The following is a 144179-nucleotide window of genomic DNA, read 5'->3' as shown; positions in this document are numbered from 1 at the left end:
TAGTGTTATGAGAGGCATTAAGTGAGATTTTAGCCCCACCTAGTGTCGTATAGTGAGATTGCTTTTGGAAGTGAAAACTAATCTGTCTTGGGCAGGACCTCTAGAAGAGGCGGAGCATAAAGCTGGGCCCTGCCTCAAAGCAGGTGCAGTCAATTTGATGTTGCTGTGTGTTTCTTGATTACTATAACAGCCATGCAAAAGATGCCTTCTTAGATATAATCAATTAGTCAAATATTTACAGAACTGATCAATAAAACACTCATTCATATATTGGCTTTAAAATCAGGAAAGTTTGAGATGATGGAAAATACAAATAGGTGGAAATAAGAATGGGATACTGATGTAAAAGAGGGGGATGGCAATAATACATGGGAAAATGAAAAGAAACATATCTTCAGATAATTTTACTGAAGTAGATGAGATCATGCCATGCTTTTTTAAAGTGCAAGTGGAAAATTTCAGTACATCCCTTTTGTAATTTGATTAAGATACTAGACAAAAAAAACATGTAAGGACACAGACACTCTGAATAGTACAATCAATATATTTGATTACATAACTATGGCTATATAATGAGAAAGAGAGAAAGAGGGAGAGAGAAAAAACTTGAATTCATCAGAGAATAAATTTTATTGTATATCTGAGGAATATGTACAAAAATAATCATGCACTTAACTAAAGTGAATATCTTGAATTCAAAGAATAAAATCTTTATTTGTCAAATTCTCATAATATAATAAAACAAAAAATATTAAAATGTATCATAATTATTTGGAATTTGGGAAGTACACTCCTAAGTAACCCTCAAATCAAAGGAAATCAAAGATAAAAATACAAACTAGAAAGCAATGAAAAGGAGAATAATTTATAACAAAATCTATGGGGTACAGAAAATGCAGGATTGAGAAAAATTGTACCCTTAAATGACTTCATTATTAATTAAGAAAGATGAAGAAGGAGTTGGTATTTACCTTATTAGGAAAAAAAAAAGGACATATCCAAAGAAATGAGGAAAAATAAAAAGGACTCATTTGCTTTAAAACATTCTATTTAATAAATAGTATGAAATGAAAACTTATCTGCTTGTCTGATTGGAGGTTTGATTAAATGCAATAATATTTCAAGGCCACCCCAGTAAAGTTTTCTAAGTTTGACTGCCCCCTAAACCCAAATCAGAGACAATTTACATTTTCATCATAGCTGTTTTTAAATTGTATTGATACTCCATCTAATTTTGAATTACCAAAAATAGTTCTTATCACCCAAATTGGGTCCATTTTGATGTTTCACATACTGCACAAAGATTAGGAGAGGCTGGAGAACTTTTTCTGAATGAGCCAGATAATAAATATCTTAGGCTTTGAAATCCATATGGTCTCTGTTCCAACTGCTCAACTCAGTCATTGTTGCCCAAAACAAGCCACGGACAATATATTAAACAAAGAAGTGTGGCTGTGTTCCAACGCAAATTTATTGACAAAAAGAAGGCAATATGGGCACTGAATTTGGCATATTGTCTGTATTTCCAGACCCTGTGTTAGTGTTAAGTACTGATTTTCATAAGCCAATAGGCATCATTGATCTATCTGTAAATGCATAGGCAAGTTCAGTTAAAAATCTAGAGGATATTAATTTCAGAAAACTAATAATAATAATAAATAATAATAGTTACAATTACTATTTTAGCTAACTATTTTGTGGGTTCTTTCCCTGGTGTATTATAAAATGGGTCAGGTGTATTAGAAAATGTTTACATGTATTAACTCATTTAATATCCACCTCAACTCTATGAATTCTATACCATTAATATTGATCTTTTCCAGATGAAGAAACCAGGGCTAAGATGCTTAAGATATTTATCCAAAGTTCTTGTTGAAAGGTGGATTTGGGATTTAGAATCATGTCTGCCTAACTTTCGAATCCAAGCTCTAAAAAGCTCCATAGAAATACTTAGAAGTCCAGCGTTTCCTATACCCGGCATATGAGAGTATTTTGCCTGATTGCAGGGGGCTATTTACCCATGCCCATTTTTCAGTGAAGGGGCTTTGACTCCACTCCTGAGAGAGGTACTGGATTGGGATTAACACTTCACCCCACCCTGCCTTCCCACCCTGCCCCTGCACTGAGTTCTCCCCATAAAATGTGATCGTTCCATTCCACTGAGAGTCTGCCATTCACTGGATTACGTTAACATGAGTTTAGGGCCCAAGCATTATCCAGGCAGCATGGGCCCAACTCTGTTTTGTCCTTTCGGCGACAGCTGTTTCAGCGGCACAGCAAGGACTAGCTCTTATAAAATCCGTGGAGTAAGCTGAAGAAGCAGGCTTCTTTCAGGCCAACCTGTGGTGAGCAGCTGAGATACATGAGGGTCCCAAATTCTAGATTCAAAAAGAAGGTTGAAAAACTGTCATTCTCTTCATTCCAGCTTTACTAGTAACAATTCTGAGCTTATTTTGATATTTATTGGCTCCATGTCTGACTTTAATTGGTTAAGTTCCCAAAGATGGGAAGGGTGGTTAATTTGTCTCCCTCAAACCTCCTGACCGTAGGAATCATATAGATGACAGTAAAGGCTAGAGGCTACTTGAGAGCAAGTCCAGACAGTTTCTGGAATGTTATCACCTGCCAAGAGTATATCCAAAGACATACTAACTTTAAAACACTCTGGGTCCCCCCCCCCATTTGACAACTTATTAAAAGAGCTAAAAGAGCTTTCTTAAATGATTGCCTATAATGAAGTTAACGGAAGACTAACAAATTACATTCTGACCATGAAACAGGCTGGAACTGAATCTAATGAGACTGCAAAATTGCCAAAGACTGTGGAAAGAATTAAGAGGGTCAACAGTAGTCACCACTTAAATGAATGATTTGACATAATGAAGTGCAACTACCAAGACATATTGATGCAAGCACAAGCAACTGAAAGAAAGGATAGTTACCAATTCTGTCTTCATGGAGTGCAAATATTCAATGTAATATAAGAAAAATTTAATTCAGGGACAGAGATACATTCTTTGTCGAAAGAATGCTGATGGGGCAACACATTACTGAGGTGAAGAAAAATCTCCTATTTGCCTGGGACATTTAAATGGTTTCCTGCTCCTACTTTTAGATTCTAGGATTATCACCTATTTATGACTCTGGACACTTATCAGATCAGTTTTCATGCTGTAGTCAGGCAGAAATAACAGATTCTCTCAGCGTAATTTAGTGAGATCCCAGCCATCAGTTTGCACTCTGCAACTTCTGAGAAGGCAAAACTTTGTTTGGGTTGTGAAAATTCTCCCTGGGTAAGTGTGACAGAGGTGAGAGGGATGTCTGGCAGGTAGGTTATTTTGAGGACTAAAACTTGCTAATCACATTTTATGTAACATGCACAGCACAACACAGTCTGTTCTACTTGGACATAATATTATACCAAGACATGAATCCTTTCCACTATTCTTAAAATATATATTCAATCACCCTTATAAAGGTTCTGGCTAGTAGATAAATGAGTTAGGTATTCAACAAAATGGGAAAAATAAATGTAAGGACAAGTATACCTATACCAATTGAATACAAAGTAGACATTAAATATTTGGATTATGTGTAAGCATTGGTGGAAGACTGTATGGTAGTAGAGAATATACAATTTGAAATATAAATTTCAGTTTAGGATATGAATAAAAGAGAATAATCAACATAGAGGAAAATTTAAAATTGCTTCTACATTGCAAGAAATGTTTGGCTTGAACAATATTCCAGAATGCCTTTTATTGTATCATTAACTCTCAGGTTCTACATTTCTGTTTCCTCTGACAATCTTAGACAACGGAATAATAAATTGATAATTTATAAATTGATACTTGATAAATTAAGTTCATATAAAAATCAATAAGACTGCAGGTGTGTACATTTATATTTACTTTCTCTCCCTGCTCCCACAATCAGTCTTTTACTCTTCCAGGAGTAATCAGATTTGAAAAAGTAATATATATTGAAGTCACTTAAAGCATTTTGGGAAAAAATAAAAGCTGGATTTCTTTATCATTAGAATGTTCTAAGACTAGCTTTAATAGTCTCTTGTCTCAGCAACAGCAAAATTACTGACTCTGAGGTGAAGCAAAATTTCTGACTCTCTGAGATGAGCTTTTTGCTCCTTTGCTAACCTTCCAGAAAATAAAGTTATGGGTATAGCATAACTGTATTACCTTCCTGTTGCTACTGTAACAAATTACCACAAACTTCATAGCATAAAATAATTCAAATTTATTATCTAACAATTCTGGAAGTGAGGAGTCCTAAAATAAAGGTGTTAGCGGAGATGTGTTCTTTCTTGAGACTCTAGGGGAGAATCCATTTCCTTGCTTGTTCCAGCTTCTAGAAGCCACCTGCACTCTGTGGCTCACAGACCCTTCTTCATTTTCAAAGATAGCTGTGTAGCATCTTCAAATGCCTCTTTCTGACTTGGACATTCCTCCCTCCCTCTTATAAGGATCTCTATGATTATTTTGGACCCACCTGGATAATCCAGAATAATCTTCCCATCTTAAGATTCTTAACTTAATCACAGCTGCCAAGTCCCTTTTGCCAAGTGTGATGATTAATTTTATGTGTCAAGTTGACTAGATTAAACTGTCTGATTGGTCAAACACTGGCCTAGAGAGTGCCATGCAGGTGTTTTGTAGATGTGGTTAGCATCTAAAACCAGCTAACTTTAAGTAAAGCTAGTTACCCTCAATAATGTGGGTGGGCCTCATCCAATCAGTTAAAGACTTTTAGAACAAGTACTGTGGTTTCTAGAACAAGAAGAAATTCTGCCTTAAGACTACACCCTCTGCTCTTCTCTGGGTTTCTGGCCCGCTGACCTCCGTTTATGGATTTCAGACTCAAAACTTACTAGAATTTCCAGCCTGCTGGCTTCTCTTAAGAAATTTGGACTCCTGACTTCGACTTCACTCTTACAAGAATTACTAGTATGCCAACCTACCCTACAGAATTTGGACTTGTCAGCCCTCACAGTCCCATGAGCCAATTCCTTAATGATATTATATAATATGTATATCTTGAATATCTTCTGATGGTTCTGTTTTTCTGGAAAATGCTTACAACAAGTAAAGTAGCATATTCAGAGGTTCTGGGGATTTAGATGTGGATATTGTTGGGGAGGGGGACATTGTTCTGCCCACCACAGAAGTTTTGGGTCTAAATTTAACATGCTCTAGAGAAGAGAAAGAAAGAGGGATGAAAAAAAGACTCTTGGAAATAGTTTAAATTCTTTCCTTATCACTGAAGCTACAATGAAAGAGGTTACTATAAATCCTATGGGATATTAAGTGGGAAATAAATTCTATTAAGGCTTATTTAAACTGGCCTTTATGGAGAGTAAGTTTTTAATCTGAAACATGAAATATTTAAACAATTTATCGATGTTTAAGTTGCCGACCCATTCCATTATCTGCCTTAGCTGTCCTCTACAAATATGTAAGTGGTAATCAGATAAAGTATAGAAAAAGATGTTCACATTTAATGCATCTTATTGAAAGTATCTCTCTATTCAGTTCAACTTCATATGTAAATTACTGTGTCTGGTTACAGTATTTTGGGTTTTTTTCGCAAGACTTCTCCCTACAGTCTTTCCTAGGAAGTCTCAGTGAGTCAAGGATAAGGCTGGAAGTGACATCAGGTATCAAGAAACACAAACTCCTTATTTTTTGTTTATTTGCTTGCTTGTTTTGTTTTTTGTTTGTTTGTTTTTCCCCTCTCTGTAATGTTGTGGCTTGTTTCTTTCTCAGATGACTTTTTATCCAAAAGATTTTTTTCTTTTTCCATTTGCAGATTTTTCACAATCTCTTAGGGAGGGGAAAAAAAACAAGACACGAGCAACGTGCTTGTGGGCACAGACAAAGTAACTTACCCTGCCTGGAATTGGCCCAGATAAGGTGTTATTAAAACAAGATTTTAATTTTGCATCTGTTGAAGGTTAATATATGTTAGTATAACATATATTAATATATAGAACAGTACATATGTATACATAATGTGCATCAATGAGCTTTCACAACATGAATTCAATACAACCATATCACTGACACTCAACTAAAGATACAGTAAAAAGCCAGGTCTCAAGAAGCACTCTCTGTACCTCCCTGTAACACCTTCCCCCAAAGAAACCACTATCCTAACATCTATTGCCAAAAATTAGTTTTGCTTTCTGTTGTGCTTTATACAAATGAAATCCTAAAGAGTGTGTTCTCTTCTATATATCTTCTTTAGCTCTCAAGAATATGTTTTTGAGATTCGTCCAAGTCATTGTGTGTAGTAGTAATTTGAATATACCATAACTTATTGATCCTTTCCTCCCTGGGTGGACATTTGTATATTTTCCATTTGGGGTCTACTAGGAGTATTACTTCTGTGACGTTCTTGTGTATCTATTGTTTTGGGTACTTATATAGGCAATTCTGTTAGCTATATACCAAGAAGTTGAGTTACTGAGTCAAAGGGTATGTGAATGTTCATCTTTAGTAGATTCCACCAAACAGTTTTCCCAAGTGGTTTTACAATTGTGCACTCCCACCAACACGATGTGAAATTTGGTGTCATCGCTAATTGGTATTGTCAGTCTCTTAAACTTTTACCATTCTTGTGGATGTGTGTTGGTATCATATTCTGGTTTTAATTTGTGTCTCCCTAATGACAAATGAAACTGAATACCCTTTCACTTGTTTACTAGCAATTTTCTTGTTCAAGGTATTTCCACATTTTTCTATTTGCTTGTCAGCCTTTTCCTGGTTGAATTATATGAGTTTTTGTATTTTTTGGATAAGAGTCTCTTGTTGGGAATATGTATTGCAAATATCTTTTCCCTCTCTATTGCTTGTATTTTAACTCTTTTAATGGTGTTTTTTAATGAAGAGACTAATAGATCTTGATAGAGTACAGTTTGCACATTTTCCCCTCTGTGATTAGTGCTTCTGTGTGCTCTTTAGGAAATCTTTGCCTCCCATAAGATCATAAAGAAATATCTGCTAACAATGTCTTCTTAAAGTTTTATGGTTTGACTTGTACATTTACATCTACCATACCCTTAGTATTGTTTTTTGTGTTTGGTGTGAGGTCAATATCCATTTTCTTTCCATAAAAATATCCGACAAATTCAGCACCATTTATTAAATAAACCATTCTTCACCCATAGCACTGCCAGCTGCATCATAAATCAAGTGAATCAACTCCTGTCTATATGTATTTGGGATTTCTGTTCTTATATATTGTTACTTTTTTCTATCCTTATGCCAATACCACACTGTGTTAATTACTGTAGCTTTATAATAAGTAGCATAAATACTCCCAGCATATTCTTCCTTGTTCATATTATGTTCACTATTCTTGGCTACTTATATTACCATATAAATTTCAAAATCAACTTAAAATTCAAAAGAAAAGAAAAGAAAAGAAAATTTTTGGAGGTTTGGATTGGAATTGCACTGCATGTATAAATCAGCCTGGAGAAAACTAATATATTTAAAATATGGAGGCTTTGAGTCCATGAATCCACAATTTCTTTTAATATTATTTTGCATTTTTCTGTACAGATGTCTTAAACATTTTCAATGAGATTTATTCCTAGATATTTCAAATGTTTCATACATTTTAAATGGTATCATTTTAAATATTATTTTGTTTCCTGTTGGTAAATAGAAACTATTTTTATAATATTCTTATATACAAAAATTAATTAATCTATTAATTTACTTATATAATCATAATGTCATAGTATTATTAACTTTATTACTTACCCTTGCACATTTTTATTGTTTTATTCTTAGTTATTCATTGTTATTACAATGTTATTGAAGCAATAGCTCCTTACATATGGAAAAGCTACTATTTTTTACATATTAGCAGTCAACCTAATCACACTACCAAATTATCTTATTCTTTGTAATAGTATTTTAATTTATCCTACTGGGTATTCCTGATATAGTATTACATTAAATAAAGTAATGTTAATTTTGCCTACTTCTTCACAAATTTATATCATTTTTCTTCTGTTTAGCTGCAATGGACTTGTAAATTCTAAAACATTATTAAACAATAGTGGTGAGATGATGTATCTTTGACTTTGTGCTTAGTTGAAAAATATTTCTTGAATATCACTACTAAATTTGGGACTTAGTATACAAAATGAGGTAGCTATCTAATTGTATTAAGAAGTTTGAGCAGAAATGAATTATTAATTTTATTATGATTGTAAATAATCACATAGTTTTTATTCAGAATCATTATGAATAGTTATATCCATATCGTTCTTGAGGTTTACATCATATTGCAGTCCTTGTATAAACTCTATATATACATGTATTATTCTTATATATACATACACACATATATATTATTCTTCAAATGTGTTGCATTATAGAATGAGTTGGCAATATATCCTCCTTCATCTATTCTCTTTTCTTTGTCCATAACATAAGATTTACTTGTTATCTAAAGGTTGTTTATTGTCTCCAATAAAATCTTCTGGGCCTGCTTTAATTATTAATAGTAGATCTTATACCTTTTCCATTCCTTCTCTTACTGTTACTCTATTCAGATGTTATCTCTTTTCTTGGTTTAATTTATTGTTTGAGATTTGCATTGTTTATTCTCATACATTTAATTTCATCTGGAACTAAAGAATAGATCTTTATTTCCATATTTATTGTATCTTCTCTCTTTTTTATTGCTTAGGCTTACAGATTGTTCATTTACTTTATTTGGATTTTCATTTGGTTTTATTAATCAAGCCAACTGTGCTTTTAAGTATTTGTTTTAAATTTTATTTTTAGTTTATACTTTTATTAGTACTAATCCCCTCATACTATATTAGTGGGGCTGTTTTTGATAATTTATTACTTTCTTGACTTGAATGATTTTTAAAAATTTACCAACAAAATATATTAGAGCTATAAATTAAAGCCATTTCTGTTCACAGTCATATATTTACTGAATGTATACTAACTTTGGAAAATGTACATATGTTGGCAAATTGAAATATATTTTATTAATCTAAATATATTGATCACATAAAATGCTAATAATAGCATGTAGAATTAAAATACATTACAAAAAAAGCTGAAAATTTGGAAATACAGTAAATGGAATTAAAGTATTACAAGAAATTTGTACTTTCTAGAAGGGGTAAAAGGACTAATTTAAAATACATTCAATAAATCAAGGATGCATTTTGTAATCCTTAGCAAAGTCCACCCTCAAATAATAACAGATTCTGTATTTATCAAGTTAATAAAGAGGAAAATGGAATTATTTTAAAAATATATTTGATTAATCCAAAATAAGGCATGAAAGGGTAAAAGGAAATAAGTACAAAAAGGAAACATGAAAACAGTGGTGAGCCTGTAAAGCTAAATCTAAATACTCCAGTGATTGGATTAAAAAAAATGAAGATTTTTAGTATGAATGAAAAGAAATGTATGACTTGATTATGATTATCATAGTTTAATATAAGAAAGGTTGAAAGTGAAAGGATACAAAGGATTATGCCAGGCAGGATTAATCAAAAGAAAATGTGTAGCTATACTAAAATTAGATTTAAAAATCTTTAAGGCAAGGAGCACTACTAGAAATAAAGAGGACATTTCATAATAATAAAAGGTTGATTATGCTGGCAAGATTTCACAATATTTTATCTTTGTAAATGCACAACATAACTTCAAAGTATATGGACAAATCTGACAAAACTAAAGGAAAAATGTGTAATAACACAATTATATTATGATTTTGCCATTCCTCTCTCAGAAGGAGACAAAAAATCAGGAAGCAAAAGAATATTTGAAAAACACAATAACAAAAATGACCTGACATATAAAACTTTCTACCCAACATCAACAGAATATACTTTTTTTTCAAGAGCACATGCTGCATTTAACAAAGTGACCATGTCTCAAGCTTCAAAGCTGGTATCAACAAATTGAAGATTTTTAATTATAAAGAATACTTCTCTGACCACAATAGAATTAAGCTAGTTGTAAATAATAACAACAATGAAAAAAGAAAATATCCAACTGTTAGCAATGAAATAATACACTTTTAAATAATCCATTAGTCAAAGCACAAATCATTAAGGACATTGTTCTAGTTTGCTAATGCTGCAGAATGCAAAACACCAGAGATGGATAGGCTTTTATAAAACGGGGGTTTATTTCGCTACACAGTTAAAGTCTTAAGGCCACAAAGCGTCCAAGGTAACACACCAGCAATCGGGTACCTTCACCGGAGGATGGCCAATGGCGTCCGGAAAACCTCTGCTAGCTAGGAAGGCAGCCAGCGTCCGCTCCAAAGCTCTGGCCTCAAAATGGCTTTCTCACAGGACACTCCTCTCCAGCAAGCTTGCTCGTCCTCAAAACATCACTCACAGCTGCACTCAATGAGTTCCCTCTCTCTGAGTCAGCTCATTTATATGGCTCCACTGATCAAGGCCCACCCCGAATGGGTGGGGCCACGCCTCCATGGGACCATCTCATCAAAATCATCACCCACAGCTGGGTGGGGCACATTCCAAGCAAAACTAATCAGCACCAAAACGTCTGCCCGACAAGACCACAAAGATAATGGCATTTGGGGGACACAATACATTCAAACCGGCACAGACATAAAATAATATTTTGAGCTAAATGAAAATGAAAACAAAGCAAACCAAAATAAGCAAAATGCAGCTAATGTATTGCTAAGAATAGGAGACTTATAGACTTAAATGCGTGTTATGGAAAAGAAGAAAGGCTGAACAATAATAATTCCAAGCATGCATCTCAAAAAGTTAAGAAAATATCAGCAAATAGGCCCAAAAAATTAGAAGAAAAGAAATAATATAGAAAATGCTGAGTCAGTAAATAGAAAACAAGTGAACAGCTCACCAAAACCATAGTTAGTTCTTTAAAAAGACTACGAGAATTGGAAACAAAACAAAACTAGTTGAGAAAAAAAGAGAGAAATTGCCAATTCAAAAATTTTGAAATGCTTCAGTTATAAAAAGATGAGAAAATATCATGGACAACTTGATGTCAAAAAGTTAAAAATTTAGATGAAATAGAAAAATTCCTTTAAAAAAATACAATTGCCTAATTTGACTACAAATAAATAGAAAATACGAGTAGTTCTATATCTGTATAAGAAATTGAAACCATTACCCCAAAGAAAATACCAGGTCCATGTTGTTTCACAGGCGAATTTTTCTTAACGTGGACACAAAGTCTCTCAGAAAATAGAAAGAAAAAATACTTAACTTCTTTATGAGGGTAGCTTAACCATGAATCCAATATCTGAAAAAAACATCATAAGAAAGATAAATTATTTCCTAATGTCTTTCATGATCATAGATAGCAAAAATCCTAAGTAAAATATTAATGAATCAAATCCAATAATATTAAAAAAATATAATACACTACGATCAAATTGGTATATTTCCAATAATACGAAGACGGTATGACATTAGAAAAGCAGCTCATGCTAGACCACCCTTCCAGACCAGAAAGCAAAGGCAGTGCTGAGAGGGAAATTTATAGCCCTAAATGTTTACATTAAAAGGGAAGAAAGAGCTAAAACCGACAATCTAACTGAACAACTAGAAAAACTGGAGAAAGAACAGCAAACTCATTCCAAAGCTAGCAGAAGGAAAGAAATGACAAAAATCAGAGCAGAAATTAATGAAATGAGAATAAAAAATAATAGAGAGAATCAATAAAACCCAAAGTTGGTTCATTGGGATGGTCAATGAACTCAACAAACCCTTAGCTAGATTGACAAAGAAATAAAGAGAGAAGCTGCAAATAAATAAAATCAGAAATGAAAGGGGGGCGTTACCATAGACCCTGAAGAAATAAAAATGATTGTTAGAGATTACTCTGAACAACTGCATGCCAACAAACTTAGGCAACTTTGATGAAATGGACAACTTCCAAGAAAAGCATGAACAACCAACATTGACTCTAGAAGAAATAGAAAACCGCAACAAACCAATCACAAGTAAGGAGATTGAATCAGTCTTCAAAAACCTCCCAAAAAAGAAAAATCCAGGGTCAGATGGCTTCATATGTGAATTCTACCAAGCATTCAAGAAAGAATTAGTACCAGGCCTGCTCAAACTCTTCAAAAAAATTGAAGTGGAGGCAAAGCTACCTAACTTATTCTATGAAGCCAACATTACCTTAATACCAAATCTGGATAAAGATACTGCAAGAAAAGAAAGCTTCAGACTGATCTCTAATGGATATAGATGCAAAATACCTCAAGAAAATACCTGCAAATCAAATTCAACGGCATATTAAAAGAATTACACACCATGACCAAGTTGGTTTTATCCCAGTTGAGCAAGGGTGACTCAATACAAGAAAATCAATTGATGTAATACACCACTTTAACAAATCAAAAAGGGTAAACCACATGATCATCTCATTTGATGCAGAAAAAACTTCTGACAAAATTTGTCAGCATTCTTTCATGATAAAAACACTTCTAAAGGTAGTAATCAAAGGAAATTTCCTCAATGTGAAAAAGGACATATATAAAAAACCCACAACTCACATCATACTCAATGGTGAGAGACTGAAAAGTTTACCTCTAAGATCAGGAACAAGACAAGGATGCCCCTGTCACCACTGCTATTCAACATTGTGCTAGAAGTTCTAGCTAGAGCATTTAGGCAACAAAAAGAAAAAGCAACCAAATTTGAAAAGAAGTAAAACCATCACTATTTGCAGATGACATGATCCTAAGTTTAAAAAATCCTGAAAAATGACAAAAAAGCCACTTTGAGTTCAGCAAAGTGGCAGGATACAAGATCAACATGCAAAAATCAGTGTTGTTTCTAAACACTAATAATGAACTATCCAAGGAGGTGATCAAGAAAAAATTCCATTTACAATAGCAACTAAAAGAATCAAATATCTACCAATAAACTTAACCAAGGCTATAAAGGACTTGTACACAGAAAACTACAAAACATTACTAAAAGAAATCAAAGAAGACCTGAATAAATGGAAAGACATTCTGTGTTCATGTATTAGAAGACTAAATGTCATTAAGATGTCAGTTCTACCCAAATTGATCTACAGGTTCAATGCAATACCAAAAGAAATTTCAACAGACTACTTTGCAGAAATCGGAAAGCTGATTATCAATTTTATTTTGAAGGGTAAGGGGCGTCGAATAGCTAAAAACTTCCTGAAAAAGAAGAATGTAGTGGGAGGTATTACACTTCCTGACTTTAAAGCATACCATAAAGCCATAGTGGTCAAAACAGCATGGTACTGGCATAAAGGTAGACATATTTATCAATTGAACCAAATTGAGTGTTCAGAGATAGACTCTCAGATCCATGGTCAATTGATTTTTGACAAGGCTTCCAAGCCCACTCAGTGGTACAGAACAATCTCTTCAATAAATGGTGCTGGGTGAACTGAATATTCATAGCCAGAAGAATGAAAGAGAACATCTATCTCACCCCTATTAAAAAATTAACCCAAAATGGATCAAAGAACAAAATATAAGAGCCAGTACCTTAAAACTCCTAGAAGAAAATGTAGGGAAACATCTCAAGATCTAGTGATAGGTGGTGGTTTCTTAGACTTTATACCCAAAACACAAGCAATGAAAGAAAAAAATAGATAAATAGGATCTCCTCAAAATAGAATACTTCAGTATTCCAAAGGACTTTGTCAAAAGGGTAAAAAGGAAACTGACTCAATGGGAGAAAATATTTGAAAACCACATAACTGATAAGGATCTGATATCCAGAATATATAAAGAGATCCTACAACCCAACAATAAAAAGGCAAATAACCCAATTTTAAAAATGGGCAAAAGATATGAATAAGCATTTTTCCAAAGAGGAAACACAGATGGCCAAAAAGCACATGAAAAGATATTTTATTTTTCTTTTTATTATCTTTTTTATTATTTGTTTTAAAAAAAAGGCATATGAAAAGATGCTCAGCTTCACCTGTTATTAGGGAAATGAAATCAAAACGACAATGAGATATTATCTCACACCTACTAAGAGCTGCTATTAAACAAGCAGGAAATTACAAGTGTTGGCAAGGATATGCAGAAATTGGAACACTAATTTCTGCTGATGGGAATGTAAAATGGTACAGCCACTGTGGAGGATGGTTTGGCAGTTTCTCAGGAAGTTGAGTATAGAGTTGCCTTATGACCTGGCAATCCCATTACTCAGGATGTATCCAGAAGATCTGAAAGCAGGGATGAGAACAGACATTTGCACACCTATGTTCATAGCAGCATTATTCACTATTGCCAAAAGATGGCAAAAAACCCCAGTGTCCACCAGCAGATGAAAGGTTAAATACACATGGAATATCATTCAGCAGTAAGGAGGAATGAAGTCCTGAATCACGCAACATGGATGAGCCTTGAGAACATTATGTTAGATGAAATAAATCAGGCACAAAAGGACAAATATTTCATGATCTCACTGATATGAACTAATTATAATATGTAAACTCATAGACATAAAGTATAGAAGATAGGTTATCAGGATATAGAATGAAGCTAAAGAATAAAGAGCTCTTGCTTAATATGTGAAGTATGTTTAACTAGGTTGAACTTAAACATTTGGAAATGGACAGAGGTGGTGGTAGCACATTAATGTGAGAATAATTAACAGTGCTGAATGGTGTGTGAATGTGGTGGAAAGTGGAAGTTTAGAGTGATGTATGTTACCAGAAGGAAAGTTGGAGGTTAAAACATAGGAATGTATAATGCAGTAAATCATGTGGTGGACAGCATCCATGATTAACTGTACAAATATAAAAAAGTTCTTTCAGAAACTGGAACAAATGTATGAAATTATTACAAGGAATTCATAATGGGGGTATATGGTAAACTATGGACTATAGTAAACAATAATATTTTAATACTCTTTCATCAACAGTAACAAATGTACCACACCAACACTATGAGTTGAGTCAATAATGGGGGAGGGGAGGGATAAGGGGCATTGGAGAATTTGGGTTTTCTTTTTTATCTTTATTTCTTTTCTGGAGGAATTAAAATGTTTTAAAATTGATCTTGGGGTTGTATGCACAGCTATGTGATTATACTGTGAGCCAGTGATAGTATATTTTGGATGGTTTGTATGATGTTGAATATATATCAATAAAACTGCATTAAAAATACACTAGAGGCATACAGCAGGAGATTTGAACAGGCTAAAGAAAGAATCAGTGAATGAGAAGACAGGACAATCAAAATCATACATTAGAAGGACAGAGAAAAGAATAGAAAAATGCTGAGCAGTGTCTCAGGGATTTGAATGACAGCATGAAGTCCACAAACATATGCATCATGGGTGCCCAAGAAAGAGAAGAGAATGGAAAAGGGGCAGAAAGTATATTTGAGGAAATAATGACTGAAAATTTACCAACTCTTATGAAAGACATAAATAAACATGAACAAGAAGTGTCATGTACTCTAAACAGAATAAATCCTAAATAGTCCTACTCTGAGACACATACTAATCAGAATGTCAAATACCAAAGATAAAGAGAGAATTCTGACAGCAGAAAGAGAAAACTGACTCATCACCTACAAGGGATCCTTAATAAGATTAAGTGTCATTTTTCTCAGCAGAAGCCATGGAGGCGAGAAGGCAGTGGTATGATATATTTAAGGTACTAAAAGAGAAAAACTGCCAACCCTAAATACTTTATCTGACAAAACTATACTTCAAAAATGAAGGAGAGTTTCAAATATTCACAGATAAGCAGAAACTGAGAGTGCTGATGAACAAGAAACTAGCCCTACAAGAATTATTAAAGGGAGTTCTGTAGGTTGAAAGAAAAAGACATGAGAAAGTGGCTTGGGGTATGTGAAGAAATGAAGATAATCAGTAAGTGTAACTAAAAGGGTAAATGCAAAACCCAATAGTACTTTATCCTCAATATACAACTCTCCTCTTTAATTCCCATATGAGTCAGAATATAATTGAAGAAGAAGAAGGCATATTTCCTGAAAATGAACATGCAAAATATAAAGTGATAGAGTGGGACAAAAACAACATAAAGTGGGGAACAGATGTATGGTAATAGAGTATGTGTATGTTACTGAAGCTAAGTTGGTAACTTTTCAAATTTATAGCTTATAGATGTAGGATGTGTAATATAAACCCCAGGGTACCCACAAAGAAACTATTGAAAAATATACAGAAACAGAAATAAGGAAAGGATCAGCCAGATACATCACAAAAGATCAGCTATACAGAGAAGGAGTTTGCAGTAAAGGAAAAAAGGGACAAAAAAAAAAAAAAGAAGAAGAAGAAAAAATGGCTGGAGTATGTACTGCTTTTACAGAAATAGCAGTGAATTTTAATGGACTGAACTCCCCAATCTCAAAACACAGAGTGGCAGAATGGATAAAAGAAAGCATGACTCAATTATATATTGTTTACAGGAGACTCACCTTAAACCCAAAGACACAAATAGGTTGAAAGTGAAACTTTCAAAAAAGATATTCCATGCAAATTGTAACAACAAAAAAATAGCTGCATAGCTATACTAATATTGGACAAAATAGACTTTAAGTAGACTGCTATTATAAGAGACAAGGACACTATATATTAATAAAAGGAACAATTCACCAAGAAGAAATATCATAAATATTTATGCACCTAACCAAAATGTCCCAAAATGCATGAGGCAAACACTGGCAAAACTGAAGGGAGAAATACACAATTCTAAAACAATAGTTGGAAACTGCAATACACCCCTATTATCAATAGATAGAACATCTAGACAGGAGATCAATAAGGAAACCAAGAACTTGATTGATACAAATGAACTAGACCTAACAGACATATACTGAACACTGCATTCCAAAACACAAGATATGCATTCCTCTCAAGTGTACATGGATCATTCTCTAGGATAGACCACATGTTGGGTCACACACAAGAATCAATGAATTTCAAAAGATTGAAGTTATACAAAGCATCCTTTCTGACCATAATGGAATGAAACTGGAAAACAATAACTGGCAGAGAACTGGAAAATCCACAAATATATGGAAATGAAATAACAGATTCAAACAATCAGTGGGTCAAAGAAAAAATTGCAAAGTAAATAAGTAAATTTCTTGAGACGAATGAAAACAAGAATACAAAATATCAAAACTTATGGGAAATAGCAAAGGCAGTGCTGAGAGGGAAATTTATAGCCTGAAACACTTATATTAAAAAAGAAAAGGAGCTAAAATCAAAGACCTAACTGCACACCTGAGGAACTAGAAAAAGAACAGCAAACTAATCCCAAAGAAAGTAGAAGGAAAGAAATAACAAAGATTAAAGCAGAAATAAATGAAATTGAAAATTTAAATAAATAGAGAATTAACAAAACCAAATGGTGTTTCTTTGAAAAGGTCAATAAAATTGACAAACCCTTAGCTAGAATGACAAAGAAAAAAAGAAGATGCAAATAAATAAAATCAGAAATGACAGGGTGGACATTATTACTGACCCCACAGAAATAAAAAGGGCCATAGGAGGATACTATGAACAACTGTATGCTGACAAATTAGACAATTTAGATGAAATGGAAAAATTCCTAAAAGACACGTGAACCACCTATACTGATTCTAGAAGAAATAGTAAGCCTCAATAGACAAATATCAAGGAAAGAGATTGAATCAGTCATCAAACTCCCCCACACACACGCCAAAAAAAAAAAAGCCTTGGACCAGATGGCTTCACAGGTGAATTCTACCAGTCATTCCAAGAAGAATTAATGCTAATCCTGTTCAAATTTTTCTAATAAATTGAAGAGGTGGGAATATTACCTAACTCATTCTATGAGGCCAACACCACTCTAATACCAAAGCAAGATAAAGATGCTACAAGAAATGAAAATTACAGACCATTTTCTCTTATGAATATAGATGCAGAAATCCTCAACACAGTAGTTGCAAATCGACTCCAACAGCACATTAAAAGAATTACACACCATGATCAAGTATATTTTATCCCAGGTATATAAGGTTGGTTCAACACAGAAAAATCAACTAATGTAATACACCACATTAACAAAACAAAGGAAAAAACACATGATCATTTCCATTCACACAGAAAAGGCATTTGACAAAACCCAATGTCTTTCTTTTATAGAAACATTTAGAAAAACAGGAATGAAGGAAACTTCATCAACGTGATAAAGGGCATATATGAAAAACCCACAGCTAACATCATACTCAATGGTGAAAAACTGAAATCTGTCCCTCTATGATCTGGAACAAAGACAAGGATGCCCACTGTCACCACTGTTACTTGACATTGTACTGGAAGTTCTAGCCAGAGCAGTTAGGCAAAAAAAGAAATAACAGGCATCCATATTGGAAAGTAAGAAGCAAAACTTTCCCTATTCACAGATGATTTGATCCTATATAAAGAAAGTCCTGAAAAATCTATAACAAAGCTACTGGAGCTAATAAACATATTCAACAAAGTGGCAGGTTACAAGATCAACATTCAAAAGTCAGTAGTGGGAAAACCTAAGGTGGTGGCCAGGTAAGACAGGGCAAACACCCCCATGAAAAATACTAGATAAAAGCCAGAAAGTGACGCAGAACATCAGTTCCAGCAATGCACCAGCCGGGCAAGGTCTGCTAAATCCACAGGGACCATGCATTTGGTGAAACCGGGTCTGTGAGCTGAAATGAGTGAATAAGCCAGCTGAATACCCAGCAGCCGTGCTGCAGTGTGGGGAAACCATGGGTTGGCGTTTGCAGTCAGACTGGTTTTCTTTTAAAAAACCCAAAAGCGGCTGCAGATACGGCAGCAAGAACCACACAGTGAAGCATGGCAGGAAAAGTCTGTGCAAACACCTCAATATCTGGCATGGGAGATAGCCTTTTGCACACCTGCTGCTAATTGTCTCAGAGCGAGGAAGGCAGAGGTGAGCCAAAAGGGGAAAAAAAACCACGCCCCTTGCAGCCATCTTCCTGGTGGGCCGGGAATGCTCCTGCCTGGCACAGGCACCACAGCCCAGAGCCGCACCAAAAAACCCAGTGTGACAGGAAGTGTTTCCAGCAATACATGCACACACCACAATGTTGGGTGTGGACAATGGCCCCACAGCTAATTGTCCCAGAACTGGGAGCTGTGCGAAAAGGGGGAAATTAACACGCCCCATTCAGCCGTCTTTAAAACAGGCTGGGAATGTACCTACATGGCCCGGCGGCCCAGAACTTCCCGTGAGGGATGGTGTGCACTTGTGATGTAGCACAAGCTTCCCTCAGCAGAGGACCTAGAAGGGCACGACTCGGAAGAGGGACCCACTCAGAAATCCCAGGGACCATACGCCAATACCAAGGACTTGTGGGTCAGCGGCAGAGACAATCTCTGGCGAGACTGAAATGAAGGTTTAGAGTCTTGCAACAGCCTTAAATCTCCAGGAACACCTGGGAGGTTTGATTGTTAAAGCTGCCCTCCCTCCCTAAATGCTCAGACACACGCCCCACATTCAGGGCTGACAGCACCAACAACACACCCAAAGTTGGTACACCAGTTGGACCACACAAGAATCAGACCCCCATACATCACAAAGACAAAGCTGGGGAGAACTGACTTGGGAATAGGTGACTTGTGGACACCATCTGCTGGTTAGTTAGAGAAAGTGTATGCCACCAAGCTGTAGATCTGAAAAATTAGAGATTAGTCTTTGAATAATTCTGCATATCCTAAAAGAACCCTATCAAGTAAAGCAAATGCCAAGAGGCCAAAAAGAACAGAAAATTTTAAAGCACATGAAAAAACCGATGATATGGATAACCCAAACCCAAACACCCAGATCAAAAGATCAGAGGAGACACAGTACTTAGAGCAATTAATCAAAGAACTAAAGACAGTGAGAGCATGGTACAGGATATAAAGGACATAAAGAAGTGCATGGCACAGGATACAAAGGACATGAAGAAGACCTTAGAAGAGCATAAAGAATAAATTGCAAGAGTAAATAAAAAAAATAGATGATCTTATGGAAATAAAAGAAACTGTTGACCAAATTAAAAAGATTCTGGATACTCATAGTACAAGACTAGAGGAAGCTGAACAATAAATCAGTGACCTCAAGGACCACAGAATGGAAAATGAAAGAACAAAAGAAAGAATGGGGGAAAAATTGAAAAAATTGAAATGGACCTCAGGGATATGATAGATAAAATAAAATGTCCAAATATAAGACTCATTGGTGTCCCAGAAGGGGAAGAGAAGGGTAAATATCTAGAAAGAGTATTCAAAGAAATTGTTGGGGAAAACTTCCCAAACTTTGTACACAATATAAATACAAAGCATAAATGCCCAGCGAACTCCAAGTAGAATAAATCCAAATAAACCCACTCCAAGACATATTCTGATCAGACTGTCAAATACTGAAGAGAAGGAGCAAGTTCTGAAAGCAACAAGAGAAAAGCAACTCACCACATACAAAGGAAACAACATAAGACTAAGTAGTGACTACTCAGTGGCCACCATGGAAGTGAGAAGGCAGTGGCATGATGTATTTAAAATTCTGAGAGAGAAAAATTTCCAACCAAGAATACTTCATCCAGCAAAGCTCTCCTTCAAATTTGAGGGAGAAAAAGGAGAGAGAGATATGGAGAAAGGTTCAGTACTAAAGAGATTCAATATTGGTTCATTAAAGGACAATAAGAGAGAGAGGGAAAAAATATATCTGACAAACATAAACCAAAGGATAGGATGGCTGATTCAAGAAATGCCTTCAGAGTAATAACATTGAATGTAAATGGATTAAACTCCCCAATTAAAAGATATAGATTGGAAAAATGGATCAAAAAATAGGAACCATCAATATGTTGCATGCAAGAGACTCATCGTAGACACAGGGACACAAAGAAATTGAAAGTGAAAGGATGAAAAAAATATTTCATGCAAGCTACAGCCAAAAGAAAGCAGGAGTAGCAATATTAATCTCAGTTAAAATAGACTTTAAATGCAAGGATGTTATGACAGTCAAAGAAGGCCAATACATACTAATAAAAGGGGCAATTCAACAAGAAGAAATAACAATCATAAATATTTATGCACCCAGTCATGGTACCACAAAATACATGAGACAAACACTGGCAAAACTAAAGGAAGCAATGGATGGTTCCACAATAATTGTTGGAGACTTCAACACATCACTCTCTCCTATAAATAGATGAACCAGACAGAAGACCAATAAGGAAATTGATAACCTAAACAATCTGATAAATGAATTGGAGTTAACAGACATATATAGGACATTACATCCCAAATTACCAGGATACACATTCTTCTCTAGCCATCACGGAACTTTCTCCAGAATAGACCATATGCTGGGACATAAAGCAAGCCTCAATAAATATAAAAAAAGAATGAAATTATTCAAAGCACATTCTTGGAGCACAATGGAATTCAATTAGAAGTCAATAACCATCAGAGACTTAGAAAATTCACAAACACCTGGAGGTTAAAAATGAAGGGGAGATGAAAACATTCTCAGATAATCAAAAGCTGAGGGACTTCATCATCAGTAGATCAGTCCTATAAGAAATGCTAAAGAGAATGTGCAGGCTGAAAGGAAGGGACACTAAACAATTGACTGAAACCACATGAAGAAATAAAGATTTCCAGTAAAGATCACATGGTAAATATAAATACCAATACTACTGTATTTTTTTTAATCATCATTTTATTGAGATATATTCACATACCACGCAGTCATACAAAACAAATTGTACTTTCGATTGTTTACAGTACCATTACATAGTTGTACATTCATCACCTAAATCAATCCCTGACACCTTCATTAGCACACACACAAAAATAACAAGAATAATAATTAGAGTGAAAAAGAGCAATTGAAGTAAAAAAGAACACTGGGTACCTTTGTTTGTTTGCTTCCCCTACTTTTCTACACATCCATCCATAAACTAGACAAAGTGGAGTTTGGTCCTTATGGCATTCCCAATCCCACTGTCACCCCTCATAAGCTACATTTTTATACAACTGTCTTTGAGATTCATGGGTTCTGGGTTGTAGTTTAATAGTTTCAGGTATCCACCACCAGCTACCCCAATTCTTTAGAACCTAAAAAAGGTTGTCTAAAGTGTGCATAAGAGTGCCCACCAGAGTGATCTCTCGGCTCGTTTTGGAATCTCTCTGCCACTGAAGCTTATTTCATTTCCTTTCACATCCCCCTTTTGGTCAAGAAGATGTTCTCCATCCCACGATGCCGGGTCTACATTCCTCCCCGGGAGTCATATTCCACGTTGCCAGGGAGATTCACTTCCCTGGGTGTCTGATCCCACGTAGGGGGGAGGGCAGTGATTTCACCTTTCAAGTTGGCTTAGCCAGAGAGAGAGGGCCACATCTGAGCAACAAAGAGGCATTCAGGAGGAGACTCTTAGGCACAAATACAGGGAGGCCTAGCCTCTCCTTTGCAGCAACCGTCTTCCCAAGGGTAAAACTTATGGTAGAGGGCTCAACCCATCAAACCACCAGTCCCCTATGTCTGTGGTCATGTTAGCAACCATGGAGGTGGGGTAGGCGAATACCCCTGCATTCTCCACAGGCTCCTCAAGGGGGCACTACATCTTTTTTTTTTTTTTTCCTTGTTTGTCTTTTTTCTTTTTTTTTTTTTTTAACTTTCCCTTCTTTTTTAAATCAACTGTATGAAAAAAAAAGTTAAAAAGAAAACAAACATACAATAAAAGAACATTTCAAAGAGACCATAACAAGGGAGTAAGAAAAAGACAACTAACCTAAGATAACTGCTTAACTTCCAACATGTTCCTACTTTACCCCAAGAAAGTTACATAATATAGTAACATTTCAGTGAACTTGTTCCTACTACATCCATCAGAAATTAACAGACCATAGTCATTTCTGGGCATCCCCAGAACGTTAAATAGCTTATCTGTTCTTCTTGGATTATTGTTCCCCCTTCCTTAATTGCTCTCTATTGCTAGTTCCCCTACATTCTACATTATAAACCATTTGTTTTACATTTTTCAAAGTTCACATTAGTGGTAGCATATAATATTTCTCTTTTTGTGCCTGGCTTATTTCGCTCAGCATTATGTCTTCAAGGTTCATCCATGTTGTCATATGTTTCACCAGATCGTTCCTTCTTACTGCCGCGTAGTATTCCATCGTGTGTATATACCACATTTTATTTATCCACTCATCTGTTGAAGGACATTTGGGTTGTTTCCATCTCTTGGCAATTGTGAATAATGCTGCTATGAACATTGGCGTGCAGATATCTGTTCGTGTCACTGCTTTCCGATCTTCCGGGTATATACCGAGAACTGCAATCGCTGGATCGAATGGTAGCTCTATATCTAGTTTTCTAAGGAACTGCCAGACTGACTTCCAGAGTGGCTGAACCATTATACAGTCCCACCAACAATGAATAAGAGTTCCAATTTCTCCACATCCCCTCCAGCATTTGTAGTTTCCTGTTTGTTTAATGGCAGCCATTCTAACCAGTGTTAGATGGTATCTCATTGTGGTCTTAATTTGCATCTCTCTAATAGCTAGTGAAGCTGAACATTTTTTCATGTGTTTCTTGGCCATTTGTATTTCCTCTTCAGAGAACTGTCTTTTCATATCTTTTGCCCATTTTATAATTGGGCTGTCTGTACTATTGTCATTGAGTTGTAGGATTTCTTTGTATATGCAAGATATCAGTCTTTTGTCAGATACATGGTTTCCAAAAATTTTTTCCCATTGAGTTGGCTGCCTCTTTACCTTTTTGAGAAATTCCTTTGAGGTGCAGAAACTTCTAAGCTTGAGGAGTTCCCATTTATCTATTTTCTCTTGTGTTGCTTGTGCTTTGGGTGTAAAGTCTAGGAAGTGGCCTCCTAATACAAGGTCTTGAAGATGTTTTCCTACATTATCTTCTAGGAGTTTTATGGTACTTTCTTTTATATTGAGATCTTTGGTCCATTTTGAGTTAATTTTTGTGTAGGGGGTGAGGTAGGGGTCCTCTTTCATTCTTTTGGATATGGATATCCAACTCTCCCAGCCCCATTTGTTGAAAAGACCATTATGGCTCAGTTCGGTGACTTTGGGGGCCTTATCAAAGATCAGTCGGCCATAGATCTGAGGGTCTATCTCTGAATTCTCAATTCGATTCCATTGATCTATATGTCTATCTTTGTGCCAGTACCATGCTGTTTTGACAACTGTGGCTTTATAATAAGCTTCAAAGTCAGGGAGTGTAAGTCCTCCCACTTCGTTTTTCTTTTTTAGAGTGTCTTTAGCAATTCGAGGCATCTTCCCTTTCCAAATAAATTTGATAACTAGCTTTTCCAAGTCTGCAAAGTAGGTTGTTGGAATTTTGATTGGGATTGCATTGAATCTGTAGATGAGTTTGGGTAGAATTGACATCTTAATGACATTTAGCCTTCCTATCCATGAACATGGAATATTTTTCCATCTTTTAAGGTCCCCTTCTAATTCTTTTAGTAGAGTTATGTAGTTTTCTTTGTATAGGTCTTTTACATCTTTGGTTAAGTTTATTCCTAGGTACTTGATTTTTTTAGTTGCTATTGAAAATGGTATCTTTTTCTTGAGTGTCTCTTCAGTTTGTTCATTTCTAGAATATAGAAACATTACTGACTTATGTGCATTAATCTTGTATCCCGCTACTTTGCTAAATTTGTTTATTAGCTCTAGTAGGTGTATCGTTGATTTCTCAGGGTTTTCTAGATATAAGATCATATCATCTGCAAACAATGACAGTTTTACTTCTTCTTTTCCAATTTGGATGCCTTTTATTTCTTTGTCTTGCCAGATTGCCCTGGCTAGCACTTCCAGCACAATGTTGAATAACAGTGGTGACAGCGGGCATCCTTGTCTTGTTCCTGATCTTAGAGGGAAGGCTTTCAGTCTCTCACCATTGAGTACTATGCTGGCTGTGGGTTTTTCATATATGCTCTTTATCATGTTGAGGAAGTTTCCTTCAATTCCTACCTTTTGAAGTGTTTTTATCAAAAAGGGATGTTGGATTTTGTCAAATGCTTTTTCAGCATCTATTGAGATGATCAATTGATTTTTCCCTTTCGAGTTTTTAATGTGTTGTAGTACATTGATTGTTTTTCTTATGTTGAACCATCCTTGCATGCCTGGAATGAACCCCACTTGGTCATGGTGTATGATTTTTTTAATGTGTCTTTGGATTCGATTTGCAAGTATTTTGTTGAGGATTTTTGCATCTATATTCATTAGGGAGATTGGCCGGTAGTTTTCCTTTTTTGTAGTATCTTTGCCTGGTTTTGGTATTAGATTGATGTTAGCTTCATAAAATGAGTTAGGTAGTGTTCCATTTTCTTCAATGTTTTGAAAGAGTTTGAGTAAGATTGGTGTCAGTTCTTTCTGGAAAGTTTGGTAGAATTCCCCTGTGAAGCCATCTGGCCCTGGGCATTTATTTGTGGGAAGATTTTTGATGACTGATTGGATCTCTTTGCTTGTGATGGGTTGGTTGAGGTCTTCTATTTCTTCTCTGGTCAGTCTAGGTTGTTCATATGTTTCCAGGAAATTGTCCATTTCTTCTACATTATCCAGTTTGTTGCCATACAGTTGTTCATAATATCCTCTTATAATTTTTTTAATTTCTTCAGGATCTGCAGTTATGTCACCTTTTTCATTCATTATTTTGTTTATATGGGTCTTCTCTCTTTTTGATCTTGTCAGTCTAGCTAGGGGCTTATCAATCTTGTTGATCTTCTCAAAGAACCAACTTTTGGTGATATTTATCCTCTCTATTGTTTTTTTGTTCTCTATGTCATTTATTTCTGCTTTAATCCTTGTTATTTCTTTTCTTGTACTTGGTTTAGGATTGGTTTGCTGTTCATTTTCTAGCTTCTTCAGTTGATCCATTAGTTCTTTGATTTTGGCTCTTTCTTCCTTTTTAATATATGCGTTTAGTGCTATAAATTTCCCCCTTAGCACTGCTTTTGCTGCATCCCATAGGTTTTGGTATGTTGTGTTCTCATTTTCATTCGTCTCTATATATTTAGCAATTTCTCTTGCTATTTCTTCTTTAACCCACTGATTGTTTAGGAGTGTGTTGTTTAACCTCCAGGTATTTGTGAATTTTCTAAGTCTCTGATGGTTATTGACTTCTAATTGTATTCCATTGTCGTCAGAGAATGTGCTTTGAATAATTTCAATCTTTTTAAATTTATTGAGGCTTGTTTTATGTCCCAGCATATGATCTATTCTGGAGAAAGTTCCGTGAGCACTAGAAAAGTATGTGTATCCTGGTGATTTGGGATGTAATGTCCTGTAGATGTCTGTTAAATCTAATTCATTTATCAGATTGTTTAGGTTTTCAATTTCCTTATTGGTTTTCTGTCTGGTTGATCTATCTATAGGAGAGAGTGATGTGTTGAAGTCTCCCACAATTATTGTGGAAACATCAATTGCTTCCTTTAGTTTTGCCAATGTTTCTCTCATGTATTTTGTGGCACCTTGATTGGGTGCATAGACATTTACGATTGTTATTTCTTCTTGTTGAATTGCCCCTTTTATTAGTATGTAGTGGCCTTCTTTGTCTCTCAAAACATCCCTGCATTTGAAGTCTATTTTATCTGAGATTAATATTGCTACACCTGCTTTCTTTTGGCTGTAGCTTGCATGAAATATTTTTTTCCATCCTTTCACTTTCAGTTTCTTTGTGTCCCTGTGTCTAAGATGAGTCTCTTGTATGCAACATATTGATGGTTCATTTTTTTTGATCCATTCTGCGAATCTATATCTTTTAATTGGGGAGTTTAATCCATTTACATTCAACGTTAAAACCGTGAAGGCATTTCTTGAATCGGCCATCTTATCCTTTGGATTATGTTTGCCATATTTTTCCCTCTCTCTATTAATATCCTTTATTGTACCCATACCGAATCTCTTTAGTACTGAACCTTTCTCCAGGTCTCTCTGTCCTGTCTTTGTTTCTCTGTCTGTAGGGCTCCCTTTAGTATCTCCAGTAGGGCAGGTCTCTTGTTAGCAAATTCTCTCAGCATTTCTTTGTCTGTGAAAAATTTAAGCTCTCCCTCAAATTTGAAGGAGAGCTTTGCTGGATAAAGTATTCTTGGCTGGAAATTCCTCTCACTCAGAATTTTAAATATATCGTGCCACTGCCTTCTTGCCTCCATGGTGGCTGCTGAGTAGTCACTACTTAGTCTTATGCTGTTTCCTTTGTATGTGGTGAATTGCTTTTCTCTTGCTGCTTTCAGAACTTGCTCCTTCTCTTCTATGTTTGACAGTGTGATCAGTATATGTCTTGGAGTGGGTTTTTTTGGATTTATTCTATTTGGAGTTCGCTGAGCATTTATGATTTGTGTATTTATGTTGTTTAGAAGATTTGGGAAGTTTTCCCCAACAATTTCTTTGAATACTCTTCCTAGACCTTTACCCTTTTCTTCCCCTTCTGGGACACCAGTGAGTCTTATATTCGGACGTTTCATATTATCTATCATATCCCTGAGGTCCATTTCGAGTTTTTCAATTTTTTTCCCCATTCTTTCTTTTATGCTTTCATTTTCCATTCTGTCATCTTCCAGGTCACTGATTCATTGTTCAACTTCCTCTAGTCTTGTACTATGAGTGTCCAGAATCTTTTTAATTTGGTCAACAGTTTCTTTAATTTCCATAAGATCATCCATTTTTTTATTTAGTCTTGCAATGTCTTCTTTATGCTCTTCTAGGGTCTTCTTGATTTCCTTCATATCCCGTACTATGGTCTCATTGTTCATCTTTAGTTCTTTGAGTAGCTGCTCTAGGTGCTGTGTCTCTTCTGGTCTTTTGATTTGGGTGCTTGGGCTTGGGTTATCCATATCGTCTGGTTTTTTCATATGCTTTATAATTTTCTGTTGTTTTTGGCCTCGTGGCATTTGCTGAACTTGATAGGGTTCTTTTAGGGTTTGTAGACCAGTTGAAGTCCTTATCTCTAATTTATCAGATCTACAGCTTCGTGGAGTACACTTTCTCTAACTAACCAGCAGGTGGCGTCCACGAGCCACCTGTTCTCCACAAGCCAGATCTCCCCTGCTTAGCCTTTTTGGTGAGTGGGGGAGTGAGTCTTGTGGGGCCCAATTGGTGTACCAAGCTTGCGTGTGTAGTTGGTGTTGTCTGCCCTGTATGTGGGGCGTGTTTCTGGGCAGTCGGGGAGGGGGGGTGGCCCTAACAATCAAATCTCCCTGATGATCCTAGAGTTTTAAAGCTGCTGCAATAGTCTAATCCTTCAGTTCAGTCCTGCCACAGTTTGTCTCTGCCACTGACCCACAAGTCTTTGGTATTGGCGTATGGCTCCTGAGACTTGCAAGTGGGCCCCTCTTCCAGGCTGTGCACCCCGGGTGCTCTGTTGAGGGATGACTGTGCTATGTCACAGGTGAGTGCCGTCCCCCCAGGGCAGTTCTGGGCTGCTGGGCTGTGTTGGGAGGCTCCCAGTCTGCTCAGATGATGGCTGAATGGGGCTCTGTTAATTCACACTGCTCCCCCTTCCCAGCTCTGGGACATTCAGCTGAGGTTGCAGGGAAGGCTAATGTCCACGCCCAGTTTTGTGGTGTGTGCCTGTTATTTGAAGCACTTCCGTCACACTGGGTTGTCTGGGGCAGCTCTGGGCTATGGGGCTGGCGATGGGCAGGAGTGTTTCCTGTCCACCAGGATGGTGGCTGTGAGCGGACACCCCCCTTTTCTTGGGAAGTTGTGTTGTTTAGTGAATTTTCTCAGCCACTGGATTATTGCCTTTTGTCTCAGAGCTCTCTTAGTTCTGCTCTTGACTTGACGTGCCCAAATTTCAATTCTTTGAAGCTTTCTGTATTGAGCTTCTTAGAGTAATTGTTTTCGAAAAAGCAAAAAGGATTTAAAAAAAAAAAAAAAAAAAAACGGCCCTCCTCAGAGATCTAATGGGTTATTGAAATGCTAAGAGACAAAGCAACCAGGGCCATTAAGGAAAGGTGCACAGGGCAGAGAGATCAGCTTTGCTTCGGGATTTGCATATGCGCCTCAAGGCCTGATCTCCGCCCTTCCCCTTTCTGTGTTCACCAGAACTCCAAAAATCCTCTGCTTTTATTTTGGAGTTTTTCGTGTTGTTTTTTTTCTATGCCTGTCTCCTCTCTGCTGGGCTGGCTGCTCTCAGAGTCTCTGGTGTCTGGTCTCAGTCTATCTATGGTTGGAGTTTGAATCAGTAGAATGAGTTTCCGATAAGAGCAGCCACTGCAATTCTCCCTTCTCCTTCCCGGAGCTGACAGCCCCTCCTCCCCCGGGACTGAGCCTGGCAGGGAGGGGCGCGGGTCCCCTGGCCGCAAAAACTTACAGATTTCGCTGATCTCAGCAGTTCCACGTTTTCATGAGTGTTGTATGAAGTATGCCCAAAGACAGATTGCTCTGTGGTGTCCAGTCCACGCAGTTCCTGGCCTTTTACCTACTTTCCTGGAGGAGTAACTAAAACATACAGCTCACCAGTCTGCCATCTTGCCCCGCCTCTGTATTTTTGATTGTAACTCCACTATTTACCTCCTATGGCATCTAAAATACATAAAGTGTAATGATAAAAAAAAAAAAAAAAGTCAGTAGTGCTCCCATACACTAGTAATGAACAATCTGAGGAGGAAATCAAGGAAAAAAATCCATTTACAATAGCAACTAAAAGAATCAAATATCTAGGAATAAATTTAACCAAGGAGGTAAAGGGCTTGTACACAGAAAACTACAAAACATTGCTAAAAAAATCAAAGACCTAATAAATGGAATGACATTCTGTGTTCTTGGGTTGGAAGACTAAATATTCTTAAGATGTCAATTCTACCCAAAGTGATTTATTGATTCAACACAATTCCATTCAAAATTCCAACAGCCTACCTTGTGGAAATGGAAAAGCCAATTATCAAATTTATTTAGAAGGGTAAGGAGATCCAAATAGCCTAAAACAACTTGAAAAAGAAGAATGTAGTTGGAGTACTCACCCTTCCTGACTTGAAAGCATATTTCCAAGCTACAGTGGTCAAAATAGCATTATACTAGCACAAGGATACTATACTCACAGTAGAATTGAGAGTTCAGAAATAGATCCTCACATCTATGGACTATTGATTTTTGACAAGGCTGCCAAGTCCATTCATTGGGAAAGAAAAGTCTCTTCAACAAGTGGTGCTGGGAAAACTGGATCGCCATTTGCAAAAAAGAAGAAGGACCCCATCTTATGCTATGTTTCAAAATTAACTCAAAATGGATCAAAGACCAAAATATAAGAACCAGGACTGTAAAACTCCCAGAAGAAAATGTGGGGAAGCATCCTCAGAATCTTGTGTTAGGCAATGGTTTCTTTAGACTTTACATCCTAAATAGACATTTCTCCATAGAGGGTATACCAATAGTAAAAAACACACGAAAAGATGTTCAACATCTCTAGCTATTAGGGAAATACAAATCAAAACCATCATGAGATATCATTTCATACCCACTAGAATGGCTCCTATTAAAAAAGTAGTAAATTACAAGTTTTGGAGAGGATATTAAGAAATAGGAACACTCATTCATTGCTGGTGGCTATGTAAAATGGTTCAGCAGCTGTGGAAGACAGTTCAGCAGTTCCTCAGGAAGCTAAATATAGAATTCCATATGAACCAGCAATCTTGCTACTAGATAATATATGCAGAAGAATTTAAAGCAGGGGCTCAAACCGATATTTGCACACCTATGTGTGCATTATTCACAGTTGCCAAAGATGGAAACAACTGAGGTGTCCATCAACCAATGAATGGCTAAACAAAATGTGGTATATACATACAATGGGATATTATTCAGCCATAAAGAGGAATTAAGCCCTGATGCCCATGACAACATGGGCATTATGCAGAGTGAAATAAGCCAGACACAAAAGGACAAATACTGTATGATCTTACTGATATGAACTAATTATAATAAGCCAATTCATTGAATTAGAATATAGAATATAGGTTACCGGGGGATAGATTGGGGTAGAGAATGGGGAGCTGATGCTTAATTTGTACAGAATTTCTATTTAGGTTGATTGTAAATGTTTGGGAATGGATGGTGGTGATCATAGCATATTGTTATGAGTGTAATTAACAGCACTGAATTATATAGGTAGATGTGGTTAAAAGGGGAAACTTTAGGGTGTGTATGTTATTAGAATAAAAATTAAAAGATAAAGCGTAGAACTGTATCATACAGTGAACCCTATTGTAGATGATGGACTATATTTCATAGTACAAATATAAGAACGTTCTTTCATGACTTATAACAAACGTATAATTCACTACACTAAAACAAGGTGTTAATAATAGGGTGGTATAGGGGAAAAAACACACCTAACATAAACTATGGATGATTATTAATAGTACTATTTTAATAATTTTCAATCAATTGTAACAAAGGTAACTACTGTTAAAAAAAGTACAATTACAAAAAAGTATTATCATCATTTGTAACAAATGTTCCACACCTATGCAAAGTGTTGCTGCTGGGGTGGTGTATGGGAATCCTGCATTTTTTTTTGCATGATTGGTTGGAAAGCCCACAGCTTCTCTAATAAATAAACTTAAAAATAAATAAATATATTACAAATTGAAATTCTGAATATAATATTGAGATTCAGAATATATTAATATTCAGACTGTATTATTATTTACTAATGGCAAACTTTACCAAAACCAATAGTATTACCAGAACATATTTCGTGTTTCATTTTTTATGGTACCTCTTCTAGATACTCACTAATTATGTCAACATTTCTTGAGTGTACTATGTACTTCTCAGAAATTATAAAACTTGGTGTGAATTGACTAAACCTGGATCTCTGTTAGGTGGTTTTAAATAAAATTTACTGTAAAATACTTTTAGAAATAGTTCCATACAAGCCATGAGCATGAAGATTTAGTGTTAGAAATAAGCAATAAAAGTGACCATTAAGTTTTTTTGTTTTACAGGTTTAACACTTCTATATCTAAGTTGTAATGAAACAGGAAATTATGTTATTACAATATGAAATGGCTAATCCCTTTCAGGATCTCTATTTAATAGTGTTTAGAGAGTGGGCTAGATTTCAACTTGCCATTCATGGCTCTTGGAATGAGTTGCTTTTCAACACTCTCCACTCAGCCATCCCAGTGGGGCTGCGAGAAGTATTATGTTCTCTGACTCATGGCACAATGTTCTCAGAAGATGCCAATGCTTAGCCAAAGCAGATGCATTAGGAAAAGTGAATATTTGGAAAATGCCAGTGCCTCCCTTCTTGAGTAAACAGGGCAACCCTAGGACGTTTGGTACTGGGCAATGAAGCCGAGATGCAGCTCATGGGACAGGAAGCACAGTGTGTCTTGTCCTGGTGAAGCTGGTCCTCCAACTGGTAGGAAACAAAGACCTTAATCTCACATGTACAGAATTACTTCATTACTATATCCCATCCAAACCAGCAGAATCTGGTACTGCAGTGTGTCTAAACTTGGGATGTGGGCTGCAGTTAAAAGGTAGATTCCTGGACCCCAGTCTACATCTATAGATTTCCGATAAGTTATCCCAGCTATTTTTATGCAAACTAAAGTTTGGGGAACACAGGTTGGTTTGGAATCTAAAAGTTAAAGGGTTCCCCTCTAGAGGTTAACAGCATGGACTCTGGAATCAGTCTACCTGGATTCATAACTTATGTTGGGATGATAATCTTACTTCCCTTAGAAACTTCAGTTTGTGCTTGGAGAATGTGTTCATATATGTGCTCAGAGAATGGTTCTGTAATGACAATTGTCAAGGTAAAACTCAATTATGTTCAATTCCTTTCATTTTTGTATGCTACCTTTTAATAAATTCACTTTCCCTTTTAAAATACTCTTATCATTTTAACCAGATTTCAAACCTGCAGAATTGGGAATGTATTTAATAGAAGAAAATTAGTATTCTGCATTTTAAATTTGGTCTAGTTACTTCCCTACACTTGGGAAAGTCTTAATTAGAAACATCTTTGTTCAGCTGTGTTAAATGTTAAAAACACAGGGGATGATTTGTCCCCAAATAACTGAGGCCTGAATAAGCAATTCAGAATTCTTTAAAGATCCAAAACAAGAGAAGAATAAGCAGATGTTAGATAGACAGGGAGTGAAGGAAGTGGGTGAGAAGTGAGGTAGGTGAAGAGAATCTACTATTTTCAATCAAACATATTCTTTGAGAATACAATGCACTATATCATTCATCTCCTCCATTATGCCTCTTACTTCAATAAATAATTAACCCTTCTTGAAATGAATACCCACCCTAAGTTCGAATTTGAGCTGAAGTATGTACTGTATATAAAGTTGTCAATAAAAACTTAAAACTGTAAATTCTGGCTTTTAAAACAACTAATTTAAGTAAAATTAAGCCATCATGCTTCAGATTCAATTGTGAGTTTCTTTTAGACAATCACTGACTTCCCTGTTTTCAAGTTCTTTAATACTCAGAGAAATTGCCTGAGCAGTAATATATTTCCTACATTATAATCGCTCTCTAAATACATTTCCAGTTCTTCTTCTTTGCTCTTGGACTATTGAAAATCATTATCGTTGCAGCAAGACTAATTTTTTATGCCATTACACTGACATTTATTCTTAATGACTGTGAGTGTGAAGCCAAAAAGCAATTACAATCGATTATATGCAGCAAGTTCTTTGAGTCACAATTATAGGATTTGTAGAAACAAAAAAGTCTGCAATTGTAGATGTCTCAGAAGTTAAATTGCTAAATGTAAGTAAAAGGCAAAATATAATTTTCTAAAACAAGTGCTTTTGTTTTTGAATTTGCACCCAACTGTGACTCTCAAAATGCTGTTCCTCTTTCTAGATCCCAATATATATGATCATTTTTTTACAGCTATCCCCCTCAAAAGTATAGCAAACATTTCCTTGCATTCTAAGTTCTCTAAATAAATTATCTTATGAAAATAAAGTTTTCACATTGATTTTATATGAATTCCTATTGTCTGTCTAAAATTCAAATGATTTTTTTTCTAAACCACTTTCATGTTATTATGTTTTGCTGAAATGATTTTAAAATCTACTGATGTTCTTCCTCCCAGCTTATGTGTTTCTCTCTCTTTTTTCTGTACTTTTTCCAATACTTGGATTAGGGGGGATGAGGGTTTAATCAAGAAGAAAAGGGTTTCTCTTCTTTATTTTTCTAAACAAGTTTGGTCTCTAGAAATATAAGCCCTTGCTCTTATACCTCAAGGCCAAATTTCTTCCAGCTATAACCACCTGAAGGCTATGAGGTTGAAATTGCTACACTAGGTTAAAGCTTAGCCATCACTTCCTCTGAGAAGTTTTTTTGATCTCAAACATCTAGGTTATGAACAATTCTTCCAGCTTGTCTATTGTACCCTCTATTTTTTCCTGTTAATGCACTTATCACATTGTACTATAAGTCCTGTTTATTTGCCTATTTGCCTGTATCTGCTGTAAGCTTATCATTTCCACAAGGGCAACAAGGAGGCTGTCTTGTGCCTGACACAATACCTGGTACATGGTAGGTGCCCTATTTATATCTATGTATAAAATTAACAAATGAAAACTCCCTTTCTGCTTGTCATGGGGAATTAAGAAGGCAAACACCTGAGTGATGGGCAGGGCATCTAACAACTCTATCATGGGCACTCTATTATCTTAAGTGTCCCTTGTGAAATACATATTGAATTTTACAATGTGAGAGTTGAACTAGATTCTGTCCAGGCATCCCTTTCAACTATGAACGTCTAATAACATCTGATTTCTGCTGTTTTCTTATAATTCATTTGAATAGAAGGGGCAAAGGTGAACTACATGAATTTGCATCCAGTTGAATCAACTCAAACATATCAAGTATAATTAGTAACCTCACCAAAATCACAACTAGAAAGTAGATCTGATCTCTGAACCAAAGTGATGCATGCCACTCTTTCTCCAATAGTCAGAAACTTAATAAAATGATGTATGTGTGGGAGGAGGTGGATTGTGAGGGTGTAGCGTATTAGGCTTAATTTAAACACCAGGTGGCAGTACAGTATTTTCTTTTTTAAAATACAGTGTGTAAATTTTTGCTATAAGACTTAATTTGAAACACTTTGCAACCAGCCACATTTACTGAATGCCCACTATATGTAGACCCTTGAAGAATATGTTGAGGAAGGTCCTTAAGAAGTAATATATACCATTCATAGGCATTTAAAATGGGAAAATTCTTAAATCCATCATTGGTCATATGTTATTTAAGTCCAGGCTTCTAGTTGGATTAAACTAAAGTAACCCTTGTGCCCTCATTGTAGCAGACTCTAATTACCTTTGTGCAAATTCTCTCTGAATAAATGTTGGTAAACTAAATAAACTCTTATTATCTCTCCGACATTCAAACTGCCTCAACTCATAAAATAGGAAAATCACGTTTTGACATGTGAAGAAATATAATCGAAATTCTAGAACTGGAAAGTAGGAGAAATTTTTGAAACCATCTGACTTGACCCCTTATTTTGACAGATGAAGCAACTGAGACCAGAGACATGAAATGTCTCTCCCAAGATTACACAGTATTCTAGAGCTCTACTTTCCAAATACAGTCACCTCAGTCGAAGTGTGGCTATTTAAATTTAAATTAATTACAATAAAAGAAAATTTAAATGCAGTTTCTCAGTTTCACTATGTATATTTCATATGCTCCATAGTCACATGCGGCCAGGGCTATGTAATTGACAGGCAGTTATGGAACATTTCCATCATTGCAGGAAGCTCTTTTGGACAGTGCTGAGCTAGAGAAAGAATTGGAATGAGATGAGGTCTCTTGAGAATGTAAGCCAGAGAAATGGAAACAGAAAAGTGTGATGTCAGGGACAATAAAGGAATGAGTTTCAAGAAGGAAATAATGCAACATAGGTGTTAGATAGATGGAAATTGAAGAGGCCATTGATTCTGGCATTTAGGGAATATTCTTCCATAACTTAAAACAGTGCCTCCCTAATTCCCAGTATTCTAACATAACATCATGGTTTCTCGGAGGGGTGTGTGTGTGTGTGTGTGGGATAACTGTAACAAAATTAGATGTACTAAATTATAAAACATAACAATAGTATAATTAATTCGTATTGAAACATCAAATTGTAATTGTTTTGTAGTGTAAACTGCAAAATTTTTGTAAGAATATAAATCCACTATAATATCTTATGGAAATAGAAACTACTACTTGTTCTCCTTCAGCAAAGTATTTTTGTAATATAAGTTGTTTTCTTAGTATACTGGCAACATTCTAGTGGGAGAGGAAGATCCTGAAACCAAATCCCAAAGTCGAATAAAAGAACAAATGGAGAGAAAGCAGAATCAAGTTTGAGCTATTCTTTTAAGTAGGAGGCAGCGAAAAGATATATGAAGGTACTCCAAGGAAGACTAGGATTTTGTTTCACTGTCCTATTTCAAGATTAATAGATGAGCTTCAGACTGGCTCATGAATGTTATAAAACTATGGGCAAAAATTTCTAGGTTTGTGCATTTGTGTCTTTTTCTGTGGATAGTCAATAGCATACCCATTGGCTAGTTGAATAGGAGAATTTGAAGATGAAACAAAAATTATCTTTTTAGATGTGCAGGGCTCCAAAAGAAGCAGGTAAAGAAAGGAATCAGGATGAGAAGGGATAAGTATATCTTAGGAGAGAGTACAGAAGCCTTAATTTTCTGTCATTATAGGGGAGAATGGTAGAGAGAAAGTCTTGAATAATTAGATTGAGAAGTCTTGCTTATAGAGTTTCTAATTTCTTTATGGTTTCACTCCAGGCTTTCTTTAAATACTTTTGCCAAATGTGATCACTATGTATAAAAGTGTATCTGTAAAACAACATATTGAATTTTTATATATATATATATATATACGTATTGAATTGTGTGTGTGTATATATATATACACACACACACATACATACAGCTTCAAAACTCATTTATTCAACAAACATTAATGAAGAATTTACAATAAGCTGATTATGCTCAGTGACTATGTTTTAATCCTTTTACATATGTTTACTTGTATAAGAACAGAACTATGCAAACAAAGACCTAAAAGCAATATAACTTCAATCTTTTAAAGCATTTAACTTTAGTAATTTTTAAACATTAGGTACATTTGGAAATCTTACTTCTCTCTGTACTCATGCATAATTTATTGACTGCCTTCCTCTAGCATATCCAAAATCTTCATTGAATTTTACAATAAGTAGCCTGTCTGATTACAATGTGACACTATTTCCTTTAATTCATACTTATCTTACTCTGAAGTGGATGTTGGGGAATTGCTTTGTTTTTTCTATTATTGTTCTTACTGTTTTGTAATCCCTTAGTCCATTAATCATAAAATTTAATTTTTATTAAGTAATTGCTATGTCAAAGAGTTTTATATTCATTGCATCATTTAATCTTCCCAACGACTTTAGACATAGATACATTATTGTCCTTGTTTTACAGATAGCTTAACTTATAAACATTACTTGTGTCTCTAAAGCTCATGATTTAAGCCATTGACTCATTTGGACAGTCAAACAAAAACAAAACCAACAACATATGGAGGCTTGAAAACACTGTGCTAGACACTGAGATAGACACTGAGCAATAAGACTTATTCTCTGATTTCCTGGACATGACATTATGGGGGGATACAAATTAAACAAATAATGGCACAATTAATAACTTAATTACATCAAGTAACATAAAAGCCCATAAATGGGATAGCTAACTGGTTGGACGCATCCAAGGATTCCCTGAGAATGTAAAAAATGAAGGATAAGCAGGTAAAGGGAAAATACACAGGAGGAAAAGTGGCTTGAGATAATGGTGAAGAATCTGACTCACAATTAAATGGTGATAATTGTTTCTCTTTTCTAAAACATAATATCAGAAAAAATCAGATTTCTTCTCTGGTTATAAATATTCCGGGATGATGGATTTGGAGGATTTACTATTTATCTCTGCAGGATATGAACCCTCTTGGAACATTTCTTTCCAAGTTAATGGTTGACTCATTCAAGTTTTCTTCCCTGTAACGTAGGGGATGATCCTTCCCGGTAACGTAGGGGATTCCTGCAAGGGATGCAATTACTTCTGAGAAACAGTTGCCAACAGAGGAGTGCCTGCCAGGTGTGGTCTTCAAACTGTCTACAGAACTTCACTGAATGTGAGGTGGAGTTTGGAGAGATGATGGGGGTGAATTTCTCGGTCAAGAACTATAAATATAATATTCTGTTAGAAAGGAAAACTGCTTTGTGATTTGGTGGTTTATTGAAAATTCCTCTCTTTATTGGTGAGGTGAAAATGTGGTGATACCATCTCTTGGGGAGTTTAATAGCTGTTTTGTTGAATATATTGTTCTAAGTCTGTTTTAATTCAGGCGAATTAAAGAGGTAAAGCAACAATCAGGGAGAGAGTTGGGACATGATTGTATCTTCATTTTGGTGTGATAACTTTCTGGGAAATTATGTACTTTCTTTTCAATTTGTTTTTACTTTTTATTGATGTAAAACGTGAACATAGATAAAAATTTTAAATGGTCTTAAAAGGCGTATCAAAACCCTCTCTTCCTGAATTCTCTCCTCCGTAGGCAGCCCTTTAAATCATTTAACTTATTAATCTAATTTTATGCTAAAATTTACAAATAATATATTGATACTGCTCTCTTTTGAGTCATCGATTTTAGATAATATCTATCACCTTTCTACCATGGAAAATGAGCATTTTACTTCTCTTTCATCTCATCCCCATGCAAACATCCTGGCAATATGGTTACGTAACACTGGTTAAATCCACATTTATTGCTTTTATAATTATGGTTCTGCTAAGTCAAGGAGAGTACAATGATCATACATTCCTTTCATATATATGTTTTTGTTTTACTTAGAGTTAACATTGGATAATTTTTTTAATTGCTTAGGTTTTTTTGAATCTTTTTTTTAGCTGTTTTTTGTTTTTGTTTTTGCTTTTTAACCTTTCTACCATGTTTTTCCATTTTCAGTCAGGACTGGGTGCTCTCAGGACCTCCTGTGATATCTCACTCTGGCACATGTGTACACATCATCAGAAAATGCGTCTTTGCATTTCTCATGTATCAAAACTGTTTATTGGCTCTCAGGAACCTTTTTGGATGGCTCACTGTCAGTGATAGATCACATTTTCCAATAACTTCTTAATCAAGAATGCATAGGTGATGGAAGAGTAGTAAAGTTTTGAGAACTCCAGGTATGAAAACTATATATTCTTCTCTAATCTTCATTTATGGCTTGGCTATGTGTAGAATCAGAAATCACTTTTCTCCAGAAATTTAAAGGTATCATTCCATTGTCTTCTGGATTCCAATGCTGCTTATGATAAATCCTATACCATTTATAGTTCAATCCCTGTTGTTTTTTTAATCTACAGACATTATTAAAATTTCATTAAATTTCTCACCAAAATCCTTTGTCTGGTTCAGGATCCAATCCAGGCTTTCACATTATATCTAATTGTCATGTCTCCTTAGTCACCTCTAATCTCTGACAGTTCCTTAGTTTGTCTTTTTCTTTTGACTCTGATACTTTGGAAGAGTACTGGCTAGGTATTTTGTAGAATATCACTCAATTTGGCTTTGTGTGATGCAATCTTCTGATTAGATGGAGTTTAGGCATACTGGCAAGAATAACACAGAAGTGATATTGTGGCCTTAGTATATCATATTAGGAGGTGCGTGATGTCTATACATCGTTAGATTTATCTTTTAGTTACTTGGATTTTCCTGCGTTTCTCCACTGTTAAGTTGCTATTTTTCCTTTTGTAATTAATAACTATCTTATGGCTAGATTCCTTAAGACTATGCAAACATCCTGTTTCTCATCATACTTTGATCCACTAATTTTATCATCCATCGATAATTCTTGCCTGCACTAATAGTATTTTCTTTTCTTTTTAATAAGAAACTATTTTTAGAATTACAGAAAAATTGAGAATATAGTATTGAGTGTTCCCATATACCCCTTCACACAATTTCCCCTATTATTGACACCTTACATTTATAAGGTACATTTGCTACAATTAATGAATTGATATTGATAAATTATTATTAACTAAAGTCCACAGTTTATTCATATTTCCTTAGTTTTTACATAATGTCTCTTTCTGTTCCAGGATGACACATTATATCTAGATGTCATCATATCTTTTAGGGTCCCACTGGCTGTGACAATTTCTGACTTTTTCTTGTTTTTGATGTCCTTGACAATTTTGAGGAATACTGTTCAGGTATATTGCAAGATGTCCTTCTATTGTAATTTGTCTGATGTTTTCTCATTATTAGACTAGGCTTATGAGTTTTGGAGAGGAAGATCACAGAGGTAAAATATCATATTCATCATCTCTTATCAAGGATACAAACTATCAATGTGATTTATGAATGTAAATGTTTACCTTGATCATCTGGCTGAAGTAGAGTTTATCAGGTTTCTCCGTTGTATCGTTACTCCATATTCCCCCTTTCCATCCTGTACACTTTGGAAGGATGTCTCTATCCACGTAGCCACAGCCTAAGCTTAGGCTGTGGGTTGTTATGCTCCCTCTCTTCTAGGTTGGAGTATCTACATAAATTATTTATTTGGAATACTTCTGCACAAGAAATTTGTCTCTTTTCCCCCATTTATTAATTTATGCAATCATTTATTTCTATCACCATGGAATCATGGATACTTATTTTATACTTTGGATTATAATCCAACACTGCTTTATTTATTTTATTCCTCAGATTGTTCCAGTTTTGATCATTCAATGCACCTTCATTTGGTTCCTATGTCCCTTTGACATATCAGCATCAATGTAGCCTTGGGGTTATTTTGCATGTTTTGTTTTGTTTTTGTTATTTTTTTTTTTGAATACTTCTTTACTTTCTGCCTCTACCAGATGCTCCAGGCTCATATTGTATATTTTCTTCCCAGTTCTAGAACCAGTCTTTTCTCCATGCAGTCCTGGTTTTTTTATTGTAAAATGTTATTAGAAACCAAGCTCTGGGCACTAGCTGTTTGCAATCCCCATTTTTTAAGCTCATTTTTTTTCTTTCTCTGAAAGCTTCAAAATATTCTCTTTAGCCCCAGGGTTCTAAATTTCATTATGCTTTTTGTCTGATTGAGGGACTATTTTCATTTAAACCAATTGGCCCTCTGAACAACCATTCAATTGGGAGGCTCATGTCCTTTAATTTGGAGAAATGTTTTTTAATTATTTATTTGATTATTTGTTTCCACTTTTCCTCTGATTTCTCTTTTTTGAATTTCTATCAGTTGAATGTTGAAGCTATGCAATTTACTTTTTAATTTTACCTCTAATTTCCCATCGTCCATCTCTTTGTTTCATTTTTCCCTATAGTCTTGATGATTTCCATGATTTTATTATTCAAATATTTTCTTAATTAAAAAAAAGCTATCCTGTATTAAGTTTCCAAGAGATCTTTCATACAGTATTCCTTTTAGATATTCTCTCAATGGATATTGGTCCATGTATTTAAACTCTTATTTCTCATATTAATTATGTTGTCTTTGCATATTCTTCTGTCCTTCGTTTTTTCTGAACCTCCACCTAGTTTCTTTTTTCAGTAGGTTTATTTGGTTTCTCTCTGCCATGTTGAAAACATTTTTCAAATATCCAGTAACTCTTGTTCAGTGATGATTAAGAAATCAGTTAGATGCTCTATGAATTTATTTGTGTGTTTTAGCAGTGGAAAGGTAAGTCTTGTCAACTAGGAGAATTTATTCTAGGGTGACTCGGTAAATAGTTAACTTTTTTTTTTTTGGAGGACACCAAAATGCAAGTGTCAATGGTGCAAGTCAAGTTTTACAGAGTAAAATCATAGAATCTCCCTTCTGAAATATATATTGTGATGATGAGAATTCTGGATGCTGAGTAAGGGAAATAACCTGGAGAGTATAGGAGAGTATCATCTTTCAGTATACAAATTTTACTAATATTTCTGTTTTCAGTCCAATACTTACCTTCATCCTCCTCTGTATTTAACGTCCAAGATATCAAGCATCTCCGGTCCAAATGTTCTAGAGAACATATTCCCCATCTTCAGTTAGGAAAAGGGGCAGTTAGCAGGATGGAAAGGAGACGGATTTCTGATGTTGTAAAGATTTCCAGACAACTTTCTGTTTTCAGCTCTTAACCTTGTCCAGTTGCAAGGTCTTTTCAATTCTTGTGATTTTCTAGCTGATTGCAGAGAGAATTAGCTTGATTTTGACCAGTATCACTCTTATCAGATAATTATATTAACTTTCTTTACTTCACTTCACTAAATCACTTATTATCTTTCCATCTGCATTCCCCTTCATATATCACATTTTTATGTTAAAGATGTTTCATAGTTTCATTGAATATGGAGTTAGGAAATTCTGTTTCATGTATTCACTGGCTGGAAAAATTGGAGAGAGGAAAAAGAGTGAGAAATTTTTGAGTTAGTATCTTATTATCTTGACCAAAAACAAAGTGGTAGATATGAATGAAATAATATAATGGTGAAACCTAATGAATTTGAGGAAATAAACTGGAATATATTAATCTAGTTGTCTAATCGTTTATTCTGCAACTTGACTTTCTTACCTGATAATTCTACTTTTGGTGGGGAGAAATGTTTACTGCTAAATTTGTGTTTTAGTTTGCTAAAGCTGACAAAATGCAATATACCAGAAATGGACTGGCTTTTAACAATGGGGATTTACTAGCTTACAAGCTTACAGTTCTAAGATCTTAAAAATGTCCAAATTAAGGCATCAGTGGGACAATAATTTCTCCCCAAAGACTGGCTACCAGAGAGCTTAGGCTCCTCTGTCAGATGGCAAGGCACATGGTGATGTCTGCTGGTCCCTCTGTCCTAGGTTTCATTGCTTCCAGCTTCTGGCTTCAATTGCTTCCTCTCTGAGCATCTTCATGTTTCTCACTTTTAGCTTCTGTCTCTCTTAGCTTCTGTGTGTCCTTCTCTCTAAACATCCGTTGTTGTTGTTGTTGGTTTTTCTGTCATTTGTCCTCTTAAAACGTACTCCAGTAAGAGGATTAAGACCCACCTTGAATGAGGTCGGTCACATCTCAATTGAAATAACCTAATCAAAATTTCCCACCTTACAAAAGGTCTACACCCACAGGAATGGATTAAAAGAACATGGTCTTTTCTAGGGTATATACAGCTTCAAACTACCACAGTTTGGTTCTGCTTTTGTGTGTTCTTAAATCTTGAAAAGTCACATTTTTCCTGATTTGCTCTTTTGTGGGAGTATACAGTCACAACAGAATACCAATTGCAGATACGGATGTTGCATAAAAGAAAGTGCTAGTCATCCCCAATATTCCTTCTCCCTTTTTCTACAGTAGTAGAAACTTAAATTTTTAGCTCACTGCCTTGGTACCCAGAGGAAATATTACATTCTTCAGAATTCCTTGCAACCAGGTATGACAATGGGATTATGTTCTGGCCAATGTGATTTGAATTCAGGGATGTGTAACCTTTAATGAAATGGGCATGGACTCTTTCCTCTATTTCTCCCCCACCCCACCCCCACTTGGAATACAAATGTATTGGTGGGCCATTTCAAATCATGCAAATGAGAGTAACACACTAGAGATCACAAATCAACAAGACAGAAATCCTGGCCACTTGACCTGGTTTTGTAGCCCTAGACTGCTTATATGTGGACATTTGTGTTTGAGCAAAATAAGCTAATGTCAAATTTAAGCCACTATTATTTTAGATTTGTGTTACAGCAGTTAATGCTAACTTGTATTTATGATACACATGAATTCAGGTATAGTATATAGGCACACAGATTTCAATGGGACTTCCAGAGAAATTAAAAAAGAATTGCAATTTTGTAATTATCTGTATTTTCTCTTTTATTTTTTTTTTACTTGAAAAAATTCTGGGCTTCTGCCAAGCCTGGCTGGGAATTACTTGATAGATGAGATATTAGGTATAAAATTGCAAAACAGAATGTATTGTGGTCAGGAACATTTTGAATACAATCTGTATATATGTTTGTGATTTTTCTAATCAGATTCTCGGGACCAGGGCAATAATCTGAAGGAAATATACACATAATGTTGCCCTACTTATACTATATGAGTGTGTGTTTTCCAAATGACATGTTTGACATATTTTCTATACTGAGTTAGAATCTTTAAATTGACTTTTTTTCTGTTATTCTTTACCGGCTATGCCTGGCTTTTGAAGATTTTGGGAAAGAGTCATAAAGGAATATATATATATATAGTCTGAGAAATTGGATCCAGTATAGAAATTTATCAGTAGATAGTTAATGCTTAAAAGATTTTTTTAAACCGCTTTTTTCTAGATGAGCCTAATTGACTCTATGGACTGTTCTTTCACTTCCAAGAATCCTCAAGAAGCAAGCCATTTGTCTTGTTCCTTTGTGACCATTAAACTACTCCCTACAGCTTTATTTGCTGATGAGGGCCAAATTCTTATAATTCTGGAACTTAGGGCAGGGTTGAAGACTGTGACAAGGTTTTCTTGGGGCAATTCCAAGGAACTCAAACACATAAATAGTAAGAATTATTATAGAATGCTATATACATGGAAACAAGCATAAGAGCTGATTCTGACTTTGCAGCACTGTCTTATAGTTATGTGAGGATGAGAAAAACTGAAAGGAAAAGACTGAGTTTTTCCAGCAACATTGCCTGTGGCACTTGGAAAGTTAACTGGCATTGGTAAAAGAATATACCAAAGTCAAAGGAATCATGAAATTCAAATGATTCACAGAGACATATTTCTGCAATATGATTTATACTTTATTCTTCCAAAAAAAAAAAAAATCTAGGTACCGATTTTGACACTACTCTAAAACAAGCCTCAATTCTTGATTATTCTATAAAAAGGGCAGGGGAAGTATCTTTTTGATACTGAGTATTTTATTTCCCTGGGTGCCATGGCATTGCCCATAGAAATTATTGGACTTTCTTATTTTTTTGCCATTAGGCATGTCCATGCTGAATAGCCAGATTTTGCAGCCAGGGTCATTTTCATGTCTATACATATTATACATTATATATTATAGAAGAATAAGAATATAAACACCAGCAGTTAAGTAGAATAAAAGCATGATCCACAATCATCCTGTTCTTCATCTAGCATGTGTTCAATTTATGGTCTATTCCTATGTTGAATAACTGCATTCTTCTTGGCAACCCATAGTGGATTGGGGACATGCTTGACTATTATTCCTTTAACAATGAATTTTGAATAGCTTCTGTAGGATTAATTCTGTTTTAAACACTGAGATATAGCAATGAATAGACAAAGAGCTGGCTGCCATGCAACATGCATTCTACTGGGGCAAGACAGACAATAAATGAATAAGCAATAAACCTTTAGTGGTCCAGGTAAGTCCTATGGAGAAAACCAGGCAGTTACTAACTAGAAGCTAGGATGTTGGATGTTTCATCCAAATGGCTGTTAGCATCCCTATGGATGAAGGTGTTAAGCATGATATTAGGGATTTGAGTGGAGAGAAAGACTGTGGAGCAGAAAATAAATCATTTATGAATAAGTAAGAATGTCTGTTTATTCAGAAAATGATTGCTACCAGAAGAAGAAAAGAATGATATAACAGGAGATAGCTGGAGGACATATGCTTCAAAAGAAGAGTTTTGATTTGCATTTTGGGGAGAGTTGTTTGACTTTTCAATTTTTTTTTTTTTAATACACCAGCTTTTGTCAACTGTGGAAGTGGTGATGTGGAGGGAAAATAATAAAACCGTGCCCATTCCTACTCTGGACTTGATGAGGTTAAAATAAACAGCCTCCACTTGAGCAGGCTGCAGGGAAAGTAATGTTCCCAAGGGCCCATCTAATTCAACTGAAGTGTGATAGAGCAGATATCTCTTGGACAAGACAAAGAGGGGCATGTACGCCTCATGCTTGGTCTGAGTCATGGCCTTCTGAATGTACACTTAGGAAACTCAACTTAGAAGATGCGATTATAGGGTTCTTGAGACAGGCACTTGGAAAACACACAGCAACTCGGCCCTTCCACCACATACACTTCCCCTATTGAACAACTTAATGGGGGAGCAACTCAGCATAGTATTAGGAACATAATATTTGCCAAAATTTGACAGATCCAGTCTAGTAATGCTATCTGATTCTGGAGGCAAATATTTGTTGCAGAACAACAACAAAAATATGGTTGTCTGCTCAGAATAAATCTACTATCATTGGTTTCCTTTCAATTTCCCTTTGCTGATATTGATTTGTACAATGTTTTGAGTTCTGTTACATGTTCATTACATGTTATACAAAACAGTACTTCTTTGTATTTCACATATCTTATATATATTTAAAATGTTTGATATTATTAAGTTTCTTAAGTTTTATCATTTTAATGTACTGAAAGATGCATACAATTTTACTGGGTGAGAAGGGACATATAAGTAGGATTGCTTCAAGGAAAGGCCTATAAATTAGAAAATTTACTTGTTTATCGCCACAAAATGTGAAGATGAGAAGTTAGTAATCCAGTTTGTCTATTCAAAAGAAGTAAAACGGATATATGATGCTGTAAAATAACTGCTGCTAATTTTTTGGGTATGATAGTGAAATTGGCTTATACTTTTTAAAAGTCCTTATCTTTCAGGATACAGGCTGCTGTATTTTTGGATGAAAGGGTATGATATCTGGACTATGTTTAAATTAATCCAAGGTGGGAGGTCATAGTATAGATGAGACAAGATTGGCCAAGTGTTGGTAAGAGTTGAGGATGGATACATGAAAGTTTATGATACTTTCCTTGTACTTTTGTGTATATTTGAAATGTTGCATAACAGAGATATATTTTAAACAAGAAAATATGGTAATAGCCATTTCTGTGAATCATGAATGAAATATGTTTTTCCTGACATGGTTTCTATCTTAAATCTGCTTACATTTTCTGTTCCATACCTTAGAAAATCAAATTTGAACCTCATACAAAATGCATGATTACTTTTATCATTTTTCTTATCTTTTCTTGGTATGAGGTAGGAATTTTTTTAAAGAAACCATCATTTTAGAACAAGGTAGGGTTAGAAAATGAATGTTTCTTGGTGTAGCAAAATTTCCCAAACTTCCTTTGGGAAACAAGGTCCAGCAGTACTTCTCTTCAGCCCCAAATACAGTGCAGCACATCAGTTTTCCAAATATGCATAATTTCCCCCCATGTTTCAAATCACCAGAGTTGGGAAAGAATCTACACTGTGGAGAGAACAGTAGCTCCTGCCAACCTTCCCTACTACAGACACACACAGCAGCAGGCACAGCAGCACAATCCTGGCTACCACAGTGTCCAGATTTAGATGCAGCAGGCTGACAACCACACCTGGCAGGTTCCCCTAGGGCAGCTAGGCATGGGACCGAGAAAACAACGAAGAAAGGAAAAGAGGTAAAGAACCCGAGTTTGCTGCCTTCCCCTTCTCTCCCTCCTCTTCTCCCTCTCCCTTCCCTGCATCTTTGCTCTTCCTCTTCTATCTGGTTTCCCCTCGCCCCTGCCTTCCTTCATCCCCTCCAGGTCCCCTCCCCTCTCTCCCCCACTCACTGATCCCACTCCTCCACCCTGCCCCCTCCCTTCCCGGGCAGCTTGTGGAAGACACTCGCCAGCTGCTGCAGTTACTGGCGCTGCAGCCCCGGCTGATGGTCTCGGTCAGAATCACCCTCGCCCACGCCGGGTCTGGTGCTGAAGCCGCGCGCTGGCCTGAAGACGAAGGCGGGGGAGAATGACTCGGCTGGGAGAGGAGTGGGGAGAGTGGGAGGGAGACAAACACAGCTCCCAAGCTGCGGGCGGGGCTCCACTGGACATCTGGGAAGGAGGGGCTCTGGGTCAGTGTCTGGGTAGCATCCCCAGCTTCTCGGTTGCTAGCAGGCAACTCAGTGGGGTTGTTTACTGCGGAGCCATCGCAGCCTAAGTGGCATCAGCTGGTGAGGTCAGACGCCAGCCTAGCAACACTTTCTAAGCAACCAGAGCTCGGAAGACCAGAAAAATCTCTGAAGAAAGGGAAGCTCAGGAGGGGGAAAGGGCTCCAAAGGGCCCTGTCCCTCGGGATCAGGTCCTTCAGGTGCCCGTGGAGACCTGTCACATGGTAGCAAGTAAGTGCCTTTTTCTCGCTGTTGTGTCCAGCCCCAGGATGGTGTTTGTCGCGACAATTGCCAGCCTTTTCCACCCCCTCCCCACCAGCTCCACACCATTAGGGTCGCCAACAGGAGGATTAGCTCTGCACTGTGCACGTGGTTGGTTTTTCATGGCACTATGGAAGCTTCTGACACCAAGATGCTGTTAGTGTAAAATATCTAGAAATTCTAAGAGGTGATGACTTTTATATTACATGACACAATGATGGTAGGGAAAGAATAAAAGCTTAGGTGGGAATGGGTTGTACTGCTTCTAAGGACTTCCATTGCTTATGCTAAGTAATTTAGTGAATTTAACATTGGTGTTTTTCATGTAAGAATTGTCAGTAGAAGGTAGAAGCATAGATGTGATGGGAAATGGTGATCTCAATTTAAAAAGCTTGGTATTTTGTTTGCACCAACAGGTTTCTGTATTGTGTAGCTTCGTAAAATGCATAACTTCTGGAGGTTTTGTTTTAGAAATGATGTTTTCATTGTAACTCTGGTTATACATTATCTTCAGTACTTCGGATATTGGTCAAATCAGGACAAATAATGAGTACATGTGGACTAACAAAATAATGGACCCCACACATTAATGAAGATGATAGTCTCCTTTGGATTTTGGCCAGAAAAAGCTCTTGAAATAGGAAGATATGGGGGTGGTGCTATGCGGCTACTTGCACCCCCACAACTCCCCCTCCCCCCAAACTATTGCTCCAGAGATAATTTAACGCTAACTAAAAGGAAGCTAGCCAGGGCCCTTTAATAAACATAGTCCTGGGGCTCCATCCTACTATGACTAGCCCTATTTAAATTTTCTATAATCCAGCTGCTACTTTTACAAGGGAGGGAGATAAGACCTAGAAAAAGTCATTTGATGAGGTTACCTGGCTAGTCTGATTGAACTGGAAGCCCAATGAGGAAATCTTTGGGATTTACAATTATAAAACATGATTTCCGTCTTTGTGAAATAAAGCAAGTTATTGAACTTGATTACACTTTGTTTTCCTTATTTGTAAATGACACATCAAAAGGCCAGGTAAGAACTGGTGGTAGAGATTACATGAAGAATTTTCTGAAGCTAATATCACATGTAACCTTTACTTATATGAGGAATTATTCTGTGTTTTTCCCCACTGCACTATTCTATCTCTCATTTTAAACCTAGTTCATTGCAATAGTAAAAGAGTACTCAGTCAGCCCTAACTAGAATGCAGTAGACAAAGTGAAATTTAAATCCAGGTCGTGATCATTTACCACCTGTACAATCTAAAGCATATTTTAACTTGAAAGCCTCCATGCTTGCAAAATTGTGTGCCCTAATTACCACTCATATTTTTAAAACTTTGAAATATTCTCAAAATATATCTTACTCTTTTTCCTTTTCAGCATTAGTTTTTGTTTTGTGTGGGGTGCAACCCTCTTGTAATTAAACCTTCGAGTATATTGGATATTGCTGAATTTATTTGCTCCATTAATTAATATAGGAGAAATTATATTGACACATAATCTACTCTTGACTTTTGAGAATCATTAAAACCCTGCACTCAAGGAAAGGTACATTGAGCCCCTCCTTGCCCATGTGTATGTTTTAAAGCAATAGTAGAAAGACCTGAAGTTGGACCTAGGCACAGGAAAAGAAGCCAAAAGAGCCCGGCAACAGAATCAGGCTCCTGGACCTGCTACTGGATGTCGGTCTCCATGGGAGATCTGGAAGTAGAACCAAGCACTTAGGAACTCAGTATTTGGTCTCCACAGCCTCATGTGGTACAGGCTTAAGTAGGGAAATTGAAATAAACTCTCACCGATTTTTTCCCAGGAAGGATAAATATAGGTCTAAGGCACACTGGGGATGGATGCAACAATATTCCTAATGCTCCACCAGTCCCAGACCTTATTGGCATAGGATCTGTATTGCAGAAACTAGTTCAGACAACTGGGATACTCAGAGACTGACACACAACCCTTGGCTTTCTTTTAAGGCTTATTATAGAGGTATTAGCATAGAAGGGGCATTCTTGATTCCTGGAAGTCTGGCCCAATTATCTCCACTAACGTATCAGTATCGGGCAATTTCTGAGAAGAACACCTGTAGCCCCTGCCTACCTGCACCCCCACTAGCTATCAGCAAGGTCCAGAGTCTCCTACACCTATGGTACTTACTTTACAAACTGATCTCCTTTCTTCCTGAATCCATCCTCTTCCATCAATATGGGCTAACCAATGCCAAGTGAGCCAGGCCTTGCCTCTGCAACAATGCAAGAAGAAACCTTTAAGGGAATATTTTCATCTGAGGGCTTCTAGGGAGGTTTTTCAGCTGGTCCCTATCCCTGTCCCAGCTAAGCTTGGGATTTCCATATATTTGTTCGATCACTGCACTTTATAAACCAGGCTCAATCTGGTTGTACTCCATCCTCATGGAAGAACCTCTATCTCTGATTTATATATAGTATTTCTAAGAAGACTGACTTGGTCTGGTGCTGGCTGAGAAGAACCAGCTGGAGGGGGCAGCTCTGATTGTGGTGAGAGCTAGCTGCCAGACTGACCCGTCATAAGCATCAGACAATAGCTTGATGAAAATGCTCAAATGGGGCCCCACACTGAAATTCTGGTTTTGAGAGTCTGAGATTAGTATGGTGATTTTGGTTGTAAACAAAAACATCTTCTGATACTGATATTTAGCTAGAGGTGGGGACCACAGTCCCTGGTGGAAAATATTGTGTTGAGTAGTAGAATATTCCTTCCCTTCTGCCTACATGCCAGAGTAAGGCTCAGGATCCACTACCCTCTCACCTTCTGTGTTCTCCCAGAGGCTGCAAGGTCTAAGCATCTGATCACAGGCTGTAACTTTGACTCTGGCCCATGTCTAATCTCTTCCCTTGGTCCTGAACCCTACTTTGGGAGAGTGAGCCAAAAACTGACTCATGCTTATCCTAATATATTTCAAGGTTCTGCTCATTGTTTCCCAGTATAAGAAGGGGTCGTAAAGGCATCTATATGTTTGATTTCACATTTGAAAGTTTCCTAGAAGGGGGTGGAAGGATTGATAATGGAACAGCAGACAGGCTTATGCAGAAGGCATAGGATAAGAGGGAGATAGCCAGTAAGTCCTAAGAGGCATCTGGGGTTCCAGTAAATGTTCCAGTTCTGGATTTTAAAGTTTTCTTTTTACCTTCTGTTAGCAGTGGCACCTAAAAAAATCACAGGCCTAAGGTCTCAGGGTTACTGGTGAGTACAAATGTTGTAAGCCATACAGGGTCTCCTTTGTATTTCTCTGGGCTCAATCAATGATGCATTCCTTCCTCTTGAGCTCTTAAATGGCTGGCCACATTGTTCTAGTCAAGGGTCTGAAAGACTGGGGCCAAAAGAACAGTTTGTTTGGAAAAGATTCTGGCTTTTCTCCAACAAGCTTGTTGTGGTGGGCTAGACAAGATGGAAGTTTTCAACATGTCCACCAGAAACAAGGAACACTACTAGTGACACATGAGGTTGTCATAGAGAACTTCAAGTGGACATGCTTAAAGCAGAGGTAACTTTCCTTCACGTTTCTCTAGCCATTTCCTGCCTCCATTTCCTCACCAGTAAGTAATGGCTCACCCTAGTGAGACATTATCTCCCATAGACATTTACTGCCTCTGTGCTTTCTTCCAGGTATTTGAACTTTCATTGAGCTTCCCTTGGGCTCATCCTTGTAAGTGAATTTGGGATCCGGTGTTAAGATTTTGCCATATGATATTTTGTCTAGACTTTTATTCTTCTAGTGTAAGTTGACTGTGCCACTAAAAATGTACATCACCTGCACTCTGCCTTCCTGGAGAGGAGACACACGCAAAGATCTTAGCTCCTGATTTTTTTTAATGAACCATCACTAGAATCCATGTTCACCAAAGTCTCTAGGGAATTCATTTCTCAAAAGAGAACTTTATTTGGGAGAAATGGGAGTTTCTTTGGCTCTCACTTGTTTCTAACAGTTTCTCAAGTCTTTGAATCCAGAGGAATGTCTGAATTAAAATGTTCAGTATACTCACAACAAAATGGAAGGCATGCTTATGTTTTTTAAAAATGTTTCTTATTTTACAGTCTTCCCTTGAAATATTACATATCCTAGGACAGAGTAAGGGAGTTGTGTTTAGTTAAATGGATGTTCTGAGGAACAGGACCTGAAGCCAAAGTGGGTTGACCTTGAAGGGAACACAGCTGCAGGCAGAAAATCCATATCCAGGGACCAACGAGCAAAAGTCAGTTAAGGCAAGCCAGATGTACTGTATGCTGCGGACAAGTAAATGGAGTAGGATTCAGATAATCAAAGCCAAACTGGAAGTAACTAACTCAAATGAAAGAAAAATCCAAAAGCTAAAAACCAAGTAGATTAAAGCCAAGTGGAAGTTAGAGAACATCTAATCAAACAACTAGAAAATGGCAGGTGGGTTGTTGTCATTCCAATCAAGCTGTCCTATATTCCTGAAACTTGAGTGTGTAAACCTTTCTATTTCTGGACTTTAGTAACACATATGCATGTGAGATACTTTCAAGTACTCTAGAAATATTAACAGAAAGGCAACAGAATCCCCTGGCATCTTTTAAGTCCCTCTCCATATATATAAAACAGTTTTACCTTCCTGAAGGAGAAACATACATGCACTAGCATATAAAACCTTTATAAATCATTTTATTCAAAGGTAAACAATGCAAACTGTCCTCAGAATGATTTTTTTAGGTTAACAATTTAATTTTGGATTCTTTCCATATGCCTCCTGACATGTCCATCTCATTCCTCTTTGTTTTACTGAATAGTATTCTGTGCTAATGAAATACTGGAATTCCAATGGTGTCCTTACAATGGACATGTGGATTGTTTCTAGACTTTGAAATTAAAAGTATGTTGTGATTAATATCATTGCACACATGACTTCTCAAATTTCAGCAAGAATATGCATAGGGCAGTTTAATTGCGAGGCCAAAGGGTGCATGCATCTTTATTTTAGAAACTATTGCTAAGCTGATCTACAGAAACACTGCACCAATTTACAGTCACCCAATATGTATGAAGGTGCCCACTGACACCATATCCCAGTCTATAGAAGGTCACATCCATTGAAAGCAGTCTTCAGTAGGTCTCTAGGACTTTAGAATTAGAATTATTGATTGTGGTGTACTTATCCATACCCATCAGAATATCATTAGTTTCAATCATTTTTCCTCGTAGCCTTCTGCTTCCTAGAAGACGATGATAAAATTTTTGTATGCTCCCGTAAGAAAACACAGTGTGTCAAATATTATTTGAGCTCTAATCCCTGGGAGAAAAAGGATTTTAGTCTGAGAGCTCTAAGAGAAAAGGCTCTGCATCTGAGAATTTAGCTGTGAGTCATCGCATAATGTGGAAAATATAAGTCATAATATGTCTATTAAGTGCAGTCACGTAGTCCCAACCAACGTAAATGTCAATCTAAATTGCTCGCTTTACTAAAGGAGGTATGGTTCCTGCAGTCTCAACAATATAGATTACAGTTCTGATCACATTCACTGTCTCCTTCACTCATGCTTGCAGTATCTTCTAGTCCTGAGTTAACTTGTTTGTCAGCCTTGTCATCATTTTTATTACTTTATTTTACAGTAATCTGAATATCATTGCCGCAATAGGCATGATATATTCACCAATAGTTTGGAAAATGCTAAGTGAGAAGCCATTTACCCTTCAATTCCTATTCAATATTAGAGTGAAATTGGCATTTGGGATATTTCCTTATGCTGTGGCTCTATGGTACTATGTGAGAATTTTTCTTCATTTTTCTTAATTTATTTTATCTTTCTCTATGGCCTACATTCTTGTAAGCTAATCTAAATCTTTAGGGAAACACATGAGGAGAATAAAAAAATATACGTATCTAGTAAAAGTAGAACCTTTCAGAATTGTCTTTGGCAAAGCTAATCTGACATCTGTTTTCTCATCCCTAGGGTCAACTCTAGTTTCCCAGAAAGCATCCAGATTGATTATTTAGATGCTGTGGTTTCAGTTCCTTGACATGGGAGAAAATAGGACAGGGGAGGCTGTGGTGGCCCAGGACATCACCCTTGGCATTTGGAGAATGTGTCTCCCTCCACAGCCTGACTGCACTACTGGCAGGCTGTGCTCTGGAGACCAAATAGGGGGCACGGGAAGCAACTGGGAGTGGGAGGAGGGAGGAAAACAGTGACTTCTGGCCTCCCCTTCCTCCCGGGTCCTTCATTATCTCAGAAAATGCAGCTGCAGTTGCTAATGAGGAATGCTATCAACGCAGCCTTTTCCCTGGAGGCTAAGCTACAGCATTGGCTGACTGGGTGAATGCATAATTCAGCATCAAACTCAGGATAAGCTCATCCAAATCTTTTGGGAAACACATGAGGAGAATAAATAAATAAATAAATAAATAAAATCTGGTAAAAGAACATTTCACATTTCTCTTTGGCAAAGCAAATCTAACATCTGTTTTCTCATCCCTAGGGTCAACCCTAGCTTCCCAGAAAGCATCCAGATTGATTATTTAGATGCTGTAGTTTCAGTTCCCTGAGGTGGGAAAAAATAGGACAGGGGAGGCTGTGGTGGCCACAGCATAAGGAAATTATCCCAAATGTCAATTTTCACTCTTTGAAAATGTAAGAGGACATCAATGATAATTAGTTGTCTACAAAAGACATAAACTCAAACTGTCCCCAACAACGCATGTAGACACTGGGTGGGCTGGAAACAACAGGAAAGAGTGGAAGGAACAAAACAGAGCCATTATCATGGAGGGAGTGGGAGTGGAACAACAAGGATAAAGTGGCTGTCCCACTTGTACTTCTTTGATTTCAAACTTTACAGCTGTTTGATATCAGCACCTCTGTGGCTTGAATGCCAGGATCTGGTAAGGTCATCGCCAGACAGACACCAAGAGAATGAGGAAAATCTGATAGCTGACAGAAAGCAGGTGCCCAAAGAGGAGAAAAGAATGTGGGTCTTTGGGAAAGCCCCTTTTAGAAGAGATGTTTTTTAAGCAAGTGTTTGCCTCAGCAAATCCAATTTCTTTATCTCTCATAGTTAGTATGTCAGACAAGAAAAAATATCAAAGAAAACGTAATGATGCCTTGTAAGGTGGGTTGGTGAAGCTTGGCTGTGAGCCAAAGGGATCTTTCTTCCTGGCTGGCTGCATCAGATTCATCTCAAGGGCTACCAGTCTAAGATATTCTGAATTAGTCTGTCTGGGTCGGGACATGGGCTTTTAGGTTTTCAATATTACCTCAGGAGATTTCTGATATGCAGTCAGGAGCTGGCATACTGCTAATCACCTGAGAGGGTTTTCTTTCCCAGTGGCTTTCGGCACCAGGATATTGCTTAGTCTGCCAGCCCCCTCAACGTCTTGTCTTCTCAGAGGGTTCAGGGTTCATGAACTACCCATTTGACACTGTCACATCTAGTCAGCCTCCCATGGTCTGGCCACAGTTGAAGGGTTTTTTACCTATCACATACTACTCCAGAACTAGACTAGGTGGTGGGGGTTTTTGATTGGCCTTATGTGAATATTGGTTCAGAATGCCTCTGACTGGTCACAGATTTAGTATCTGATACAGTTTTATGAGCTTAGTTCCACTGCTGAGAAGTTGGGCAACAATGAAGGTTCAAAGAAATAACAACAATCTAATGACAGATTAAGGGGAACTCAGGAAGATCAGTTGGTTCAGAGAGGTCTCCAAAGCTCCAGGGATAGTTCAAGTTATAGGATTTTTTGAAACAGAAATTTGGACCAGGTCTTGCCTCTCAGGGGTGCCAGTTGCGTTAAGGACCCTAGGATTGAGGGCAAGTTATGGAATCTGGTTGCGTGACAGAGCCTCTTTTGTATTCCTTTGAGAAGTGGCAAAGGGTTCTTTTCTTTCACTCTTGAACTTTAATGTGGCCACTGGCCTGGATTTTTTGGTCAAGGATCTGAAAGGCATAGTTTACCAGAAATACAATTCTAGGATGATCCTGGCTCCTTTACAACTTGCTTGTTTTTGTGGTTTAACAAGGAGCAATTCAGAAATCCTAGAGGCTGACTTTGCACAGCACTGACAAAATAGGGGACATTGGTTCAGAATGTTGAGTTAGACCACTTTCCCAGGGTCACTGGTAGCAACACAAAGACGTTTATTGTCTTGGAGGATTAAAGTAGGAACATTTAGGGCAGAACCAGCTTCATTTTTGTGTTCCTGACAAACTTCCCTTTCTATTGCTTTATCATTGTCATGGTGGCATCCCTTGGTGAGGTAGGAGACATTCTCAATTGTCTTATCCCCAGTGATCTGCATCCCTTTTGGTGTTTCAACTGCCACTGAGAGCTCCTTGTGTTCATTACGATTAGTAAACTTGCAGTTGGGTGCAGATGTGGAGACTTGGTTATTTTGTACTTTTTATGGATTTCTAATCCTATTATGTATGTTCTCTGTCATTCTGAAGCTTAATGTCATACACTGCTCCTTCTCTCAAGAGCAGAGATATTAATTGCTCTCAGATTACTGGACAGTTTGACAATCTGTGGAATCTAAATCCATCAATGTTTGGGGTGATTTTAATTTTAGTTTCTTTTCCTCTTGAAACTTTAATCATTTTCAGAGATGGCCAAGCTGAAACATGGTCTTTACTTGTTTACATTTATGTCTCCCTCGTCCTTAAATTCAGAAGCTGTATTTTATAAATATTTCTGGCACTGGTAAATGGAACAGTGCTTGTCATTTAATAAGTAAGTGTATGCTCCATAAATTATTGCAAAATAAATGAATGTCAAAAGGAAATACCAACATTGAACTAATTGCCCTAAATGACATATCAAACTGCAAGAACAATCTTTTAAAGAATAATGGGACCTCACTTTATTTTAATATATCTGAAATAAAATGTTAAAATATAGAATTTACTTGTTACTTATTTAAAACCTCTTTCTGCAAGATAACATAATCCAATCATATGTTTTGAGGGGCCTGAGATGGTTTAGGGCAAGGGAAGTAAGGAAGGATATAGTTGAACAATCAAGAAGTCTGGAGGCAGCATAAAGCCCAGACCTAGGACCCAGGGTAGGTCAGTCCTAGGAGCCTTTGCCAATACTGGCTGTATGGTGAGCCGGACACTCTTCCAGAGAGAATCTAAGGGCAAGGGCCATGAATCAAAAGTCATTTAAGTCAGGAAAGAGTAAAATAATCTTAGGGGAAAGAAATATGGTTGGAATAAAGAAAGTGACAGCTTCATTAGTGTAAACAGCTGCAAATCAAGAAGGATCCAAGAAAACAAATTAGTTATCCAACAAATGGTCTGTAGCATGAGCCAGTTTTAGAGGCTAGACCTTGTTTTTTCACAGCAGTCGATTACTATTGCCTATAAGGTGGGTTGGTCTGTCCAGCTAGCTGCCTTTAAGTCAGTCCTCTCATATAGAAAGAGTTCTACCCTTGGGACTTTGGGTCATTAAGTAATAATTGTGACATGTTTTAGATTGTACTTATAATAAAAAAATTAAAATTTTCTTCTATTCCACCGAATTGTACACGTTAAATGGATAAAATGACGAATTCATTTCAGGTATGTGTTACAACATACACACACACACACACACACACACACACACACACACACACACGTACACACAACATTAATTAAAAAAACAAAAACAAAGTTTCTTCTAAACCTAACTGGAATCATGGTGTTTGGAGAGAAGTATGAATCTACCTTTTTTTAATCCAGGAGTCATCATCCTTTGGTCTTAACCCTTCAAGCTTAATTCAGTACAAGAAAATAATAGGGAAGAAAGGAGGCTTATGAACATCTAAAACTTTCATAGACTGTTTGATTTTTTTTATTGGATACATTGGGCTGCCACTCACAGCGTATCATCAAGGAGTTCACATATAGCAAGTTTAAGCAATACGTATTAGAGGAAGAACTCCTTTTAAGTATTCCATTTAGTGCATGTCTGCTGGTAACAAATTCATTTAGTTTTTGTTTATCTGAAAATATCTTTATTTCTTCTTCATTCTTGAAGGGTATTTTTTTTTCCATGTGAATTCTAGCTTTGCAATACTTATTCTTTCAAAACTTTAAAGTTGTTGTTACACTGTCTTCGTTTCCATTTTTCTAATTAGAATTAAGAGATCACACTTACCATTATTTCCTAATGTATAATTTGTCATTTTCCTTTAGCTGTCTTCACAATTTTGACTATGCTATACCTTATTATTACTTTGACCCACAGGACTCAAAGCATTTATTAGCAGTGATATATAAAATAATTTGTTTTCTATTTGTTTTTATTCATCACAAATGTGATAATAAGTAGTTGCTTTTCAATGGGATGTCTTAAACTCATTATATAAGGAATATCACACTTTTGCAAATACATCTAATTCTTGGTTTACGCCCGTGGTTTCCATTATTTGTGTATCCCTATAATTATATGACCATAGTCTAACAAACACACACACACACACACTCATTTGAACACTGTATAAAAGTTAAGTACAAACAAATATATAGTCTAGTTATCTTTCTTAAGCTCCAGAGCCATGTTTCCATTTAACCTCTATAATTTTTCTTTTAAGTGTTTCAGATTCACCTCATACTTAAAACACTGAAAACATTTTTCTCTCTTCCTTAATCTCTTTACTGGTTCTTCTCTCATATTCCATGTGCTCTGTGTTGGTGAATGACCGTCAGTCTTACAAATGAGATTTTACAAACCTCACTGTCATTTCTGTCTATTTACATAGTTTGGAATCAAATATTAGGTTTTTTTTTAATTCATAAAGATAGTAAGAGGCATATAATTTCCTAATTAACTCCTGTTTCTATTTTTAAAATAATTCTGCATGTATATATTTCTAAAAAATCCTTATGCTACAGAAACACATGAAAAAATAATAGTAATACTACTCTTATGGATATGTTATAAGTTATTTTAGCTACTGCACCTGGCATACACATTGTTTCTATTCATACCTATTAAAACTATGCTGCTGTGAATAGTCTTGTGCATGTAAGTTGGTTTGATGTGGCACCCATGGAGTAAGTTCCTATTGTTAGAATTGCTTGGTTCCAGTGTGTACATTTTAATTAGAGAACCAGTGCCAAGTTTCCTTCTACATAAAATGTACCAATATTCAGTACCTGAAAATATTTGTTGGACTGCCTGGTACCTCACATCCTAGCAGCACTTTGCCTTATTAAACTACGTCTTCCATTTCAATCATTATGAATAAATTAACTTATGCTTTTTAATGTTTATTTTTATTTTATGTATACTTATTTTGCATTTAAATCATTGAGGCATCTAGAATTTATTTTGCTACAGTAAGTATACGGAGCCAAGGATAATGGGAACCACCCAATTCTGATTCTCCCCATATATGCTTCACAAACAATATAGTACAAAAAGAAAAAACAAATAAAACTCATAAAACCCACACCATCAGCATAACTAAAAGACAAAGAATGCCCACACTTCAAAATGCCTATAAAAGAAAAGTAAACTCAAATTCCTGTGAGCTTGCTCTCTTACTCTCTTTAAGTCTTTGTGGAGAGCACGGCAGTCAAGAAAAATGGGGTATGCATCTTCTTGACCAAAAGGGGGATGCGAAATGAAACAAAGTTTCAGTGGGTGAGAGATTTCAAAAGGAGCTGAGGGTCACTGTGGTGGGCATTCTTATGCACTACATAGATATTCTTTTTAGGTTTTAGTGTATTGGAATAGCTAGAAGTAAACACCTGAAAATATCAAACTGTAATACAGTAGCCTTGACTCTTGAAGACAATTGTGTAACTATGTAGCTTACATGGTGTGACTGTGTGATTGTGAAAACCTTGTGGATCACACCCTCTTTATCCAGTGTATGGATGGATGAGTAGAATAATGGGGACAAAAACTAAATGAAAAATAGGGTGGAATGGGGGTATTATTTGGGTGTTTTTTTTTTACTTTTATTTTTTTTCTTATTTTTATTCTTTCTGGTGTAAGGAAAATGTTCAAAAATAGATTGAGATGATGAATACACAGCTATGTGATGGTACTGTGAACAGTTGATTGTACACCACAGATGATTGTATGATATGTGAATATATCTCAATAAAACTGAATTTAAAGAAATGAAACATGGGTATGGAAGGGAGAAAATGGAGCTAATGAGGTTCTAAAATTGATTGAAAATGACTGTCAGAGCATTCCCACTCTAAGTGTAAAAATACTGAAAAAAATCCTAAAGTGTCAGTTATTGAGTAATATATTTTCCACGCTGCTTTGAAATAAGCTACTCAATTTTTATTAGCTTCTATATTATAGTAGTGCTTTAAATTATGCTTAATGGGAGTAACAAAATCAGTATGGGAGAAAATGAATCCATGCAATCAATTAAAACCAGCTTTCAGTGATCTTAAGTGTTATTGTTAGGTGCTGTCAAGCATTGTTGTATCCATCCAAGCTCTTGATTTTAAGCATGAGAAACATATACTAGGTATCTACTGAAGAAAATGGGGGAAAAGAGGAGGGCTAAGTTGCAGCCAAAACTGTAACCAATAAAATAAGGCAGGACTAGTCCAATAGGCACCTGCAATACTGAGCTCAAACCATCAAAAACACAGCACGGCACAGTCCCACTGACCCCATTGCTGCTATGGCACCACAAAATGGCTGGAAGTTGTTGCAAACAATGGAAAAATGGACTCTTCACCAGCCCCCTTACTACACGTTGTTAGATCCAGAGACAAAGTCTTGAGTTGGTGCATGTGATTGTCTTGGCCAAGGTCATGTGCTTACTTCTTAGATCCATGGGAGGCTGGAAAAGTCATTATCTGGCTCGCTCCATTTCAATAGCAAGAGGTCTTCTACCATGACTGATATGGTAGGGAATTCCCTAACTCTAGGTGGAGGATTACCAAGCTAGATAGCACTCCCTCCTTTCCTAATTAAAATTCATGATCTATGCTCACATTTGGTTTTATAAAATGGAAAATATTTGACTCTGGCTACACTTATGTAAAGAACATATCTAAGCAATCCCCCCTGCCGTCAATGTGTCTGCAATTCAGTGATGCAAGTTGGCAGCTAAGATATCATGGTAGGCTCATTGGTTTTTGGATATCCATAAAGTAGCCATACTAAGCTGTCAATTATTTACACTTGCCAAAAAAATATTATAGTTTGTGCACCTTCTGCAATGTACCTTAAAGGAGACCCAAATTTAGGTAGACACATTTGAGTTCGCTTCTATCTCCACCACTCAGCTAAATTTATAATGATAGAGAAGTCGTCAGACTCATAATCTCTGTTTCTTCATCTGTAAAACAGTGATCACAAAGATGACGTGTGAGAAAATGAGAAAATATAACTTGAGGCATCAATCTAGTCCAATATTTTGCACATGGTAGTCACTTAGTGTGGCCATAATTAGGATTGCCATAATTGTTTTGATAAATATTGGTTCTTGCTTAAATGCTTGAGATTTGTTTAAAGAATTTTTTGTCCAAAAGTGTGCACTCCTTTATCCCCTAATTCTGCTGGTTATGCACCTTTCAACTGATATACAAAGAAAACAACTACTTTAATCAGCAATATAAAATAGTACAACTGGAACTTGTTAGAATCTAAGCATGAGCTGAATTTGATATAATTCCTGCCAAAAGGGTACTTTAGCTATTCAATTTTTTAGAAAGGCAGTCTAATGGACAGATTAACTATTAATCTTTCTATATTTTTCAGACTTTCACACTGTATTAAGATAGCTCACCGGAAAGCATAGTGCCTGGACCATGTTATCTAAATTCCCCTCAGAAATGCTTTTACTGAATTATGATTTAATGTTTAATAATTTATGATCTGCACTCAGCTATCTAGAGGTCTGAAGCAAACCAATTCCATTTGATAAGTACTTTCATTTCTTGGCAATATCATAGAAGACAACACCCACTATACATTCATTCATGTAGCCAACAAAAATCAAAATAGCCATTTGACATCAAAATCATCACTAAAGGACTCCTCTGGGAGAAGTAACCAGCTGATGAGGAGAATTAGTTCTAATGGAGTAAATACTTCAGTCCAAGCTTTCTGTGTATGGTCTAATTTAATCTTTATGATTTTGTGAGTTATATGAGGGATTCCAAATTTTACATATGAGGAAACTAATTATGGAGTACATTGTTAAGGTCTCATAGCTGGTAGGTAGAGGAATGAGGAGTCAAAGATGATTGTAAAATGGGGTTTAAGCAGAAAAAAAGTGTGAGTACACTTAGACTATGAAGCAAAGCGACTGACTGATAAATTGAATCTTAAGGCTTCAGTAGAAGGTGTCCAAAAATATTTTCATTAGTGGCAGCATCTTGGCAATAAGTTTGCAACCTCTCTTTGTATCTACTGTTAAGAACAAAATTATTTACATACCTCAGCTTAATAATGTTTGTTATCAGTTAGAACGGATCTCTGAAATTATCATCTGTAATATAGTACTTTTGTTGTAATCTGGGAAGACAGGTGTAAAAATTATTTTCATTTTGTTAATTCTTTGCTGCATAGGTTTTGTTTAGCTAATATTCTATACAAACTTTTAGATCATGTGATACTTGCAATAACATCAGTCCAAAGATTTTAGAGTAGAAGATTCTACCCAATCGATATTTGGATCCCACCCTAGTTTCAACAAATCTATGCTTCCACATTGCTCTTTTAGGGGGAAGGCCTAATGCTCAACTCAACTCATTCCATTTTTTAAATAGCTTTTAAGAAAGCTCTTTGCTGTCTTGAGAAAAAAAAAAAGCAAACTATTCTTTCTTCATTGCATCGACCCTAGTTCATCTTTGTTAAATAATATGGATATATAATTTCTCTTTCACATGGGAATCATTCAGATATCTGGAGACAAAAATGTTCCCCGAGTCTTTTGTGCTTCAACTATACATTGTCCACTCTTTTAACTGGTCTGTGTTTGGTGTCGTTTTGGGTTTGATCGGCATTCTGATCCCATTTGAAAACCCTCCAGTTTACCTACTGCCTTTTGGCTGTGGTGTTCATGGTTTATGGCAAAAGAGAGGTATACTGCTTCCTCCATCTCTCAACTCAGGCAAATGTTTTATTAAATTTCTTGGCAGACACAAACACATATTGATGTGTATTGCAATTACTATTAAGTAAAACCCCTATGGAGTTTTCTCTCTTGCAAAAGCATTTCTTTTCTACACTGCACTTGTGAAGATGCATTGTTTGGTTCATATTTCAAAGTCTTCCATTTATTCCTATTATGTGTTTTGTATCAGATATGATCCATTATTCTGAGATATTTGATTTTGTCACATATAAATTCATTTTTACATCCCACATATTATGTGCCAATCACTGTACTAAGCATTTTCACCCATATTAGTTTATTTTATCCTTATTTAATCTAAGGATGAATCTCAATTTTGTGACTGAAAAAAGAAGATCAAGAATATTAAGTAATTTCACAAGGTCTCTCACAACTTTATTAACAGAGTTTAGGTAGGTAGGTAGGTCTATCTGATTCTGAAGTTCCTGATTTTATTTGTTTCTGCTAGGCCATTTCTCTACTAAATTGTTGACATGGTGAATAAGCTAGTAGGTTATAGAGGACCAGGGTATGTCCTACCCATTTGCCAGAAGCTTTGGACAAAGGCCTTGGGCACTTATAAATCTATTTTATTAAAAGGTCATCCAGTACATATTTTTTTCATGTTGTAAGACATTTTATAAATTGACTTACTGAAGTCCAAATATAAGTATTTTATTTCATTTTCCTGATTAAATAATATAGAATTGCGGTGAGAAAATAAAGATTAAAAAGTAATCATGAGTAAGGGTTGTTTACTGATAAAAAGAAAAAGATCACTGAGCAGCCAGTAATTATCGTAAAGCCCATGTAATTTTTTTGGAGAAGAGTAATGACCTTTATTCCTTCACCTAGAAAATTGTGTAAAATTTAAGGAGCAAATTAGAAAAAGACAGTATCAAGTTACAGCTGACTGCTAAGGCAGGAAACAGAAGAACCCTAAAAGCAGAATAACAAGATCAACCAGAAGCTGCTCTTGGAAGCATCACTGTATTATATCATAATAGAGTAATTCCTGTTTATAATGATGCCTATGTGTCATTAAGAAAGTATTTAATATATATTCAAGGATCTCTTTATAAGGAACACAGTTTTGAAAGGTTCATTAAATATTTTAAAGGGGAAAGAGTTCATATTTAAGAGCAAACTTCTATTATCAGTAGTTTATAAAGTGTCAGTTCTGTAGGTGATACTGAGAAAGTTATTTGAAAAATGAGTCTATTTCTATGAATAATGGTGAGTTTTTATACTGCTAGTCTAGAGATAGCATCACATAGACATATACAGAATTCCCTGGTCTATATTTCTCTCTTTAAAATTGCTTTCCACCCACCCTGCAAAATCCCTTGAAGGGCATAGGCACAAGCAGTCACTGCTATTACTAAAATATATCTCTCTCTGGCCACAAATGACTGCACTAAGGGAAATGAATCCATAGGCTGGGCTAGGTTAATCAGACTATCATTTTATTAAATTTTTTTGAGATATAGGTTATATGCATATCATGGGAACGTAAACTGAAAAAATCAAATAAAGTTGAGGCTGGGATGGCATTTTTGGCCTGTGTCCACTCTGACAAATAAGCAAAGGAAGATGTTCTTGAAGTAGAATGTAGCAAGCAAGAAAAGCAAAGCAAAGTCTGGGAAAATTGTGATCCCAAGAAAAACTTAAGAAAGTCATCTCAATACCTAACTTTCCATTTTTATTTCCCATGACACAAATGCGTACTATGTGTTCTCTCCTTGGATGTCTGAGATTGCCTTTTTTAATATTTAAAATCCCCTCACACATCATTTATTTAAGCTAGCAGTAGGAGCCTGATTTTTTCAATGATTGTTCTCTCATTAAGATCAATTTACCTTTTTTCTCACTTTCTATTAATAGGCTGGTAATGGATTAAGCTATTAAAGAACTCAATTTCATACAAAAGTGCGGAATTTTAGAGTAGAACCTACGTGTGTGTATGGGATTTCTTAGAAAAATCTTCATACGGAGAATTCAACTAGTGCCAGCACTATGAGACACAAAATATACACATGCAAAATGACATAAAATCAAGTAAAAATGTCTTTTTATTAGTTCAATAATAAAATTAACAAAGAGAGTAAGAGAATTTTGGGGAAAGAATGAAGATACATCAGTCATTTGTCACTGAGTAGGATCTCTTGAAGAGAAAATTCCAACAGGAATTGAGGTGGAGGGAATCAGTAAAAGGACATTTTATATATATATATGAAAAGAACAAGGTTCATGAATTGGGGATTAATGCATGAAATTATATTTGATGATTATTTGAGTGAACTGTAGGATGACTTCAAATAGGTAAAAATTAGAAGTGAGAAAAACCTGTGAAGATAACTAGAACCACCCAGGTATAGAATTACAAAGATAACTACTTTGAAATAGGTATATAAGCAAGGAATATATGGAAAATAATTGTAAGAAAGTTATTTTCTTCCAAGGGGTTGATTTCAAAAGGAAAAATTTCATGAAACTCTAGGGTAATGATTAGGTTTGCATTCAGTTTTTACAATGACGGTAAGGTTAAAATGTAGTTCTAGTCATGAGAAAGGCAATCGATTTTGTTTTTACTTGTTATGAAGCTGCCATTGGTAGGATTGCCACATAGCTGGAGGCAGAGTATTGGGGGAAATGTAGTTGGTAAATATCCACATACACAGGGTAATTAAAACTCTATTCTTGCCATGCTTTCACCAAAGAGATGGGTATAATAGAGGAGAAAAGTAGAACTTTAAGGGATATCAGAGTATAATTTAGGAGGAAGAACTGAGTCAAGAAGAAATAATCGTAGACACAAGAAGAGATCCAGAAGAACAGGGTTCAGAGCTAAAGAAGGCTGAGATAGGCAAGAAAAATTGAGTCCGTGGTCAAACACATATGAAAGTGAAATATTTTATTTTGCAAGAAAAAGAGCCCTCATGAATTTAGAACTCTTTCATAAGAGTGAAGAAGTTGAGAGGCAGATTTCAGTAAAAGAAAGAGAACTCAAGGGATAAATAAATGAAGCAGAATGAGTTCCTGATAAATTTACAAATGAAGTCTAATATTACCCAACAAATCTCAGTTATGACAACTCAGATTTCTACAAAACTCAGAAATGGGTTCTTTGAATGTATGTATTAAGTTTGCCATTCTCTTCATATATTAACCTTCTGTAATTTAAAGAATTTTCTTTATATACCCAACTTTTACAAAGAACTGAAGAAAATTAATTTATTCCAGGTGAAAATTTGGAAATGTTGGCTTCCCCAGAAACGAAGGGCCTTGTCCCTTTCACCAGAGAGTCTCTTGAATTTATGAAACAGCACATTGCTAAAAAACGCAATGAGGAATATGAAAAAGAAGACTTAAAGCCAAGCCCTGACTTAGAAGTTGGCAATGAGCTTCCATTTGCTTATGGAAACCTTTCTCCAGGAATGGTGTCAGTGCCTTTAGAAGATGTGGATCCATACTTCAAGAATAAAAATGTGAGAATTTACTGAACTTATTGTGACTAGATTTTTATTATTTTATTTTTCATACATTAAAAAAATGTAATTGGGATAGGATAAAAAAAGAGAATGAAGAATAGGCTATTAAGTAATATTAAGTTATAAAGAACTGCATTAAGATATTTGATTTTTGAACCCTACATGTTTGAAATATTTATCAAAACTGATTCCAAATTGACTAGTTTGAGTTTGGTAACTTTACTTTTTAATAGATTGTACTGTCATGTCTTAATGTAAAGGATTTTGTTTTATGGGAACATAGTGACTGCCACTTATGTTTGTCAATTTTAAAGTAACTATACAACGCCTAGAATATACTCCGCAATTTCAAATGTTCGACTTGGTGAGCTTACTTGGTAATTAGGAAAGTAAAGCCAACCTGTATTTTATTTATCACTTTTATTCATGCAGACATTATGCATTCTCATGCTATTTTATCCTTAAGATGCCTTGAAGCATCTACTAAATATATGAACAGTCTAAGAACAAGCATATAATACAAAAAATAAGAATAATTTTGTTTAGAAAAGGGAGAGGTCTGTGTGGACTGGCAAAACTGGAAGAGCATTCATTAAAAAGGCTGAATTTGAGTTACAGCTTAAAGAACTACTTTGTATTTAATAAGGCAAAAGGAGGACATTCTGGGAATAGATAAGAGAGGAGTTTGATTCTGGAATGGGAAAAAGACTGATGCTTTAACTGGAACCTTATAGCTATGCTTCAAGTCGTGGGGGAAAAATGAGATAAAAGAGGTATCAGTGTGGATTTAACCTGATGATCAAAGGAGTGGGATGATGAATGCTTTGTTTGTGAACTTTGAAATTATTCTGGAAAATAATATGGAAAGCCCATTTTAATAACCAGATTTATTCCTTTGTCTCCTTTTTGTTTTCTCTTTGTACGTAAAATGTAAAGCAGGAAAACAATAAAGAAAATAGAGGCCAAAATGCCCAGGTTGTGTGCTGGAAAAGTGTTTTATTGAGGAAAAGTATAGTACAATTTGTTTACATTTAGAAAATGTATTCATAAAATTTTGGTGAACATATATTGTATGCACTAATCTATATATAAATATATATACATACATATACAAAAATATAAATATCAATATATATTTACTATATATACTGACATATCAATATATTATAAATTATACCATAGTATATAATACATTATATGTATAATATAATCTCTTTAATAAATGTTTAGTCTAATAAATATTATATCATATATCACATTATATCCTATATATTACAATATACTTTTTATAATTAAAATATAATATTATATTCACTATATAGTATAATGTTTACACAGCCACAACACAGGAACACACACACATACATGACTCAATTTTAGGATATTTCTGCTTTTTCATTATTTTTGGTTATAATTTTAATGCTTCTTTATCCCAACGTGTTAGGTTTACATGATCTAAATTTCTGTTCTAGATATATTTATGTCTATGATATCAAACAAGTGAGGTTCTATTTCAAAGGTAATTATTACTGACTAATGTCATATTACAGTGCATAGTGTCTTCTTTACTATTGTAATTCTATATCTAATTTCTTTGAAATGAAATTAACTTTTGTTTTCATTCATTGAATTCTGAGACCTACCTCCTCTGGTACTTTCGAATGCGTCTCCATGAACCATCAGAATTTTCTTCCTACAGCATTAGCTCTGTGGGTATCGATATATGGCAGCTGTCTTTCGTGGGTATATTAAAAAAAGTGGTAGAAAAAACTCAGTATTCATTAAAATGGTTAAAAAAACCTTCCCATTTGATTTAGTCTGGAAATAAATATCAAAATATAAGAAAAGTATAGCTGCTAGAATCCAAGACTGCAATGATCATTGGCAATATGTTGTATAATTGATGAGATTTTAGTTCTGAGTTCTCATTTCACTTGATGTTCTTTTCTCCTACAGACTTTCATCGTATTAAATAAAAAGAGAACAATCTTCAGATTCAATGCCACTTCCACCTGGTGTACACTGTCACCATTCAGTTCTATTAGAGAAACAACCATTAAGGTTTTGGTACATCCATATCCTTTTCTATTGGTTTGTTGACTATAATTTAGACTGTGATAATACCAAATGCAGCTATTTTTAAAATATTGCTGCAGTCTTTTTCTCCTTTGAACTGATCTCTCATTTTAAATCATATTGAGATTTGGATTATTACTGCACTGTGTTCCATATTTTAAAATACATTAAAGTATATTTTATAATACAGAGTAGTAAATATTAACAAATCTTAATTTCCCATTATTTTTCAATAAAAATAGTATATTTTTCCATATTTAAGAAACTACTTTACCTCATATATGTATATAATTATAAAAAGATAATAGAACTTTATCGTTTCTGATATTAATTTTATTCAATATTCCTTAACTGTAACTACCTTTTTCCGACTGCTAATTTTAATTAGCGTTCTGATTGACTGCGTCTTTATGACCTTCTCTAATGTGCCAAAATTTACACCAACATTGGAGTAAGTTATGTCATTTTGTTATATATAATATCATATATAATTATATGTTTATGTAATATATTGTATTATAAAGCACTATGTACTATAACATTGACATTTAATATTTAGACTTATAATATTATATTATATATTTATACACACACCAGTGAATGAATTTTCCAAATAAAATATATTTATATACAAAAATATTATATATATTATATACAAAATATATATGTTGTATTATTGTATATATTGTATTATATACAAAATATGTTGTATATATTGTATTATATACAAAATATATATCATATACAAAATATATATGTTATATATTATATATAATATAATAACAATTTCATGTCTGTATATATCTTCATATATAATTGATATATTTATGTATCGATTAACTAATTTTAGGATTTTTCCTACCTTTTCATTAATTTTGGTTAGAATTTAAATGAAATGCCTCCATTTCCCAACATGTTCAGTTTACATGAGAAAATTTTTTGAGTCTTTAGCTATATGTTTGTTATCTATGGTACCACTCAAGTGGGATTTTGTTTTAAAGATAATTATTAATGATTAATGTAATATTTCTGTGCATCAGGTCTCTTTTACTATTACAATCTGCAAATGATTTGCTTTGAACTCAACTAGCTTCTATTCCTTTCCATTCTTTAAGAAACTTATTTCTTTCTCTTCCTTTCTATTATATTTCTGTTCTTTTTCCTCGAGGGTGTGAGTAGTTTGACTTGCATTAGACCACAATGATAGAAAGGCCCATTAAATTTTTTAGGTAAGAAGGCTTTCTTGCAGCTTTATACCTCCTCAACCTTAACTCTGTTCTTAAAACTCATTGATAGGGGACGGTAAATATAACCCTGGCATAAAAATACTGTTAAATGCAAATGATAAAATTTGATTTTTCATACTACTTTACAATTCAGTTAATTATTGTAAGATCCCTAAGCGGAGTAAATTTAATATTTGATATTTTCATTATTTACCTAAAAAGATATAAAGGGTGTCACTTCTGTGCTAGGGTTTGTTGAAAAAAAGTGATAGTCAAATTTCATAGCTAATGCTATAAGACACAGCTCTATCCTAAAAGCCCTGTCAAAGCCCCATCCTAAGACTAAGGGACACTTGGTTTTTTGATTTTTGTTTGGTCAATGGGTTAGTTGGCTGGTGCCTGCCAACCAGACATGGTCTCATCTATCTGATGACTTATTCTCAATAGCCAGACAGTTCATTATAGTCATAGCATTTTAGAATTATTCTCACCTTTAACACTTAAATGAAAATTTTTCTGCAGGAATACTTTGCTTGGAATTTACACATTTGAAATCGTTGTAAAACTCATTGCAAGAGGCCTCTGGGCAGGACCTTTTTCTTTCCTTGGTGATCCATGGAACTGGCTGGATTTCAGTGTAACTTTGTTTGAGTGAGTATTTCTTTAAGTGACAAATATCTTAGTCTTGCCAAGCAAATGCTTTTCATGAAGAAACATTGTTAGACAAATTTTCCTGCCTGCAAAAATTGTGTTTGTTGAAAGTATTTGATAAATCATAGTCACAGTGAGTTCTGTCGGGCAGCTCCAAATAAGCTAATCCTCAAAACATACAGTGAAAATGGAATGAATGGGATGTTATCTCTTTTCTTTCTAGAGCAAGAAAAATAGAGACTGAATTGTGTATTTTAAGTGATTGTATTCAGTTAGCAAAGAATCTCCTGAAGACTTAAGAGAGGTTGCAAGCATATTTGACTTTCAGTCCCCAATCTTCAATAGTTTAGCTACATTACTTACACCAATAAATAGACTAGATAACAGAATAAGATGTTTTAAACACACACACACACATTTTCTGGTGTGCAATGCTAAATTCTAACAATTTAGGTGTCTATTCATTTATTTTTTTCAATGCTTCAGTTAGGTGTACTTTCTGTTTTATGGCTAAGGAAATGATCGTGGCATAAAACTTTTGCTGAACATAATTTTAAATGATATTCTAGTTCCAGATTTTCTCTCAAACTTTTAAAAATATATTACCTTTATAAAAAGCATAAACAGTGCCTGCCATGTTGTAAGCAATAAGGAAAATGGTAGCTTTCTATCTATACTATTAATACTATCATTTCTAGGTCTTTTCTTGCGGCTGTTGATGTTAGCTAACAATTACAACACTTACTATATGTCAGATGTTCTCCTAAGCCCTTTACGTATATTAACTCATTTAATCCTCATAAAAAACCATTGAGTAAGGAAATATAATCATCCTCATTTTATAATTGAGGAAACTGAGGCAAGAAAGATTAAGTAACTGTTCCATGTCACACAGTGAGTTAATGGTGCAGCCTGGATTTCTGCATGGCTTGTCTGTATCAGGAGTCTGTGCCCCTAACGACTATACTCGCTGCCTTTTACTATCATCACCATCACCATCACCGTGATCATCATCATCAGAAATTTAAATACTTAAATTGAATCTCATTCCTTAATTTTATCTATCTTTTCAGGACTCAGATAACAAGATATTTATGAACATAATTCATAATATCTGATAGGGAAATAAGAGTATTCATAGTATTAAACTTTTTAAAACTCTCAATTAAAATTTTTAGCTTAATATTTACGTGCCCACCATGCACTGTAGTGACCTTTTGTCTTGTGATCAATAATAACACTATTTGTAAAATGGAATAATGGAAGCAAGGAAAATGGTTGGGTATACAGTTTTAAAAATGAGTTTCAGCTTTAACTTCCACATGAGATCAAGGGAAGAGATGTCTATTTGGTGCAGGATCTATATTTTCTAAACAGTATAACTCGACAATCAGTTTGTTCAAACACCACAATTACATAGAACTTTGAATAGGAAGTGAGATATGGTAGAGTGAAATAGTGACACATCCCTAAGTAATTTGGGCAGAGAATAAGAATGTATTTACAGGGCCCCCCTGAGGAGCTAGGGGAAAGTACAGAAGTGTTGGACTTCCTCACCTGGACTGATGCTGCTGTTGTCACAAACATTAGGACTGGTGGTTTGATGTGCTGAGCCCTCTATCATGGGACTTGCCCTTATGAAGCTCATTACTGCAAAGGAGAGGCTAAACTTGCATATAATTGTGCCTAAGAGTCTCCCCCTGAGTACCTCTTTGTTGCTCAGATGTGGCCCTCTCTCTCAGTCTAACTGAGCCACCTTGGCAGGTGAACTCACTGCCCTCCCCACTACGTGGGACCCGACTCCCAGGGGTGTAAATCTCTCTGGCAATGCAGGATATGACTCCCAGGGAGGAATCTGGACCCGGCATCATGGGATTGAGGACATCTTCTTAAACAAAAGGCGGATGCAAAATGAAATGAAATAAAGTTTCAGTGGCTGAGAGATTTCAAATGGAGTCGAGAGGTCACTCTGGTGGACATTCTTATGCACTATATAGATAACACCTCTTAGGTTGTAATGTATTGGAATAGCTAGAAGTAAATACCTGAAACTACCAAACTCCAACCCAGTAGTCTGGACTCCTGAAGATGACTATATAACAATGTAGATTACAAGGGGTGACAGTGTGATTGTGAAAACCTTGTGGATCACACTCCCTTTATCTAGTGTATGGATGGATGAGTAGAAAAATGGGGACAAAAACTAAATGAAAAATAGGGTGGGATGGGGGGGAATGATTGGGGTATTCTTTTTTACTTTTACTTTTTATTCTTTTTCTGATTCTTGCTGATGTAAGGAAAATGTTCAGAAATAGATTGTGGTGATGAACGCATAACTATATGATCATACTGTGAACAGCTGATTGTACACCATGGATGACTGTATGGTATGTGAATATATTTCAATAAAAGTGAATTTAATTAAAAAAATGAGATTCAAAGAGTACAAAAAGTCCAATATAAGTAGCATGGACTTACTATGAATTTTGAATAACTCTAATTTAATTTCACAGGCTTATAACCAGATATTCACCTTTAAACGTCATTTCGATGCTAAAAGTTGCAAGAACTTTGAGAATTTTGAAAATTATTCCTTTAAACCAAGGTAAGAAATAGCATTAGGCCCCTTTTCTTCATTTTGTTATATGTTCTTCCAAGAATATTCATTTGAACTACCCTGTTGTTCAGCAAAAATGGTAAATTGAAAAATGTTTCAGCTTTGAAACTTTGAGTTATCTGAGCTTTAAATATATTTCAGTTACCCAAAGAAAGGCAAGAAAAAAATTGCATTTGACTGTTTTTGATTTGGGGTGGGTTCAATCAAAATATATATTATTTTTTATTATTTATTCTTGTCTCTTAAATGATAAATTATAAAATTGTCCTTAGACTTCTGAGAGAGACGGAAGTCTGGGCAGATGTCTCACCTGCCTCTTTTTCTTCCTAATCATGTCAAGAAGCCAGTTGAATGGAACAAAGTAATAAAAATAACATAAATTCCCCTTTGCTCTGAGCACTTGAGTAGGAAGCAAGCCACGTACCACAAACTTCAAGGAGGTTCTGCTAAATAAGGTAGAGGTGTGACCACATTGGTGGAAGATGGCGAAGGCTAATTTACAGCAACCCTTCCTGAAGATATCCTAGCAGAAGCCCACCAACACCTTCCAATTTGCCGTTCATGAATGAAGAAGAGCAATCAGATGGGAACAACGCCATGAAGAGATTTTTGGCTGCTACGAGTCACAAGTATTAATAAATAGTTGCATAGAGAACCCCAAGGGCAAATGTAATAATACCAACAATAAGATCTACAGGCAGCTACTGTTTAGGGCAGGACACCATGAAGGAGGATAGATAAATGCACACTGCGTAGTTGGAGTCCAGGCTGGACAAAACAGAGATGGGAGATTGCCATGATGGTTGCATCATCCTGTGAATATACTAAAAACAAAACCAAACAAAGCATTGAATTGCACACATTAAATGGGTGAATTGTATGCTTTGTGAATTATATCTCAGTAAGCTAAATATTTAAATGGTGTCTGGCATGACACTTACAGCAAATCCAGTAAACAAACCAAGCAGAAAGAGTGAGTTATCCTTGTGGGAATTATCATAGCTCTAGCTTCCTTACTATTTCCTTCAAATTACAAGAGCATAAAAATTACATCTCCTGCATCTTCATATTAAAATAGAGGTAAAGATTATAACAGAAATCAGGTGACTCCAAGTTCATACAAAAATTAAAATTAAAATTAAAATACAGTCACTCTATCACCATAATTGGGAACACAGCCTAGTAGAGATGACTCTTTTTTTTCCACTGGAGAATAAACAAGGCATATACCAGCAATATTGAATGTATGAAAGTATTTTCAAAACAGAAAGAGAAACATACCATGTAAGAAAAAATAATCCTTTTTAAAAAAAGTCATGCTCTAAGAAATAGAAGCAATTATAAGAAATCATTTGGTTTTAGTCCCAACAGAAGGGAGGAAAACCAAGACTCTTTTAAGCAGAAGATGAAATAAAACAGACAAATGAAAAGAGAGTTGGCACCTGTGAGACAAAACATGATAAAAAGGTATATTCTAGTAGAATATTATTATGGTAATAGAAGCAGTAAAAATAGTATTATCAGTGTATCAAAGAAAAAAACACGTGTAAGGAAGCTAGAGAAGTGTTATATTAATACAGTGAGACAAAATTTGGAATGGATAAATGAAGGACAGAAAACTAGGTTCCATTTTATGGATAAAAGATGACCCTGGAAAGGAGAATAGAGTAAATATAATAGATAAATTATTCAAAGATACACTAGAATTTTTAAAAATTTCTTAACGGGAGAAAACTTTCCTTGCAAATGGAAAGGGTGATTTTATACTGGACAAAAATAACTGAAAGATACACTCATATATAATGAATTTTTTAAGTTTAAATAATTAAAAATAAAAATATAATAAAAATCCTATAAGCAAAAATGCAGAGAAAGATAAACTACTGAAAGTCAGCCTTAAACCTCTTGATTATATTAACATGAGTAGGAATGGAGTTTCAGAGCTGGAGGTGGGAAGTACGGGGAGGTTGTGGCACAATATTTCTATACCTGCCTGTCATTCACACATGAAGTCAACAGAGAAATAATCTTAGACGTGAAAGAGTTCTGAAATTTTATAACACATAAACCTTTTCTGAATATCTGATGAAAAGAAAAAATGTTTTAAATGTATAAGAATAAAATATTCAACAATGGGAAGTTTTAATTCCAAAAGTAATTGTCACAAGCTCTGAAACTATTTCAACCAAGAATGATTTCCAAATTGCTGTTGTTAGTAGAATTTTAAAAAAGGACTAAAATATTATAAATCAGAAGTGGGAACATGGACATCTGTGGCCCATTCTTGAACTAGAGACATAGTTTGTGCTTTAGAAACCTTCTAAATAGATGCCAACATTATGAAAATCTGGTGATTTTACATAAAAATCTAAATTCGCTCAGATTACTTCTCAGCATCTATCTGCGTCCATTCCTGCCTGGCAAGAATCAGCTACCATTGAGAGGCAGCTGCCCCTTTAAATCAGGCATAGTCGTTCAAGTCCCCTCCACTCCCTCTTTGCATGAATGTAGGTTTCCTGACAGGCCCATGTAGGAATTTGAATGTTACCCTTTGTAAAGCTAATTTAGGAAAATAAATAGGAAATAATTTAGGAAAATTTATTTGGGTTAAATTTTTCTGTTAAGGGACTGAAATCTTAATATTAAATCAGAAATAAAATTAAACTCTCTAAGAGATATATGTAAACTAAAACAAAATGGAAGTTTAAAAGTTAAAAAAGGGGGGAATGTATGCCAAGAAATCAAAGTCAAAATTGGATTTGGTCCAGGCCTTTCCAAAGTTAATCTGAATATGAAAATTATTAGGAATTTTGATTCTGTAAAAGAGTTGATGGTGATATTTTTACCTGCAAAATAACACTACCAAAATTAAAGCACCACAAAAAAAATGGGTATATCATATACATATTTAATTAATACTTGCTATTTTAAAAAAAATTCCAAAAAATCAATGTGAAAAAAAGAACAGAAAAATGAACAGAGGATTCATAAAATACAAATATACTGGTTAAAAAATGTGGAGCATAATGGTAATCACAGAAATAAAGTGATCCCAGTTTTTCTTCTAATAAATCGGCAATGATATTTTTTAATGTCCCAGTTTTAGTGAAGGCTTAAAGAAGAGTGTGTATGTATGTGTATAGTATTTTGGTTGTAAACATTGGCTCAACATTTCTTAAAAACAACTTAAAGATATGTATCAATACTTAAACATAGGTATGCATTTTGATATAGAAATTCTAATTCTAATATAATACTTAAAAATACTTGCTTATAATTTAAATATTAAATGGTGTAATTCTAAGTGATCAAAGTAGGAGATAAACGTATTTCATTATGATATCAATTAAAACTGTACATGTAATACAGATGTCACCTTTCTTTAGCCATAGGAATGACTTTATTTCAACCCTGTCCTAATGCCCTTATGGAATCCAATCATCTGAGCAGGCCATTTAAAAAAATACGTTTTCAGTTCTCATAAAAATATACAAAACAGGTATTATTATTGCCATTTTAAAGATATGAAAACTGAGGCATAGAAATCTTAGATAACTTGCCCAGTGTCACGGAGCTAGTATATTCTCATCCATTGTTGATGTGAGCAGTTATTAGGATCCTGCATGTGCGCAGACCAACAAATAGGAAAAAACCAAGGGAGAAACAAGAAGGAAGGAAGGAAAACAATGTTTATAGACCAAACTGTTAACAGTGGTTTCATCTATATCTAATACATGTTATTTCTTTTGTTGTTGTTTCTTCTTGTTTTCTAAGTTTTCAGCATTAAGCATGTGTTGTTTAATAATTAGAAAAATCAATATCCTTAAAAAACAGCTTTAAAGCTCAATTCTCAGTCAATATTCCAATGTAGATGAAGCGTCAATATATCATAGAAGGGTAATATTCTCTTTTCTAATCATTAAAATTTTTCATGTTTTATTTAATCAGCTCCAAAATTTTAGATTTTATAAAGTTAATGAAAGAATAGTATAGAGTACTGCTATTTTAAACTCTCTCTTGTTTCAACAATGTTTACAACCTGTTTTGATTTATAACTCTGCACTTTTACTTATGCTTATAAACAGCAGTGGTAGTGTAACAAGCAATAACCAGATGAGAAAGCCTATTAATATAGTAAAAAGATACAAACAACTAATTTAAAATATTGCATTTGACTTATTTTTCCAGATGTTATGAATTAACAGTAATATAGAAATCTCAATGTTTGTTTTTTAATTCACTTTTTAGGTTCACATAGTAAGAGTTAGATTATAAGACACAAGCTATTTGTTTCAATGGAGTATGCATTTGCAGTGGGAGAGGTTTGCTTAATGCTGCATTAAGATATTTTGTTTTACCAAAAGCAAACCTTTCTGTTTTCAGGTCTGAAGTCTGTTGTAGGGATCCTGATCCATTGTTTGAAGAAACTTACTGGTGCCATTATCCTAACTCTGCTTTTTCTAAGTATATTTTCTCTAATTGGGATGGAGCTCTTCATGGGCAACCTAAAGCATAAATGTTTGTGGTGGCCCCAAGAAAATGAAAATGAAACACTACAAAACAGAACTGGAAACCCATCTTATATTCAAGGTAAGAATCACTTGACATCCATGTCAAAAATTAAAACTTCTAATTTTCAGTCTTCACAGAAATGTTGACCTCTTAACGTCAGAGCAAACGCTGTAAATGCTGTAACTATTTCCAAGTATTAATTTGTATTAGTAAAAGTTCCCAACCATCAGATAATTAAATCAGAGGAACTTGTTTGGAATTTCTAAATTTTGCAAATTTTATTCTTAAAAAAAAAAATAGAATAAAATCAAGGTCGGCAGTTTCATCAGAGAAAGTTTAAAATAGGATCCTCATAATACTATTTTCTACAATAAAATTGTTCATTTAAATTATTTTATGTTAGTTTACTCATTAAAAATTTTAAGATGACCTTAAAGTCAAAATAGACCCCACATGATAGAAATTCTTACTATTGTTGCATTTCAATTACTGCTGCTCATTTTAAATACTTTGAATTATATTTTATTAGATAAATATTTTAGGTTAATAAAAATAATGCCTAATAAATATTACTTAGCTCTTATACACAAGTATTTCGCATGCTTAGCTCTTATCTTCAACATTATCCGACAGTGGAGGTATAACTAAGCCCAGCTACGAACTAGAAAGTGCAAGTTTAGAGAAATTAAGCGAATATTCTTGGTGATATAACAACTGTATGGTAAAACTAGGAAAGCTCAATCTGGCTCTAAAACCTGCGATATTCTCACCATGCCATGCTCTCTTATTGAATTTGCTTTTATGCATCAGTTCCTTTCTAACAATATTCAGGAAAAAAAGCTCATTTTTCAACTATTAAAAATAAAATGTTAATATATCTTATGTAGTCCTTCCACATTAATTTCATTTATACTTTGGATTAATTAAGTTCTAAAATAAATCTTAATGAATTTTATTTTTTGATTTATTCCATAATATGATTATCATACAAGTAATACAAAATTATTAGATATGTGTATATGACATGTTTCCTTGTAATTTCTGTTTGTGTCATGGTTCTAAATCTAGTGGTGAGGATAAAAGGAGAAAGATGTTAACTTTCATATTCCAATTGAAATACCTTTGCTTTCTTTGATGTTATATTGAAAATTTATTAACTACTTTAAAAAGTAAACAATTTGCTACTTAACTAGTTATTGCCAAGAAAACAAGAGTTCAGGTTCATTTCATCTTTGTTTAAAATACAGTATTATAAAGAAATCACTTTTTAAAGATCATTTTGTTAAAATTTGACCAATTTCACTTATCCTATTTCCTCAAATCATGTTAGGAATTGCAAAAACCATTATCTTTAAAACCATCATTTAACCTAATTTGCATGCCGAGGTCCTTGTACTTTGGCTTGGGAAAAGTACCTGGATCCTCCCAGTGCTGCTAATGTCAAATCTCATTTTTTTTTTTTCACTATCATTCAAAATGTTTGATGAATGATACCTAGCTATTTATCACTTAAAAATTCTTCTCAAATTATTCTAGCAGACAAATAAAAGTGATGTTATTTGAGAGCAGAGTATTTCAATTTTGTACATTTACATTTCTACTTAGGATTGATGTCCTGTGGTTTGTTGTCTGTGATTTGAATTCAGAGTCTAAAAAACCTAGGGTCCTACACTTGCATGCCCCTACCTCTGGTAACTGGTATCTACAAATATACAATTTACATTTTGATTGAAAGCAGATTTGAATGCCTGGACAGTTTTTCTGGGTTGGGCTGTGGTTGAAATTAGGTGACATCAGGGCAACTAACTGACAGGATGCTCAAGGTAGAAGAATTCGCTTCTAGGTGGCAAGAAAATGTAAATTAATCCCAGAGACAAAGGAATCTGGTCTTCTGCTCAGGGAAATCATCACGAATAAGCTTAGTTTTAGTAACTTCTCCTTGAGGGATTTTGGTCATACCTGGATATTTTATCCACTGTCCTGAACTCTAGTTTTGAAAGGGATTTCTCTCTTGCTATGCTGAGCTTTGTCACCTTTGGGGCAGTGAAGCAGCTGGATTCCCATAGGTGTTTTGGCCTGTGTGCTAGAAGCTAGGAAACAATTCTCAGTAAGAAAGACCAGGACATATGCTCCTCTCTCCTGAGCTGTAGAGAGGGATGGTCACCTTCTGTGCATATCTAAATGGGCATCAGATATGCTGCTTAACTCAAAAATTACATATCAATTCTTTCTTTTTTTTTCAGAAACAGAAAACTTTTATTATTTGGAAGGAGAAAAATACGCTCTTCTTTGTGGCAACAGAACAGATGCTGGGTAAGTGGTGTTAATATTTTCTTCTATATAGCCATTATCACAAATCAATATGTGTTTGTTAAACAAGTATTGCTTTTTCTGATAGTCTACATTTGATTACGTTGTCATTTCAAAATCAAAACCATGCAGAAAAGTATACATGCAGAATGCTGTTAATCCAGTTTTACAGACAAAGCAATAGGCAGATTAAATGATGTATTCAAGGTCAAAGAGCTAGTAAATGCCAGAGTTGGAACTAAACAAGGATCCCCTAACCATTTTTGTTGTGCCCCAGAGCTAGGGAGAATTATCAAGAAAGACATATAAATCAGTGCTTTGACCAGAAACCTTGAAGAAAAAATATTAATTATATGCTGTTATTTCACATATTTTATACCTTGTATGTCTTTTATGACTGTAATTTACAGTATTAAAAAGCTTACTGTTCAGTATATATAAATAATTCTTCAGTGAGATGACAAAGCTCTCATGTCTTATTTTCCAGTAGTTTCAGCTCAATATAGAGTGCTTCTCGGCAGTGTTGTGACTCATGCAATTTCCTGTTTTCCTTTGCTTTCCTCAACTAGGGTGACTTGACATCCATTTGTAGACTCACCTCTTTCTTAAAATCTGGGGTTCATATTGACAAAAAGCACATGTAGGAAGTAGAACATGAATTTTTTTGTTTAGTTAAAAATTCAAGTGATTTAGACATTTGTTTGCATAGACCGTTTTCTGTTCTTTTCTCAAGATCAAATTGTGAACCCATCTCATTGTTTCTGCCCCATCCACTTCAGCTAACCCTTTTTTTATGTACATCTCAGTTTCAAATATAACCTGAGATGCAAGCTGAAGCTGATATCTAGTCTTAGATTATCAGAATTACGATGAGGTATTTCAAAGCAAGAAGAGAAAGCCATGCAGTATTTCTCTTTTAACAGCTATACTTTTTTGCATGATAAACTACTAAAAAGGTTAGTGGCTAAGACAACAACAAAAATATATTTGCTCAGATTCTATGGGTCAGCAATTTAGGATAAGATCAGCTAAGCGATTCTTCTGCTGGTGTCACTTAGAATCACGCATATAGGTCAGTTATCTGGCAGTTCGACAGATAGTTGATGACCCAAGATGGCTTCACACATATGAGGGCTTAGCAGGATGGCAGCATGGCTAGGGCAGCTGGGCTTGTTTTTCTCATGATCTTATTTCCAGTTCCTTTCTCTCCACACAACTTCTCTTCATGCTCAATGAGGCCAGCCCAGGCTTCTTTGCATGGTAGTCTAAGGGCAGTAAAAGAGGGGCAAGCCCCAGTGCATAAGTCTTTCAAACCTCCACTTGCATTTGCTAATGTCCCATTAGTAGATGTCTGAAAAAACTCATTTGGCCAACCCGGAAAATGGTGGGTGTGAACTGGAACATGGGTATGGATATACAGAAGCATGATTTATTGGGCCACTACTGTAACAATCTACCATGACACCCAAACTCTTCAGGGAATAAAAGTATCAGGACTCACTTAAAAGAAGTGGAATAAATACTTAATCTGATCCTACTACCCAAGTACAAGTACTGCTTATCAATTACTGATGTGGTAAGTGTTTTCTCACCTTTAAGTAATGGGACCTAATGGTTTGAGGTGATATCATCTGAAAATTAAACACTCAACTACTGCAATTTTATTTTTAGCAGTGTTACCATCAGTTATACTTTCACTGTGATGGACAGTTACCTCCACTTTGATATTGGGTAGTAAACAAATCATTAACAAAGGCTTGGCAAACACCATTTGAAGAGAACTTTTTATTTTAGCTTAATTAACACTGTTCAATTATATAAACTTACAATTTAACTCATTTTCAGCTTTTTGGCTAGGAATTGTTTGGGGAAAATATTAATTACTACCCATGGGGGTATTACTTATGGGCAGATATTCTATTTTATGACTTGGCCAAGAGGCACCCAACAGTCAGTTGTTTTTCCTTTCTTTGCTTCCTTTAGTCAGTGTCCTGAAGGATATGCTTGTGTAAAAGCTGGTGCAAATCCTGATTGTGGCTACACAAATTTTGACAATTTTGGCTGGGCCTTATTGGCCCTCTTTCGGTTAATGACTCAGGACTATCCTGAAGTACTTTATCACCAGGTAAGAACAGTGAAAATCTTCACTGCACTTCAAAATGGTACTATGCCCCTCACTTCTGGAATAATGGTCACAATATTTTATTACATTTTTATGTGGAAAAGAATTTGAGAACAGAAGAAAAGAGAATCAGAATTACTGAGTGTCAAACACCAAGCTGGAGCTTTTATGTATATCTCATTTAATTCTTGAAACAATTCTAGAAGGTCAGTATAAGCTTCTGTTTTTTTTCTTGTATGAAGACACTAAGATCCAGAGAGGCTGAGTAACCTCTCCAAAGTTACAACACAACTATAGGCCATTGTTTATTGTCCTACTGCAAAGCCTGTGGCATCGTATGTTTAATATTAACTAAATGAAGAGCATTTATAGGTGCTAATTCTCTAGTCAAAAAAAAATTAAACCTATGCCATCTCCATGTATTAAACAATTATTTGTTGAATGCCTAAAAAGATCTCTTTCTTTTTAAATATTCTATTGCTTCTCATTCCACTTTCATATTCCATTATGCTTTAGTATACAATAACAGAGGCTTGCTGTTATGAGACCTAAAATCCAAATTCTGATCATGTCTCTCTTTAATGGCTTTTTTTGTATGTCATAGTTGCATTGACAGGGTTAATACTCATTAAATGGAGATTCAACATTTTTTAAGGGGTGTCTTATCATCAATAGAACACGTCATTATATTAGCAGCATAATTTGTTTCAAGGTATTTTAGATAAAATAAATGTATTTCTCTAAATTCCAAAGGTATTTGCAGTTGAAGAAACAAATTATTTTTTTAAACACACACACATCCCAACTTATTTGATTGACTAGATAAATTGTGTGTGTGTCTGTGTGTATTCAGAGCCATTAAAACTCATGGGGTGTAGGTATATTTTTGACACAAAGGTTTATGATGTTTTACTAAATGAAAAAGTAGACCAAACAGTACACATAGTACAATTATATTTTTGGTATAATAAATACACCAAAATATTACAAGTGGCTTTTTTTCTTCATGAATCTGTTTTCTATTTTGTTTTTATTGGCATTTCTATTGTTCTTTCTCAAATCTTTTTGTCAAGTTTCAGGGTTTCCTCTACAACATTAGGAGCTTCTTATTTCTAAAAGGCCAATCTTTTTTTTTAAATACAGTTTAACTGAGATATATTCACACACCCTATAGTCATCCACAGTGTACAATCAATTATTTATAGCGCAGTCATACATTTGTGCATTCATCACCAGAATCAATTTTTGGACCATTTCCTTACTCCAGAAATAAAAACAAAAGCAAAAATGAACACTTAAATCTTTCCATCCCCTCCATCCCACCCTATTCTTCTAATCTTTGTCCCCATTTTCCTGCTCATCTGTCCATATGCTGGATAAAGGGAGTGTGAGCCACAAGGTTTTCACAATCACACAGTCACACTGTGCAGGCTACATAGGTATACAATCGTCTTCAAGAATCAAGGTCACTGGGTTGCATTTCGATAGCTTCAGGTATTTCTTTCTAACCTTTCCAACACACTAAAAACTAAACAATGATATCTATGTAGTACGTGAGAATACCCTCCAATGAAGCCCCAAAGTTTTTAATTTTGAAGAGGTCCCACTTACCTCTTTTTTTTTCGCTGCTTGTGCTTTGGGTGTAAAGTCTAAGAAACCATTGCCTACCACAAGATCTTGAAGATCTGAAATCACTAATCAAAAGCTGTGATCAGTGATCAGCCATACCCACCCCTGTTCTTGGGGAGGAGGATTGCTAAATCCCATTCTTTCACCAGCAGCTAGCCAGGGACTGGATCCCATGGCAGCCTGACACAAGAGTGGGGGATGGGAACCTGGAGGCGCCAGGCAGAGAGATCAATTTATAGTTCTTTACCATAATCTATCAGCCTCTTCCTCCCACTCTTCCCTGTATGCTGTACAGTGTTCTTCTGGCCTCTGAAGTTTCAAAATAGTTGTTTTAGAGAGTTCCTGCCAGCTTAATAGTTGTTTTGGTGGAATCCTGGAGCTCCCTACTCTGCCATCTTCCTCAGAAGTTCTCCTCTGTTGTATGATTTTCATTCCTTCTTCTGTTCATCAAAAATAGTAGTAAATACCACATTCATGCGTTGAGCAGAATAAATGAGAAAATGTATATAAAGTATTTATTAATGTGCATGGTCTACAGTGAATGATCCATAATACCTATTACTAACTACTGAATGTACTACTATAAATAAGAGCTAGTTCAGAGTTAAAAATATTTAACCAAATCCTGAACAGCTGATTCACTGGGTTAATAGAGTTTATTAAAAATACTTTATTTTTATTTTTTTAAATACATTTTCTACTGTGAAATCCAACACATTTACAGAACATGACACCTTTAAAGCATGACCCAATAAGCAGTCAGAGAGCAAACCTCAAAGAATGTTATGGGCCACAACTCCACAACTTCAGTCATTCCCCCACTGTGACACACAACACACACAGAAAGGTGACACCTTCAAAGCATGATCCAACAAGCAGCCATACAGGTAACTTCAAAGAATGCTATGGGTCACATTTCCACAGCCTCACTCATTTCCCCACTGTGAAACACAAGACACATACAGAAAGGTGACAACCCTCAAAGTACAATCCAACAAGTAGCCATAGAGCAAACCTCAAAAAGTGTCAGGGCCATAGATCCACCACCTCAGCCATCTCCCTGCAGCCATTCCAATACCTCATCATCCAAAAAATATTTCTATATATTTATAAAGATTCAGTATTCGTAATCCTTTGTTAAATGCTATCCCTTCCTCTCATTTAATCACTTTCTCGATCTTCAGGGGTGTCTAGGCAGTGACCACCCTAACTTGTTCATACTGAAAAGGGGTATTGACATTATGGGGAAGGGGGATATATCAGGTTGATGTTCTTAAAGAGGCTGTTTTCTCTGAGTTTTAGGACTTGACTGGCATGGGAACACTCTGGTAGATTTAAGTTTCCAAAAAATATACTTCTATAGAAACTCAGATAGGGACCTAGGTATTTTGAGAATACTGTTGGTTAGGACTTGGCATACTGTGGGCATTTGGGCATTTGGAGCTTGCATAAGAGTAACCTCCAAGATAGCTTTTCAACTCTGTTTGAAATCTCTTAGCCACTGTAACCTTATTTTATTACCTTTATTTTCCCCCTTTTGGTCAAGAAGGCGTTTTCAATCCCTTGATTCCAGGACCAGGCTCATTCCTCAGAGTCATGTTCTACATCATCAGGGATATTCACTCCCCTGGAAGTAATGTCGCACCTTCAGGGGAGGATAATGAATTTATTTGCTGGTTTAGGCTTAGAGAGAGAAAGGCCACATCTGAGCAACAAAAGAGGTTCTCTGGAGGTGCTTCTTATGCATAATTACAGGAAGGTTTAGCCTCCCTTTTAAAGCCATAAGTTTCACAAGAGCATGCTTCAACATCAATTTTCTATAGATAACACTTATCTCTATCTATTAACTCAAATGGACTTTAAAAATTTATTCCAATTCATCTTCTTGACTTTTGTCTAGACTTTAATCAATAAGGACAAATGAATGGAAAATATTTTGGATTTGTGATATTCTACTTATAACCTTCCAATTTTAAATTTTCAGATATATTTTATATAATTATGAAATAAAAGCTAGTCTATGCTTGGTTTAAAAATCTAAAATTTTGTTTTTTCTATCCATAAATATAACTTACTATAATAGCTTCTTATAAATGAATTATATGACCTTTGTTCAAAGGTTCTTCACCAGAGCAGATATTTTGACAGGTATAGAAAGATTCCCACCCCTCCCCTTTGTATAGACCTCATTTTGCACCTCATTTTGATTTTTCCATAAAGTAACAATTAGAAGAAAGTAATCTCCAAACAATCTCTGACTTGATTAAAGTTCATAATTTAAAGAATCTATTTCAAAAGAAATAATCTTCCATAATCAAATTGTCCATCATTCTTTATTAAAAGGTGGTATTTTTTTTCTTTCAATTTGTTTTCTCTATTAATGAAGAGATAAAAGTCAAATGTGCATCCTGAATGAATATTAAAAAATTCTTCCCTTTGTTTTGAACTATACATTTTGTACTTTATGTATCTGTCCAGAGTTGAAGGGCTTTTCTTTCATTTCCTCAGGCAAAGCCACTACTAAACAGTCTTATGATTGCCTTCTACTCACGACTAAGTTACTTTCATAACAAAGTATCATTTATCATTTTAAAATAGAAGAATACAGAAAGACAAATAACATTTCCCTCTTTTGTCCTATTTTCCAAATCTCATTAGATCCTTTATGCTTCTGGGAAGATCTACATGATATTTTTTGTTGTGATAAGTTTTTGGTTTGCCTTTTATATGGCAAGTTTGTTCTTGGGCATAATTGCTATGGCCTATGAAGAAGAAAAGCACACAGCTGTTGAAAAAGCTAAGAAGGTTGAACCCAAATTTCAGCAAACTTCAGATGAACTTCAAGAAGGAAAAGCATCAGCTGAGGTATAATTATTTTTTAATGCTTCTTAGAATTACAGATCTAGAGGTATCTTCTCAGGGTCTTAGAGTATATTGCCTTCTGCTAGATGCTCGTGTGCATGGTACATGATCAGAAGATCAAGATGGATTTTGATAACAGTTGTCACTTCTGCTACAACATTCCTTCGCTAATGCACTTTGTTAAGAAGGACCCACATCTTTAAAGGTTTCTTAAATGTATACAATTTTTTCGTGTTCCAAAAATGTGAATCACAACTGCTAACAATGAAGTATTTTATTTTTAGAAATTGACTTCTCTAATGACATATAGTTTAGTAATCCAAACTTTCTTCAGACACAACATCAGCATTAACTTTGGAAAATTTCTGTATTCTATGTGAAAGTGAGAGTAACTTTCATAATTTAGTATATTATGAAATGCCAAAGGAATGGATAAAAATGCAAAGGGTTGAAATTATTAAATGAGAAGAAAAAATTCATTTTATTGGCTTTCTATATCCTTTAAGAGAAGGAACTGTGCATTTTGATGTACATGTGGAGAATTATTTTATCCATAGAATAATTAAATCCATGATTAGTAAAACCTAATAAGGTTTTAAGTCCTTGGTATTGTGCTTGAATGTATCTTCAAGATTTTTAGATTCATAGCTTAAACTTCAGTATATGAATCTAAAAGCTTTGAAAGAAGTAGCATTCAGGAAGTTGAGGAAAATCATCTTTAAACATCAAACTTGTGCTGCAAGTATGCTGTAAGGAAGAGCAGGTTGTAGGAAAGCAATAAGAAATAGCTTTCTTGCAATCACACACCTCTTCCTTGAACTTCGCTTGTACTCGTAGATGGAAAAAAGGTCCAGACTGAGGCAAAATACAAAGGATAGGAAGGAGCCATACTCCCAGACCCTCACACATAGACAAGAGGGGGAAAATTCAGGGGCCAGTACTCACTCTGGCACCAAGTTAGTGTGTAATAAGGCCAGCCAAGTGGGGAGGTTATACCAAAGGTCCCCCTGGATTATAAAGAGGGAAATGCTAACTCTCCTACATATGACCCTTTATTGAGACAGCAGCGATGGAGAGGCACTAGAAAAGTCATTCAAACAAAAAGTAGGGCCTGACCATGATGTCAGATCATACTGAATGATAAGTTACTGATATATATTTGTGTCCACAAAGTCTATAACGTGTATACCATTGAAACAAGAAACAATTAGAGACCGTATGAAGAAAACATTATTTAAAAGAGTATATTGAGTATAGCCATTATATCACCCATGAGTAATCTGATTACAAAACCAATTATAAAAGCTTTCTGTCTCTAGCAATAAGCCTGGGGTCCTTCACATTGAATGACTGGTGTCTAAACAGTACATTGAATGTGTAATTTGTTCTGAAACGGCATTTCAGAATTTCAAGGGCTTATGGTTACACTCAAATGCATCCAAGAGCACAACAATACTTCTATTATCCAAAGATAAGATGCTCTATTAACTCAGCTTATAAAGAACTTGGATTTTTCCCAATTTCCAAATATCGCTGTTCATTTATATGCTTCTGGATCACATAAAGCTTTTCTGATTTTTAATTAAAATCTTTCAGTTATAAAAGATTTCTTCTCCTGGAAGAACCCTAGAGCATTCCATAATGTAGGAGTTTTCTGGGAAATGAGGTTTAAAATAATGTTCACAAAAATTATTTTATTATTATTTATAAATAATAAAACACTGAAGAGAGAAAAATTTTTAATGGAACTTACTGAGAAAGCTCTAGATGACTGTTCTGGCTTAAGATCAATCAAATTCCAATTCCAGTGTTGGAATTATAAGAGGATTGCTTATATGTATTCTTTATATTATATTCTAAACATTGTAGTAAATAGTAGATCATATTGGCTAAAAACACAGATTTTTCAGTCAGATAAGTACAGATTTCAGTCCATTTTAGGCACTTATGAGATGTATTTGCTGAATCTATTAAGACAATCTTAAACTTCAGCTTTTTCCTCTGTAAAATATATATAATTCTTGTATCTTTTTCATAGGTTGTAAGATCCAAATGCAATAAATGTATGTGAGGTACTTAGCACACAGTGCCTAGAATATACTAAGAACTGGCAAAATGTTAACTAAGAACTACTGGAAAAGTAGTATAACATATCAAAATTATACACCAAATTAAAGATAGATTTACCCAAACTTTCACACTCAGCAGTCCATGATAACATATGACCTTCATTGAAAAATGTGTATGTCTCTGAATAAAATCACATTTTGGAAATTGTTTATTTAAAAACAAGATAACAATGTTAATATCATATTACATTTGTTGATTATTTACTATGTGCCAGACTCAAAGCTAAATGCTTTATATACATTATCACATTCACCCTTTGTGACAAGCCTTTGGAGATGTAGGAATTATCCAACATATCATATGAGAAAATAGATTTAGTCTCCAAACTAGCAAATGTAGAACTAACTGTATATTAAAACAGGTATGAGAAATTTTTGTAGTTGTATCTATCCTAGAGAAATTTAATTCACCTATTATAAAAATTATAAAAAGCCAATGTCTAATTATAAGTAATACAAGAAAGTACAACAATTCATAAGGAGAATACTCTATTAAAATAAAATGCTTAATTCTTTGACTATAAATTCCTTTTAGGGATAATGAACAACAACATCATCATCATCATCACCATCATCATCATCATCATCATAAATAATAGTACCATATAATATTTGAGTGACAGCTATGTGCTAGATATAGAATAAGTGTTTTCATGCTTGCTTGCATTTAATTGCATTTAAACCTCATTGAGGAATTCCAGTTCAAGATTTGATCTGTACTTACTGGTATCTGATTTCTCAACACTCAGGAAGAAAACCCATTGTTTACCACTTTACTTCATTGTTCTGGGTGGGGGGAGTTCAATGTTGAAACATTCCATCAAGTACACAGTTATTCCATCAATTACACAGTTTTCAGGTGGAAACTTCCCTGAATTGTCAGGATACTGGCAAAACCTCAGGTAAAGAATCAGATACCTACAATTGTATGAATATAATATTTTCAAAATGTCTTTCCCCATCTAAACTGACATAGATCATCAATTTAATTAATTAAAACAGTGTTGACAATCTACTATTTGCTAAATATTATGCTGAACACTGAAGATAAAACTTTTAAATAGACACAGATATAGTGTCTATTTTCATGAAGTTAATTGTCTTATGTATGATACACTATCAAATTACCATAAACACAAAGCTGTAATTAGCTCCAGGACAATTAGACTGGATGTGGTTCTTAATGATATGGAATAGGAAACACAAAGCACCAACCATGAAGTATTTTTGCTAAAATTTGAAGCTAAGTCTAATAAGCTTCAGGATCTAATTACCATTCTTAGACATGAAAGGAGAGAGAAGAATGGTTAAATTACACTAAAAGGACACAATCAGCCAAATTAGGAAGGTAGAAAATATAAATGATATAAATGATATAAATGATGCAGTATATTTTAAAATTGTGTCACGGGGAAAATAAAATTAATTTGCGAGATAATCAAATAGATATGCCAATGAAATGCAATTTGTAGGTCTTGTTTGTATTTCAATTAGAACAAATAAACCATAACAAGGTATTTTTCAGCCATGAAAGTAAATTGAGCATAGATATTGGATGATATCCGAGAATTGCTAATTGAGTAGGTTGTGACTATGAGTTTTTTTTTTGTAAAAGTTTTATCTGAAAATGGTGATGTCTGAAATTTGCTTTAAAATTTTTCATGAAAAAAAGTAGGGGTGAGGAGTAGATGAAACAAGAAGAGTATAATGTTGCTAATTGTTGAAGTTGGGTATTGGATACCTAGTGGTTGACTGGTTTATTGTCTTTTTTAAAAAACTGTGGTGAGTGTTATAAAGGAGAGGCATGGTGCTAAGAGACCGTATGATAGATTTCTCTGAATCAGCACAGGTTTTCTGAGGAACAGTTGAGCTGAGCTCTGAAGAATGAATCCATGCTAAATAGAGGAAGAGTGCAGGGTGAGTCCGAGGAACAGAAAGGCCGGGGTGGCTGTTGCATGGAGAGCAAATCTGACTCCAGGCTGAACCCTATTGGTATTCATAGCTTAATGCTAGAGATATGACTCCATTCTTCCTTATTTGTACCTCCCCTCCAGAGAATATCTTCCCCTCTAAGAAGGAGATTCTTATCCCCTTCTTCCAGACTAATTTAATGTTAGATTGTTTAAAATTCAAGCATTGGGCCCTTATTAAGACTTAAACTTCCACAAAGAAGTGTTGTTGAATCATAATACTCTCATTTTGGCATTGCAAAATAGCTATATCATTGGAAGATGACCATTTTGTGGACATTCATTCAATATTTATGAAAAGCTTGATTGAGATAAATATATTCAATAGAGATAAGTATCGGTAGGCCGATACATGGTAATTCATATAACATTTTGAAATATATCCAGGGTTCAAGCCAAATTCGTACAGAATTGAGCATTGGCCATGTAATCAACCTTATTGCCCACAATCTTCCACACACAAGTATCTTCACTGAATGGCTCTTTGCTGTGATTCCATCAAACACAGTCCCTATCAGAAACAGTCTAATGGGTAGTATTTTCTCTACATTAAGATTATAGTTGATGACTAATATGCACTACATCACAAAGTAGCATCTTTATGAAGGTAACCTTAAAATTCCCTGTCAAGTCTAAATAACAAAAAATTATACCTTTCCTGATTTTCGTCTCACAGAAATTTGGAATTGTATCAATTGTAACATATTCTATGTAATTTTATAGTCTACTATAATGTATTTCTGGAATAGGGAAGGTTTAAGTAAATAAACTAACCTCACATTCTGAGCTTTTTGCTTAATTTTTGGATTTAAAAAGATGTGAGGGGAAGGAGATCTGTAGACTTGTAGAACCTGTCATTTTCCTGATGGAACTCCATACCACTACAGTTGGTTTTAAACTCCTCAGGCTCCAGGGTTTATGAAATAAGAGGAGACTTGACTGATATTGAATGACATGAATCCACTAATTCTCTTGATTTCTATTCAGCCCCATCAGACAGATCACAGCAGAGCTTGCTGGAGTGTCGCAGGTATGGGTTATAGGTGAGGCTCAACCACTGATGCCCTCAGTGCCAGGACAGCCACAGTCCCTAAACCTGTTACCTCTATCCAACGTCTCACCTATTTACCACAAACTGGCTTCATATGAATATTATCATTCACTGTGTGTGCCAAATATAATTTTGGCAACCACTATATTATCCTCCCATTTTCAGTTTCTTAGAGTTTCAATTGAAACACAGACTTTACACATGGTCACTGGGAACATCTGTGGCTATACATGTGATAATTGTGAATATACAGAACTCATTTGCCTCAAAACATGTGAGTTTTGAGTGCCTTTTCAATACAATGATTCCCTTTAACCCTGTGTAACCAGATCAGTGAAACAGAGTGTCCCTTCAAACCTTTGCTGGAGAGACCTGGGAAACAGAAGTTTTTCCTTTATGGACCTACCTCTATTCTATACATCTAGTAGGATATATGCTCTAATTTAGGTGAACCTTTTAAATCCATTCCATTATTACCTGATATTCTTGCAGACTTATTTCATCATCACAGAAGCAAATCATTTTTATTTTACCACGTGAATTTACAGTTATAAAGTTAACATGTTCTCAAGGAAAAAAATTTAAAGTACTAGGAAAACACTCTGTTGTCATTCAGTAGCAAGTTTGCCATCTGATATACTTCATAATAATCCTTGACCATCCATTGTATTCTTTGTCAAATATAGATAATACCACTAACATTCCCAGCCTTTACTCATTTTATTGTTGACTTTATAGTATAAGATGATTTTGTTGACTTGTGAGTTATGCACATTCATTTTCCAAATAATTTTAAATAGGTCTAATACAGCCTATGGTATAAAGGGTGGCAGATCATGGAACCCAGAATAGGACCTCTAGGTAAAAATCACCATTTTAACAGGTTATATACCTTCTTACAGTTACAATGTTTGTTTTACAAAGGGCAGAAACCACTATTAGATTTGTCACATTTCTTTTCAGACCAAGACCACACAAATAGAAATGAAGAAAAGACAATCAATTTCTATGAGCACCTGTGTGGATGTGTCGGATGATGCTACTCTCAGACATAAAGCAGGTAAAGTAAAAAATATTTAGACACTATAGAAAGTATGAACATAAATAGGATTCATTTTTAAAGAAATTCTGAAATTTCTTCAGAATTTTAGATGATGATAACCAAAATTTAAGGAATAACATGAAAATATTATGATGAACAATACATAAGTGTTAGAAATATTGAGAAGGCTCACCAAATATGGCCAAGAAATTTCCTTTGTAAACATTAAAAACAATATAGAAGTATTAATTTGTTACTCCAGATAGAGGTTGGAATATATGACATCATTTTTAACTATAACAAGCAAATCTTTATCATAGAAATTATTGAAAAGCATTATTATTTTAAATTTATAAATCAAGAAATTATAAATTATCATATTCTCAACTATATTGTGTATTTATTTTCTTGAGAGAGACTCCTTTGGTTTGCTTCCAATCCGCAGTTTGTCTCATTTTTACTTTGTGACTCAGCAAGCATGAACTAAATAGAGGAAATTTATTCGGCTATGTTTTTATTAGTATAGTGTTTTTCAATTTGCTACGACTCAATCAGAAGTCTAGTTTCAAAGCTGCCTTTGCATTTGAAGGTCAAATACTTTCTATTAGTTAAGAACTAAAGTAAACAATTTGCTGTCATGTTACTTTTCCATTCTTTCCTTTCAGAACTTAAAGAATCAAAGAAGAAATGTCCATTGTGCTGGTATAGATTTGCTAAAACTTTCTTGATCTGGAATTGTTCTCCCTGTTGGTTAAAATTTAAAGAATTTGTCCGTATTATTATAATGGACCCATTTGTTGATCTTTTCATGGCCATATGTGTAATATTAAGCATAATACTTTTGGCCTTGGAACATTATCCAATGAGTGAAGAAGTCAGCCATTTTCTTGGCATTGGAAGCCTGGTAAGATTCTCACTTATTTCATTTGCAATTTTAACTTTAGTTATTATTATCCCTATTATTTTATTGTATAATTCCAACATTTTGCAAATGCATTATATTTATACTGGATGAGGTATTGTGTTCATACTTCTCCCTGGGTCCATTGTAAATGTTCTTATCATTGAATCGTTTTATAGCTGGAGTTGAAAATTCTGCTGTTTAAGTTTGGGGTGCTCACTAGCTGCTTGGCAGTCAGGTTAGATGTAAATTATTTCTTGCCCCCTCCTTTGCCAAGTATACATCATCTTGATACCACAGCCCCATAGATCAGGGTGGGATAGAGGTGACATAACAGGCACATTTTATTCACTGATACCTGACTACAACAGCATCTGGCCCTGTCTCCTCTAAGCTCCTGTTTGTGCCTTAGATTAGGGCTTATCATTTTGACAAGGTATTTTTGAGATTAACCTTTACTTTTTTTCATATACGGTGCAAAAGACAAAACGTTTCTGTGAGTTTAAAGGCAAGCCACATTCAAGCAAATGTTTACAGTTTAAATTTCTTTGATTTTATTGTTGTTTCATGACTTGATACTAATACAAACAAACTGCTGTCAGTTTTGAATTATACATTTACCTGATACCAAAACAATAATTTAGTTATTCCTGACATTACACTTTACAAAAGACAGTTTCCATAGGTTTACTCCTTTTTTTTCTGGATTGTATATGTACCTTTTTTATTCTCTCACAGTTTCAAAAAATAAATAACAACATGTACTCCATATCTCAAAAGGAACTATTCAAAATGCAAAGATTTTTCACTCTCAAATATTATTTTGTTTTCTTCCTAGGTGGTTTTTATTAACATAAAGATTTTGTACATAGTGTTTCATTTTTACCCACAAATATTCTTTTGTTTTCTTCCAGGATGGCTTTAATAAAATAACTTAAAATCCTGTAGATAGCATTTAACATTAGATTGTAAAATAAAATGTATGAATCTTTTCCGTAATACAGTTTCCAAAAATAATCAGATCTTGGCAAAGGAGCAGTAAAGAGTGCATCAATGAAGATTGACTGTTTCTCTGTAAGAGGGCTGTGATAGAGCTATTGAGATCATATTTTCACGCATGTGTTTTGTTTTCATTTAGGTTATTATTGGAATTTTCACAGCAGAAATGATTTTAAAAATAATTGCCATGCATCCGTATGGGTATTTCAAAGTAGGTTGGAACATTTTTGATAGCCTAATCGTGTTCCTTGGTTTAACAGACCTTTTTCTAGCAAATATTGAGGGGTTGGCTGTTTTTCAATCATACAAACTGGTAAGTAGAATCCCAGTCCTGCTTTTCATTTTATGAAAAATTTGTCTCACTATCTTCAGACATAGAGTGTGAATAATAGTAATTCCGAACCCACAGGACATTGGGAGGATTAAATGAATTAAATCACATAGAAAGAGCTTAGAAAGTGGTGCAGAAAAAGTAAGCAACCTCTATTGTTATTTGGCCAATGAATTAAAGGAAATTTGGCCATATATGTAGGAAATTCAAGATGTAATTCTAGGAAGCAGTGTCAGGGTTACAGGACAAGTTTTGGGAAGCAGGAAAATGAAGAGTCCCAGAAGCTGAAGGCCAGTATGTCAGTAGGAAACTGGAATCAGGTATTTCTAAGTGTTGGGTAGGAAACTTTATAAAGGAAGACCATTCGGGCCAGTGCAATGTAAATCATCATGAAACTAATTAGGTGAGAATCAGTTTATATCTGTAATGAGAGCAAGTGGTGAGGAACAGAAAACCAAACAAATAAATAATGTTATTAGAATGGCATTTATGGAAAAGTTAAGCATTTGATAGGTGATATATGGCCACATCCTGGTTACAAGTTGAAGAAATAAAGCAGGGATCAAGAACAATTAAGTAGATTTATCTTGCCCAAATGATTACCTCCTAGGCGGAGGCTTCTTCAGAGCCCTGTCTTGTGTCCTCATCCATAAACTTTTCTGAGTAAAAGAAATATGTACAAGATGTAGGCATCAAATTTATGGAAACTGGAAAATGCAGAAATTATGATAAATAACTGTATCAAATACCAGAAAGTCTAGTAATGGACTGATGATTATGTTTTACATGAATAAATATAAAGTCCAACTCTTGAGTCCAGAAGGCCAACTAACTACATATTAGAAAAGAGTTGGGGGAGTGAGCGAGGTGTTGCATATGTGAAAGTGATGTGTGAATTTTAGATGACTGTAGACTCAGTGTGATAAAATGGCCAAAAATGTTAAGATAATTTTGTGCTATGTAAATAGAAATTAATTAGTGCAAAGAAGGGGAGTATTCAGACTATACCTGGAATGTTGTGGTTGGTCTTTAATATGATTCTTTGGAACAGAAATATACAATAGCTCCCTCAAAAGAATTCAATGGAATTCAAATGGAACCGAATTTTCAGTATCATCTAGCTATGAAATGAGGAAAAATAGTCAACTGATTATGGAGAAAAAAAGAATGGATAGTTGCCCTACCAGATATCAAAGTAACTAGTACATTATTAGAATGGGGATCAACAAGTAGATAACTAGAAGATATTGGAGATTAATCCAGTATACAAAGTTACAGAATATTTAAAATGTATTTCGAATTGCCCATTAAATGACTATATATGTTTGTGTATAATGCTGATAAAATTTTAAATATACATCATAATAAACACTAACCATGTTTTTGTTGTTTGTTTCTTGTTCTTTTTGTTTTGTACACCATCCTATTAGTTGTGGATTTTCAAATTGGGTAAATATTGGCCAACTTTTAGGATTCTGATGCTGACTCTGAATAACTCATTAATGGCCCTGAAAAATTTGGTCTTGCTGCTGTTCACGTTCGTCTTCTTTTCTACTGTTCTTGGCCTGAAGCTATTTGGTTTAAGTTACAAAGAAAACGTCTGCCAAATAAGTCAAGACTGTCAGCTCTCACACTGGCATATGCATGACTTCTTCCACTCCTACCTGACTGTGTTCCGAATTCTTTGTGGAGAGTGGATAGAGACCTTATGGGACTGCATGGAGGTGGCAAGTCGTTTCAGTTGTATTCCTTTTTACATGATGGTCATTTTAATAGGAAACTTATTGGTAAGTAATCATTGGCTTTCCATTTGCAATGAAAAAAAAATGGTCTATCTGGTCTTTTCATGATGTGGATTGATAGGATCCAATGGTCTATTCTTGTGCTATCCAATACACACACAATTTCTGTGCTATCCACATGAGTCTACTGAACATTTAAAATACGGCTTTTCCAAATTGAGATATGCTGTAAGCATAAAATACACACTGGACATGGAGTCTTACTACCTCAGAAAAGAATGGAAATTATTTCATAAACAATTTTTATGTTGAATGCAGTTTGAAATGATAATATTTTGGTTACATTTGCTTAAATAAAATGCATTAATAAAATTAATTTCACCTGATTTGTTTTTTTAATGTGACTATTGGAAAATTGAAAATTACATATTTGGCTTGCATCATATTTCTATTAGATAGCACTGGTTTGAACCTTGCTACTTAAAGTAGAATTGGAGCCACTTTGAATCTCATTGGAACTACAGACTCTCAGACCCCATCCCAGTCCATGGAAGCAGAATCTGCATTTCAACAATACTCCAGTTTATTTGTATGCACATTAAATTTAAGAAGCACTTAAATGTAACTCTGGTTGCCAAACTCAGTTGCACGTCAGAATTATTTGGGGGATTAAAAAATATACCTTGGACTCATTCTTAGACATTCTGATTGTATTGGTATGTGGAGAAGGCTTGGACATCATGGGTTTATTTGGTTTAATACTCAATCAATTCAATTGTGCAGCAAAGTTTGAAAACCACTTGGTCTATAAAAATGTTGTACATTAACTAGGAAGGAAAGTTTATACTCTAAAATTTTCTAATAATTGAAATGGTATTATATGAATTAAGTAGCTTTCACTTCTGAGCAAAAGGTATAGTTTAGAAGAGAAAATTGTTCTTACAGGAAAAAAAAGACTCAATATTTGCTTTTGACTCATAAGTTATAGAAACCAAGTAAATGTCCCAAAAGACTGAAAGAAAAAAAAGACCAGTTAGACTCAATTTTATCTGTGCCCTTCCTCATTGCTTCTGTTTCACCCAGGCCTACATCTGCCATATACTTATCTCATCAGCACTGCATTTAATTGTTGTTGTACTTGTTTATCTTCTTTATCAAACTGTAAGCTCCATGAGGGAAGAAACTGTGATTCTTGTCTATCATCAAATCCTAAAACAGTAAAAACACGTAAAAATACTTTAATAAATGTGTATCAAATTAATGTTAAAAAATGCATCTCTGCCTTTGGAGCCATTAGATTTCTTCCAATTCCCAGAGACTTAAAACCTTGTTCTAACTGGCTGAAACAAAAATGGGAATATATCAGAAGCAGGTCCCTCTTCAGTTGTGGTGTGACATAGAGGTTCGCATGGAGTCATTAGAGCCAAGTCTTAGAATATCTCAGTTCTGCATTCTGTGTGCTCCTGGTTGGCTGGTTTTCTTCTGTGGTATTGAGGGCTGCTGCAGTCTAAATTCTCGGCATCTTCATATCGCATCAAGTCTAATAGAAAAGAGAATTTCTTTCCTAGAAGCTGCAGCAAAATTCCATTACCTCATTAGTTCTAATTGAGTTGCAAGTCCATTTCTGCACAGATCTCTATTGGCCAGGTTATGGAATACATTGATTATGTTAAGTCACTCACCCTTGGGGCTGGATCTGGAGTCAAACCAAATCAAAGCATAAGACAAATAATGGTGGAAAGGTGATTTTCCAAATAAAATGCAAGTTTCTATTCCCAGAAAGAATAGCATGGTTGAGGGAAAAAAACATACCTTCCCAACATAACTGCCTCAGTATTTCTGTTTCTTTGCTTTTGCACTCCACTCTATTTCTCATTTTTCTTATTCCAACTGATCAAAAACTTCAAGTCAATGAAAACTCTAAGTCAAAGAGGAGAAGTTATTTCAGGATAGAAAGGAGTTATATGACTCTCCATTTCCAATTGTTTGCCCATCATATTGCTGGGCTCACTAAGTCCTTTCAGCTTCATTCCTCTCAACAGACATCCAGCTCCAGGGCACCATGATAATAACCCGGAAATAAGTATAAGAAAAAGAAATACAAGGAAAGAATTTGTGAGGTTGTAGATCATTTATCCTCTATATTTCCAACTCACATTGGTGTAATGGAAGTTATTCTGCATATTTTAAATATACCTGACAATAAAATTCCAACAGTGATTCTGAATCTTAAATGGAAACCTTGAAAACAAAAAAATCATGCACAAGCACATGAATTTTAAAGTAGCTTTTAAACAATTCTATGCCATCTTGAGTTGTAGTAAAAGTACAGAGTTCAGATCCAAGCAAACTGGGTTCAAATTCCAGCACTATCAATTACTAATTAGGTTAAGTTGTGCATATTACATAACCTCTTTCTATCTGACTATATTTATTTTGGAATGAGGATAACAATAACAAATATACATGCCTGACAGGGTTATTATAATTTAAATAAAATCATCTAGTAATCTATAAATGCTTCATAAATGTTTGTTTTCAATTCTTTATTCTCTAGAAAATTATAACTTCACATCTACACATTTTTGTTTATTATTTACTATTATTTAGAAGTTTCAGTTACATAAACCTTATAGAGGCTATTTCCTTCCTGGCATTTACTTGCCAGTTAGGTAATTTCCACCAAGACAGTTGTGGCATCTGGTTATGGTCAAATATACCAAACAACAAGGAGTAGACACATGCAAAGAAAAGGAACATAAAATTTAATACAAAATCTACTTTATTTTTAAAACAAAAATTGCTCATAAATATCTATGTTAACTCATATATATGTATATATTCACAAATTTGATGTTAAGAAATAATAATGACAGTATTAAAATAGAAGCATCTTAATAGAAGTTAAATTCCTTGATTAATAGCCAAAAATGCAATTACTTCAGTAAAGCTTGAATTTTCTTTCTCTTCCATACTGCTTTATTTGATATGAGCTGCTCAATTCTCAACCAATAAGTAGATATCTTAGAAGGGAGAGAGAATCTCATGGGATACTTTTAAATGTTTTCTTTTACATACATTATTTCACTTTTTTTCTCCTGATCAAAAAAAGCAATAAAGATGTGTTTTAAATCTGGGGTTATAACACTGGAAGAAAATTACTCTAAGTTTGTATATTATAATTACTCTATTTCCCCTTCTTTATTGCTTAAATTAGTAGAGGTAATCCATCCACTATAGCATTGCCCATTTACAGACTGTTTTTCCTTTTTAATCCTCTAAGAGACCAGGTACTTTTAAATTTAGAGCACACTTGAACAAAGCAGGACCGTTTTCATAAAGTTTGTTCCTTCTGTCACAAGTCTACAACATTTTAAACTTTTGAGACTAACTTCGTTTTCAGCATTTTAACATTCTTACTATATATGTATATGTAGTGTAAGATATAAGAAATCTTAGACTGTAAACTCATAAAATGTAATTAGTATAGCATAATTTTTCCTTGTCCAAATCTTGGTACAAGTCTATTCTTTCATTCGTTCTATAATGTATTAATATTTGTGACAAATATTTGTCACCTACTTCATGCCCAGCACTATGCTGGTTTTCTAATCAAGAGAAACATGGTTCCTACTCATATGAAATTTACAGTCATGAAACTCTTCCCTAACACCTTTCCTTATGTTGTACTCTGCCTAATTCTTACCCAACCAAAGAATGGAAAAGAAACAACCAACCACCCTAAATTGTGCTTAGTCTTGCCCTCTTACATCAGGAATCTGTCATCCTTTGGGAATTAATAGAGATGCGAATAGTGTGGCTCCTGTAAGAATTTGCTAATATAGGCCATAAGCTCCAGCCCATATTATCTGTAAGCAAACCTCATTGCCAAATGAGACATTACTGGGAGAATGGTTGTACTAATATTTGGAGATACTGACCTTCGATCTTCTTTTTCTTCTCCTTGAGATTATGTTATTGTAGGTTATAGAAGGTATCTGTCAGTTATTCACATGTAAGAAATTTCCCAATCTTTGCCTTCTTATACCTTATATTTTATTGCTACTTAAAACTACTGTTAAGATTAATATTATCAATTTGATGACTGTTGTATGTAATAATATTTAAATAATATTTATAGTGTTTGATATGAGTCCTATCTTTAACTTTCTCTATTCCTAAGAGATATGGAGACCTAGGTATGGAGAAGAACAAGCAATCCATTAGGATTAAACATTATTTTATGTGAAGCTTTTATTATATCAGGTGTGTATGTACATAAAAAAGAGAATATTGACCAGAGAATTTGAGAGCTTCATCTCTTCACACAGATTCAAAGTTTGTAAAGATGTTTTAACATATGAGTGTTTGGAGATCTTCATCTGCTTAATTATTTTATATTTTGTGCATATAGTCAATATAATTACTTTTAAACAAAGTTCCCAATATGTGAAGAAATCAGAAACAAAGGCAGGAAAAATGTTACATATGTTTGTATACATATTCTTAAACATAACACGTCATGTGAACTTTTCTCTTTAAAAATAATATGTAAAACATAAAGTAGATGAAGTCTTCAAAAGGTCAGACTCTAAAGTGGGAGGAAAGTTGCCAGAATAGGCAAAATGCCCAAATTATTACTTTGTCTAAGAGAGAAATAGATATGAATCAGCATCTCCTGAATACAAAAAATACAATCTATACCCTAAAATTACAAACAAGATTAAAATCCAACTTTCTGGAAATTGAACATGCCTTAATTATATTTCTCAGTGATAGTAATAGTCAAAATTTAGTATATTCTTGGGCTCAAAATGGCTTACAAGTATTAGGAATAATTCTTCCATCACTCCCCTCATTTTTGTTTGACCAGTTTTTCACAATAGAAAACCAAATAACCAACCATAACACCTGTGCTTTTATGTCTCAGGCACCATGGATAACTCTCTCCTTATGTCATTCCTTATGGGTTTGCAAAATTATAGCATCTCTTCCTTAGATAAGGCTGAGTGAAGTCAGCACCCCACTCCCAGAGTAGAAATTCATTTTCTCACCTTTGCATGAGAAAATAGTGAAAGAAAACAGTGAAAGAAAACAAGCTTTGGAATAAGACAAACTTGATTCCAAACTTGTGTGACCTTTGACATTTGGCATCTGTAAGCCTTGTCTTTTTCATCTATAGAATAGGAACAGATCAAATTTGATAGAATGATGTGAGCACAAGATGAGGTCTGGCTAGGCAACCCACCAGCACAGGATCTGTAAATGCTACTGGAGTTTGTTATAAAGTCTCTATGATTAGTTTTCAAACCTCAGGTTAACTTGGTTTTAGGAAATTTTGTATTGTATAAAGGAAAACAAACAAAAAGAGATAAATTTAACTTCCTTTCATGTCCTCATTTAGATACTTTACCTGTTTCTGGCTTTGGTGGTCTCGTTTAGTTCATATGAGGCTGCAACAACTGAAGAGCATGATGAAGCAAAAAATCTCCAGCTTGCAATAAGAAGGATCAACAAAGGAATACACTATGTGTTTTCAAAAATGCTATGCAAACAACAAAATGTTCCAAAGGGGACAAAGAACAATGTAAATGATACATATATTAAAGACCATATTTCTGACCATACTCTTTCTGAATTGAGCAACACCCAAGTTTTCCTCAATGATAAGGAGAAAAGCAGTGGCACGGAGAAAAACGCAATGACTGAGAATGAGAGCCAATCACTGATTCCCAGTCCTAGTGTCTCAGAAACAGTCCCAATTGCTTCAGGAGAATCTGATATAGAAAATCTGGATAATAAGGAGATTCAAAGCAAGTCAGGTGATGGAAGCAGCAAAGAGGTAAAATGTTTTAATATCCTGATCACTTAGTCTTGGTTTATGGCATCAGTGATAAGTGAATCAGTATAGAAGTTCCAGTTAGATTACCCATTTAATCCTCACTCTGCTGGAGCTTCAGTTTCCTCATCTGTAAATGAAGATAAAAATAGTACCTACCTCTTGAGTGGGTGTGAAGATTAAGTCAAATAGTTCAATAACTGCATAGAAAAATGCCCAGTATACAGTAAGCATTTAGTAAATATTAGGTGATACAATTATTATTATTACATAAATTAATAAGCAGGAAGTATGATGTGACAAAAAGTACAGTAAGTTTTCCACATTCACTGTGTATGATTGGAAAAATCACTATAAACTTCTCTGGACTTTATCATCTTTAAAGTATAAGGTTGGTCTAGAAGACTGCCAAGATTCTTTCTTGCTAAAATTTTAAAACTCCAGTCAGTTCGTTTCTGTAACATATAACATATATAGTTGATTTGGACTAAAAGAATAAAGAAAAGCCACTGGTTTGACCTGTGTACAGTTTGCAGCTTTATAAACCCCTGGCAAAAAAAAAAAGTAGGTTCACATTCAAAGAAGGGTAGATGTTGTAGTCCCTTAGTTTCTAAAAAGCACGGCCTACTGGAGATGGTCTTATGGTTTCCATCACGAGCAGCATAATGTCTTAGAAAGAGGTATAATTTAACAGAAAGCTACAATCTATAGAGATCAGATATGCCCTGTGGCCTCCTTTCATTGGAACTTGCAGGTAAATCATTTCAGATCACTCCCAAGCACTGGAGAGGCTCAGGGAACATCTTTCCTGGCTGCAAGGTCTCACACCATCTTGTCTCCCAGGCCTCTTCTGGCCTGGCTGGTGCCCACTCTGGATTAGCAGCTCAAATCTGCCTTCTAGCAGTAGTTGAGTTTCAGTTATTCAAAGTCCTCCCAGCTCCTGCTGTGAGAATTTTAGTTTTAGCTAGAGAAGCATTTTTACTCCTTCGTATGCCCACAATTGTCAAATACATTTTCCTTTAATCAATACCATTACTAGAAAACAAGGGGAAAATATTCTTATCCAGCACATATCTGTATCTTCACTTAAGAGTTTGACTACTATCTATTTCTGGGTAAAATTGCTATTTATCACAGCACATAATGTTATGATGTTCAGGAAAGCTGTTTGACAATCTGATTAGAAAGTTTGGGATATGAGAATATACAGGAAATAGAAAACTTAATATAACTGTAAATGTTGAGACTTCAGAAGTTGTCATTTATCTGCATAATTATCAGGTGTTTTAGATTGGTTATCTACTCACAGATTTATTCATTTATTTACACCTCTAGTTTTGCATTTCATTTAATTAGTCAAGTGCTTTCTGGATTATGTATTCTGTAAATCTCTAGGATGTTGATTCCAAAAAGTCAAAGATAAACCATAAAAATCACATGAATACAATAGTCCAGAGATACACACCCTTATTTCTTTGGTATCCAAACATTATGTAATGTTCATTTACTCATTTTCTACACCCAAAGCAATGCATTTCCACAGCCTTTATTTCATCAGAAATAAACAAAATATAAACAGCCTAGATATAATTAAAATATCTCTTTATATAAGAGTAATATTCTACTGTATATTTTTTTATTGAGTACCATAATGCCTTACTGACAGTTCACCATGTAAAGCTAAAGCAAAGTTCTTAATTATATTTCCTTGACACATTGTCCATTAGAGCAAGAGATAGATATATTTCTATTTTTCCTTTTTATTTACTCTACCTAGATCTTTCATTAATCCTTAAGAAATAAGACTGGCATTCTACCAAATTTTTTAATAGACATATCTTAACTTTTTAATTATAAATTATTAATTATATACTATTAACTTTAGATGTTGGTGATTACAAATGTTGACATGTAGTATATTCATTTTAAATAAAGCATTCTGAGAGAATCATTACAAGGAAAACAAAGTGTGTCATTTGCATTATTATCACATGTACAAAGCAGTGATCAGCTTGTCCTTGCCAGTCTTGAACTTCAATAAAGAGCAGAGTGGAAAGAAGGGAGAGGGAGTCAATCTCTGTAATCATCCCCTTCCATAGCACTCACACCACTTTCCCAGCTCTATCCTTGGCCCTATTCCTTGTGCCATTCCCTCATTTCACTTCAGGATAACCTCATATCAGTTCCATCCTATGATGACCTATAAAAAAAAGTCTGGTGGATTTTAGAATAGAAACTAAGTGCACCATTGTCTACCCATCTTTTACATTAAGGAGTGATTTATTTTTATGCTGCTTCATCTAAAGTGAAATGGCATAAATGAGAACCTTGTGAATAACTTCAAGGAAGCTTTGGAGCCCAAATCTTTTCATAAATTGGAGGTAGCATATATGTCTTTTAGTGTGACAACGTTAATAACTGAATATTAATTTTAATCTAAAAATATTTTAAGTTATTTTAAAATAATTTTTAAAACTTCAGCTCACACCAATATATGTGCATTTTAATGTCAATTATGAGATTATCCTAATCTTTTAAGGCTAATCATTTTTTCTGCATATCAGTTTTCTTCTGAAATTGAAATAAACTTTAATTACAATGAGTAAATGAAACTTTCATTGCACATTTTTTGATGAGACTTTGCTTTTTAGAAAGTAAAACAATCCAGTTCATCAGAATGCAGTACAGTTGATATTGCAATCTCTGAAGAAGAAGAAATGGTCCATGAACATGAAAAGCCAAAGCATCTTAAGAATGGTAAGAGAAAAAGTTCCTGAATTTTTCTTAATCTAAATAACACTATTGGATATTTTTAAAATTATTTTTTAATTTTAAAGAGTTAGTTAACTTGGCTAAGGGATATATACTCCATCCATCTCCATTTTTTCATTTTTTCCCCATATGCTAATCACTCTCTTCCCAAACCCCAAACCCCAGATTTTCCTTATGTTACCCCTTTGGACCAGAAAGTGGAGTTCAACCCCATATACATATATCCTACCTGCAAAGTGCTCTATAATCCAAGTTAGCTCCTTCAATAGGCTTAATCAGAATTTTCATTCTCATGCCACCTATGAAATGGGATCAAAGAAACTTACTTGATATCATGCCTGTTCACCTCTCATAAGTATTTGTGTTTTTTTTAATTTTATTTTGAAATAAATTCAAAGTTGTAGGAACAGTTGCAAAAACAATACAAACCCCATACACAGAACTCCAGCATACCCTGACCCCCCTCCCCCAATACCCCGATCCACCAACTTGAACATGCTGTCACACCACCATTTCTTTCTTTCCCTCCCTCCCTCCCTCCCTCCCTATCTATCATCCATCATCTATTGCTCTGTCTTCTGAACATATGAGAGCAAGCTGCACACATTCTTGAACAAACACTATAATTCACATATACAATTCCCATGAACAAGAACATTCTTTTATGCAATCCCATTAAGTGCAGCTAAGAAGTTCAAGAAATCCAACACTGATACAGACCTTACATTCTGTATTTCCTTTTTCTTTTTTTTCTTCTTATGTCCCAATGTCCCAACTGTGTCCCTTTGAGCCTCCTGTCCTCCATCCTCAGATCCCACCCAGGATCATCCTTGGCATTCAATTATCATCTGTTTAGACTTTTTTTTTTCCCAATTGTGGAATCATATATACAACCTAAATCTTCCCATTCCAGCCCCTCCCTAACATTCCATTAGTGGGATTAATCACACTTAGAACGTTGTAATGCTATCACCTTCCCACCATCCATTACTAGAAATTTCCCTTCACCTCAAACAGCAACCCTACACTCATTTCTTAACTCCCCATTGCTCCTTCCCCCACTTTCATAACCCATACTCTACTTTTCATCTCTATGGTCATATTCTCTGATAATTTCATTGTGTTTACTGTGGGGCTTAAATTTAACCTCTTAAATCCATAACAATCTTGTTTTTCTTTGATACCAACTTAACTGCAATAGGACACGTAAACTATGTTCCTATACTCCTGCATTCTCCCACCTTTATATAGTTCTTGTCAAAAATTATATATTTTACATTGAGTCCAAAACCACTGATTTATCATTAGAGTTTATGTATTTTATATCCTGTAGGAGGTAAATAGTGAAGTTACAAATCAAAAATTATTGACTTCTATTTGTATTCCATTATGGTCAGAGAATGTGCTTTGAATATATTCAATTGTTGTTGTTTTTTTTTTCTTTAATTTATTGAGGCTCGTTTTATGTCCCAGCATATGGTCTATTCTAGAGAAAGATCTGTGATCACTAGAGAAAAATGTGTGTCCTGGTGATTTGGGATGTAAGGTTCTATATATGTCTGTTAAAATTCTCTATATCTCTCTCTCCTTTCTTTGTTTCTCTGTCGGTAGGGCTCCCTTTAGTATCTGAAGTAGGGCAGGTCTTTTATCGGCAAAATCTCTCAGCATCTGTTTGTCTGTGGAAAGTTTAAGCTCTCCCTCAAATTTGAAGGAGAGTTTTGCTGGATAAAGTATTCTTGGTTGGAAATTTTTCTCTCTCAGAATTTTAAATATGTCATGCCACTGCCTTCTCACCTCCATGGTGGCCACTGAGTAGTCACTACTTAGTCTTATGTGGTTTCCTTTGTGTGTGGTGAATTGCTTTTCTCTTGCTGCTTTCAGAACTTGCTCCTTCTCTTCAGTATTTGAGAGTCTGATCAGAATATGTCTTGAACTGGGTTTATTTGGATTTATTCTATTTGGAGTTCACTGGGCATTTATGCTTTGTGTATTTATATTGTGTAGAAGGTTTGGGAAGTTTTCCCCAACAGTTTCTTTGAATACTCTTTCTAGACCTTTACCCTTCTCTTCCCCTTCTGGGACACCAATGAGTCTTAAATTTGGACGTTTTATTTTATCTATCATATCCCTGAGATCCATTTCGATTTTTTTCGATTTTTTTCTCCATTCTTTCTTTTGTTCTTTCATTTTCTGTTCTGTGGTCCTCTAGGACACTGAGTCATTGTTCAACTTCCTCTAATCTTGTATTATGAGTATCCAGAGTCTTTTTAATTTGGCCAACAGTTTCTTTTATTTCCATAAGATCTTCTATTTTTTTATTTACTCTTGCAATTTCTTCTTTATGCTCTTCTAGGGTCTTCTTTATGTCCTTTATATCCCGTGCCATGTTCTTCTTCATGTCCTTTTTATCCTGTGCCATGCTTTCATTCTTTGATTGTAGTTCTTTTATTAATTGCGCCAAGTACTGTGTCTCTTCTGATATTTTGATTTGGGTGTTTGGGATTGGGTTCTCCATCTCATCTGGTTTTATCATATGCTTTAAGATTTTCTGTTGTTTTTGGCCTCTTGGCATTTGCTTTGCTTGATAGGGTTCTTTCAAGTTATAAAAAATACCAGTCTAATTTTTCAGATCTACAACTTGGTGGCGTACACTTTCTCTAACTAACCAGCAGATGGTGTCTGCAAGTCACCTATTCCCCTCAAGTCATTTCTCCTCAACTTTGTCTTTGTGGTGTGTGGGGAAATGATTCTTGTTGGATTCAATTGGTGCACTCAGTTTGGGTGTGTTTTTGGTGCTGTCCTCCTTGAATGTGGGGTGTGTGTCTGGGTGGTTAGGGAGGCAGGGCAGCTTTAATAATCAAACCTCCCATTTGTTCCCGGAGATTCAAGGCTGTTGCAAGAGTCTAAGCCTTCATTTCAGTTTTGCCCTAGATTGTCTCTGCCGCTGACCCACAAGTCTCCAGCATTGACACAGGATCCCTGGGATTTCCGAGCAGGCCCCCCTTCTCAGCTGTGATCTTCCAGGACCTCTGCTGAGGGAAGGCTATGCTACGTCACAAGTGCATGCCATCCCTCAAGGGAAGCCCCGGGCTGCCAGGCCTTGCAGGGGTGCTCCCAGACTGATGCAAAGATGGCTGAATGGGGCATCTCAAACCCCCCCCCTTTTGCACAGTTCCTCCTTCCCAGCTCCGGGACAACTAGCTGTGTGTGCACCCAAGGCCACTGTCCACAGACAATATTGTGGTATATGCGCATTGCTGTGGGATACACTCCCCATCACACTGGGTTTCCTGGCGCAGCTGTAGGCTGTGGGTCCGGCCCCAGGCAGGAGTGTCTCCAGCCCACTGGGGAGCCGGCTGCAAGCAGCGTGGTTTCTTTCTCCTTTTGGCTCTCCCCTCTGCCCCCCTGGCCCTGAGGGAATCAGCAGTGGTCTATACTCCATGCCAGACACCGAGAAGTTAGCACAGCCTGCTCCTGCCATGCTTCACTGCATGGTTCTCACTGTCATAACTGCAGCAGCTCCTGGTTTTCTTTTTTTTAAAAAAAGAACTAGTCTGTCTCCAAACGCCAACCCCCAGTTTCCCCATACCACAGCGTGGCCGCAGGACTTTCAGCCAGCTTACTCACTCGTTTCAGAATACAGACTCCCGGTTTCACCAAGTGCATGGTCCCTGTGGTTTTAGCAGACCTTGTCCAGCTGGTGCATCGCTGGAACTGGTGTTCTGGGTCACTTTCTGGTTTTTATCTACTATTTTTCACGGAGGTGTTTTTTTGCCATCTCACCTAGCTGCCATCTTAGGTTCTCTCCAAGTATTTGTGTTTTGAAATGGGAATGCTTGTCATGTCAACTGAATGTTCAGGTATACACCAAAATAGAACATTCAGAAGATGGGATATGTGTGTGTATGAGTATTTTGTAGGCATGGGGCATATTTCTGTTCTCCTTCTTCATTCCAGTGGATAAGGGGCATCACTTCTAAATTGTTCCAGCATTTAATAACTTCTTTCCTCCTCTTCTGGAAAAAAAAACAAAAACAAAAAACAAAAAACAAAACAGGTTAAGTGTGTTAAGTGTGCTTGTTTCTTTGCTTCCTCATTGATTTCAATGGTCACTACAGAAGGAGTAAAAATCAAGTGTTGGTAAATCAGAGACCACCTATGTTAGACTCTGTAAAGGAATAATTGCTAAAGTATATGATGGAAAGTTTTATATGTTTACTTGTTCCTGAGTTTTCTAATATTCTTTACAGATTATGGACAGAGGTCTTCAACTGGTCAAATTAATAGAGAATCCAAGAAAGGAAAAATTTGGCAGAACATAAGAAAAACCTGCTGCAAGATAGTAGAAAACAGTTGGTTTAAGTGTTTCATTGGCCTTGTCACTCTGCTCAGCACAGGTGCTCTGGTAAGTGAGCAGCCAGGGTGAGTGATATTTTTATGCAAACAAAGGTATCAAAATACTGTTAATTCAAAAAGTCACTGTACAGAGTAACTTTTCCCTAGAATATGTATTATTAACACCAAATTTCATATTCTGTGGTTTTAGTTTTGAAAACCAGACACTATAGTTCCTTAGAAAGCCTGTATAAGCATTATGCAATATAAGCAATACAGTATCATTCCAAAATATATGAGTGTTAATGGGGAAAGGGAATGCTAATAGATATACAACATGGCTAATTGTAATGAAGTTTTTATATATGAGACAAAGTTTATAATATAGATATACAAAATAAGGATTTAGTGTACTGGATATTTTGATGCCTAGTCAATGAGGGCCTTTGAGCTATAAACATACAACCCATTGACCCAGCAATCTTAATTCTAGGAGTTCATCCTACATAGATCTACATATGTATAAAATGTATTATCAAAATTATCTACTGAAAAATTTTTTAATAGCAAAAGATGGGAAAACAAGGTGTCCATCAATAGATGACTAAATGGACTTTGTGTATTCATCCGATGAAATACTGTGCAGCTGTTAAAATAATGTGAAAGCTATCTGCATACCAATATTGAAAGTTCTTCAAGATATGATAACAAATTAACAAAAGCAAGGCCTATGTTAAAGTGTGTGCATGCTACTATGCCATATTTTTGTGTAGGAAAGAACTTACATATCAAGCAACCAATGTGAACTTTTTGCCAACTGCTAAGTAGGCCCATTCCAATTATGTAGTCAGGAATCAGGAGAATGTCTACTGGTGGCCTACGTATTCCATATATTCACTTTGAGACAAACTTGTACCAGGATTCCATTTATGACCAGACCTTTTAATGATGCTGGTGCCATCCTCCCCAGCATGTTTATTATCACCTAGGTAAATAGTGTCCAGTGGGCTGTCTCAAGGAACATGCTCAGCCTGGGGTTCACTGATCTAATATAGGAGACTCATCCTTGCAATCCTCTTTCTCTGTGCCTTTTGATTCTTTCCTCAATAGACTATCATGGACATTCTGGCAACTCTTATTTTAAGGTGGGCCATAAGTTTTAAAGCTTCCACAACCTATGCCAACACAATATTCAAACCATCTACTGTAGCCCTTCCCACATATTAATTCATGTGTCACTGGAGAGTGCCCTTATATCAACAGATTTTCCCATTTATCCAGCCTTATATTTTATTCCCTTTGATCCAGTCTGTATTAGGCCAAATAATGGTCCCCCAAATATGTCCATGTCCTAATATCCAGAACCTGTGAATGTTACCTTATATGGCAAAAGGAACTTTTCACACATGATTTTGTGATGGGAATATTATCCTGGATTAGCCAGTGGACCCAATTTAATCCCAAGGGTCCTTACAAAAGGGATGCAGGAGGAGTCAGAGTCAGAAGAAAACTTGATGTAAGGACAGAAACAGAGATTGGAGCAACATACTTTGAAGATGGAAAAAGGTGTCACAAGTGTAAGAATATCTGCAGGGCTGACAACATCAACATGGCAATGTAAACCATCCCTTGAAAAAACCCTCCCCAGAGATTCAGCAAATTAAAGGAAAAATCCCACTTGCTTAGAACTACATAGGATGGTAGAAACTGGAGAAGGATTCTACAAATGCTGAATCAAAGAAAAAGAAAATTTTCAGGTAGGAAATTCCCATCCCCAACCTGCTGGTCCACTTCTTTCCCCTTCACTTAGTCCCATGCACCTTGGGAGTTGCTCAGAGGCAATGGCCCAGGTCCCTCCCACCAAGGAGACAGACTATAGAGCCACTCACAGATATGCATGTCAGAACCACATGCATAGCCAGGCACAGAGGCCTAATCCTGCTGAGATCCAGGGAGGACACAAGCTACTGAGTAGTGCTGCATACAAAAGTGCTTCCAGAGGAAAACAGAAAGAGAGAGAGACTGTGGTAGAAAGGCTGGCAAGTGATGTGCTCATTCAATCTAAATGCAAAACAGGCTTTTCTGGAGTTACCCAGCATTCTGGATTGACCCTATCTGGGTCCCTAAGTTGGGTTACCCTAACAGGGAAGAAATTGAAGTGTTTAAATGAACTGCTCTAAGACAGGGGAGTCCCAGAACTGAAAAGTGTAAGGAAAATGGGTCACTGAGTGACAGAGAAAATTTAAACAAATCATAGGAGCTGGGGAGAAAATTCTGCACAGAAACAAACAAAAGTGATCAAGATTCCTAGAGAAGGAACAGAGGAAAGGAAGCATTCTCCTGGAGATGAAACAGTTGCACAAGAAGTGCAGTCTTAAAAATTGTACTGCATATCTAAGGCAAGAATCAGAAAAGAAGAGCTGAGAAAATCTGAACAAAATGGGCTATTCTAAGGGTCTAGAATAAGTTAGACCAACTGTCAAAGAAGAGCTTTAACAGAAAACCAATCAACAATAAAATCCTAGACAAGAGGAAGAAACAATGCTTCAGAGTAAACTCACCAAGATAATCAAATTCCTAGATATTGGCAAAAACTTGCAAGCCATACTAAGTAACAGGAACATATGGCTCAGTCAAGGGAACAAAATAAAACTTCAGAGGAGATACAGAATTTGGACAACTAATCAAAGAAGTTTAACCAAGTCTCCTAAATCAATTAAGAGATAAAGGAAAATATGAATAGAGAGAAAAGATATTAAGGACACAATGTGTGAGCATAAAGAAGAATTTGAAAGTATAAAAAATGTATAATAGAAATTATGGGTATGATAGGCACAATAGTAAAGATTGAAAATACACTAGAGGCATACAATAGCAGATTTGAACTGGCAGGAAAAAAAATCAGTGAACTAGAAGACAGGACAATCAAAATCATATATTTAGAAGAACAGGTAGAAAAAAGAATACAAAAATTGAGCAGTGTCCCAGAGATTTGAGTGATAGCATGAAGCACACAAATATATGCATCATGGGTGTCCCAGAAGGAAAAAAGAAGGGAAAATGGGAAGAAAGAATATTTGAGGAAATAATGGCCCCAAATTCCTAATTCTTATGAAAGACATAAATGTACGTGTCCAAGAAGTAAAGTTTACTCCAAACCAAATAAATCCTAATAGACCTACTCTGAGACACATTCTAATCAGGAAGTTAAACACCAAAGATAAAAAGAGAATTCTGAAAGCAGCAAGAGAAAAGTGATTCATCACATACAATAAATCTTCAATAAGACTAAGTGCTGATTTCTTATCAGAAACTATGGAGGCAAGAAGACCATGGCATGATAAATTTAATTTGCTGCAAGAGAAAAATGGCAGCTCCAAATTCTTTGTCAAGCAAAACTGTTCTTCAAAAATGAGGGAGAGTTTCAAATATTCACAGATAAACAGAAGCTTAGAGGCTTCATCAACAAAAGACCTGCCTTGCAAGAATTATGAAATGGAGTTTGGCAGGTTGAAAGGAAAAGACAGGAGAGACTGGCTTGGAGTAATGTGAAGAAATGAAGGTAATCAGTATGGGTAACTAAAAGGGCAAATGTAAAACCCAGTTGTACTGTGTACTCAATGTACAACTGTACTCTTTAATTAATATAAGAATCAGAATACAATTGAACCAGAAAAAGGCTTATTTCCTGATGAAGGTCATGCAAAATATAAAGTGGTAAAGTGGGACATAAGCAACATAAAGAGAGGAAACAGATGATATGGGAGCAGAGAACATGTATGCTATAGAAGGTAAGTTGGTATCTTTTAAAGATAGGTTTATTTACTACTATTACTAATAAGTAGTAGGGATGTAGGCTATGTAAGATAAACCCCAGAGTACCACAAAGTAAGTAACAAAAAATATGCAGAGACAAAAATGAGAATGGCATCAGTCAGATACATAACAAAAGATCAACAATACACTACAGGAATGTTCTGGTTTGCTAGAGCTGCCAGAATGCAAAATACCAGAAAAGGATTGGCTTTCACAATGAGGGTTTATTCACAAATTTACAGTTCTACAGCCATGAAAATATCCAAATTAAGACATCTAGAGAAAGATATCTTGACTTTGAAGAAAGGCTGATGACATCTGGGGTTCCTCTGTCACATGGGAAAGCACCTGGCGATGTCTGCTGGCTCTTCTCTACAAAATGTCCCTGGGCTTCTGTGTCTCTTAGCTTCTATCTTTCAGCTCTTGTGCATCCTTGCTTGTTCCCCCCAGGGCATTTCTCTCTAAACATCTGGGGATCCTCTCTTAACTTCTCCAGAGCAAACTCTGGATTTCATCTCTTAGCTTCTCTCCTGGTTGTGGTTTCAGCGGCTGTCTCCAAAATGTCTCTGGACATTTTCACTCTAAGTGTCTCAGTCTGTGTTGACTCTGAGCACTCTATCTCCTCCTGAGCTCTCTTAAGGACTCCAGTAAACTAATTAAGACCCACCTTGAATAGGCAGGGTCACCTCTCCATGGAAATAATCTAATCAAAAGATCCCACCCACAATTGGGTGGATCACATCTCCATGGAAACAACCTAATCAAAAGATCCACCCACAGTAGGTCTGACCCCACAAGAGTGGATTAAAAAAACATAGTCTTTATGGGGTACATAACAGAGTCAAACCAGGACAATAAGGTTGCAATAAAGGAAAACACAGGCAAAAATAAAAAGACATGCCATATAAAAATCAAAGGACAAAATGGCTGAAGTAAGTACTACCTTTACAATAACCACACTGAATATTAACTGATTAAACTATGCAATGAAAAGACACAGATTGACAGAATGATAAAAAAGCCTGATCCAACTAGATTTGTTTATAGGAGATCCACCTTAGAGCCAACAAATAGGTTGAAATTTGAAAATGAAAGGTTAGAAAGTTATTCCATGCAAATAGTAATTAAAAAAAAAAAAAAGAGCTTGGGTACCAGTACTAATATCAGACAAAATAGACTTAAAGTCAAAAGATGTTATAAGAGACAAAGAAGGACACAATATATTAATGAAAAGGGCAATCCACATAGAAGAAATAACAATCATCAATATTTATGCACCAAACCAAAATGCCCCAAAATACATGAGGTGAACACTGACAAATCTGAAGGGAGAAATAGACACCTCTACAAATAATAGTCAGAGACTTCAATACACCATTCTCATCAATAGATAGAACATTCAGACAGAAGATCAATAAGGAAAATGAATATTGAATAATATCACATGAACTAGACGTAACAGACTTACACAGAACATTGCACCCCAGTACAGCAGGATATACATTCTTCTCAAGTGCACATGGACCATTCTCCAGGATAGACCACATTCTGAGTCAGAAAACAAGTCTCAATAAAATTAACAAGTTTGAAATTATACAAAGCTTCTTATCTGACCATAATAAAATGAAGCTGGAAATCAATAACTGGCTGAGAACTGGAAAATTCTCAAATCTATGAAAGTGAATTAACAGACTCTTAAATAATCAGTGGGTCAAAAAAGAAATTGCAAGGGAAATCAGTAAATATCTTGAGATGAATAAAAATGAGAATGCAACATATCAAAATTTATGGCATGCAGCAAAGGCAGTGCTGAGAGGAAAATGTATAACCCTAAACACCTACTTTAAAAAAGAAGAAAGAGCTAAAATCAAAGACTTAACCGAACACCTGGAAGAACTAGAAAAAGAACAGAAAAGTTATCCCAAAGCAAGTAGAAGAAAAGAAATAAAAGAGCAGAAATCAATGAAATTGAGAATTAAAATCAATAGAGAATTAACAAAACCAAAAGTGGTTCTTTGAAAAGATCAGTAAAATTGACAAACCCTTAGTGAGACTGACAAAGAAAAAAAGAGAGAAGAATCAAATAAATAAATCAGAAATGAGAGAGGGGACATTACTACTGACCACACAGAAATAAAAAGGATTGTAAATGGATACTATGAACAGCTGTATGCCAACAAATTAGACAACCATGATGAAATGGACAAATTCCTAGAAACACAAAAAACCACACAGAACTCTAGGAGAAATAAAAGACCTCAACAGACCAATTGTAAGTTAAGAGATTCAGTCAGTCATCAAAAACCTCCCAAGACAAAAAAGCCCAGGACCAGATGGCTTACAGATGAATTCTACCAATTATTCCAAGAAGAAATAATAGCAATCTTGCTCAAATATTTCCAGAAAAATGAGAGGAAATTACCTATCTCATTCTATGAGGACAACATCATCCTAATCCAAAAGCCAGATAAAGATACCACATGAAAAGAAAATTACAAATCAATTTATCTAATGAATATAGATGCAAAAGACCTCAACAAAATACTTGCAAATAGAATCCAACAGCAGATTAAAAAAATTTCACACCATAATCAAGTGCATTTTTATCCCAGGTATGCAAGGGTGGTTCAACATAAGAAAATCAATTAATGAACTATACCACATTAGCAAAATGAAGGGGAAAAAAGCCACACAGTCATCTCCATTCACACAGAAAAGGCACTTGACAAAATCCAGCATCCTTTCTTAATAAAAACACTTCAAAAGATAGGAATAGAAGGAAAATTCCTCAACGTGATAAAGGGCAGAGATGAAAAACCCACAGCTAACATCACACTCGGTGGTGAAAGACTGAAAGCTTTCCGTCTAAGATCTGGAACGAGCAAGGATGCCCACTGTCACCACTGTTGTTCAACATTATACTGGAAGTTCTAGCCAGAGCAGTTAGGCAAGAAAAATAAATAAAAGTCATCCAAATCAGAAAGGAAGAAGTAAAACTTTCCCTATTTGCAGATGACATGATCCTATATCTAGAAATTCCCAAAGTATCTACAACAAGGCTATTAGAGCTAATAAATGAATTCAGCAAATGGGGTAGGGGGTACTAGATCAACACACTAAAAATTACTCATGTTTCTATACACTAGTAATGAGCAATCTGAGGAGGACATCAAGAAAAAAATTCCATTTACAATAGCAGCCAGAAGAATCAAATAGATAGGAATAAATTTTACCAAGGATGTAAAGGACTTGTATGCAGAAAACTCTAAAACATTGCTAAAAGAAATCAAAGAAGACCTAAGCAGATGGAAGGATATTCCATGTTCATGGATTGGAAGACTAAATATTGTTTAAGATGTTGATTCTGTCCAAAATGATTTACAAATTCAATGCAATCCCAATCAATATTCCAACAGCCTATTTTGCAGAAATGGAAAAGCCAATTATTAAATTTATTTGGAAGGTAAGGGGCCATGAATACCCAAACACATCTTGAAAATAAGAATGAAGCTGGAGGACTCATACCTCCTGAGTTTAAAGTATGTTACAAAGCTACAGTGGTTGAAACATGGTAGTGGCATAAGGATAGATATATTGACCAATAGAATAGAATTGAGAGTTCAGAGATAGACCCTGACATCCATGGCCAGTTGATATTGGACAAGGCTGCCAAGTCTAGTCACCTTGGACAGAATAGTCTCTTCAACAATGGTGCTGGGAGAACTGAATATCCATATGCAAAAGAAGGGGACCCCTATCTCACACTGTACACAAAAATTAACTCAAAATGGATCAAAAACCTAAATATAAGAATCAGAACTCCAAAAGTCTTCAAAGGAAATGTAAAGAAGCATGGTCAGGATCTTGTGTTAGGTAATGTTTGCTTAGACATTACACCCAATGTACAAGCAATGAAAGAAAACATTGATACATGGGACTTCAAAGTTAAAAACTTTTGTGTATCAAAGAACTTTGTCACTGAAGACAAAGACAAAGACAACCTATTCAATGGGAGAAAATATTTGGAAACCACATCTGATAAGGGTTTAATATCCAGAATGTATAAAGAAATCCTACAACTCAACAATAAAAATACAGACAACCAATTTAAAAAATGGCCAAAAGCCTTGAATAGACATTTCTCCAAAGAGGATATACAAATGGCTAAAAAGTACATGAATAGATGCTCAACATCATTAGCTAGTAGGAAAATGCAAATCAAAACTACAATGAGGTATCATTTCACACCCACTAGAATGGCTCCTATCAAAAAAACAGAAAACCACAAGTGATGGAGACACTGAAGAAATAGGAACACTCATTTACTGCAGTCACTGTGGAAGACAGATTGGTAATTCCTCAGGAAGCTAAGTTTAGAATTCCAATATGATCTGGCAATCCTACTACAACATGGATACTCAGATGAATTGAAAGCTGGGAGTCAAATAAATATTTGCACACCAATGTTCATAGCAGCATTATTCACAATTGCCAAAATATGGAAGCAACCCAAAAGTCCAGCAATAGATGAATGGATAAAACGTGGTATATATGTACAATAGAGTATCATTCAGCTGTAGAAAGAAATGACGTCCTGATGCATGCAACAATAGGCTGAACCTTGGGGTCATTATGCTGAGTGAAATAAGCCAGACACAAAAGGACAATTATTGTATCATCTCACTGATATGAAATAATTATAATTAGCAAACTCACAGAGTTAGGATCTAGAATATAGATTACCAGGGATAGATTGGGTTTAGAGAATGGAGAGTTGATGCTTAAAGTGTACAGACTTTCTATTTAGGTTGATTTTAAAGGTTTGGAAATGGATGATGGTGATGGTAGCACATTATTGAATGTGGTTAATAGCACTGAATTATATAGGTGAATGTGGTTAAAGAGTAGACTTTAGGATGTATATGTTATAGAATAAAAATTATAAGATAGGTTCCCTCCAGCCCCTCACCGAGTGCCCGCCGAGTGCCCAGGGAGGAGGAGCCAGCCGAGACCATGAGCAGGGCAGGCTCAGGCTGTAGTCGCCACATGATGGGTTTCCCGCCTTGTCTCCTTCAGTGCAAGCCACAGGCTCCACAGCAAATCTCTGAGTAATGAAGAAAACTTGAAACTGTTTGGGAGAGGCAACAATCCAAATGGCCATGGGCACAAGCACAGAGTTGCAGTGACAGTACATGGAGAGTTTGATCTTGTTACAGGGATGGTTACGAATCAGGAGTATATGGAGGAGGCAATTATGAAGCCCCTTCATCTCAAGAACCTGGATCTGGAAGTGCCTTACTTCACTGATGATGCAAGCATGACAGAAAATGTGGATGTTTATATCTGGGAAAACCTTCAGAAATGTCTTCCTGTGGGAGTTCTTTATAAAGTAAAAGTATATGAAACTGACAATAATAATGTAGTCTATATAGGGGAACAGATGTTAGGGTTAACATTGTATAAAGACTTCATTTCTTTCTATATTTGAAAAAGATCTTAATCCCCTTAGAGCATTAAGGAGTCATCACATAACTTTTGTACCTCCACATTGTGTCTTAAGTGTCTGATTTATTGAAATTATTGTAAGACTTGTTTTAAATTTAAGTCTATTTTAAAACCAAATTTGTAGTATGTCCTCAATATCATTCAGAAAGTCTTTTATCTATAGATTAAAAATCACTTCATTTTCAGCAAAATGTTTTGGAATAGAATTATTTGAAAACCCAGAAGATACATTTTTGTTACTATTTCCTCCATTTTCTCATGATTGGTGTTCTAGTTTGCTAATGCTGCCAGAATGCAAAACACCAGAGATGGATTGTCTTTTATAAAGGGGGTTTATTTCGTTACACAGTTACAGTCTTAAGGCCATAAAGTGTCCAAGGTAACACATCAGCAATTGGGTACCTTCACTGGAGGATGGCCAATGGTGTCTGGAAAACCTCTGTTAGCTGGGAAGGCACGTGGCTGGCATCTGCTCCAAAGTTCTGATTTCAAAATGGCTTTCTCCCAGGACATTCCTCTCTAGGCTGCAGTTCCTCAAAAATGTCACTCTCAGTTGCTCTTGGGGTGTTTGTCCTCTTTTAGCTTCTCCAGAGCAAGAGTCTGCTTTCAACGGCTGTCTTCAAACTGTCTCTCATCTGCAGCTCCTCTCTCAGCTTCTGTGCATTCTTCCAAGTGTCCCTCTTGGCGTTAGCAAGCTCACTTCTTCTGTCTGAGCTTTTATAAAGCTCCAGTGAACTAATCAAGGCCCATGCTGAAAGGGCAGGGCCACACCTCCATGGAAATTATCCAATGAAAGATCTTGCCCACAGTTGAGTGATCACATCTCCATGGAAACATCCAATCAAAAGTCTCCAACCCAATCAACACCAATAGTTTCCTGCCGACACTAGACTACATCAAAGATAATGGCATTTTGGGGGGACAATAATACATCCAAACCTGGACAGTTGGTATCCATTTTTTTCTTGGTATAGACAAATGGCAAAAATGTTTATAAGATTTATAATAGGTGGATCTTACAAAAAATAAAATACAAGTGGTCACAAAGTATGGAAACATACACAATATACATTTTTTAATAGATTGAACTCCTTTGATCAATTCTTCTCAGGTAAGGTAAAGGCTCAAGTTTATTCAGTGAAAATTGGAGACACAGATCTAAGACAATGCATTGAAGATGTACATACAAGGATTGATGAAAATGCTGCTTTAATACACATTGTTTATTGCAATTTTGCACAACTTATTGAAGTTTGAATAGTTAGTGAATAACAACACATTGAGCATAGCATGTATTATCGGTAAACTATTTGTTATATATTTGTTCTGCTTTTCCAGACTTTATGGCCACCTGAACAGTTTTAATTCAGAAGACTGAAGAATAACCACTTATTTAAAAACCTGTGAAAATAGTCCACCTGAAAAGAATATATGATTCTGTGAAAGGCATCTCCTATATATAATTTTTCCTAATTGACCCCATTTTGTTTCAGTCATTAAATTTACTTCCATAAGTTGAATTATAAAAAAAATTAAAAGATAAGGCATAGGACTGTATAACACAGTGAAGGATAAATGATGAACCCTAGTTAATAGTACAATATAAGGATGCTCTTTCTTGAATTATAACAAATGTACAGCACTAATACAAGGTGTTAATAATATAGTATATGGGAAAAAATTCACGTAATTTAAACTATGGACAATTAATAGTACTATTTTAATAATCTTTCATCAGTTGTAACAGAGGTAACTAGTGTTTTTTAAAAATAATACACTTATTAAAAAGAGCTATCATCAATTGTAGCAGACAGTCCACACAAATGCAAGGTGTTGGTGTTGGGGTGGTGTATGGGAATCCTATATTTTATGAATGATTGTTTTCTAATTAAAAAATATATATACAATAAGAAATATTTTAAAAAACATGCAGACCTCTGACATTCTTTGAAATTTGCTCTGTAACTACTTGTGAAATCATACTTTAAAGTTATCACTGTTATATCTATATCTATATCTATATATATGTTAAAGTTCACAATAAAAAAAATACAGGCAAGGACAATGATTCTCTCCTTAAAGACTCCAGATGAACTAGCCCTCCTGACACCTTGACATTAGCCCAGTGAAACTGATTTCAGACTTTTGACCTCTGGAATTGTAAGAGAATAAATTTGTTTTGTTTTAAGCCACTGCATTTGTGGTAATTTGTTTCAACAGCAAAAGGAAACTAATACACAGCCCTCTCAGGATCCACTCCCAGGCATACCCTCCCATTTCCTGACAGTACATCTTACCAGGGCCTATTGGTTCTCTGGCAAATAATCTTTCTCCTGCCTTAGCAGTCTCAGCACTTCCCCAGCCAGGTTATGATGAGATTTGATTCTGTGCATCTGCTGGCCAGAGGGGAAGTGGAGACACATCTTAAACAGAGTAAGCATTGTCTCTTAAGACATCTTCCTCATTTAAGGCCCCTGCATCCTGAAATAAGACTAGATTGAATTCCAGCCCAGTGGAGCCCAAATTGCACCACAGAGTTATTTCCACATTAAGAAAAGCAAGAGAGCGGAACATGTGTTTCCGAATATCAGTCAGCCACTGGTTGAGGTGTGTCCCTCCACGAGTGGGAACATTGCCTCTTGGGTGAGGTGGCTCTTGTTTGGCAGAGGCAGTTCTCCAGAGAGGACCTCAGTTGTGTGTTATCAGGCAACACTCATGGTCGCTGTCAAATGGGTGGACTTGACGTTAAAGGGGCTCTCGGTAGCATCTACTGCAGTGTTCAATATGCACTGGGAAAGCATGTGTCATCTGTTATTATTATGTGCAATTATGTCAAGTTTGTTATTTGAATTATTCCCATCATCTACATATCCTTACTGATTTTTTGTTTGTGTTATCAACTATAGAAAGAATCTACTAAATTGTCCCAGTATGACCAGTATGACTGCTATTTTTTGCTGAATCTCCTTTTAATGCTATTATTTTTTCATATATATATATACACACACATACATATATGTATATATATATATATATATATCTTTTAATGTCCTCTTATTTTGTGTATACAGATTTGTCATTGTGATACTATTTATTAATATTAGGATACTATTTATCCTAATATACCTACAGTATACCCTTATCTTGGTTTGCCAGGCTGCTATGACAAATACCACACAATGTGTTGGCCTAAGCAACAAGCATCTATTAACTCACAATTTTGAGGCTAGAAGAAGTCCAGAACCTAGATATCAGTAAGGCTTGCTTTCTCCCAGAGTCTATAGTGTTCTGGTGCTGGTTGACTTGTCTTGTACCTCTGCCTCCCAACTCGGGGCAATTCCTCTCCTTTCTGATTTCTGTGACTTCCATATTCTCTTATGAAGCTTCCAGTAATCCAGATTAAGACCCACCTGACTCATTTGGCCACAATTTAACTAAAAATGACATCTTCATTTGGTCCTACTTACCATGGGTTCACAGCACAGAAATGTGGATTAAGAATGTGTTTGTTGGCATATATAATTCAACCTGCCATAACCCTTTTATCATATGAAATATTCCTCTTTATCTTAAGTTACTTTGATATCAGCTGGACTAGAGCAGCTTTCTTTTGAATAGAATTTGTGTGATGTATATTTTTGCCCTGCATGTACTCTCATCCTTCTCTTCTCTGAAATTAGGAGTCCTTTGGTCTCCATTCAACAATTCTACGATGCTGTCAAATACATGCTTTTTTGGTTTTCCTGAGCAGGAGCTTGTCTAGTGCAAACTCCTCCATGCTAATTGAAGTGAAGGCTTCCATATACAACTTTTTATGTTATTTTGCATTTTGAATCTATTCAATAAGTAAATAATAAAATAAAGTCCTTCAAAATAACTTCAGAGAATATTTATAGTCTATCACAGACATTTATTCCATAATTGGTTCAAGTAAGAGTCAGAAGCTTTATTGTTATTTTATATTCACTTTTATTTGACAGTGGATTTTTAAGAATCATACCATTCTTTACATAAAATATTTTAGTTTTTGTTTATTTTGTGTCCTTGGTTAAACTTCAATAGTGAAAGTCTGTCTGAGGTTACTAGTACTTTATTGCTTTTTTTTTTTTTTTCATTTTTATTGAGATGGTTCAGATACCATACAATTATCCAAAGATGCAAAGTGTACAATCACTTGCCCCTGGGTACCCTCATACAGCTGTGCATACATCACACTTAATTTTTGTTCAATTTTTAGAAACTTTTCATTACTCCAGACAAGAAATAAAGTGAAAGATGAAAAAAGAAAAAAAGAAAAGGAAACTCTAATCCTCCCCTATCCCTAACCAACCCCCCTCAATTGCTGACTCATAGTATTGATATAGTACGCTTGTTACTGTTTATGAAAAAATGTTGAAATACTACTAACTGTAGTATATAGTTTGTAATAGGTATATAGTTCTTCCCTATATGCCCCTCTATTATTAACTTCTAATTGTATTGTCATACATTTGTTCTGGTTCATGGAAGTGATTTCTAGTATTTGTACAGTTGATCATGGACATTGCCCACCATAGGATTCAGTTTTATACATTCCCATCTTTTGACCTCCAACTTTCCTTCTGGTGACATATATGACTCTGAGCTTCCCCTTTCCACCTCATTCACACACCATTCGGCGCTGTTAGTTATTCTCACATCTTGCTACCAACACCCCTGTTCATTGCCAAACATTTAAGTTCATCCTAATTGAACATTCTGCTCATACTAAGCAACCACTCCCCATTCTTAAGCCTCGTCCTGTATTTTGGTACCTTATATTTCATGTCTATGAGTTTACATATTATAATTAGTCCCTATCAGTGAGACCCTGCAATAATTGTCCTAATGTGTCTGGCTTATTTCACTCAGTATATTGCCCTCGAGGTTTTGTCATCAACCCATTTTTTTTTAATATGGTTTTGTTCACTCACCATACGTTGCATCCCAAGTAAATAATGGATGGTTTTCTGCATGGTCATACATTGATGTGTTCACCACCTTCACCACTATCTATATAAGAGCATCTACATTTCTTCCACAAGGCAGGAGGGAGAGTCAAAGGTAGAGAGGCAAAAGAAAGAGGAAAAAAAAAAAATGACAGCTAGGAAGCAGCAAAAGAAAAAATAACCTTAAATCAAAGTAGAATAAAGAATCAGACAATACCACCAATGTCAAGTGTCTAACATGCCTCCCCTATCCCCCCCTCTTATCTGCATTCACCTTGGTATATCACCTTTGTTACATTAAAGGAAGCGTAATACAATGATTCTATTAGTTACAGTCTCTAGTTTATGCTGATTGCATCCCTCCCCCAATGCCTCCCCATTTTTAACACCTTGCAAGGTTGACATTTGCTTGTTCTCCCTCATAAAAGAACATATTTGCACATTTTATCACAATTGTTGAATACTCTAGATTTCACCAAGTTACACAGTCCCAGTCTTTATCTTTCCTCCTTTCTTGTGGTGTCTCACATGCTCCCCACCTTCCTCTCTCAACCGTAATCATAGTTACCTTTGTTCAGTGTACTTACATTGTTGTGCTACCATCTCCCAAAATTGTGTTCCAAACCACGCACTCCTGTCTTCTATCACCCTGTAGTGCTCCCTTTAGTATTTCCTGTAGGACAGGTGTCTTGTTCACAAAGTCTCTCATTGTCTGTTTGTCAGAAAATATTTTGAGCTCTCCCTCATATTTGAAGGACAGCTTTGCTGGATACAGGATTCTTGGTTGGTGGTTTTTCTCTTTCAGTATCTTAAATATATCACACCACTTCCTTCTTGCTTCCATGGTTTCTGCTGAGAGATCCACACATAGTCTTATTAAGCTTCCTTTATATGTAATGGATCGCTTTTCTCTTGCTGCTTTCAGGATTCTCTCTTTGTCTTTGACATTTGATAATCTGACTATTAAGTGTCTTGGCGTAGGCCTATACATATCTCTTCTGTTTGGAGTACGCTGTGCTTCTTGGATCTGTAATTTTATGTCTTTCATAAGAGATGGGAAATTTTCATTAATTATTTCCTCTATTATTGCTTCTGCCCCCTTTCCCCTCTCTTCTTCTTCTGGGACACCAATGATATGTACATTATTGTACTTTGTTTCATCCTTGAGTTCCAGAGACGTTGCTCATATTTTTTCATTCTTTTCTCCATCTGCTCCTTTGTGTATAGGCTTTCAGGTGTTTTGTTCTCCAGTTCCTGAGTGTTTTCTTCTGCCTCTTGAGATCTGCTGTTGTATGTTTCCAATGTGTCTTTCATCTCTTGCGTTGTGCCTTTCATTTCCATAGATTCTACTAGTTGTTTTTTTGAACTTTTGATTTCTGCCATATACATGCTCAGTGCTTCCTTTACAGCCTCTATCTCTTTTGCAATATCTTCTCTAAACTTTTTGAATTGATTTAGCATTAGTTGTTTAAATTCCTGTATCTCAGTTGAAGTGTATGTTTGTTCCTTTGACTGGGCCATAACTTTGTTTTTCTTAGTGTAGGTTGTAATTTTCTGTTGTCTAGGCATGGTTTCCTTGGTTATCCAAATCAGGTTTTCCCAGACCAGAACAGGCTCAGGTCCCAGAGGGAAGAAATATTCAGTATCTGGTTTCCCTGAGGGTGTGTCTTAGAAAATTGCTCCACCCTTTGATGCCTCAGGTCACTGTGCTTTTCTGCCCAGCAGGTGATGCCTGTTAGCCTATAATTCTTGACTGGTGTGAGGAGGTATGGCTGTGTTCCCCAGGCTCTGGGGTCTGGTTCTGAATGGAAAGGGCCCCACCCATTTCCTCCTATTGAAGACAGACCCCTCAGGTGGAGGTCATTAGCATTTCAATGGTCTCTCTCTCTCTGCTTGTGCTGTCTCCACCCTTCCCGGAGTCACAGCCCTGGAAACTGAAAATAACTGGGGCTTTCTCCACTGAGCCAAGAAAGAAACAGATAGTCCCCTTCAGACCCAGTCCAAGGCAACCCTCCGGCTCTCCCAGGTCAGTCGTCACTCAAAGCCTCTGTCTGTTTTTTGGGGATGCGTACCTGTTCACACTCGCTACTTAAAACCCCAGTTGGAGCTCAGCTGAGCTATATTCACTTGCTGGGAGAGAGCTTCTCTCTGACACCACAAGGCTTTGCAGCTCGGGCTATAGGGGAGGGGGTCTCACGACTTGGATCCGCAGGTTTTACTTACAGATTTTATGCTGTGTTCTTGGGCATTCCTTCCAATTCAGGTTGGTATATGATGAGTGGATGGTCTCATTTGCCCCCCACAGTTGTTCTGGATTATTTACTAGTTGTTTCTGGTTTTTTGTAGTTATTCCAGAGGGACGACTTAGCTTCCACTCCTCTCTATGCTGCCATCTTGCCCGAGCACTTTATTGCTTTTTTTAAGTGCAAAAAAAATTGTGAAATTATGAAATTGCTTTGAATGACATTATCAGACTTTGTGCATATTCCACAGTAAAATTAAGATGGACCTATTAGCATTAAGTAGCTTTGGAAAAATGATTATAGTTTTATTTCATGTTCATGTACTTCCACTTATTTATCTGGTTATTCCTGCAGCAGAATGAGCTTTGTCACTTTTTCTTATATGAACAGTATGGATTTCTAAAGGTGCAGGGTTTTTTTTTGGTTTTTTTTTTTATTCCCTGCTCCTTGCTCCTCTATTAGCAGGTGGCACATACCTGTGAGTTTCTACCTGGAATTAGAGAAAATATCTATGTCAGATGTAGCTAAAGGTTTCATCATATATTAATTTTGATTAACTGATTTGAGAGGTGTTTGGTTTTTTTTAATTACTATTTAGAACAATTCTGAAGCCAGGCTCAGTCTCTATAGGAAGAAGTTTTGGGATCAGTTAATGATGCCTGTGATGGGCATAGGATCAGAAAATGGTATTAAAAGTCAGAAGCTTTTCTATTTAATGATTTTGTCAATAAATCCGAGAAAAATTTAATCAGCCCTTGAGAGGCTACAACCTATGACATTGACCACCATCTGCTTACCAGAGATAGGATTTCATTCCCCTCCTTTATGCCGAAAAAGTTTTTAGAAAATACGTGTACACTAATAGTTACATTTTTTACCCACAGGCTCTTGAAGATATATACATCGATCAGAGAAAGACTATTAAAATCTTATTAGAATATGCTGACATGATCTTCACTTACATATTCATTCTGGAAATGCTTCTAAAGTGGATGGCATATGGTTTTAAAGCCTATTTCACTAATGCCTGGCACAGGCTGGACTTCATGGTTGTTATTGTATGTATTTTAAAAAAAAAATTTTATGGCTGTTTGAGTTACTCTTTACTCTTATTCTTTTACTTACTCTTCCATTTACTTAGATCTTCCATTTCCCCCTTTCCCTGCATTTTCACTCACCATCATCCCAGCTACTTCATTTGTAATGTTTAACATTTATCCTTTTCTTCTCATTCTGAAATTTACATAGTTCAGCACTTTAGTCCCGGATTATTGTGATAGTCATCCATGAACCTGCTGCTAACAGAATATTCTATCTCACAATATCTTGAAAGTATTAACACCCTAAAATCTTTAATTTTTTTTTTTTGGTTCTATGTTTAAATCATATATCCACAATTAGACTACATAGTATAACTTTCACCACTCCACCCTGATCCAAGCTACCAAAACTCCCTCTTGGGATCACTGCAATAGATTCCAGCCAGATTCCCTGCTTCTGCCACTGCACACACACCTCATTCTATTCTCCACAAAGCTATCAGAGTGACTATTGTAACATGTAAGTCAGCTCCTATCACTTCTCTTCTTGGAACCCTCCAGTAAACACCCATCTCGTGCAGAGGAAAAGACCAAGTCTTTGCAACCAAAGTCTACAGTTCTCTACCCAATCCAATCTTATCTCCTCACTACTCTCCTCTTCACCCCTCCCCGTCTTTGCACTACTCCACCAAGCACTGACCTCCTTGTTACTCCTCAAACATGCCAAATTACTTCCACCTTAGAGCCTTTGCCCTTACTCTTCCTTCCCCTGGAAATTTTGCTAGCTCACGCCATTTATGTCTTTGCTTAAATAAAGCCTTTGAAGTCATGCCTTGTCTTACTACCCTGTTTAAAACTGTAATGACTCCAATATTGCCTTTCCCTTTCTTTCTCTCCATAGCACTTACTGATTATTATATAATTTTTCATTTATTTTGTTTATTATCTATCTTTCCCCACAAGAGAGAATTTCCATGAGGGCAGAAATTCTTGTCAGTTCACTTCCCTCCTTTATCCCCAGTACCTAGAACAATTCCTGTTTCATAGTTGGTACTCAATAATTTTTTATTAATGAATGGGTGCCTCCCTATTCTATAAGTAATGATTGAACTCCTTGGTCTATAATTGATGACTTTCACTATTGTTAATTCTTGAAAATCAACCTTCTATTCCAGTCAAACCACACTACATCTTCAGCCTCCTTCCTGTTTCCTTGTCATTGTTATATGTCCATATCCCTCTATGCTTATATTAATGATACCTCATTTACTTCAAAGCCCTCTTCAAGACCATCTCTTTAGTACAGAGTTAAAAAAGAACAAATTTTTCAGATATGTTAACTAAAAAAATGGAGAAATATGAAGATAAAATAAAAGTTCATCATAGCTCTACCACCCTACTACAGCCTCTACTAACATTTATTAACCCTGAATCATTTTTATGTACATATATTTACTCTAATACAATTTGACATCAAGTTATAGGTTTTTTAAAATTTGTAGTTTTAACTTAATAATATTCATCTCCTTTTTATGCTTCTCCTCTGAAACTCTTTATCATCTTGATTATATTTTTACATGGATGCATATATAATATATTCTTTTTTTTTTGGTGGCTACATTGAATGCTATTATTGCATTGCAAGTAATCAGGATACTGATTGTTAATCCTTTTTCAAAGATATAATTATTAATCATAAATCATAAAGAATATCAAATATACATATTTTTATTTATCTCAATAACATATATTCCTTATTACTAGAAAAATATATTTGTTTTATCTTTTCAAGTGATTTAAGGACAAAATGGTGTTCTTATACTTTTCTGTAATTCATTGTTTTGTTTTTGAAAAATATGGTAAAATCTTGCAGATTTCTTCGTAGGCTTTCACTGTGTATCTTTTTTTGTAAAAAACGAAACTTTCATTTTATGTATTATTTAGATTCAAATCAAAATTAAATTCTATCCACTCTTTTTTATATAGGTCTTTTGTCTTAGCTTAATAGGAAAATCTCAAGACCTAAAACCGCTTATTTCCGTTAAATTCCTTCGGGCACTCAGAGTTCTATCTCAGTTTGAAAAAATGAAGGTAAGAGAAAAATTTCTATAATAATCTATAGGTTTTATTTGGGATTACTAAGTTTGCACAAATAACAAGCTTTGTTTTCTTCTTATTTGTATATTTAACAATATTTATACAACAAAAACCTCATATCTACTACTTAAAAATACAGAGGTATAGGTATGTTAGTTATACATATTAAGATTTTAGGTCTTCATTGCTTATAAGATATGAAAATTAATAAAAACAAGAAAAAACCCTACTAGTTGAGAGACAGAATATAGTGTCAAAAAATAATACTGTTCCTACCCATGATAACATATTATAAATATAAGTGAAATTGTCTCCATTTAAAAAATGTCTGAAAATGAAACTTTGGTCAGTTAGCTAACTATTTAAAATTATAATTGTAAACACTAAGTAGTTACTTAAGGAATGAAAAGATGTCTGATGTTTGAATTTTAAAATAAATGTACTTTCCTCTGCAGAATATGTATACAGATCTATTCTACAGAGGAAATGCTCGCTCTCTCTCTTAACCTATGCCTTTGGCTTCTTGTAACTAAAAAATCACAACAAAGCCTTAATTTAGACAAGTGAAAATAAAGAAAATAAATTTACTTCTTTTTGAAGTCACACATCACATACTATGAATTCTTACTAGTCCTCTCCCTTTCACACCATCCCATGTTCAAGTCTCTTCTGAACAATGTGAGAAAGTTTAATCATATAATATGACCAGCATTCAATCTTTGGTGTCTATAGTGGAAATTCCACAGAGTTCACCTAATAGAAAAAACAGTCCAGTAACACTACAAGCAGTGTAAGTGTGTAGATACACAGTGATCAATTGTGTACAGAAATGGCAGGAAAACTCTAATCATACATCTTATTTAAAAACCTTTGTGTTTTCTTAGAGCTTTGGTTTACATGGATTATTTAGCATTAGCCTGCCAATTTGATTGATATTACTCAATACCACATATTCAATGCTATGGTAGGATCTAATAAGAAAATTTATTTACATGTAAGCAGTATTCTTTTTATAGTTTCTACATTTTATGCTACATTTAAACTGCCATTCATTAAGAAGCCATAACTCTTAAAATCTCTCCATTGGTTAAAAAATGTATACTTGTTTTGATCTCAAAATATGAGTGATTATTGTAAATCCAAATGGAAATATACGTAATTTTAAAAATGTATTTTACCAAAAAAACATCTCAGAAATGTTAATAGTATCACTCATATGTGCATACCTACATATAACATATATATAAGTACATGTATTAAGTACATTAATTACAATATATATTAATAGGTTTGACAAATTTATTATTGATAATAATATTTTTGTAATTTCTTATGAATCTTAGGTTGACTCTTTATAACAAGATCAATCTATTATCCAAAGGCATTTGATTTCTTGGTGTTGGGGAAGAAATTTGATTAGGTGGCAAATATGGGAAATTCTAATTATTTTACACCTAAGAAACAAAAATCTAAAATATTATTTGTAATTTATATTGTAACTGGTGAAACAAAGTCTCCAACCAAAATAAGCTGAAAGGAGGAGGTAGCTGAAGAGAACTATAAGATTAAGGTAAAAATGAAAAAAAAAAAAAAACAGCACAAAAGCTAAATTTCTAGCAAATACAGTTTAGTGGTAAGAAAATTTAATAGAAAATGCTTGGACTATAAACTATAGATATCTAGACAAACTAGACGAATGGATGTAACTTTTTTTGTAAATGTCATTATGGAAGAGATATGCTACCAAGTATTTTTTCCTAATAAGTTTAAATACACAAGGGAAGAAAAAGTGTCAAAACAAGCAAGTTTCCTGACCCCAGTTTAGACATTTGCTGGAGAAGCTACATCTGTTTGTCAGAAATTAAGCACTGGACCATCTGATACCATACACTCGTTAGAAAGGCAGTAAGATAGTAGCAATGGTCAGGTAAAGGTCAAGTGAATAGCAGCCAAGGTTAGATCAAGGTCAGGTCTAGATCTGAAATGTCATCTGAGCCTCTGGAATTTCTGTGGTTGAATTATCCCTGGAGATGTATTATACAGTATTTATGGAAGCTATGTGATTACAAAATTAATGTTTTGTATATTTAAAAAGATTCATGTCTTGAGTGCTCTTTCTTACTCAATGCTTGTGTGTCATTTTTTAATGTTATATGTGTTTTTTTAATAGGCATAGCATTTTTTTTTCCCCCAGTGGAAACATCAGTGGACTGCTCAAAATGTCTTAAGTGTCAAAAAAGAATCTGTAACTCAGTTTTGAGAATAAAATAAAGTGTTTTTGAAAGCACAATAAAAAGTCATAATTTTTAGTTCAGGGATAGAAAACCAAGGAATTTAAGCAAAATGTACAGGTGAAAGGTTAAGTATCCAGCAAGGATTAAAGGAAGAAATTATTAGAAAGGTAGAAAAGAAAATCATGTCTCAGGAAAAAACAGAGAGAGAGAGAGAAAGTAAGATGGGGGGAAGGCAGTCAAAAGTTTAAATGCTAAAGGAAAGATAAAGAAATAGTGAAAATTGAAAGTATTCTACTGGATACAGCAATTGGTTTACATACACCATAACAGCTTTAGTGGTGTGATGAGAATAAAATTCTGGTAAATATTAAAGAGTGAAGGTTGTTAAGGAAATGGCAAAAGTGATTATAAACTATTGGACTTTTTCACCCTTATATGGTAGATTAATTTCCCAAACTTCCACTCTGGAGTGACTCTCCAGTGACTTAGAGTGGCTCAGAAGAGGTTTGAGGCTTTGGAAAGTACAGCTGTCCCCTCAGTATTTCTTGAAATAGCTTGGCTTCATTGATACTACAATTTCTTGACCCCCCTCGTATTTCCCTGACATTCCTTCATTGACTATTTTGCAGGCTCATCCTCCCTGGTTATAATTCTTAAGACTTAGTTCTTTGCTGTCTAGATAATCTAATATATACAGATTCAATTATCTTGCCCATTTGAGACATAGTACAAGAGATCAATAAACATTTGTTAAAGCAGTGAAATAATTATTTATTCTAGTATTTATACAAATCAGCTTGTTGGGCTTTAATGATTTTTCAGTAGAAAGATCCTGAAAGTATCTGCATTTTTTAATATATATTTTTATCTAAATTGAATTTCTAGTTGGGTTATTCAAATATTGACATGTGGGCTACTAAATGTTTGAGATGGCCTTTTCAATGCTTTTTCAGTATGACATAACATCGATTACTATTTTCATATTGATAAGAAGTTAAAATAGTTTCCCATTTCTTACCTAAAATTTGTATGTTCATTTTTTATATGTCAGGTGGTTGTGAGAGCTTTGATGAAAACAACTTTACCTGCTGTGAATGTGTTTCTGGTCTGCCTTCTAACTTGGCTGATTTTTAGCATCATGGGAGTGTACTTATTTGCTGGCAATTTCTATGAATGTATTGACCCAGCAAGTGGAGAGAGGTTTCCTGTGTCTGAAGTCCTAAATAAAAGTCAATGTGAAAGCCTTATGTTTAATGAATCAGTGCCATGGGAGAATGCAAAACTGAACTTTGATAATGTTGGAAATGGTTTTCTTTCACTACTTCAAGTAGTAAGTATTATTTTTCTGATTCATTTTTGTCAATTATATATTCATTCATATTGTAGGCAAATGTAAAGGACAAAAAACATGTTTAATACATTTGATTATAATAATATTTTAGCAAATATTAATTAGTGGATAAAATTATGGGACATACTATACTAGGTTCATTTGGAGAGATGAAAGTAAAATACAACCTCCCCTGTTGGGAGAAGTGAATAGAGACAAAGGTAAGACTGACAGAGGAAATGGCAAGTGCTGGTCAAATCTTTTTCCACCACTACTGATCAGGTAATAGGGTCACAATTCTTTGATCTGACTCAGGTTACAACTGTTATTTTCCAATTCAGTGCTTTGAGGAATGGTTAGTCAGTGAAACAACATTCAGCAGATGTGAAAAGACCATTCCGCTCTTATCTCCCCCCACATAAAAGCATATGTGCAGCAACTGCAAGCTACTGTGACAGTCGGGCATATCTATCTGTCCGTCCGTCTGTCCATCCATCCATCCATCCATCCTATCTTAAAGTATTTTGTTATTAACTGCAAATAAACTAGCTCAAAATAGCTTTTAGATTAAATAAATATAATAATGACAATGTTAAAGGAATCTCAATTACAGAGTATATTCAAGTGTGTCAAGCCTTACAAATCAACTGTTCTTAGTGCTATTAATAACAAATTAAGTTTTACTATTTTTCATGAACCATGAGATTTCTATAAGAATTAAATGCATGTCATTTTTGCAGGCAACATTTAATGGGTGGATCACTATTATGAATTCGGCAGTTGATTCTGTTGCTGTAAGTACAATATACTCTAAGAGCCATTGCTAAGGGTCAAGCAAAGTGATTTTTACAATTCAAGCACAGTACACTGGCAATAATTAAACAATTAACATGGTACATTTCAGATTGAGCATTTCATGAACAATGGGATCTACAGAATTATTAAAATGTTGAAGCCCCATAGGTCCATTTGGAGGATTACCAGACTTTGTAACAACGATTAAACCAATATAATAAACTTTAAATAAACTGTAACCCGTAACATTCTTGGAAATTTCCTATATAAGTATTTGTTAAATCATACCTTGAATGTTATTACCTTTTTGCATAATATTTCACAATAAGGAAATAAACTGTGGAGCTGTAATGCGCAACATTCTTTGAAATTTGCTCTCTACTTGTTAAATTGCACTTGGAAAGTTCTCACTTCTATGTATACATGTTATATTCCACAATTTAAAAATGCTAAAAATAAATAAATATACTTTAAAATCCAAATAAACAAAGCAATGATATTCTTTCACCAGACAGCAAAGAGAAAATATTGCCTCAAGTAGCATTGTTGGATCTTCTTGTCATAAGTTGTTTTATAACTCTTTTGGTTTAAAAAATCAATATCAATAGTTTCCTTTTTTTAAATAACTTTTAGGTAAATAGGCAGCCTAATTTTGAAGAGAATATCTACATGTGTTGTTATTTTATCAACTTTATTATCCTTGGATTATTTCTCCCTCTGAGTATGCTGATTGGTGCTATTGTTGCTAATTTCAACAAGCACAAAATAAAGATAAGTATAAATATTTTTTGTTTATTCATCAATCCCTGAGAAAAAATCAAACATTTATAAAAATTCCCTGCTTCAAGTAATTGATTTGTTTGGGTTCAGCTTAATGTCATTTTTACTTGATACTTATCTTAAAAGTATGATTGACTAGATGTTACTGCTCATAGATGAACATTGCTAAAATTTTTGTCTTTACATTGTTTTTTGTATTCAAAATATACACAGGCAAGTTTAAAAGTTAAAAATTTTACTTCTGTACATAGACTTTGTAAATAATGACTGCTGAATAATAAGTAATAATACTACTTACTACTATTGTATTAAGGGAAGAAAGGATTCTCTGTTGCTCTCTGATATATCCAAAGTTCTCAGAGTCATAACCATTATGGACATGTCTATAAATTTAAGTACCTCCATCTGATAGAAGTAGGAACAGTCATAAATCCTAATCAGATGCTTCAAACCAATAATAGAGAATTCAAAGGCAGAAATGAACAACCACTGTTGCTCAAATACTTCCTTCAGGGCCTCCACAAATGAAAAGGCCTCAATAAAGACAGGTCTGAGTCCACTTATTTTAAACAAGGAGATCTACTCTCTGTTAGGTGCAGAACAGCCATCCACAATATTCAAGAGAATAATTAATTTAATTTTTGACAGTCCATCTTTGATCATTGTCATCCAACTTTAGCCATGTGCAGAACTGGTAAACAAGCCACTCTGAGTCTCCATTAATTAGGTGGGAGTAGAGAGATCAGTGATCAAATATGCTTTTGATTTGACGCTTCAGGTTTCTAGGGACTTCAATCCAAGGGACTAACATCCTAGAATTTGCTTCTGGGCTTCAAGTAGGTTAGCCCTGTCAATTTTAATGAGCAGGTCCTGACTTAGGGCAGTAACGACTCCTAATTCCTAGACTAACACAGTAGTAAATGCTTACCTCTTATTCACTTTATATTTTTTCATAAAATACTGAAATTAGCACAAGAAACACAAAGATAAGCCCTAAAAGGTGCTATGAAGAGGTAAGCACAAGGTGCTTTTGAAATAATAGTAAAAAATATCTTCTGATGGTATTTGGAAAATAAAGCAGCGTATGAACATATGAAAATACACACATGACCAATTCTATTTCTTTCTGACCATTAAAAGGAACAAACTTACCTTCCTCTTAACTATTGAGTTTAGTCTTCCTTAAAACTTTCTATGTAGCCCCAGCACTCCCTTCTTTTTCTCTCTCTAATAAGAGGGAGGGCTCAGTAGACTGAAAAGTAAAAATAGCTTACCCACAGGGAAGTCCACCAAAAGATTATTAAATCTCAGTAAAATACCAACATACATTTTATATGTAGTTTATATAGATTTTTGTGCAGAAAAAAAGACGCATTCAAACCATGATTTAGTTCATTGAAACTAAGCAATGAACTAAAGTAAAAGGATTGAATCAATAATTTACAAGTTTCCTAAAATGAGTATTAATATGAGGGAAAGTTTGGATTAATGTGATTTTAATACTTTTCTTTCATTTCTTTACCAGGGAGGGTCAAATATCTTTATAACAGGAAAACAGAAGAAACAGTATCGTGGGCTAAAGAAGCTGATGTGTGAGGACTCTCAAAGACCGATACCTCGCCCAGGAGTGAGAAAACACGTAGATTTTTCTGAAGCTTCAAAAATAGTTTCCTTTATATATTTTTTTTTCTTAAAAATGAAAGTGTATTTTTAAAATTCTTAAATGCATTTGACTAAATTTTAAAAATATACTCCTTAGCGAAGCTTTCCTACGGTTATTTTTATTTGATTATCTACAATAATCAAAGCTCAGTAAAAACTTAGGTCTTTGATTATTCTCCTATTTATGCTGGGAGGCAAGTTGTAGAATCCAAAGGCTGTGTGTGTGTGCATGTGTGTTTGGATGTGTGTGTGTGTAACCTATTGGTAAGACTATTGCATCTTTTTTCATTACCCATAGAACAAGTTCCAAGGATTCATCTTTGACTTGGTAACAAGTCGAGCTTTTAATATCATCACCATGGTTCTTATCTGTCTCCAAGCAGTAACTATTATGATACAAAGTGATGAACAGAGTATAAAAATGGAAACTACTCTTCACTGGATTAACTTCATTTTTATTTTGCTATATACTGGAGAATTCATACTGAAGCTTACCTCATTCCGCCATTATTATTTCACCATTGGATGGAACATTTTTGATTTTATGGTGGTTGTTTTTTCCATTACAGGTAAGATTCTGTTTAGTCAGATTTTCTTTGGCAGTGGTATTAGTTTAAACAAGCTCTTGTAGTAAATATCTTTTGAGGTATAGTCTCTGAACATGCAGAAGAGGTAGGGACTTTATATCCAACATGAATGCTGTACGTTTTTGCATTCATACATGTACACATGCCTAAATATGAAATATTCAAATGTATTTCTTGAATTAATAACATAGACTTTACTTCACAGAATGCCAGGCAAATGCTTAATTACCTTCTCAGTATATGTCATAATTAATTTTCTAAGATGACACTGAAAGGATCTTTATGTCTTAGAATGGCATAACTTTTCAAGCTTCAGCTCATTCCCTTCCCTCTAGTCCTATTTACAACTTTCAGAACACTAGAGTTTTAGGTTTTAATGAATTTGTCACCAGTTTTCTCTTACTCTAGAGATCTCACTCTTTTCTTTAACAAATATCTGTATTTGCTTATCCCCTTTGTGAATAGATAACATGCTATATGCAAATAATTCAGTAGTAAACAAGATAATCCCTGCATGCATATAGTTTATAGACTATTAAGGGATATAGATAATTAAACTATACATTTTAACAATGTGTTATGAAGATAATGATAGGGAAGCACAGGGTGCTGTGACAGCACATCAGAGGGTGACAAAGTCAATCAGTAAGTGGAGTCAGAGAAATCTTCCTAGAAGAAGTGAAACACAAATAAAAACCAATGGTTATAAAAGGTTAGCCAAACAAAGAACTTAGGATAACACTGTTTCAGGCAGAGATAAATTTGTTTATTTTCTACCTCCCCATAACACATATACTAGAGTATAAGCTCTGTGAGAGTGGGGGCAATATTTCAGTGTTTATTTTGTTCAAATACTAGTCTATATTGTCAGTAGTGAAAAAAACCAGAAAGCTGCCTAACCAGTTGTCTTCCAGAAATTCACGCATTTAATGAATGAAGCAATGCGACTTACACTGATAGAAAAGTACAAGAATCTTGATAGGAAAGTACATGAAAACAGAAGGAGGGTGATAGGGAGAAAGCAGAGGAATTACGGAATTAAAGAGATATATGAGAGTGAAGTAAGAGTAACTGAATCAGAAAGCTGGAAGGAAAAGAATCTATGGTCAACAATATTGTTTGAATTTGAAGTTTCACAAGGTCAGGTATCCTGAATGTGGCCATAGATATGGGTGTTTGAGGTAAAATGATGGAGAAGATTAAAGCGAGAAAGCCAAAGACTGAAAGGCTAGCCTTGGAATGGGTTGTTGATGGTAGATACTGAGGTGGAGAGGGAGATATTGAACCAAGTGCTAAAGTCTTTAATGAATATGCATGAGGGGAATCAGTAGATCATAAAGCTAAGGAATGGTGGATGATATAGCTAAATGGCATGATCCACAAAGTTTCAGAAATTTTCTTTTCTTCTTTATACAAATGATGGGAAGAAGTAATGATCTGGAAATCACAATTGCAGCAAAGAAAGACGCCTATTCCATCTTTCCACCCTGAGAAATATGGAGTAAGGGAGAGTGAACTGCCTGTCCTTGAGATGGTTGCAAGGGAAATAGTGTCCTCAAGATAGAGTCATATTTCAGATAACAAAGGAGACCAAGAAAATTTAGTGATGAGATGTGAGGGAAATTTGTTTCCAGTGAAATGGGATACCTCCTTCATAATAGAAGAGTTTAGAAGATTAGGAACAATGAGAACTTGGGTCTGAGTAGAAGATTCACTAGAGCACTGTGGAGATGAGGCTAGGATAGAACATTGGGGGGCTGCCATCTTGGGCAGTGCCCATATTACACTGAAATTTGAGGCATACTCAGTCTGAGATTCAGCAAATTTTACCACCTCATTTAGAAGCTTCACAGGATTCTCTTCTTCCCCACCTTCTCAATCAAAATGAGCACTCTCTCTGGTTCTTGCAGAGAATATCCTTTATGTCTTTTATGGTAATTGTAATTTTACCTTGTTTTACAGTTATAGCTATGTCTTATTCCCATCATTCCCTTGCGCACCCACTATTGCTAAAAAGAAGTTCCATGAGGGCAGAGAGAGACTCCTTTATTCAATTCACATTTAAAGTTCTTAAGGGCCCGAATACTAACTAGGAAATAAATTTAATTTAGTTACAATCCTTTAATCACTGAATGCCAAACATTTTTTGGTGATAAAATTTATCAGTTTGGCCTTTTTGCCTTGCACTGTAATTAGTTAAAATGACTGTCTCTAGTTTCTAGATTATAAGATCCTAGAGGACAGAAATTATGTCATCCATCTTTGCCCATTTGCATGTCACTTTTATTAGGCATTGAATAAAGGTTGGATTGAACTAAGTTCCTTGATCCAACAGAAATCAGAAAAAAAAATATGACTACATTGTGAATCCGTGCCACCTGTATTCTGGAAGTGCTTGACTATAATACTCTTTTAAGATGATGGTTCAGAAGGATCCAAATTTTCTACATACTCTGAACATTGCCACAGTTAGAATTTGATTAACCTGAATTTTTCAAAATGTGATAAGTGTTAAAAAGGAGGGATTAATAAAATGATCTTAACCTATAAAAACAACAATGAAATGTAAAATAATTTAAAGGATTCTAAATTATTTCCTGCTTCATCTTTTCCTACTCTAAGGAATACTTCTACCTGAGACAGTAGGATACTACCTTGTGCCTCCTTCCCTTGTCCAACTGGTACTTCTCTCACGGATCATCCACATCCTGCGCCCTGGGAAAGGACCAAAGGTGTTCCATAGTCTGCTGACTCCTTTGATGCTCTCCCTCCCAGTGTTGTTGAACTTCAGTCTTCTCATCTTCCTGGTCATGTTTATCTACGCCATCTTTGGAATGTACAACTTTGCCTATGTTAAAAAGGAAGCGGGAATTAATGATGTGTCCAACTTTGAAACTTTTGGCAGCAGTATGCTCTGCCTTTTCCAAGTTACTATATTTGCTGGTTGGGATGGGATGCTCACTGCAATTTTCAACAACTGTGATCCTGATAAAATTAACCCAGGCACTCAGGTTAGAGGAGATTGTGGTAACCCCTATGTTGGGATTATTTATTTTGTCAGTTACATCTTCATATCATGGCTGATTATTGTCAATATGTACATTGTTGTTGTCATGGAGTTTTTCAATATTGCTTCTAAAAACAAAGCCAAGACCTTAAGTGAAGATGATTTTAGGAAGTTCTTTCAGGTGTGGAAAAGGTTTGATCCTGATAAGACCCAGTACATAGACTCTAGCAAGCTTTCAGATTTTGCAGCGTCCCTTGATCCTCCTCTTCTCATGGCAAAACCAAACAAAGGGCAGCTCCTTGCCATGGATCTGCCCATGGCTGTTGGGGACCGAATTCACTGCCTTGACATCTTACTTGCTTTTACAAAGCAAGTTTTGGGTAATGATGCAAGAATGGAAAAGGTACTTTTAGAAATAGAATCAGGGTTTATGTTGGCCAACCCTTTTAAGATCACATATGAGCCAATTACCACTACTCTAAAACGAAAACAGGAGGCAGTCTCAGCAACCATCATTCAGCGTGCTTACAAAAGTTACCGCTCAAGACAAAATAGCAAAAATACATCAGATATTCAGATGATAGATGGGGACAGAGTTGTTCAAGCTACGGAAGACGATGTCTATTTTGAGGAAAAGTCGACTATTCAAAGCCAGATCTAGTCTCACTTACCACTTCTTGACCTTCCTTACGTGTCACAAAAATGTCAAAAGTTTAAAACAGAAATAAAAGCAAAGGTCTGGGAAAGTAGAGATTTCACTTAATGACCAATTGTTTATACCCTATGGAAGTTAAACTTGTGTTTGAAAGACTCCATGCCAATTTCACATTTTATCCACATGTATTCAAGCTAACCAATCTATCAGGAAAAATAATCAACCCCCTTAATTCTTCTACAAGGAGCTATTGTGGGTTCTAGTTACCATTTGACAATCCAGGGTTCATTTTCTCTGTATGGCTTATAAGGCTTGTGCCTCTTCTGGGGGATAGAGAAAGTAATGGTAGAGATTAGCAGCAAGGGGGCTCCCTTGTATATTTTACATTTATTTTAGCTCAATTTATTTTAACTCAAAATATTTTACGTTTATTTTAACTCAATCACTACTAAAAGGACTTGGTTACAATTAAACAGATACTTTCTTACTATGGGGTGATGTTTAAAAATAATGAAATGCTACAGGCCACTACATCATAAACTTGCCTAGAAAAATGTCTGTTTTTAAGGGGGGGTCTATAGAAGGTGTCTTTGAGACTGAGCACGGAGCTTACTAAAACTCTGTTTGAAAAAGTTTGGTTGGAGTCCTATTTGTATTCTCTTTTTGTTCTTGTTTCCCTTTCTTTTTTCTACTGGGAATTAATATCTTTTCATCTTCTCTGGTTTCTGGTTTCTCATCTCTTTCGCTAGTTCTACTAAGCTCTGACTCTTTAATAGGATGGTTTCATAGGAAAAAAAGCACAAAGGAACCCATAGTTATGGCCTATATTTTCACATTTTCTCATTTACATTTTTAAAGCATACATATACTGAAATGTTATAATAGAGGATATATATTACTTGAGTATATATATATACTTGAGTACATATATATATATATATATATACTCAAGCTATACCTTATTATAAAACTGATGTGTTTTTACTATTTATCAAGAATGTAACAATCAATATGTGAGATCTGGCAAATGAACATCACAATACCTATTAGAAGAATCAAAGGCTACAGTTATGTATAAGGCATTTCACAGTGTCTTGATTCTTAATTGTGAGGCTGTGGCCACTTAAAAGTACTTCCACTGTACTTGATGGTTCTTTATAACTAAGAGAAAGAAAATAAATCACTCAAACTGTGAGGACTGAGGTTTGGGAGATAAAGTCTTTGTTGTTGATGATGTTATTATATCAGTGCATTCAACTTTAATTTTTACTTAGTCATATTTCTAAGTTTTTTGTTTGTTTTTAATCTCATCATATATATAATTATTCTGGAAAATGTTTTATATTTGAAAATCTTTGAAGTCTAAACGTTAGCTTTCACTATTCAAAATATTATTTAAAAGATAGGCACAAATAGTTGTGTTTTTTGATTTATTCATAAAAATACCATTGCTTACATACATGTAGTTTTGAGTTTCTGATGTTTACTCCATTTGTATCAAGACTTATTTCAATGTGCCCACAAAAACCTAAAAGATCCAAAAAGAAAATATGTATACTGTTGACTTAAATATCAAGCTTTAAATATGTTGTATGACATTCAATACATTTAAGTATCAGTAATTGTATTTTATTATGAATGCATGATCTTGAGCCTTAACAAGTATAATCTAATTTTTTCTGCTCCTAAGAAATTTAATAACCTGACCAAGATGCCTTTAGGGGAACCCCTAAGAAAATATAATTTCAGGGTCCTGTTTCTTTCTCTAAGTGCTCCTTCCTTTTCTCCTCTCGTTCTCCATCCCTGTGATGGGAACCAGTGAGGAATCAGTGTTAACTTGGTGACATGGTGACAGGTGGTGCTTTATCTAAGCTTCTCAGTTTTCTATTTCTTGGGAATGCTTTAATGTGGAAACTGCTTCAGATACTAAACTGAGTCATAACTTGCTTCTGTAAATTTCCTAAAGACTGTAAACTAATTTTAATTTGAAAATTTTGATTATTACTTGTAAACCATGTTTGCCACTGCACTTCCCAAAACTGTGTAAATAATTATTTTTAATAAAACCTTTAAATATATTCCACTTTTAGACACCATAAAAAATAATAAACACAAACCTGTTGACCACACTAAGCTTTGGTTTTTTTCCTTCTTTGATAAAGCCTGTGGCAGCTTTGCAAATAATTTTAAATCATGAAACTCCCACTAAAACTTATTGATTCAGGCTTTAAATTCTTAACCGAAACTTGTACTTTCTTTATAAAATAAATACTAATAGGCATTCTGGAGCTTCACATGCATTGACAAAATGTAAAAAGCATTCCTCTTATCAAAATCGTAATTATAATTATACTACATATATCTCAGTATTATTAGAATTTGACTTATGGGAAATTATGCTGAAATTAAATTTATTGGTTTATATCAATTTCTGTTTCTTTAAAGTGTTTTTGATATTTCACTAATAAATATAATTTGGTTTGAAATGTTTTTAAAGATAATGGTAAGAGTTACCATTTATTGAGCACACTGGTATGCCCAGCTTTGTGCTAAGTAATTATCAAGCTTAATCTCAATTAGTGTCCACAACAACAAATGAAGCAGAGATTACTCGCATTTTATAAATGAAAAAATGTCAAGCTTAGAAAAGTTATGAGACTTTATATAGCCCAGAACTTGTAAGTGACAAGGCCAGGACTCCAAATCAGATCTGGTTCTAGAGTCTTAATGTTTAGCCATCTGTACAATATTTCCAATAAGTCTCTAATGATAACTGAAAATAAATGGGTGGAAATAGAGGGAATTTAAGCTCTTCTCTCTCAATCGTTAGTAGTGTAGGCTTGTCTAATGTTGCCAGAGGGACTCCCATTCAATTCATTGTCAAAATGAGCCATTTCCAGTGTTTATAGTTGTGCTTAGCAGAGAAAAGCAGGGAAAAAAATGATTTCTACTTTCTTGTTCAGATCAGAAATCTCCTGAAATATTTCTAAAAGGTCTATTAAAACTGTCGAAGAGAAAGTTAATCTGTGTGGAATATCTCAATGTCACATAAATGAAACATCAGTTTAATTGGATAAGTATATAAATATATACTAACCATTAAAATTAGCATACAATTGTAATGTCACTAAACACAGCCTGCTTAAAATTATCATAATTAATAAAGCATGACTATTTAATACCAAGAATAAACAATAGTAATGAGCTGCATTAAGCAACCAAAAATTAAAATCAATTTTGCATGATAAATATTGTTTTGGAGCAGTGGTTCTCAAGATGTGTTCCTTGGTCCCAGTAGTATCAGTGTCCCAGGAAACTTCACAGAAATGCAAATTCATGGCCCAACTGCAGAACCAGACACTAGTGGGACAAGGCCCAAAAATCTGTGTTTTAACAAGCCCTGCAGATAGTTCTGATGTCCACTAAAGTATGAAAAACAATTCTTTAACTCAGCACTGTCCAAATATATTAGCCACTAGGCATATGTGGCTGTTTAAATTTAAACAAATTAAAATCAAATATAATTTGAAATTCAGTTTAGAAATCCCACTAGCCAATTTTCAAGTGC

At 35.2% G+C, this 144179-nt stretch overlaps 1 protein-coding gene across 2 annotated transcripts; it reads left to right on the top strand.

The window, feature by feature from the left end:
- Positions 1-47829: 47829 nt before the first annotated feature.
- SCN7A (sodium voltage-gated channel alpha subunit 7) lies at positions 47830-142973 on the top strand. Of its 2 annotated transcripts, none has more exons than XM_037849980.1 (25): positions 47830-48175; positions 66530-66774; positions 68734-68852; positions 69215-69304; positions 70602-70730; positions 73244-73335; positions 77731-77937; positions 80103-80172; positions 82153-82294; positions 86579-86785; positions 92896-92992; positions 93640-93878; positions 95014-95187; positions 96636-96992; positions 102352-102789; positions 105438-105543; positions 109809-109963; positions 127309-127482; positions 129451-129555; positions 132847-133125; positions 133866-133919; positions 134554-134691; positions 136226-136327; positions 136661-136931; positions 139572-142973. In XM_037849980.1, exons 1-25 carry the CDS (start codon positions 48166-48168, stop codon positions 140615-140617), a joined length of 5046 nt encoding a protein of 1681 aa, XP_037705908.1. In that variant the 5' UTR covers positions 47830-48165; the 3' UTR covers positions 140618-142973. The 2 variants fall into 2 exon arrangements, with proteins under 2 accessions (XP_037705908.1, XP_037705907.1); XM_037849979.1 differs by having other exon boundaries at positions 136223-136327.
- Positions 142974-144179: the final 1206 nt, after the last annotated feature.

The sequence above is a fragment of the Choloepus didactylus genome, chromosome 9 (genome assembly GCF_015220235.1).
Source record: "Choloepus didactylus isolate mChoDid1 chromosome 9, mChoDid1.pri, whole genome shotgun sequence".
Lineage (NCBI taxonomy): Eukaryota > Metazoa > Chordata > Mammalia > Pilosa > Megalonychidae > Choloepus > Choloepus didactylus.
This window is presented reverse-complemented; position numbering and strand designations above follow the sequence as displayed.

Bases quoted from the DNA above. Each gene is read 5' to 3' on its own strand.
- SCN7A (XM_037849979.1), top strand. The intron at 129,556-132,846 runs GTAAGAGAAAAA...TTTATATGTCAG, and splicing joins CTCAGTTTGAAAAAATGAAG to GTGGTTGTGAGAGCTTTGAT. The intron at 136,932-139,571 runs GTAAGATTCTGT...TCCTACTCTAAG, and splicing joins GGTTGTTTTTTCCATTACAG to GAATACTTCTACCTGAGACA.